Genomic DNA, 144179 nt, shown 5'->3' with positions numbered 1-144179 from the left:
ATAACAAATGTAACTCCCTACAATCTCAATAATGACATTCACTTACTAGCCTCAGTTAAAGACAACAAGAAATGGCCTTAGCAAAATAATTTCCACTAATTATTACTGATATAATGGTACACAGAAACTCTCATTAATACATAACCATTAATAGGTAGCTGATCAGTGCAACCTAAGTAAGAAGATCTGGCGCTAGGAATTGATCTTCAGTAACCCATGCTGATCATGTGGTCACGCCTCACTGACTCTGGTTGGACACATGTCATTGTATCCCACCATGAGATCGATGCTGTTGATCACTGGATTGTCTGGGCCCAGGCTTGATTATTTACAGACCACCATATATAGCTGGAATATTGCCGAGTGGCATAAAACTAAACTCACTCACCCACTGATCAGTGCAGGAGTCAGAGACACACAGTAGTAAATCCGACCTGTATGTAGGATATTCTTCAACATGTCTCACATACCAAATCATGGCTTTCTTCTTGGCCCTCCTAGACATCTCCCGGTTCTTTAGTTCCTTGGGGCTCTAAGAGAGCATCAGTCCCACTGTCACCAAGCATGACTTGGGGGTTGAGATACCAAGGCCCCGTGATTTGAACTCTTCACCCAGCTGGGCTGGTATGTCTCGTGCATTAACTGTCAAGAAAACACTTAACATCAAAACTGGATAAGTGTTTTTCAAAGTAATTCCCAGTCAAGGGGAATGAACAACTCAGCAGTGGATCTACTTCTTTGAGGAGAAAGAATTCATAATACATACCAACATAATCTCATCAATATCAGATCTTTACTCTACTATCATACTCTGCATGGAATTTGACTTAGAAGAGGCCCCATCAAGGGCACTTTCAAATCAACCAATCAGCTTAGGTTCCCACCTTCGCATGGACCTCCACTGCAAAAATATAAAGATATGATGGTATATTGTTGTTGATATTCTATGTTGTTTTATGTGCATTTCCATCCCATGGGTTTATGATCAAGGGTGTATTTGTGCCCAAGGATGGATTCAAAATATTACCACTGAGGAAGCAAAGAAGCTTGCAAACTGACACATTTGAGTAAATCTGAGCATTTGACTGGAATCTTCTCCCAAATCACTGAGTTTTCACAGTTTACACAGATTTCGCCTTCTGTGGAGGTGTCCTCATGCAACAAGGTATTGCATCAGTGACAAAAATGAAATTTTTAGAGTAAAATTATTATTTTTATACTCTATCCTGACTCATGCTTATTTGCTTGTCTTTCCTTCCTTCTGGCTTAACCTAAGTGGAACCTCTTTGTATCCTCCCAGTTGAAGTTCCCTTCCACAAAGAATCACTCATTAGTACTCACGAAGTTACCCTCCTCCCTCCGTGAAGCACGTGTGAACGAGGGCGCCACCCAAGCCCATGTGCCTCACTCTCCTTTTTGCTTTGAGCCCAACACTTTCTTTTCCCCGAGAAATCCAAAGTGTTATGGGGAGGATGGGAGGGAGTTTGACTCATGAGTCAGGATAAGTATAAAAATATTAATTTTACTCTAAAAGTTCATATTTTTCTTATCCTGACTCATGCCATTATTTGTTTGTGGAATCCTAATGGATTAGAGGTGGGATTATATATACTTTGGATTTTACTAATTAGTGATTTGAAGTGATATGATTGTAATAACCCTATGGGAACTTCATGAAGGCACTGAACTGAATTCCTGCTCATAATATAACAGCTGCCTTTAAGAAGGTTATTAATAATTTACCGCATATAATAAAGTATACAGAACATTAATTGCTTCAAAGCCATTAATGTGATAGCATAAACTGTTGATAGTTTATAATGAATACTTTTATAAGAACTTAAAGTAGTAAGCTTTCAATATGTATATATATAAGCTATAACAGAATTGTGCTTAAGGCATAAAAATAACTTAAGCTGTATAATAGTAACCAACCACTGATAGTTTAGTTTAACTTATACATGTTATGAAATGAACATATGACTGAGCTTCTAGGAAGAACTTCAGCTGAACATATATATAATAGTAGAAACTCGTAAGAGTTGTAGGTATATATATATTATGATATAAATCATAGTACTGGGCTTAAGATAATATTTTTAACTTAAGCAAATATATATAGATAGCATGTAGCTATTAGTACTGTTATCAGATAAGCATAAATCAACAAGATAGACTTATCCTTCCGTGGAACTGTCAACTGCTGGAGCGAGACCATGGGACCAAAATGGTGGATACCTGGAGATATCCTTGGTGGTGATATCTCAGATAGTGGTTGGCAAACACCATATCGGATCTCCAAACATCCCTCCATGATGGTATTCAATGAACAATTTCCATGTAAAGCCAAAGTTGAAGCTAGTGCTCCTAATTTCGTGGAGGATTAGTAGCACTTGGAGGGTCCAGTCCAGCTGCCTTGTAGGCTCTTAGTATGACAGTTCTGATCCAAATAGAAATGGTAGTGCCGTAACACTTCTGTCTGTGAGGCGGTAGATATAGGGATAAACAATCTTGAATTTCCTTACTTTGCTTGGATCTTTGGAGATATATTTTCAGCGCACGACAGGGCAAAGTGATAAGTCCATCGATCCTGGCGGTCCAAGTATGGATGAGAGAGCTGGGACATGGAACAACCTGTCTGGTTGACCTGGTAGTTGATTCTTCACTATAAAATCCCAGCCGGTCCCAGATGAGCCATGTTATGAATATCATCAAATCGTGTTCTCTCGCAGAATCCAAAGTGCTGAATTTCAGACATCCTGGCGGGCAGTGGCTAACGCTTAGCAGGAATAAGGTTTTGTGGGTCAATGATCCATATGACGCAGATAACAATGGCTCGTAAGCCCTCACTTGTGAGGTGTTGAAGTACCACATTTAGATCCCAGGCTGGCGCTGAAACTCCGCTTTTCTGGTCTTCCAATCGAATGGCACGTAACAAGGCAAAGTAACTCCGTGTTTTGGTCAATTTGACTCCGCTCTCATTGTTATGACTGAACTTATGGCTGCAAGATAAGTGGACAGTGTAGATCCATTTAGATTCTTAGTTTGACGTAGGAAACATAAGAAATCTGCCACTTGAGGATGTGTAGCAAATCTGCTGAAAATCCTTTCTTAGCAGCATAATTGACAAAACTTCGCGCCTATTTGTCATCGTATAAGTTGGGCTTGTGCAGAGTTACGAGGTAAGCTGACGCCTTCCGCCTCTGGTGGAATAACCTCTTATTCAAACATGCCTTGATACAATCCACCGCGTGAAGTCGGAATGCTTCTGGTGTTTTGTGCACTTGTTTGGTGTGCGGATGTATCAGTAGATTGGAGCGTGAGTGGGGAGCTGAAGTACTGGTTTTCCGGGATTCCTAGTATGAGGTCTGGAAACCACGCTCGCTGGCCAGTACTGGTGACCAAAATTATGAGATCGAGGCTCTTCGCTTGACTGATTTTGCTTGCAAGACTTGTGGGATTAACGCAGGAGGCGGAAAGCGACGCTGCTTAGTCCCTCCCATGATATGCTTGAGTGCCCCGCCGCCCAAGCTAACGGATCTGGCACTGGCGATAATGGAGGTTGTCAGTTGATTGTTGAATCGGGTGGCAAATAGGTCTATCAGATGAGATCCTATTTCCATGATTATCTGATTGAATATCTCTGTGTGGAGCATCCATTCTGTCGGCGACGATTTGAATGGCAGGCCGAGAGCCGCCTGCTAACATTCTTTGCTCCTGGAATGTGGCAGGCTTTGATACGTATAAGTTTAGACTGTCGCATCAATTCAAATGTTTGAAACACCGAGTGCGAAGATTCAGTGATCTTGTTGACCCTTTGTTTGTTCACATAAAACGCCACTGTTGAGTTGTCTGTGTGTGAATCATTAATCTGAGCTGCTCTGTAATAGGCTGCTCCAGTGACCTATGGCGCTTATGACTGCTTGCATTTCTAGCAGATTTATGTGACATAAGCTCTCTTGAATGCTCCATAGGCCTGACGCTGTCCCCGCCGGTAAATGTGGGCTCTCTAACCTTTTAGTGACGCTGTCGTCGACGAGAGATGTGTTTCCGACCTCGGCCTCTACTAAGGAGACGCCATGAAACATTCAATCTCTTGGTCCACCAGAGTAGATGTAGGGTTTGATGTAATCTGGTAGACTGAACGTAGAGGGTCCTCGAGATGGGCATTGATGAGGACTTGTAATGGACGTGAATTGAAACCTGCCTCTGAGTGTCAAGTCTTGAGCTGATGTGAGTAGTCCCAGTAGCCTCTGCCACTGACGAGTGGTAACGAGAGTAGGGCTTGGGGATCAGTTGTTGTATCTTGATCCATCTGTCCCTCCGACTACCATGACGATTCTTGCGAATACCAGGAATCGTATACCTAGAAACTGCAGATCCCGCGTGGGCTCTAGGTCCGACTTGAGTAGATTTTACTAACCAGCCTAACTGCTGCTAGTAGCTTGATTGTAAAGTTCAGCTTGTAGTCTGAGACGCCAGGATCTGGATCCACCTGCATACCGTCGTCTAGGTAAAATGCATTCCGCAGGCCCTGGACGATGTAGGTATGAGACAATAGGGCTTGGTTACTCTTGTGAATATCCATAAATAAGTGATTCCGGAGGAAGTACTTTCCATTGGTAGTGTATTCTCGCTTAGCATAAATCTCAGATATTTCCCTTGAACTGTGATGAATCGGAATGTGTAGGTATGGCCCCAGATCTATACTTACCATGTAATCTAGTGGGACGAATTAGATGACGGAGTTGAGGTAAATGTATCATGCAAACGCTGGTGGTTTGCATAGAAATTCCTCTGTTGAATGTGCCTCAATGTTGTAAATGAGACGAGTACTTCTCTTTGGAATTCTTTTTCGCACTAGGAAACTGGGAGTAAAAAACCTGGTATGAAGCGTTTGCTTGATCGAACTTCTAAGGCCTGTTTGTTTAGTAGAGACTGAACTGTTTCTCTTAACATCGGTAGTTGTGCCAGATGAACGCTGAACCCTGGTGGGTTGACCGTTAACGGTGGCTTGGCCTTGAGTTGTAGACGATATCCGCATCTGAAGGATGTTGGATACATACACGGATCTTGAAGTATTCCCAGTTTTCCCAGTGTGAAGTTGTAGACGTCCACCCACTTGAGAAGGTTGAACTGGGACGACTGGGGTGGAAGACTCCAGTCGTTCAACCTGACTTTCATCAAGCTTAAATCTATCGGCACCTCTGGATGATCTGCTCTCTCAGCTGATCCTCCTGAACTTGTTGTACGGGCTGCATCAAAGGAATCCTTGGGATTATTAACGGCCGCTAATTTCTTTATCCGCTCTCTGTAGCCCTGAAAACTTGGACTTGCCCGAAAGTACCTCTGTGCTGATTGTTTAAAGACGTCGGCGCCATCCGTATCCATAGATTTGATCATGAGTACTTCTCTAGAATCTTTTGATACTTCCTTGGAGACCTTGCTAATGTTGCCACCAAATTTTCAAAGTAAGGGTGAAGACCATGGAGCTGTGTATAGGGCTCTGTGAATTGTTTATTCCAAGAGCAGGAGGCTAGTAATCCTTGCCGACGTGTCATGGTAGTAGTTTCAGTAAGTGCTGAAAGATGGTCTGTAAGAATTGTTGATCTTTCTCTGCATAAGTAGAGCTGAATAGATCATCCTGTCTTCCTCATCCGTGGAGTTCTTGAACTTGGTGATGAGAGCTTCGCAACAGTCCTAGATCTGTTGAGTCCAAAGAACATCCTCCTGAAATGGTATCTAACTGGGCCATCTCTGGGCGATCGTCTCACCCTATAACTTCTGGACTTGGAATCACTGATAAGTTTAAAGTTTTCATCAATCTCCTGAGTCTTGGAAAAAGGGCTCCATATTATGTCCATAAAACTCTTGGCATTGAAGAATGGTAAATGGGTAAGTTGAGTTTGAAGCAGATTTGGGAGTAGGCTGTATCCAGTTTAGCAGGAACGGCTGCATAGGGATCCATAGGAGGCACGGTGATATGATCTACATCATCATCTAGCATCAGGTAAGTTTGGGCTGTATCCTCGCTCTTAGAGGGAGAGAGGCCAGTTGTAATTCGCTTACCATCCACCTTATCTCAGCCTCTGAGAAAATGATACCATCGCCCTCCTCTGACGATTATGGTTGTGGATGTCGGAGTCCTCAATCTGTAAGAAGATCTATGGAGGACTGAGGAGAACGGACTGACGAGTGGCTAGTGTATGTAGACCTTGGAGAAGACATCCTTCGCGGAGATTGTGGGCTTCGTGAACGGTGATGGCTTCAAGGACGCCTGGACTTCTCGAACGCTGAGGGCTACGCTGATCGCCTTCTAGGCGTGTAGAACCACTTAGCCTTCGCGCCCCACGCTAATGTCTGGAGTCAGTGTCCGATCCGACGCTATGAGCGCTTTGCTGGACGCCTCTTCGTGTGCATGACAAGGTATGTGCTGGCTAAGCCCTTCTCCTCAGCTGGGCTCCTGCAAAAGGTGAGGCTCTGGCTCCTTCCACAGAGGCGGCCTGGGATACCTTATGCAAAGAGCTCACCCGGCAGGGTTGTCCAGCGAGGCGGCGCTCTATGGGCTCAGAGGCCCCACGCAGCTGGGCGTGCTCTGAAGGCCCTGTATGACTTAATATGGGGTGGGGCTCTGAGGCCCGTGGCTCTGAGGCCTGTAAGCCGTGAGCAGTCTTCCATCACCCCTCACTATGTGGTTGATCAAGTCGCCTGAAGTGGTTCGGCGCTGATGAGGATGTCTCTGCAGAGGTGACGGACCCTCAGATAAAATTTCTGGAGATAGAGTCGAAGACTCGGCTGTGTGTGTTCATCTGCGCTGAGGTGACAGTCGCAGAAACAGGCCGCTTCTTGTGACGAACTTCTGAATGATAATAGGCAAATCATCATCATATAATGCTAATTCTGTAACTGGTAAGATATCAGAGGCAAAATTATTAGATTTTGTTGACTTCCCTTTAGATGAAGGTGTGTAGATCTTGGTGTACGAGTGTAATGAGAGATGATATGGATGGTTTCCTCGACTTGACTGAGAAGACGGCAGCTCTTGAGATGCAGGTCGCCTTGGACATAGCGGATCATACCCCACGCTTTCCGCCGAGGGAAACTTCAGGCATGCCACCAGCTGGTGGCGGTCCTCAGTCAACAGCTGACATGAAAGCCATTAATTTGCGATCTATTATCCATGTTTGAATTCTGTTTACGGGATTTTATCTGCTGTCCGCCTATAAACGAAACATAAATATTTGTCAAAGGCAGAGATAGGTAAATTGATACAAAATTCTACGAGAATCAAAGGAACATGGAGTAATGCAACTAGGGCATTTTAAATGTGGATCGGTATCAGAATAACGTAGTTTACATTCTGTGCAATTTTCATTAATGTAGCCTACTGAACAAACATCACGACTCTACCGTGAATAAAACAGCAGAAACACAATTAATAATCAATGCAAATTGAATAATTATACTAGTACTACCTCTATACTAACGTATAAGAGGAACTAACTAAATATAATTAAAGGATATAGTGTGTTGGGAGACACAGGCGCTCTCACGTCCAGCTCACTGGGCGAAGAAGGAGAGAGTGAGGCACATGGGCTTGGGTGGCGCCCTCGTTCCCGCGCTTACGGAAGGGAGGTAACTCGTGGTGAGTACTAATGAGTGATTCTTTATTGAAGGGAACTTCAATTGGGAGATACAAGTGTTCCACTAGGTTCGCCAGAAGAAGAAGACAAGCAAATAAGCATGAGTTAGGATAAGAAAAAATATGGAGTCATAGAGAATAATTTGAATTTACTACCCACGTGGTCAAGGTATGGGTGGTCGTATCACATTGACCTGTGTCGTAACGATTTGATTGATTGATTGGATAACCGATGACTTCTCAATTTGGTCACATTGTGACAGAACTACTTTTCTCCTTCATAACAAACACGTGAATTCATTCATTCTACAACTTATTTGGATTGTTGGAATGTAAACATTGCGAACGTTGCCCTATCACTGTTTAATTGTGAGTCAAACTGAGACATTATATCCGTCGAAAAACATAAACGCAAAGTTTCCACCTGATGTTACCAACCTGTGACCTTCCTATGGTTTTTGACATTGCTTTCGCTCGGTCAGATACCATAAGGAGAGACACTCGTTTCGTATAATTTGTATGTAATGAGACCTTGTGTAGTATTCTCTATGTATGTCTCACATCCAGTAAACTTTATCCACGCCACTTATGATTTTGGAGTAACACTGAACAAAGCATGGGTATTATGTTTACCCTCGCCTTTTCTCCAAATTTGAATTTTGGGGAAGAGTTAAAGACATATTTCATGGATTAAAACAACATTATATAACAGGAGTATCAGTGGAACCAACCCATCTCTTCTCCTTCTCCTCAGACTGGGGCAGGTTCTTGCTGGTCTGCTGCTGTTGAGGTGCTGCAGCTGACATTCTCAGCTCCTGTGGCATCGCTATCAGCTCGACAACGTGAATCGGAACAGACAGAGCTGGCTTGGTTTCTCAGAGCTGGCAAACAGGACTGGTGATGGTCGATTCTTCAATGTTGTTGGATCACTTCCAGACTTGCCACCCAGTTGCAGAAGTCATTAGTGACATTGGTGATGTGCTCCCTTCCTGTGGAGAGAAGGGGAGATAATCAAATAAAATTGTTCATCCTCCAGCTCCAGCAATTTGTGCATCCCAGGCCTGTCCTTCAATCCACTTCCAGGACAGGAAAATATTTTGCAAACCAATTTATGGCTATTGGCCTGAAAATTATGGTAATGGCAGATTCTGCTGTTAGTAAGGCATTTAATCGTTTATGTGTTTGGTGCTAAACAAATTTACAAGAGATGATTAGGATCATTACACAGCAACTTTCTTAAATTTGTTGTCAGAGATCATGCAGGAATGAACAACTCAACATAGATGAATAGATACAGAGCAATAATCTGCTGAAATATTGCAGTTTCTCTGTAAAACAAACCCTATGATAATATCTTTACACTGGGCTTCTCTGGTCAGTGCAAGCGTATTGGAGGAGGATGATGATTCTTACGCTCAATTCAGTAAATGAACTACACAGGCTTACTAGAAACAGTGAACACTGGTTATAAAATACACCCGGGACTCATCATGGATACCCAACATTTTACAAATGCACATAAAGCAATAATATAAACTAAGGATTGAAGCATCTTCTTCTTCATTGGTATTTCTATCAGTGAAAAACAAGTCAGCTCTAGAAAGCCACACCATTAGTTATAACTGTACTTTATCATTAGTTATAACAGCTGTTGTACCATTAGTTATAACTGCACTTTACCATTAGTTATAACAGCTGTAATGTACCATTAGTTATAGCTGGAATTTACCATTAGTTATAACTGTAGTTTACCACTAGTTATAGCTGTAATTTACCGTTAGTTATAACTGTGAGGTGAAATTGGGTTTGTCGTAGTTATAACTGTACTTTACCATTAGTTATAACAGCTGTAATGTACCATTAGTTATAGCTGGAATTTACTAGTTATAACTGTAATTTACCATTAGTTATAACAGCTGTATTACCACTAGTTATAACTGTAATTTACCATTAGTTATAACAGCTGTAATGTACCATTAGTTATAGCTGGAATTTACCATTAGTTATAACTGTACTTTACCACTAGTTATAGCTGTAATTTACCGTTAGTTATAACTGTAATTTAACACTAGTTACAGCTGTAATTTACTGTTAGTTATAACTGTAATTTAACACTAGTTATAACTGTACTTCAACGCTAGTGATAACTGTACGCTACCATTAGTTATATTTGGACTATACCATTTCTAATAGCTGTACTATATTATTAGTTACATCTGAAATATACCATTAGTTACATATGGACTATACCACCAGTTATAAATGTACTATATCACTTGTTATATCTGCACTACACCATTACTTACAGCTGGACTATACTATATTAGCAAAAATGTACTTAAATGTAATTTTTTATTGCCAGTTTGAGAAGTCTATTGTCAATTGCTGCAGACTTATATCTGCTGAATATCAACGTTTGAGCAGGTCTAGATACATCCCTGGTTAACATGTAACAAGAAAGTTGATGTTACATAAGCATAAAGGACAGTCACAAGTTGTACTGATCAGATATAAATTTGGTGACAACCCTTTGCAGTCCAAACATTGAGAGTTTTCTCACATGCCAGGGAGGCAGACAACCTACTTGAGAGGGGGAACTGGACCTCTTCTCATTTGTTTTCCTCTTGTCCTTCTTCTCTTCCTTACGAGGCAGCCATCGGTATGGGTTCCTTACAGCCCCCTCCTCCAGCCTGTACAAACAACACACTCGTCTCAGTGGCAGGTGATGCCAGGAATAGATATCCTCAGGAATATAAAAAGGGGCATGTTTTACAGCTGGTGATTATTGACATAACGAAAGCCATCATTCCTGAATCTATGAGCGCAGGAAGTGTGCTTACTGACTGACTGACTGACTGACTGACTGACTGAGTTTGGTTTTACGCCGCTTTTAGCAATATTCCAGCAACATCTCGCCAGGGGACACCAGAAATGGGCTTCACACAATGTGCCCATGTGGGGAGTCGAACCCGGGTCTTTGTCGTGACGAGCCAATGCTTTAACCATTAAGCTACCCAACCGCCCATAGTGTGCTGACAGTAAATCTGTACTTCTACAAGTCTGTAATTTAACCCATGATCATATTCAGCCATTCAGCAACATTGTCCAAGGATTTCATGTAATTATATGCACTATGTTGTATTGAGCTGACTCACTCTGTGTCCACACGCTCAGTTGTAGCTGGCTCAGTTGACTTGGGCTGTTCTATCTCTTGAGCACTCTGGGTTGATATTGACCCCTCCGTGACCAGTGACCCTTCCTCCGACCCCATGTTCATTTCGGGGTCAAGGATGTCAACGATATCCTCAAACAACTGTTAAATATTCAAAAAGAGGAAATCAAAAAGTAAATGAAAAGTGAATAAATTTCCATTTAAACAGGTTGCTTATTGCTAATGGCAAAAGCGAATGACACGAGTGATCACACTAAAGAAACACTGTTAGGGAACCTAATAATAATATGATATAATATTTTATAAAAACAACTACAGTTATTTTTTAATTATAAAAGAGAGTCATTTTCATGTGCAGCTATGGTAACAGAAGAGTTAATTAAATTGTTAATGATATACAGCTAAAAAGTCATTTCCATGTGTAACTATAGTAACAGAAGAGTTAATTCAATTGTTAAGGGGGTCACAAAAACATTAAGTGTCATGTGTGCTGACCTCTGGAGGTACACTCTCCTCCAGATGAGGATAGAGAGCCAGTGGATGCTGCAGCAAGCCATACTCTATCTCCTCAATGTGTTCTCTCCTCTGCTGCTGTTGTGGAGTAATCTGAGAGTAACACACTTGGTACTTGTCCAAGCCGGGTTCAAGCATGGCTGGCTGCTTGACTGGGAGACATTCTCACTGCTGCCTGTCACATTGGGACCAGGTCCTTTCTCACCCTGTTTAGAACAGAGTTCAGGAGTAAGGAGTCAGTTTGGAATTTATCTCTGATTACTTGACAAAACTGGCTTCTTGTTGATAAGCTGTTAGTTGATATTTTTTTTCCATGTCAATAAAATGTATAAAAAGCTATTTTAACCATTTCTGGTTCCTAAGAAAAAGAATTAATATAACATTGAGAATGAATGTGTTTGTAAGTAACTATTCATCAGGACTTGCACTGGGGCATTCTGAAACTGCAAAATGCAACCTCATTTATGTACCTACTTGCACTCAAAGCATGTTATTAAGTTTCATATTCTGAAAAACTACCTTGTGGTCATGGCAATACCTTTATGAAAAACATAGCCGACTGCAGGAGGTAGACCATCTCTGAAATCATCAAGGCCATCCTTGAGAAACACCCAGTTCCTTCCACAAGGCTCTTGGATGTGTCATTTGGACTTAGTGACTTGATAAACTTGGTTCTTAGTCGCCCTTGTACCTATTTTATTCATAAAACAAATTTTATAAAACCAATACATGAAAATGTGTAAGTTAGGTTCATCTTTGTGAGGATTCAAAGCCCATTGAAGTAAAGAAAATGACACAGGTCTTACCCGTTTACCTCTTTAGTGAGGAAGGTAGGGTGCTGACTGCTGAGAATGTTTAGGAAATATGTTCATCATCAATGGAAACACATTGAGCCCAACTAAGACATACATGTATTTAGTTGTATCATCAATGAAAATAGGAACAATTACATACAAAAACAATGCTTTTAATCCACCCCAGGATCAGCCATGAACACAATGTATTACACCCAAAATGTGTCATTTCATTTATATAATCGATACATTAATCAGTGGAATATTCTGTGTGTCTGTGTGTGAATTGCAACATCCCCAGTAACTGCATGACATTATAGGCATCCTAACTACTGCTACATCGATAACAACAAGCGCCTAAAGTTCAGTTTATGCACATTTACAGGGTTATAGCTAAAACGAAGCACCACAGCAGAAGCGGCACCAAAATCGTTTGGCCGGCGGCACCGTATTGGCCAGCGGCTACTGATTTCTGAGCTAAAAGCGGCACCATATACAAAACACAGTATGATGTTGACTTTTATATTTTAGTTTGTTTAATTAAAACATTAGCAATCAACATATATAAAACACAGTATGACGTTGACTTGTGGTTTTATTTCATTTCATAACATTAGCAAGATTATATCATTGATATAGCTGGAATATTGCTAAAGCGGCGTAAAATCATAACTCACTCACTGACCCATTGCATTAAAATAACAAGATTATAAAGACGATAACAAAAGCACCGTCAACATAACACATAACACATGTTCACACGTCAAAGTCCATATTTGGCCGGATGCTTATACAGTGTATATCCCATGAATGTCTTCAGTTTGGGCGATTTGAGTTGAGTAAATGTACTTAAATCATCAAATGTTGTGATGTTTTCACGCTAAATTGGCATGCTTTTCCAATCACTGTCGGCACAGTAGATGTTTTGACTATCGAAACATTCTACAAGCCGATTATCGGCTATGGGATTCACTTTACAATCACTGTCGGCAGGATAGACTCATTCATTATCTAACCATACTGGAATCCGATTATCAGTTAACACAAACTTTCCAATCACTGTCGGCAGAGTAGATGCATTCCAAAATTCTGTATTCAGATTATCTAATGACAAATAAGATTTTCCCAATGATTAAGATTATTATTTGGTGCCGTTTTCGCCATAAGATTTGTAGCCGTTTTCGCCAAGTCGAGGTTCCGTTATGTCCAAATAGTGCCGTTTTGCTGTGGTGACGTTTTAGCCTGATCCCCATTTACAGTGATTCAGCTTGCCTGTGATTTACCTGTATAAAGCAAACAGGAGAACGCCGAATTCATGTTATATATGTACATTTTTCTGATGCACATTTCGGAAAGATAACCCCCGGGATTTTTTATCATTCTATGCCTAAAATCTATAGTAAGAATATATGGGTTTTTTTATAGAAAGCCTGCACTAACCCTAACATAACGATAAATCTAAATGTGAGGGTGAGGTGAGGTGAAATTGGGTTCAACGTCGTGCTTGAGAATATTTCGCTCATATGACGATGTGCATGCATGTGTATGTGCGGCTTCTTGTACTAGCCCAGACTTAAGCTGGTTTTATGCTAGCCCACTGAGATACCACGCGCGGTGAAGCATGAATACCCCACACAGAAATATTATAGTCATACACATTATGCTGACTCGAGCCGACCAGTCCTTGTTGTACCCATTAATGCCGGCGCCAGGCGGGGACCAACAACTACAATATTTTAACGTCTTTATGGTAAAGATGCGGTCGGGGATCGAACCCGCGACCTTCCGGGCGAACGCTCTAACCACTACACCACGGTGGCGGTCCTATATCTAAAGCTTAAACCTAACCCTTGAAATAATCATAATAAATAAAATATACATTTCAAGCGGGGGCTACGGGCGAACACTTACCAGGAACCCTTTATAATTCATTAATGGAAACAAGAAACGATGAACATCCGAACATTCACCTATCCTGGAGTCTGACTCCAGAGATGACAAAACACTAGCTCTTTCGTTTAATGTAGCAAAATCCAAAAACATAATAAAAATTGACCCAAACATGTCAGCGGCTTACAAAGAAAATATTTTACCAGGTCTGATGTTGTATCTTTTTATCTTTTTGGGTGTCGACAAGGGCTAAGTCATATTTAAGTTCAGCCATCTTCAGTTGTGTACTCCATCAGCCATTTGTTTACAGCCTGCTCACTGAAACCGGAAATTGGTAAAGTTGAAATGTAGTCCTTACGCATTAGATGCACTTCAAGGTACTTTAACCATACACTATACTATTCAATGTGTACGTACTATTAAACAGTTGAACTTTATCTCGTCATACGTATTTGTATCGTATTAGATCGTTTATCACTGAAAAATACACCGTGAGTAATTGTGTTTCCATAACAACAATTCATCCGCCAGTACTTCCGGTTAACTTTTCAACCAGAGTTTTGTTAATGCGCACAACATGTATACGCTTAACATTTTTCATTGTAGACGGAACCAGGTCTAATATTATCATGACCGTGCACTTCCGTATTTTGAGGTCTCTCGTTCAACATGGTGTAATCAGCAAGTAATGTAAGTCACACGTACCTTCAAGGTGTTTGTCATCAGTAGTCTTTAATGTTTTCAGTCTGTTTTAGTTGGAAAAGTCTACTCTTATCGTTTTTGATGTTCCAAAGATTAACTAATGGACGCAGATTCAGTCGTAAATCACTTCTTTTGTCCTTTTTTCCAAGTGAACATCTAGACAATGCTAAGGGTAGTTCAACGGCAAGTTCCTTTGGTTGACAGTCAAATCGGCCCAGCTACAAAATGCCCCAACAAATTTGGTCAAATTGCCCCAATTTATTTAAAATGATTAAATATATGCCATAAATGCATAGTTTTTGTGGTTTTTGTCAACTTCGATATTATATTCTGCATATAATAGTATCCAGGGTATATAGTAATACCTTAGTATATACCATACTTGTTGACAAAAACTATGCATTTACGGCCAATAAACATATTTATACAAACATTTCGTTTTATTCTTGTAATTCTTTACACGTAAAGAAAATAGTTAAAGAATACCTTTTGTAAAAAGCATTAATAACATGCAAATAATTGGTATTACAGTGTTGTCTATACAGGAATATTACTTTTGGTCTTATCAATTTACCAATGGAACATTTATCAGAAATATTACTACGTAATATTACATGAAGAATATAAGTCGAAGCTGACAAAAACTATGCATATATGACATATATATAATCATTTTAAATAAATTGGAGCATTTTGACTACCCCCTGTGACAATTTTACCAAAACTCGGGGGCATTTTGTAGCTGGGGCGATTGGACTGGCACCTGTTCCATTTCACCAGCTTTTTCCTGCTTATTTAGTACACATTGTGAATGAGGGATGACAAACTTCTTCAGGTCAGCTGCAGAATATGGGATTTATATAATGAATGTGTCAACCATCTATAAGATCCAGGCTTTTACTTTCATGACCCATAATATTTGATATTCTATTAAAAGTTTCTGAACATTGGAACTTGGAATGGATTCTACCACAGCTACCGTTGAAAAACAAACCAATGGATATATTTGGGATTCAAAACGAAGTTCACTGAGCACTCTAATAATATTTTAATTTACAATTGGGATATGTTAGGAGAATACAAATTACAATGTATATCAAAATGTGTTTATGTCAAACAAAAATAACAATCATCCAATATAATAATGTTGCATAACATTGTGGTTTATAGACACATATTTATTTATTTATCCTCAAGTTGAAATGATTACCTCCCTGTGAATGTAGAATGAGGGCAGTTTTATGGATATACAACTTCTATATTCTGTATAGGCGACATTTTGACACAGATTCTAATGTCGTTGTCAATCATGGATTCTAATGTCGCTGCCACAAACGTGTGTCTCATGTCAGATTCCAGTGTAGGAATGCTATTTGAACTGCTTCTTGTACAGTGTAGAAAATGTAATATTTTCACTTATAATTGGTTCGGATTATTCCAATTGTACTTTATCTTCTCAACTCTACCTTATGTCTATCAAACACCAACTTGACATCATTGTATTGTAGAACCTACGACAAAATAAATGTCTATGTGCCTTGTTATTTCCTTGCATTTTTGACCGCCTCCGTGGTATAGTGGTTAGAGCGTCCGCCCCGAGAGCCGAAAGTCGCAGGTTCGATCCCATCTTCGCCATACCAAAAGACGTTAAAATATGGTACTTGTTGGTCCCTGCCTGGCTCTCGGCATTAATGGGTACAACAAGGACTGGTCAGCTCGGAGTCAGTATAATATTTCTGTGTGGGGTATTCATGCTTCACTGCGGCATGGTATCTCAGTTGGCTAGCACTATAAAAGCGGCTTCAGTCTGGGCTAGTAGTACATGCAGCTGCACATACACGTACACATGCACCTACACGTACACCTCCTTGTGTCTATATTCAATTTCTATCGTTTTGTTCCTTTTCTTATTTACAGAAAAATGAAGTTTTTGTGCTGATAATATTTACAACATACAATCTGAACATGGCACATCCGTCCAGTGAGTTTAATGATCCCGAAGTACTTCGGACATGTCTACAAATGCTGGGTGATGAAGGTTCCAAACAGGAAGTGAGGGTTGCAGTGGAGACGCTTCTGAAGCTGAGCAGGTGATTCTCTCATTCCATGTTGAGTAACCCTGTCTGTCAAGGGCCAAAGGAGCATGTGGCATGAATCTGAGAGGTGGAATCTGATTGGTCCAACGGATGGACAAGCTCAGGATGATGAATGTTGTCTGAACAATCTTGGTTTATTCTATTTCTCCATCCCTTCCAAATCATTATACAATTCTCTTGCATGTTTTGGTTTGAAACAACAATATTTTGCATAATTATTTTTGTCTAATTACCTATCCAGGAATCTGAGCAGCCACCCGGGTGATGAAAAGTACCGAAAGATCCGTAAGGAGAACAAGGCTATACATGAAAAGCTACTTAAGTTTGACGGGGCCAAGGAATTCCTGCTGGCCATGGGATGGACAGAGGTGAGAACTTTCTGGACCATTCCCAACAAATGCTAATACATGTACTTTATTTTAGTGTTTACTATGCACACTAGAGTGTAATGGGCATCCATCATTCTTGGGTGTAAGTTTTAGCAAAAATTGCTATTTTACACACTGTCATATCCAACTGCAGGGCACAAAACACTTGATCAACGAAACTTTGAATCTACGAAAAGTCTGCTAAAAATATATGTTCTTTGGCATGTTATGCACAATAAACATGGTAATAATGATGTACAGTTTGCAATACAGAGTAAAATCAATGTCAGATTATTTCTATGAGCAGATAAGATCACGAGGCAGTGTGCGACCCAGTGGTAGACCAAATCCTGTCTAGCAGAGTTGTGGCCCTTGGTTTATCTGTTAGACATGGATTACATGTATGTCAGCAAACCATGCTTGTGTACTATTGGAAACATTACACTCTCTGTACTCATGAGTAGCCTTTCCCTCTTACTTGATTGGTAATATAACTATAAATAGACCCATATGAATTTATAATTAAGAAACGATACTCTCTCAAATGTTATTGGTCTATTAATTTTGACTATTTACAAACATTTTTCGTCTTTTATGTAAGCTGACTGACAGAATCTTCTCACTATGAAGGGTATCAGGGGTACCATGGTAACCAAACAATAAACCAAGTAATAAAAACCGCTCAGCTAACCCAAAGCTGGCATTCCATGTGGTGTATGAAACAATGTCTCACTGCGAGATATTAGGAATATCCACCTATATCCTGGCTGAAGATGTTTTGGAAGTCTGTGTGTCCATGAGTGTAGTTAGGAGTTAATGGTGGTGTTGGACTGCATATCGACTTGTATTATGTTACAGATTGACGATATGCTGATGTATCTGGAGGATCATGATCTCTCCGTTACAACAAACATCCTGGAGGAACACCTACAGTGAGTCTGGGGACATACACGCACACACCCCACACACACATCCCACACACACACCACCACCCCACCACCCACCCCACACACACACCCTGGTAGTGTTTCCTGTGTTCATGTAGATTTAATGAGGGATTTGTTTCCTGTATGAATTCAAAGAATAATTTTCAAGAGCCTGAGTTAGATTTCTGTCCTGTTCCCTGGTGTGTCCTGAATGTGGGAATTTCTTTAGAACTCAAATGGATAATTCAACTGTTTTTGCCACAAAACATTCTTTTTATCAAATGTTTTTGAGAATATGCTGCTTTTTATCTATGAAGTGAAAACAGATTGGAACCAAATATATAAACTAATGAGTGAAATAACCGGGCAGTTATTACACAGCTGTTAAGGGCTAGAAGAGTTATGTCCCTTTGAATATTGGTTGCTAAACTTCATCTGCGACAACAATTATGGAGAAATGCTTTATGTCCAATACTGCAGCAGAAATAGAAGAAAAATGCATCAAAATGGTTCTGGAAAACACACAAGTAGCACCTAAAATATGATGGGTAAATCTGTTTGAATCTGCATTTACTGAGGCTGAAGGAAATTTGGATTAAAACAGGCTATCTCGTACTACCTGTCAAAAGGCGATGTAACTAATGATATATGTACCATGTATACTGCATTGCTTCAGCACACTGCCACCGCCTCAGAGCGCAGCGACCTCCCCGCCAGCAGCGTCACCTGCAGCTCCCACTGAGACTGCAGCATGGACCGAGGCAGAGGTAGAGTACAAGTGTATTACCAGGAATTATACATACATCTATATATCTCCTTGAGAACTTTTCCACCACCTTGATCCAGATCTTCACAACTTGATCCAGACATATGTTTGAAGTTCAACATTGTTTTGTCAGAATTTTGTTGTGTAGAACATTCAGAGAGAAACTTTCTCGTAAATAATATCCTGCCTTGGTGATGTTTCAGCTAAAACAACGAGATGAAAAACTAGAAAAAGAGAAGAAAAGAAGAATGGAAGAATATCAAAGAATGAAAAAAGAAAGGGAAGCAATTAAGAAACAGGTATTACATGTTTTAGCCTAAGCGAATTATGCAACTCCGAATAAAACAAAAATGAACTTCCAGAGGATGGTACTCATATGAGATAGAGAATTCACTTCCAAAACAAAGCTATGGTCCAGGGGATCCTGGGGATCCACCACCGAGGTCTGGAGGATGTTCTGTGGACAGTCCGTGATTAAGCCTGGCTGGTCCTGAAGGGTTTTCATGGCAACACAGCCATCTCAACCTGAAGTTTTCATCCTAGAGGTGTGATCATTTCTTTGTGAACCGAATCACATTTTTTGAATTAGTGTTTTATATCATAATACATTCAGTCCTCAAATTTGGCATATGCACAAAGGCTATGGATCCTTTTTCAGATTAAAGAGGACAGAAAGGACACCCAGACAAGGGAAGTCAAGGACTCGGTATGTACAATTTTTGTGCCGTCCATATTGTTCATACCTGATTCATTGTTGTATAAGGTTTGGTTAACAGTTATGAAAATACTATGTTCTTTTGCGCCGTCTTCTTATTCTTTGGCAAATACAAAACTTTCATTAATCAATCAAAGGATTTAGTTGCAGAATGTATACAGGCTTTTGAAAGTATTTTTTTCTTGAAGTATCTTAAATGTCTTAAGATATTATGTTTTTTGCAGCATGCAAGACAGCTTAATTTTGGTGCCAATGTAAAGAAATTTGAAAACAGGGTAAGGTTTTAAAATCTCAACACAATGATGTTTAGGGACCGTTCATAATTTATGGCTTTTGTGTGTGTGTGTGTGTGTGTGTGTGTGTGTGTGTGTGTGTGTGTGTGTGTGTGTGTGTGTGTGTGTGTGTGTGTGTGTGTGTGTGTGTGTGTGTGTGTGTGTGTGTGTGTGTGTGTGTGTGTGTGTGTGTGTGTGTGTGTGTGAGATTTTAGGGGGAGTCCACCCATTTTGTGTGATTTAGGGGGAGTCCACCCATTTTGTTTTGTTTTCGTTTTTGGGGTTTTTTTGGGGCAATTTTGTACATAAACATATTTAAAGGTCACATGCAACCCAAACAAGCAAACATAATTAAATAACAATTATCACTTAATCATGACATATAATATACATTGCTGATTATGAAATAACATATAAACAATATTATAAGTGTTTAAAGTAAATCAAAAGTGCAATATTTTGTACTTGGATTTACTTCCCAAGAAACGAAGCAGCCGGGATACCGAATCCAGTCAGAGCGGGTGGGTGTGCACTCAAGTGTAACGGCTGGTTTGTTTGCAGATGCCCTCACGGCTCATTGTGTGTGTATATAGAGATGTTGGGTAACTTGGGTTTTGTAAATACATGCTCATTTTTTGTGTATAACATTTTGCAATCAACAGACATCAAACCATATCATGTGTACAAGTATCCAATCTGCCTGTCTTTGTAATTACATAAAGTGATTGAGACCGAACTCGGGCCATAAATCAATGTGTTTTGTTTATGGTGTATAGCCTGATAGGTGTTAAGTTCAAATTGCATGTGGTCAGTGATCGAAGTTGTGTATTGAATATTGTCATTAGCAGACAGGCAGGCAGACACATAGGTGTCAATAAAACAGACATTGAGTTTTGTCTGTGACAACAACATATCTATATCACAGTTAGAAATTCTGTCAATGCTAAATAATGACATTGCTTTTAAGTATCGAACTGAGAAAGTGACTCAGTAAGAAGAACGTGTGGTGAAAAAGACAAATGAAATTATATGAACAGTTAAATTGGTAATCTACTGTCATAACATATAAAAAGCTCGCGCCTGTGAAATATTAACAAAACATTAGAAAAATAGCTCACACCAAAGCCTTTTCTGAGTATTCACCGGACAACCCGCTTCCTAGCTGCACGAACCTATTTCACTGCACATGTGCTATGAGCGCAGCCCAGCGCAAGGCAGCCCAGCTGTTGAAACCACCTTTTCCCCCAAGTGCTGTGGAAAATAAGTGAATCGTTTGAACTCTGATTTCGCTTGTTTTTTTTCCTCGCGATATTTTTCAAGTTTATAAGTTGAATTTGCATTTTTGATGATTTGTTTGGTAAGTCCATACCGAAAGGCATCAGAATCTGCAAAGTTGTGTTTTACGTTGCATGTGACCTTTAAAAATTATGCTTAAAAAATATTGGAAGGGGGAGGGAGGTCATTGCTTTTGTACATGACATGGGTTGGGGGTCCCTTACTGGGGGGTTGTTGTCCCTTACTTTGTACATAAATTTTAGGGGCATGCTTCTCCATAAAAGTCATCATCACCCCACCCCAAGCCGTAAATTATGAACGGCCCCTCATTTGCTATATTGTTGGCAAATACTGATGCATTTGATAACAAGTGACCAGGAAGTGGTGGGTTCATCTAATATACATGTCATTAGTTCAATATGAGTGTTGTAGAAGACTGTCATTAGTCACCTGATCCATATGTACATACTGAAATCTTCCGACAAGTATGCTGAGAGGGTAGTTTTGCAGTGACAGGTTGTTTAAATTCTAGATTCACCCTAGAGCTTTGAGCTGCGATCTCACATTAAGCTCATGGAACTGAAATAGTGAACATGATCAGGTGGTCGGTATCGTTGATTTCACTGATGCATGTTTTCGTATCCCAATTGATGCACAATTGTCTGGTCCAGACTTGGGCATATTGTGACCACTGTTAACTAGATAAACTATAAACTGTTACAATGTTTATGTTGACAGGGTGGCGGATGAGGGTAATCTGACTTCCACAGCTGAGCGCCAACTTTAGTTCCCAGTGTCATCTTGTCAAGTTCAAACCTTCATTTCATAAGGGATACCACTGTCTCTAATCTCTGTCTTCTTATTGAACATCTCTCACAGTTTATTTGGTCAGATAATTTTAGCATCATGTGACTGGTAAAGTGCATAATTTATCTTCATTGGTTGGAGATAATATCTTGGGGAAGGGAGATAACCCACTGTGTTAAGATTAGAACTGGTATGTTAGCTTTTATAACTTCTGTCACAGAATCCGTTGTCATTTATTTGCATTTTTAGTTCAGTTATTGATGGGTGGCCCCCGGTTCTATGTTAATGACGACACTTGTCACAAGCCACACTGATTGGCTGGCAGGTGTCTGATCCTCGGAACTGGGGCTCTGGGAATTATTTGTGCGGTCTGTCTTGGGAGTCTGAAGTGTTCATATACTGTTGAATATGTGCAGTGAAGGGAGTTTATATGGTATAACGTGGTTGATGTGTACCAGATGTGGAGATTGTTTTCTTTGGGCTGAATGGATGTGAATATGTAAATAGACAGGTTTATCTGGCCATTAGTCAAATACAACACAATTCCCCTGTACAGTGTTGTGCCACACACACAATCTAATTCTCTGTGTCAATCTAGGTTACTCACACAACATAGTTTTCCTCTTACGGATCTGTTACACACACAACACAAGTGCCCATGTGGATCTGTGTTACACACACACAAGTTTCCATATGGATCTGTGTTACACACACAACACAAGTTTCCACATGGATCTGTGTTACACACACAACACAAGTTTCCACATGGATCTGTGTTACACACACAACACAAGTTTCCACATGGATCTGTGTTACACACACAACACAAGTTTCCACATGGATCTGTGTTACACACACAACACAAGTTTCCACATGGATCTGTTACACACACAACACAAGTTTCCATATGGATCTGTGTTACACACACAACACAAGTTTCCACATGGATCTGTGTTACACACACAACACAAGTTTCCACATGGATCTGTGTTACACACACAACACAAGTTTCCATATGGATCTGTGTTACACACACAACACAAGTTTCCATATGGATCTGTTACACACACAACACAAGTTTCCACATGGATCTGTGTTACACACACAACACAAGTTTCCACATGGATCTGTGTTACACACACAACACAAGTTTCCACATGGATCTGTGTTACACACACAACACAAGTTTCCACATGGATCTGTGTTACACACACAACACAAGTTTCCACATGGATCTGTGTTACACACACAACACAAGTTTCCATATGGATCTGTGTTACACACACAACACAAGTTTCCACATGGATCTGTGTTACACACACAACACAAGTTTCCATATGGATCTGTGTTACACACACAACACAAGTTTCCACATGGATCTGTGTTACACACACAACACAAGTTTCCACATGGATCTGTGTTACACACACAACAAGTTTCCATATGGATCTGTGTTACACACACAACACAAGTTTCCACATGGATCTGTGTTACACACACAACACAAGTTTCCACATGGATCTGTGTTACACACACAACACAAGTTTCCACATGGATCTGTGTTACACACACAACACAAGTTTCCACATGGATCTGTGTTACACACACAACACAAGTTTCCACATGGATCTGTTACACACACAACACAAGTTTCCACATGGATCTGTGTTACACACACAACACAAGTTTCCACATAGATCTGTGTTACACACACAACACAAGTTTCCACATGGATCTGTGTTACACACACAACACAAGTTTCCACATGGATCTGTGTTACACACACAACACAAGTTTCCACATGGATCTGTGTTACACACACAACACAAGTTTCCACATGGATCTGTGTTACAAACACAACACAAGTGCCCATGTGGATCTGTGTTACACACACAACACAAGTTTCCACATGGATCTGTGTTACACACACAACACAAGTTTCCACATGGATCTGTGTTACACACAACACAAGTTTCCACATGCATCTGTGTTACACACACAACACAAATTTCCACATGGATGTGTTACACACACAACACAAGTTTCCACATGGATCTGTGTTACACACACAACACAAGTTTCCACATGGATCTGTGTTACACACACAACACAAGTTTCCACATGGATCTGTGTTACACACACAACACAAGTTTCCACATAGATCTGTGTTACACACACAACACAAGTTTCCACATGGATCTGTGTTACACACACAACACAAGTTTCCGTATGGATCTGTGTTACACACACAACACAAGTTTCCATGGATCTGTGTTACACACACAACACAAGTTTCCACATGGATCTGTGTTACACACACAACACAAGTGCCCATGTGGATCTGTGTTACACACACAACACAAGTTTCCACATGGATCTGTGTTACACACACAACACAAGTTTCCACATGGATCTGTGTTACACACACAACACAAGTTTCCACATGGATCTGTGTTACACACACAACACAAGCCCATGTGGGATCTGTGTTACACACACAACACAGTTTTCCACATGGATCTGTGTTACACACACAACACAAGTTTCCACATCGGATCTGTGTTACACACACAAGACAAGTTTCCACATAGATCTGTTTACACACACAAATACACAAGTGTCCACATGGATCTGTTACACACACAACACAAGTGCCCATGTGGATCTGTGTTACACACACAACACAAGTTTCCACATGGATCTGTGTTACACACACAACACAAATTTCCACATGGATCTGTGTTACACACACAACACAAGTTTCCACATGGATCTGTGTTACACACACACAAGTTTCCATATGGATCTGTGTTACACACACAACACAAGTTTCCACATGGATCTGTGTTACACACACAACACAAGTTTCCTCATGGATCTGTGTTACACACACAACACAAGTTTCCATGTGGATCTGTGTTACACACACAACACAAGTTTCCACATGGATCTGTGTTACACACACAACACAATTGTCCACATGGATCTGTGTTGCACACACAACACAAGTTTCCACATGGATCTGTGTTACACACACAACACAAGTTTCCAAATAGATCTGTGTTACACACACAAATCCATGTTACACACACAGCACAAGTTTCCATATGGATCTGTGTTACACACACAACACAAGTGTCCACATGGAGTTACTGTATGGTGTGTTTAGGAAACAGTGTAATGCATGTCAACAAATACACCTACTCCTACAAAAATGATTGCCAGAGATGTTGTAACTTGGACTGACTGTTGTCATAACATGTGCAGTGTTGTTTCTGATGAATTAGTGAATAAACATGGCATTGTATGAACATCAAAGTTCCAACATTTGCACAAATGGAATGATATGTTTTGTCATTAAATAAATATACAACATTTTAATGATATCCCTCTTAGTGTTGTTACTGGCTGGGATTATTGACTGCCATACATAAGATAACATGCATGCATGAAAGCATGAGCCTGTGATATAGCCCGTGTAACGTAAGTGCAATAATGTTATACAATTTTAGACTGGTGATGAGGTCAGTACCTGTTTTTATGGACCCGCGAAAAGCAATATTGACCTCTGACTTCCAAGGTCAATATTGCTTTTCGCGGGTCCATAAAAATAGGTATTGACCGAATTCGCCAGTCTATAATTGTTTCATTATGTAATTACCGAAAAAAAGCTTCTAAAATCCAAAACATGTCCATTTAGTCAAGAAAAGTAATTTTATTTTCTCTATTATAAGGGTAATGTTATTTTTTGAGGGCATTATCATTTGCAGAAGCCCGAGGTCTTCCATTAACTGCCCGACGAAGGAGGGCAGTTGAAAAGACCGACGGCTTCTGCAAATGATAATGCCCTCAAAATAGCATTACCGTTATTAATGCTAAAACACATGGAATTTGTGTTGAAAAGAAAAAGGAAACAATGAAGGAATTTGACTGTAAGTTTACCCAAATCTTCTGACGGGTTTGACTGCCCGAATGCAATTACGTCATCGAACAATTCAAAGTGACGTCACAACAGAAAGTGACGATATACGACCTTTGCCTTTGACAAGACCGTAGCCTGCAACATGTCAAACTATGTCAGTGTTCGGTTTTGGTCCTTCAACAGTCTAATAGAGCAATTGTTTAAGGTTAGTACCAACAAGAAAAGCCAATATTACCGCTATTTAAAGCGGGAATTCGGGTTGCTTTGACTTGTTTGACCAGAGACATGGTCTCTGGTTTGATAACCAGAATATCTGCCAGTCGAAAGCCAATTAATGTCGAACTATGACGTCATTTGACAACAAGAACTGATAGTGGCCCGTCGTTAGGGTTGAGCGGTCCAATATCATTTGCAGCGGACCGCAAATTTCTGATAATGGGAGGGCCGTTTCGCGATAATTCCATGTATTTTAGCTATAAAACCAATAACGTTATGTCAACAATACTGTGACATGTAAGCAATAGAATGACGTCATATAGCTTGACGTCATAGTAACTCAGGTCAATATGACTTTTGGTCGGACCTGGGTTGAAGTCAATATTATAAAAAAGCTTATAGCTAAAATACATGAAATTATCATGAAACGGCCCTCCCATTATCAGAAATTTACGGTCCGCTGCAAATGATATTTGACCGCTCAACCTTAACGACGGGCCACTATCAGTTCTGTTGTCAAGTGACGTCATAGTTTGACATTAATTGGCTTTCGAATGGCAGATATTCTGGGTCAAACAAGTCAAAGCAACCCAAATTCCCGCTTTAAATAGCGGTAATATTGGCTTTCTTGTTGGTGCTAACCTTAACAATTGCACTATTAAGACTGTTGATGGACCAAAACCGAACACTGGCATACTTTGACATGTTGCAGGCTATGGTCTTGTCAAAGGCCAAGGTAGAAATAGCGTCACTTTCTGTTGTGACGTCACTTGAATTGTTCGATGACGTACTTGCATTCGGGCAGTCAACCCCGTCAGAAGTTGATTTGGATAAACTTGCAGTCAAATTCCTTCATTGTTTCCTTTTTTTTCAAAACAAATTCCATGTGTTTTAGCAATAATAACGGTAATGCTATTTTTGAGGGCATTATCATTTGCAGAAGCCGTCGGTCTTTTTCAACTGCCCTCCTTCGTCGGGCAGTTAATGGAAGACCTCGGGCTTCTGCAAATGATAATTCCCTCAAAAATAGCATTACCCTTATACTGTCGACGGTTACGTGACCGCCTCTAGACCAATCAGGTTGCCGGAAAAATATGCTTGCATAATAAAAAAATGGATTGACAGAAAACAGAAACCTTCACACCTGGCATGGTGTTCAGGGGCTCGTAACTCGAAGCAGTCGTTAATTTGTCAAGGATGATGGTTAAGCATGCATTATTTTACCGTTATGTAAACTCGTAACTCGAAGCAATCCTTAAAGTTAGGACAATCTTTAAAAGGCAAGTTGGCCACTGTGTTTAAGGTGTACTCTGACCAACCATTTGCAGTCTAGTCGTAATCCACATCAACGTATTAAAATGGCAATTGATCTCTACGTGAGAAATGGGAACAAACGAAGAATCCATAATGTCAACCGTGTGTTCCGCTACAGAAATACCCCGTTAGATACTTTGAATGTGGGCCGGTGGGGTAGTCTAGTGGTTAAAGCGTTCACTTGTCACGCTGAAGACCCGGGTTCGATTCCCCACATGGGAACGATGTGTGAAGCCCATTTCTGGTGTTCCCCGCCGTGATAGTGCTGCAATATTGCTCAGAGCGGCGTTAAACGAAAGTCACTCACTGATGGTGAAATGCAAGCAGGATTCAGACTCAACAGACCACAGATTTTTTAATTGTGTGATTTAATAAGAGATGATATTGCACGTCCTACATGTCGGTCAAAGTATATCACTACGAGTGCCATATAGCTGGAATATTGCTCAGTGCGGCGTAAAGCTAAACTCTTTCACTAAGAGTGGTGACAGCGCTTCGTTATGCAACTGGGAGTTTCTTGTCCGTCTGTGCAGATGTACAAGGTTTGTCAAAACTGGCAGCATCAAGATGTGTCCACGTGGTCTCAACATCATTTTGGCAAACATGCCAATGAGTATTTTAATTTTCCCAAAACACAAGTTTAAAAACAGAAAGTGAAAGCTGCTTTTAACCAGATAGCTAACTTTACCAATGTGCTTGGATCTATAGACGGTTCCATAATCCCAATCAAAGCGCCAACAAAAGATGAACATTTGTTTGTGTCTAGGAAAGGATACCATGGCATATATATTCACATTGTGAATGGGGCTCAACTGCATATCACAAACATAGTTGCACAATGGCCTGGCTACACTCACGATTCTCATATTTGGATGCTTGTCGTAAGAGGGGACTAACGGGATCGGGTGATCAGGCTCGCTGACTTGGTTGACACATGTCATCGGTTCCCAATTACGCAGATCGATGCTCATGCTGTTGACCACTGTATTGTCTGGTCCAGAGTCGATTATTTACAGACCGCCGCCATATAGCTGGCATATTGCTGAGTGCAGCGTAAAACTAAACTCACTCAATCACTCATATTTGGAATGTGTGCAACCTGAAGCATTCATTTGAACAAGGCTTGGTGGGAGATGGTTGGTTGCTAGGAGCTAGGGGAATCCCATTGCCTTTAACCTTGCCACTGTCCATATTTCGAGTTACGCTCAGTTACGGAAAACCTAAAGAACGCCTTTTAGGGATTGTTTAGCGAATGCTTTGTGACACAAAACTTCAATTTTTAACGACCCTACTGAACGTCCAGGTATCATCAATAAATAAAGGCGGGATTTAAAAGCAAAACCTTCTAATAAAGGCTGTGCGCTTTGAAATGATGTTAATATCGCTGAATTAAAAACTTCCTGAAGCAATAACAGATTAGGGAGGATCATTTTGAATGTTTTTCACAATTATTAATTCTCGTGTCTTTTTTTTTAAATTATCTAGTTTCAACGCACAGTGGCAAAGAAATTTTAAATATACAAATCTGATAAGTTGGGTACTTTTCAATGTGACCATTGTAAGTTAGTATTATAAGGATAATGCTATATTTTAGGGCATTATCATTTGCAGAAGTCCGAGGTGTTCCATTAACTGCCCGACGAAGGAGGGCAGTTGAAAAAGACTGAGGGCTTCTGCAAATGATAATGCCCTAAAAAATAGCATTACCGTTATTATTGCTAAAATATGGAATTTGTGTTGAAAGGAAAAAGGAAACAGTGAACAAACTTCTGACGGGGTTGACTGCCCGAATGCAATTACGTCATCGAACAATTCAAGTGACGTCACAACAGAAAGTGACGCTATTTCGACCTTGGCCTTTGACAAGACCATAGCCTGCAACATGTCAAAGTATGCCAGTGTTCGGTTTTGGTCCAACAACAACGTTAATAGTGCAACTGTTAAAGTTAGCACCAGCAAGAAAGCCAATATTACCGCTATTTAAAGCGGGAATTCGGGTTGCTTTGACTTGTTTGACCCAGAATATCTGCCAGTCCAAAGCCAATGTCGAATGAACCGTAAGCCCAGGCACCCACTATGACGTCACTTGACAACAGAACTGATAGTGGCCCGTCGTTAAGGTTGAGCGGTCCAATAGCATTTGCATGCACAGCTTGCAGGAATGGTACTGCTATAGGAGCCAGAATCTCGTCCCGATAATGCTGTTCGGTACGATTACCGTCGACAACATGCTGTGGAGTACGTCCAGTAGGTGTTATCCCTGCCCAAACCATGACCGATTCCCCGCCAAATCGGTTATGCGTGGCCACAACTGCATCTGTGATTCGCTGTCTATTTCGACGATAAATCCCCTGCCGACCATCATGGAAGGACAAATTGAATCTGCTTCTATTTGTGAAGAGCACACGAGACCACTGACGTTGATTCCAGCGGCCATGATGTCTATTCAAACGCGCTTGCCTGTGACGCGGTGTTAGTGGTGGACGATCGCCAACTGCAGGTCGCCAACAGCGGAGTCCGACTGCCCTTTAAAGTCGCCGAACGGTGCTCATGGATATCCTTACATTGTTAACATTAAAGTGTGTTGTCTAAAGATCTGCTGCGTTACGGAATCTGTTAAGTAATGCAGTTAATCATGTGCCTATCATCACGGACTGTTGTGACTCTGGGCGACCTGTTCGACGTGCATATTCGTTCGACCCATGGCTTGACCCTTTCAGCAAGTGCCCCAAAACGTCCCATTCTAAGCTGGTAACAGGTAACAGGTAACTGAACAGTGAACGATGGTGAAAAAGCAGCAATGCATGTGTATTGTCCTCCACTTTCCATGGATAGAGCGACTTGCACGTGCAAATCGTTGATATTAAGTGGCAGGTGGATTTCCATATTGACAATTTGAATTTAAAAAATGTGCAATTTGTAACAGAATGTATCGGACCTTAAAGAACGTAATAATGACATTTCAACGACCTGATGTGTTTTTCCATACTGTTAAGAAAGTTTGTAAAACATTCAGTTGTATATATTTCAAACAAAAACGAAGATTTTACAACTTTTAAGAAACACTGTTAGCAATAGCTTCACCCTTCATTAATGACGCCGAGTATAGTTACGCAGTATACCGAGGTTAGAAAAGAGAAAGTACGACTAAGTTATGTAACACGCAGGTCGCACCTTTAACACTCGTGACTCTGATGTAAAATGTTTTCGAACAGTTGGATACTTGTTGCAGTAATGAAACAACAAAATGTAATGTTTTGTTGAATACAGGTAGTTTGTTTTTTAAATTTCTACAGCAATATTTTGTCATAACTACCAACTGTTTCCATTTGTGTCAGTTCATATGTGGTAAGCGGCCAGTTGGTTGATTTGGTTGAAAGTTGGTACTAAAACTATCTCTTTGTTCTCGATAAGTACATGATGTATAATGAGTACAGTGAGTCCAAGTGATCAACATAATGGATTGTCTGATAAATACTCACCAACAAGACTGGAGTTCCCATCAACTTACTTCATCAACATGTATGCGTGCGTAGTTTTAATAGGATGCATTTATGAATTACGGCCTGTGCGAAAATAGTGATATATTTATGTTTCATAATTTACCATGAATTATTATATATTTAGTCTTACACATAAAGGTATCTCGTTGCAAAGTCAAGGCCATGTTTGTTGTGATTAAACGCTGTGTGAACTGAGAGGCACGACTAAGATATATAACATAAGCAGGCTTCCAGATCAATCAAAATCCATCACAAAATCCTCAGATTTGCCTGAGAAGTATTTTTTCTTCAGTGTAAAGAAGGCTAACAATGATGCTTCCAGCTTGACCTTAGAAATTGTCGTAGTTGTCTGTACGATATACTCTGGAAACCATTGCAACATATTTAGAGTTCTTTTATATAGATCCTATCCGAATACCCATATACGTCTGTCAACATCGTTTCCTGCAGTTGATCAGAGTTTCGAAAAACACGCCAAGTAGTTGGACGGATTTGGATCTGTAATTGTACATACATTATTTAACGCTGCTCTTCTCTGAATGGCAAACACTTCAGAAGGAGATCGTACGACATTCCCACCGTTTAACTCACTTGCCCTTCACATACTTTCCTGTTATCTGTCATGAAACGTGTCCAGCAGTCACTTATGAAACAGAGGTAATCCATTTCTCCTATGCCCCTCGATACCCATCACCATCCTAATACAAGAGAATATCCAATATGAACTTGATGTTAACTTAGGACATAGGCATTCGGGGTTTGCAAGGTGAGCTTCACAGTTGGAGTTACATCATTACTGTCAGTGACGCAACGGAGGCACAGAAGCAATCGCCCTCCAGGAACATGGACGCCACGTCAACTGCTGTGATTGTGGGCTGGCTCTTGGTCACCATTTTTCAAAGATGTATTTGCGGAAGAACGTATTATTACAGGATGGAAAGTCTGGACAACAGTGAAGTCACAAAAGTACCATCCAAAACCTACACAACAATATCTGACGTTGGCCAGTGTGCACGTCTTTGTCGCCAACAAGACTGCGTGTATCTCAGACATGATGGCGACGTCTGCAGTTTGTATGACGTTCTCATCCACGTCTGTTTATCACCATCCCCTGGCGCAATCTACTATCGCAGTAAGTTCACGTGCTTTGTTTAACGATGACATAAAATATTCGCGGAAGAACGTACTTAAAAAACAGGAATCATAAATATTGTTGAGGATATTCTATACAAATTCGTGGCCACCCTATCTCACTATCACAGTATTAAGTTTATTAAAGGCGTTCAGAAGTTGGACGAACATGAATACATGACACACTTTTATGGATAACAACTTTTTTTATTCTTTATACGACGTTTCACAGCTAACTATTCCTCATTCATCAGGTGAATGCTGAGTCAGTGATCATGATGGTGATGGTGATGATTTCATTTAATTAGCCAGTGAGATTGGCGGTTTAACAATCTACGACAAATACATCACGCCACATATCCACCAATGAGATTGGCGGTATAACAATCTACGACAAATACATAGAACAAAATTTGGACTGATTGTTGTTTGTAAAGGCGATAAATTTACACGCTATAAGGTAACTTAATATTACTTTTTGGATGCTTTTAAAATTAGGTTTTCTCCCTTTTCTGCTCATATTGTAAATATTTTATATATGTGACAAATGACATTAAGTGGATTATTATTTCTCCCCTTAAAACCAAAAATAATACTTTCTGGTGTTTAGTCAATGTATCCTTCAGCCAACCTTTCTAACCATTTAGCCATCTCTTTCCACACTTTGCTTGAATGCGTACAGTCGCATAATAAATGTATAACACTCTCAGGCACAAACGAACACATAGGTGAATCAATGTAACCAATCTTATGCAAGTGATTATTAGTTGTCAAAATATTCTGAGTTATCTTATATTGAAACCATTTTAGATCGACGCTTTGAGTACATCGATTAGCCATCAAATTAATACTTTCCATTCCTTCTGTTGGCAGTCTTTATTCAATATTTGTTTCCCATTTTAATTGGCCATTTGTTTTATTAAAATAAATTGACATAGTGTTTTATAGAACTGTTTGCTACTAACTATTTTGGAGATATTATAAGGTAAAATAGGGTAGGCAAGTATGTTCTCCACATATTTAACGGTGAAATTCCTCTTTTTAATATATCCAATGATTGCTCTTTTAAGTCCTTGGTATGTAAGAAAATCAACATCTATATCATATTTATAATTCAGGTCTTCCAAAGACAGTTTGTTACCGTCCACATTGACTATATTTCTCAAGTATGTTATTCCCTTTTCCTCCAAGTTCCTGTGATAGACTGTTTTGCCACCGATCAAAATATTGTTATTGTGCCAAAGTGATTGATTTAGGACCTCTGTATTATTAATTTCATTCTGATAACAAATTGTTAAATAGTCAGACCATGCCTCCACAACCTCCCTCCAGAATCTATTTGAAACATTGGGTACCATAGATTTGTTAATATAAACACCATCAGCGAAGCATAGTTTCTGAATATTTGGAATACATAGTGTGGCATTTTCTATGCATGTAGAATTGTCACATAACAGTCTTTTAAAAATGGAGTCTTGAGGTGAATACAGAAAAGAGAAATATAATAGTTTTTAGAAACGATGGTATACTGCGAAGAAATGAGAAATGGTACTTTGGTGATAAACAGCTAAAAAGTGTTACTTACTATAAGTACTTAGGGTTAATATTCTCCTCAAGGCTCTTATGGTCAAACGCTTGTAACACTCTTGCTGCACAGGCAACTAAAGCAATGTTCTCTGTATTCCATTTATTTAGGAAGAATAGCTTTATCTCATTTACTACAGCCTGCCAAATATTTGATACGAAAATTGCTCCTGTTTTATCATACGCAAGTGAAATTTGGGGCAATAATTATCATCATGAAATAGAGCAAGTGCAAACTACATATTTTTAACGATATTTAAGGGTGGGAAAGTTTGCATCCAATAAGGCCATACTTGGTGAAACTGGTAGGTATGATATGTTTATATTAACTCAAATACGATGTATTAAGTATTGGATTAAGTTGTTGCAAATGAATGTAAATCGTTACCCATATCAATGTTATGTTTTACTTAAACATTTAGATGAAAATGGAAAATGTAATTGGGTGTCCAACATTAGAACAACCCTGTTTAGAACAAGTTTCTCATTTGTGTGGATATTACAAAATGTTGGTGATGTAAATGTGTTTATAGTGAAGTTTAGAGAAAGATTGATTGACATATACAAACAAACTTGGCATGATTCTATTTGTAACTCGCATTATTTAACGGACTACTGTAAGCTGAAAGCAGTTCTGGAGCCTGAATGTTATATTTTACAACTGAATGATAAGTCTCTTCTAAGAGCAGTTTGTAAATTTAGAATATCCCTACATAAGTTTAGAATTGTTACTTACAGGAGAAATAAAGACAGTGGGAAAATTAGTTGTATCTGTAAAAATTGTAATCTTGGAGCGATTGAAGATGAATACCATGTTTTTATGCAATGTACAAAATATAATGAAATTCGGAAAAAGTACTTGCCACAGCTGAATGCCATGCCCCAATGTGAACAAAGCATGATAAATGTATTACACTCCAAAGATTTCAATGTTATTAAATCAGTTGCTCTGTTTTTTAAACATCTGTTTAAACATTATATATGAAACTATCACGTGGCATTGTAAAATATTGTTTCAATTGTATTAAAGGCCGTTAGGCCCACATTACTGGATAAATATGTCTGTCTGTCTGTCTGTTTAATCCATGCAAGTTTTTGGGATTTTATAATATTTTTACTATTGGAATATTGAAACCTCCATATTCAACAATGGTAGTAGTAACCTTTGTTTTAATTTTATCCTTATTGCCCTTCAAAATGAAATTAAAGCATTTCTTCTGAAAAAATTGAATCGTATCATCTGTAGTGCTTGGGATAGCTGAGAAGAGATGATTTAATTTTGACAGTAGTAGTGATTTCAGCACAACGTTTCTTTCCATAGGTGTTAACAATCTTAATTCCCAAGTTTTCATCTCTCTCTCAATTTTCCCAAGCTTGTCATGAGTATGAATGATCGACATAGTATTGTAGACATTAACAATTCATTGACATTTTATAGATGTTTGAAAAGAATGATGCTAATGTGAACAAAATTAGTATATATTTCTCTACTAGGAAATGCAAGAGAGCACCCTATTGTCGTTTTTGTTTGTGTGAATTACTCATGAGTATGAATGATCGACATAATAGTATCGGCACTAACATTTCATTGACATTTTCTGACTGTCTCAAAAGATCAGAGTTTATGTAAACTAAATAAGTAAGTTAAGTATTTAATGTCATCGTTAGTTTTCACGAATTATTTAATCTTCTCATAACATCTCTCTAGTAAAGTCTGCAATCTTTAAGATGGGACCTTTGGGTGAAAATAACAACTATGATCTAAGTTTAATGTCTACTTTGTGCTTACAAAAGTACATTAATGATGCTCCTCAAAATACCAAGGAATACAAAGGATATACTGTGCTGCGTTTCTGTATTATGGCTTATAACTTAAGAACGATGACGCGTTTGAAAGCGGTCATTATGCTCTTTACTTAATGCCATCTCTAGTCTTCACAAAGCATATTACTAATGCTCCAAATAATACTGAGGACCTTAGTAAACAATAAAAAATATTTTTTGAGGTGTCAATTCCAACCTGGATCTTCACCTGTCCAACAACCGTGGGATATACGCGATGAAGCTGAAGCTAAATACTTGATAACAAACCGAATAAAGCAGCAGTGTTTAAGTGTCATACGACAAGGCTCGGGACTCTGACCACCTGATCCCCAACACAGAGTGAGTGAGTGAGTGAGTGAGTTGGGTTTTAGCAATATTCCAGCAATATCACGGCGGAGGAACACCAGAAATGGGCTTCACACATTGTACCCATGTGGGGAATTGAACCATGCCTCCATGCCTCCAGCGTGACGAGCGAACACTTTAACCACTAGGCTACCCCACCGCCCCTCCCCAGCACAGACTGTTGATGGCAACTTGCAAGTCAATAATACCCCCTTCACACTTGAGGCGGAATGAGCTTCGAACAGCATCGAACAGCATTTGAAGTGCATTCTAACTGAATTTTTAAGTATTCTTACTGCTTTCTTACTGCATTCTAACTGCATTCTAACTGCATTCTAAGTATTCTGAACGTATTCGAGGGAGAATCCAAAAGGCAAGCCACTTCAAATCCTGCAAGAATGTCCCGAATGCGCCTCGAATGTACTTCGATTGCTGGTGGAATTTAGGTGGAATATTCCTCAAACGTATCGGAATATTTCGACTGTACTTGGAGTACAGCTCGAATGTACATCGAATACACCTCGAATACAGTCAGAACGCCTCGAATGCTCTTCAAATGAGCCCTGGCGTCATCAAAACACCACCGAACCCCTTAAAAACGTCACTGAAACTTCAGATATCATTCACATCTTCAAGCTGCGCAAGTTTTCTCCAGCCTCCTGGCACCACGTTCTGCTGCCCATCTTCCTCATCCACCATACCATTGTGGAGATTAGGATAACGAGTCCTCATCAAGTTGTGCAGGCAGACACAGCATTCAATGATGTCCTTCACAACGGAAGGCCTTGGCAGTATGGTGGTGAGGAGGATTTGCCAACTGTGGGCCATGATTCCAAATGCATTTTCTACTACCTGTTGGCCCCTGCTGATCCTGTAGTAGATGCTCTCGTCTCTCTGGAGAGTCCTATGACCATACGGTTTCACCAAGAAGGCCCTTATTCCAAAGGCATCATCTCCCAAAATAAAGCATGGCATACGCTAGTCATCTTGGGGTAAGGAGAACGGATCAAGAAATCCTATGCTCGCACTCGTTGAAGATCTGAGTATCAGACATACTTCCGTAAGCACCAGCGTCCACCCACAGGGACTTGTAATTTCCATCCACAATGGCCATTTGGACCACAGAGAGGAAGCCCTTGTAATTGCAGTACAATGAGCCGCTCTTGGCAGGTTTTCTAAGCTCCTACTGAATGAGGAATATTCCACCTGTTTCCGAGTACCTCTTCAATGGGTGTCCATTCTTCGGGAGTGGTAGGGCAGATGATAACCTCATGCTTGTATTCCTCCAAAATGGCCTTACATACTTCTGGGATGATCAGGCTGATTGTGTTCCTTGCCACGCGGAAGCTGTACATGATGCTGGGGTACTTATCACCTGAAGCAAGGAACCTCAATGTGATGGCTAGCTTCAAGCCTGGAGGTAGCGCCTTTCTCATATATGTATCCTGCTTATGTATTCTTGGTCCCACTTTCTGCACCAACTCATCAAACATGGCAGGCTCCATCCTAAGGTAGTTGAAGAATGACTGCGTGTCCTCAACTCTGAGCTCCTCCATCAGTCTTGTGTAATGTCATACAGCCGCCTCCTTTCCTCTGTCAGACATCAATCAGGTCTTGCTGGAGGACAGCAATCTGGAGCAACGCAACATGGTCCTGGTGGTCAATACTCTATGGGAGTTGGGCAGTGACGGATGAATAGTCCAGATTCAACAGGTTTTATACCCCATCGTGGAACATTCCGGCAGCATCCTTGATGCATTCCGGGCATTCATGTTACGTTACAAGTGCATTTGAAGGACATTTGAAAGATTCGAGCTGCATTCTGTTTTAATTCTTTAACATTCGATCCATATTCGGGGGTCATTCCAAGAAGGTTCTGAATGCATTCTATGTAAATTCGTACAGCATTCGAGGTACGTTCCAACTGAATTTCGAGTGTTTCACGCAGCAATCGAACCGGACTCGTACGGCAGTCGAAATTCATTTTAAGTATTCTTAGCGTATTCAAACGGCGTTATAATTATTCAAACTGTATTCCGATTCATTCGAGCTGTATTCGTGATCTAGTACATTTGGAATGAGTAAGAATCATTTGAGGCGGGTTCGAAGTGCGTTCTAAGTATTCCAACAGCATTCTTACAAAGCTTGAAAAAAATGTTTATTAGACATTCTCTCCCGAACGCGGTTCGAATTTTGAAAATATTTATTTTCTGGCTGATTCTCCTTGATTCCTGTCAAGGAATAAGATAAGTGTGAAGGACCCTTAAGTATTAAGCAATTATTATTTGCAGCTTGTCCGACTAGATTGGGTTTCGTCTTTTCTGAGTCGACGAATATTTGCTTCAAACTCAGGAATGAAACTAAAACTTGGGACGATAGCAAGAATACATGTTACGGTGATGGTGGTCGTCTCGTGGTCCTGGACACCGACGACAAGCATAACTACGTCAAGAACTACATCATGGAAGGTAAAAGCAAATAAGTCACTTTCAGCATCTTCAACGACATGTCATCCGGGGCACGCCACCCATTGTAAATGCGATTACTGCGTTCATCAACATTGTCCAAAAGTTATATTATAACACACATTATGTTGAAACAACCAAACCGTTCCTGTTCCTTTTCCCCTTCAAAGTGTCTGTATGTAACGTCTGCAGTAAGTCTTGAAATCAGACAGAGGCACAGTCTGGCATTGTGTAATAATAACTTTCTGCTTGGGAGCCGTGCCAATTTACATTTATCAGAGGGGTACACAAAGTCCGCAGGTCTAGAAAAGCGGTTGTCCGACTTCTATTTTGTGGAAGTCGCGGTGGTTGAGCGGGTTAAGCGGCTGACTTTGTCTGTTGGCGATTAGGTGTCTGATTCTGAAGGGCGTTGGTTCGAATTCCGCATGGGGCTCAACCCAACAAAAATACCAGAATCTGTACTTTACTAAGAAAGTGTAATCCAAAATATATATATAATTTGTATATTTAATCTGTCTTTTGCAGTGTTTCAGCTATTGGGACTTCGAAGGTGTGGGTCGGCATGAACAATTCAACTACTAGTGGCCCTTTCAGATGGTTAACGGGATCAACAAACACCACTCAGTGGGACGTTGGTGAACTTGATTACGTATCCCATCAGAACTGCGTGTACCTGTATCACAAAGATCTTGTTGATACGGAATGCCACCACCTGAGGCGCTCTATCTCAATGAAGTACAATCCGAAAAAATGATAAGAGATTGGGAATGTCATGCACAGACTATATATTAATGTAACGGTCTTGATCAACAAATAGAAATAGTACCTAGAACATACAAAAAATTAACGTCTGGCGTAATAAACATCCTCAAGGGAAAATGAAAGAACCATTTTTAAATTAACTGAACTGGACATTTCTTTAAATTTGACGCATTAGGCACCAACTTGACGTCAGATACAGTCCCTTTTATCAATGGTACCATACGTTCGCGTGTTTGCTCAGGTGCACTCTTGACTTCTCTGTGCTGTGACTTGAACCTTTCTTGTCTTCGATTTTAATATTGTCACTTTCACTTGAGATGGTTGCCACCGGTGAGGTAAGAAAAGCTCACTTTTATGAACGAATGGCATCATCATTGATAGTGAATCATAAACACATGCATATGTTTATTATAGGGTTGAGATTAACAACACAATCTTATCCTTGACTTTCTATGATTCTGGAAAGTGTTTTGTAGCTTTATATATCTCTGAAATCCAAACCATTTTTCTCGAATCCTTAGCTTTTTTCCAATACCTAGAGGGGTTTACTGATGAATACCAAGCCACGTAGAAGGTATTACATGAAGTCATAGAGGTCTATTCACAAATGTCTGAGTTTCGCAAATTGTTTCGCTGTCGATTGCACATGACATTGCATGCAGCGATGTATACTATTCCAGATAGATATTGTTATGTGCCAGTTGAAAAGCATTGTACACTAGGGGGGAGAGGGGCAGTGTTGTGTTATATTTAGCTTTGTGCTATATTTAGAGTTCTGAAAGTACAACCCATGGACGTTTCCACTAAAATCTTAACCACAGAGATAGAGCATTATCTGGAGTCTTTTCCTTTAGTATATAAAGGGCGAAATAACTTTTGACTCACATTGCAAGTTGCAAGAAGACCGGCAATTGTGTGGAGATCATTCATACTCAGGATACTGACTCACTCACTATTTTGGACACTTCACCATTGTTGCAATGAGGTGAATATTACAATCTCTGTCTTTATAGTTATAAACTCTGTTTGTATTACACAAACATTGAATTTGTACTAACATTCTGTTTTGTAGTGCCATTGTGATACCTTTGCAGTGATTTGTAATATTTGCAAACTCTATTTTAGAATAAAACTGCCACACTGCTTTGTTGTCTGTTGGCTATACATTGAGTTCTTTAATGGACTGATTATCAGTTAACGTTTAGTTTCAACTTGGGAATCAACACTTAACAGTATGCATAGACGCTATATTCTTTGACTTTATAATCAAGGTGCTTTTAGATTCTGTTGCTTACTGTTAATCCAAGCAGTCATCAATACTGCAGCCATTGACAGACTTGGTCAGACAATCCAGTGACTCACATCATCAACACCTGAAGAAGATCCAACACAGACAAATACAGGTGGAATTGAGCACTTAATAAAGAAAGTTCTGCATTTCAAAACAATTAGTTTCAGTGAAAGCAATGACCTTTTGATCAGACACTTGTGCTCTGGCTGGACTTTGACCTGGTCAAGGGTCATTTTATGTGGACAAATGACCTTGCCAAGAAAAATTATTTGTAGAAAACACAAAGCAATATCTTTCCCAAATAAGCACAACCTGTGTGGTTCAGTTCTGTATAATATTTTATTTCAATTCTGAAAATATATCACAGGAATGTTGCACAATTTGCAATGTTCACAATACAACAAAACAATTATTGTCATAAACATGAACAATATCTTGATAGATGTCGTCACAAGGTTGATAGTAAATGATTTCAGACAACTTGTTTACTGTTTTTCATGACAAAACGTCTCAAGACATATGTTGGGACTAAATGGTCTAGAATTCATTCCTGCTGATTTGCATCTGCTGAATTTCCACCCATGATTTCTACTCAGCTTCTAGAACTTGAACTTACAGAATTGTCATGTCTTTCTTTGAAATAAAAGACTGACACAAGCATCTGGATATGAAAACACTCACAGCTGACACAAGGTTGAAGCCTGGTAATTGCAGACAATCAAACCTACATAATAAATGTCACCTTTGCTTAACCGATGTGGCCTGTTTGAACTGGACAATACGGACGGAATATACGGCTATAAAATAATTTCAGAAGCAAGTAAGTCACTATTTGTTGTTGGCAATGCTAACTATAAATATAAACAGTGTACAAATATGAACATAAATATAGTTGAGGGCTCCTTGGCTTTAGTTCTATCTATACTGCGGCGGTGATGTACTTTTTAAGAAGTTCCGGAGAAGAAATAGTTCCCTCTTTAAAAGAATGTATCTCAGTTGTTCTTGGGTCTACGGTCAAAACAATTAGTGTTCTGGAATCATCAAGCATTCATCTACCATACTGGCACTGGGAGCAAACTACTCAGAAAACTGCTGAAAAACATGGCCAAACATTGAAAATAAAAATAACCGCCAAACGGTACGTTTTAGCGACTCGACCCGTCCAGGCAAAATTGTTGGGAATTTGATTGTGCATCTGTACAAGAGATTTGGAAGTGTTGGATCAATTAGTTCTTGAGATATTTGCTGTCAAACTTTGAAATTTTGGAATTTATTTTGAATTATCTCCCCTTTGCTATTGGGCCTAGAGCCTAGAGATTTTTAAGGGGAATATCTACACCTCGGAGCGCATCTGTGTGATTTCTTTGTAAGCGATTCGGAGCATTGGTTTAGGAGTTATGTTTGGTACAAAATTCGACGGAATAATAAAATAATAATAATAAACTTCCGCCCTATCACATGTTTGAATACACAATACAAAATCTTCACAGGGTTTGACAAACCTCGTGTCATCTTACTACTCTTCAACAAATATTTTTTACAGATAGCAGAAGGGAGGAAGAAAGGGGTCTTGAGGGTGCAAGGATCAACTTCTTGTACAGAAAATGATTTTGGAAGAGGCTAAAACATATCACCGCAACCTCTCCATGTGCTGGATTGACTACAAGAATGGATTCTGAAGTCTCTTCGTTGTACTGACCTCCCGGAGCGACTACTTTTTTTGATTAGTTGCTGGTCGACTCAACTTGAGATGTACTCGCAAGGGGAGGTGCAGACTTCGGAATCTATTCCAATCAGAAGGGGAATTTTCCAGGGGGACTCCTTCAGTCCTTTGCTTTTTTGTTTGTCTCTAAATCCTTTGAGCTTTCTGCTCAATAGAGAGGCGGGTTAACATCCCGGACCTCCTCAGCACAGATCCCCAACACCGCTTACTCATCTCCTTTACATGGATAACATCGAGCTCCTTGCCAAAGGAGATTCCAATTTGAAAGAGCAGGTTCTCCTTGTCGAGTCCTTTTCTAATGATATTGGCATGACTTTTGGACTCGACAAATGTAATACTCTTCATTTGAAAGGTGGCAAGGTAGTTAATGGTGGTTCGGTCAAGTTACAAGGGGGAGGAGTTATTGAGCATCTTGTGGAAGATCAGGCCTACACCTATCTTGGAATGCAAGTTCGAGACAAGCTCCAAAATGCCCAGATTCAAGAAACACTTCGGGCCGAGTATAAATCTCGCTTAAAACATATCTGGAGCTCAGAGCTAAATGCTCGAAACAAGGTCAAAGCCACAAATACCTTTGCTGTGCCAGTCCTCTCCTATTCCTTTGGAGTAGTTGATTGGACAAAACAAGACATCCAGAGTCTTGACCACCTGACCAGAAGGATCATGTCTGATAACAGAGCCCACCACCCTCGTTCCTCTCTCAATCGTTTATACATGCCAATCCATTCTGGAGGTCGGGGTTTGATTAATGTGGAGGCTCTTCATGATAGAATTTTATTGTGTACTTTTGCACATATTTATTTATCGGATGATCCTCTGGTGATGCATGTCAAGACTCATGATGAAAGCAAGGAATTCCACAGCTATTTTAAGAGTGCCAAGATTGTTGGACAGAATCTGAAATTTGAGGTTGATTTTGCTGATGGCGATGTAGTGCTGAACGGTACAGCGAAGGGAGTAAACCAGGTGAAGTCCTTCACCAAGTCTGCCCAGAGTCGGTCATTTGTGAAGAAGCTTTCTGAGAAGCCATTGCATCGTGTGTACATGCAGTGTGTGGAACAGAAAAGCAATCCAACCGACTCCTTCGCCTGGATGAAGTCGGCTGGTCTTAAATGTGAACCTGAGGGCTTTAGGAAATTATTAACATGAAATGTCGACTTTGCAATGAATTTACAGAGACTGTCCAACACCTTTTCAGTGGATGCCCATCCTTGGCACAAACAGCATATCTTAAACGACATGATGGCACGGCTCGTTGCTTTACTACCGTCTCCGACATGCCTATGGCTTGACTCCGAGGTCCATCCATGGTACGACCCTGAACATGTCCAGGGCGTCATGGAAAATTATGCTTTCAAACTTCTGTGGAATAGGCCCATATACAGCCTCAGAAGAATTCCAGCCAACAAACCTGATCTTCTCCTATTTGATAAAGCCAATGATTTGATTTTATCATTGAATTTTCTGTCCCTTTTGACACCAATGTGATTGGCAAGATTCAGGAAAAGCATACTAAGTATGCAGACCTCTCCTTTGAAATGTCTCGCTTGCATCCCAAGTACACTGTCGTCAGACTCCCCATTGTTCTCGGTGCCCTTGGTTTGGTACCTCCTGATCTCTTGGCGCAGATCAGGAGAGTGCCCGGGTTCTCCACCGGGAGTACGGTCCTTCTGACATTCTGGGTAATGCAGAAGGCTGCAGTGTTGGGGTGTCTTCATATACCCCGGAAAGTTCTTGGTGGGTTCGACTAGGCATCGTTTCCTGGGAGAAGTCCCATTCGCTGTCTGGGCAGCGAGTAGAGGGGGCAAGGGCCCTGAGCTGATGATGAGCCTTACCAGCCTGACTGTGCCAGGATCACCCGAACCCTCTCTGCTGCATACTGTCTTTAATCTGTAAAACATAATAATCCGAACGATTACAATAGGTCTCCTGCCTAGAGGCATGGAGCCCTAATTAAAAATCAGGTTGCCTTCTATGTACTTTCATATCATTAGAAGTTACTATCAATGAACAATTGTTTTCGATATTTCAGCTCCCAAATTTTGGTCCAATCATGTTATCACCATAGAGGAGGTACATGTAAAGCATGTGCTCCACACAATATCTCAAAAGCTATATATGAATCATGTACTGCAACGGCATTTGCACTACGGAGTTGAACTGATTTAAAATACGACAGTTTTCAACAAATGTCATCAGAAGATGACAAATCCCCCCGGCCCCTACAATTTTGAAAGAACAAATCATCTGACAGGTACTTGAAGTCCAACTTGATGAGAGAATTTCTGTCTTATCTGTCTGTCCGTATACACGAGTAGTTATTGAGCTATCAAAACAATAACATGGTAACACTTTTTGATGTTGTTTCTGTTATCAAGAATTTGTACTCACATATCATCCAGATAAGTCATGAATAGCGTAAACATATTTCCAGTCACATATGTCATATTGTTTTGTTTTCAGACAATTGCAAGTTGTAAACCGATATAATGATATGAATGGATTACTTAAAATGAGTCATGATGCCTGTTGTTCGAGAAAAATCAGTATCGATTATTCGAGACAGTCTTCGAGGTGTCAGTCACGTGATTTGACAAAAAACGTTGGAGTCAGTTTTCTAATCTGAGGTCAGCATGCAAAAATCTATTCTTTTACCACGTGGTGTGGGTATCAGCAATAGTTTTATCTAAATGGCGGTGATCTGTTACTAATCGAGTGTGGACCGGACAATCCAGAGACACCGATCTCTGCAATTGGGTTACAATGACATGCGTCAACCAAGTCAGCGGGCCTGACCACCCAACCCCGTTAGTCACATCTTACGACAAGCATTGCTTGCTGAAGATCAGTTCTAATCTGGATCTTCACAGGTATGTATGGGTTTATGTCAACGAATATCCAACGAGTCTCCCCTAGCTGTGAGTTCCACTATATGTAAAGGTGGATAAGGCTGTGAAAATGTGAATGGGCTCCTGAAAATCAGCGATGAAACCAAATGTTCACAAAACGGGTCAGCATGCCCTGTCCTACTGATGGCACCCGCCATTAGCACACTTTGCCTATCTCCGCAAACCAGTATTCTTGCCAGGTATCGGCGAGAAAAGAGACTATCATGTGACTTGTAATACTGCTGAAACAAATGTATACTCATATACACTCATGATACAGTCCCGATTGCATCTGCTTTTAGCAGAGATTTCTTATGGATGTGGAAACGGTTTTGTCGCTTCTGATGGCACGATATTACCGATTGAAATTAGAAGATTTTTCATCCTGGTGTATGAAAACTAAACTATTGTTGTTAAGAAACAAACCAGTTGACTTCATGGATTATAGTACTTATTTTTTTTTTAGTTGGATTGATCGCCAGTACATGCTGAAAAGAAGTCACACTTGAATCAGCGCAACATCATTACTTGATCCCCAATGTGTTAAAGAAACATCTCTTTCTCAAACGTTTTTCTTTACTTATAAGTATCAGAATCTCTGTACTTCTTCACAGCAGTCGTAATTCCAAATTATCCAGCTGGACTTTCCGGTTCATCTACCAAATGATTGTCTTGTGTTTACAGACAACCGTTGCATGGCACAAGTAATGCTGTGCAGCACAGCCAAAACTACTTCCATTATTAGGGGAATGTTTTGAAAGCCGGGTGCTACCGGTTGGGCTGGCCATGCTTACCCCTTTCGCGAACACCTGGTGTCATCACTGATTTTAAGTGATCCATTTATGTAACTGTCACTGCTATGTTTCCCTTTACACCAGACGGAATTTGTTGTTGAGGATTGTCAGTACTGGGTGTTCTTTTACACTGACGTTCTATATTTAGTATGAAGAGACCCTTAATAGCTATGTTTGATGGACCACTAAACGTAACGAGAAGTATATACGCTATAATGCTTTCAATCTGTCCTGTCAATTGATTAGGTTTTTTTCAGTCTCAAAGTCTTTATTCAGTATTGGAGGCCTCGTGGCCCAGATTGAAATACAATTTCTGTGTAAAATGTTCACTGAGATGTATATACTGGTTTTTTTCTGACAAGTACAATGATATCATATGAAGACTAGTTATTTTGTACAAGAAATGTTATTGCAAAATATCAGAATAATTTTACATGAAGATTGATGAAAATTTTTGGAATGAATTTATTTCTGCTAATATTATAGCTTGGACAACTCAAAATGAAGTGAACTTCATCTTCGACAGCCATATTGTCACTCTTATCACATATTAAGGCAGATCGGTCAAAGTTTTCTGTACTTTGCTGATAACGTTAATAATCTTCAAATTATGAGAAAGTGTACGAAACTTCGTGAGAACAACTTTCAAATCTATAGAGTTTGATAATAAATAAACTTCTGTTTTTAAAAGTGATTTATAAGAACTATAGTGACAAAGATATGCTGTACTATTGTTTTTTTTAACCAATTCGATCTGAATTTCTAAATCTATACATAGCTGTTTTATGCAATATTAGAAAAAATATTTCACACCTCCACAATCTCAGACTCAGACTCTTTATTTTCGTAGATGATGGCCATTGAGGCCTATAGTATAATGACGTGATTTATATGGGAAACTCATAATGGCATGAGCGCCCGCTCATAGTTTCGCAGTGTAAACATTTTGGTCAGATAGATAGCAGTATTAAACAATACAGATTTATCTTGGCTGGACATCAGTTGTGTAAATTTAAGTTTAGAGTGGTATGTATAATAATAAGGTGGTATATACTTCTCTCTAATGTTTTGGTACAGAGGACAAACTAATAGGATATGATATTAGTCTTCAAAACCATCATTGCAGAAGGGACAGATTACATAGCGGAACCGGCAGAAACGGCGCGTCTATACGCTTGGATATTAAAATCGGTTGATGCGCATCGTAATTTAGTTACAGCACGGCGCAATGTAGCGGATTTTTAACGAAGCTGCAGCTGCATTTGAAGTTCTCTAACTAACTTTAAGAATATATTCGCAAAACTTGGTATGGACTCGTTCAAATGGTTTAGCTGACAAACACTCCCAAAATTTCCGTACCCTAAAGTAGACTGACTGACTGCCTGAGTTTGTTTTTACGCAGCTTTTAGCAATATTCCAGCAACATCACGGCGGGGGACACCAGAACCGTAAGGTAGAATAGGTAAGATTTTACTGTCAAGCATCTTGAAAAAAGGGTCTATTGATAAATCAGGAATACGATGAAACATTTTACGAATAGGGCCTAGGGCTTTATCTGCCTGTTTTGCTAAAGTATATCATGCTTTAGAAAAATTGTTCCTACAAGAAAATACTATACCAAGATATTTATTATGGGAGACGACTTCAATGTCTTCCCCATTTAATGACCATGTCTCATATTTTGAGAGTCTACCACCATTTCTAAATACCATGATTTTACTTTCTTTAGTATTTACAGTCAGTCCCCATTTCACACCATAACTTGATAAGACATCAAATTTACGTTCGAGATTAATAACGGAGTCAGCAATCATTGCAACATCGTCAGTAAACAGTAGTAGGAAAATCTCTTCTATATCACTATCAATATACATGTGTGCCTTCGGGTATAATAGTGTGGACTGGCTCGTCAATATACATGAGAAACAATACTGGGGACAACATGCAGCCCTGACGGACACCAGCTGACGACGTGAAGACATCAGTATAGGTACAAGTGTCAGTTCTTAACACGCTTTCACGTTTTCATATATATTGTTGATACAATACATTCGTCCGTGAATTTGTTTACGAAGAAGAATGTACATTAATTTCACTCTATCAATCAAGTCGAAAGCTTTTTTTAAAGTCGACAAACATACAGTTGAATTTTCCCCTTGAATTCTCCCATAACTATTTATTGACTAAACTTTAGAGAATGAACATATTATCTGTTGTGGAATAATGTTCACGAAATCCAGCTTGTTATTCAGATAAAACATGCTGCAGCGAGAGCCATAATTTGAATCGATAGTAGTTGTAAATAGTTTTCCCATGATTTTCAAGAGACTAATACCACGATAATTGTCGGGGTCAGCATGGCTTCCTTTCTTATATACTGGAAAACAAAATCAGAATTATTGGATACAAGAAAATACTGAGATACTGAGAAAATTCTTAAAATACTGGAACTACGTGTCAGGCAAGATACTCTTTACCATTTGTGATCCACCGTTGCCAAATTAATTTCCAAAAAGATCTGCAATCTTTATCACGAGCTGCCTTAGTTATGTTTTCGGTTATCGTGTGTTCTTTTTATTACAAAGTTTCTTAAAAGATTCCTTCTCTTTGATATAGTTATGATGGTAAACTTGTTCTCCTGAAAACATTTAGTTTTCTGGATTTTATCTGTTTAGCCAGTTTACAGTCTTTATCAAACCAGGGGGGTTGAATAATTATGCTACTCTTCACATTGACATGTGTGTTTGAGGAAGACGATGCAACAGATTTACCAAAAACCATCCTGGAGAAATGGTACACTATCGTTTAAGCTAGTGTTGGCAAGTTGCCTGAAGTCAACAAAACTGTCTATAAGAGAAAACTTCTTAAGTTAGAAACAAGGGACGGTTGACTATCAACATCGAGTCTGTACCTGTGTAAATTATGAATACATGTTCCCGGTGCACGTGTAACGTCATGTGATTGGCCGGAGTTGTGAATTTCGGATTGACGCGAGAAGTTGGTCATGATGGGCATGTGGACTGACAGCGGTTCAAGAGATACAATGACTTTATGTACAACTTGGAATATGTCAGAAGAAACAATACAATAGTCGCCAACACTATTGCCTTGTGTGCCAATAAACGTAAACTCACCCAGATAATCTCCTGGATAATGACAATTACCAACTGAATATTATGGTTACAATATACACTTAGTAATTGTTGACCAAAATTATTTAGGTCAGTATCTTTCGATAACGTTGTCAGTGTCGTTGGTATCTTTGTCAACAGGTACATAGTCATGACTGTCTTCAAATATGTAATCTTGCATAGAACCAGTCCAGGCTTTGAAATCGCCTTGTAATATAAACTTACATTGTGGAAAACGAAATGACAATACACACAAACGATCTTCTAACATTTCAGAATTGGAAGTAACATTAGGTTAGTCATATACACAAAACCTAGTATATTGTTAGTACCTACACATGGAATATCAGTCACTATAAACAACACACTGTCCTCCCATTCGGGGTATATTCTCTGGAAGTAAGCAGTAAGATCAGGGCCCCGCTCCTTGAAGCGATCGTAGCGCTACGACAGCCGTAAGTCTATTTTAAAGTATGGGAGTTACGATCATCTTTGCGCTACGATCGCTTTGAGGAACGGGGCCCTGATCTTATATAAACTACATTGTAAGATGCCACCACTATATCGACCTCGGGGCTTTGTTTTGTTTCTTACAAACTGGTATGATGTATAGTTATCGAATATGTGTTCAAAGTCTGTTTCTGGGCACAATGTGTGAAGCCCATTTCTGGTGTCCCCCGCCGTGATGTTGCTGGAATATTGCTAAAAGCGGCGTAAAACCAAACTCAGTCAGTCAGTCAAAGTCTGTTTCGTTTTTGGTCCGGGGCGGTAGGGTTATCTAGTGGTTAAAGCGTTGGCTCGTCACGCCAAAGACCCGGGTTCGAATCCCCACATGGGTACAATGTGTGAAGCCCATTTCTGGTGTCCCCCGCCGTGATGTTGCTGGAATATTGCTAAAAGCGGCGTTAAACCAAACTCAGTCAGTCAGTCAAAGTCTGTTTCGTTTTTGGTCCATGTTTCAATAAATGCACTTACGTGTGATTTGGCAACAAAAGATGATATTTCCTGGAATGAAGCAGTTAGTTTGTTGTAAGGTCCGTTTATGTTCCAGGATGATGTGATGAAATCTGTGGCTGTGGTCTGTTGTTGTCGTTGTTGTTCTGTTCTTGATGTGTCGAGGTCTCGGCCGGGATGTTAAGTGTTGTTGTGAATGTTCTCGTTGTTGACGTCTTGTGTGTGTGTGTGTGTGTGTTCTGGCTGGTGTTGTTGTTGTTCTGTTCTTGATGTGTCGAGGTCTCGGCCGGGATGTTAGGTGTTGTTGTGAATGTTCTCGTTGTGTGTTGTGTGTGTGTGTGTGTGTGTGTGTGTGTGTGTGTGTGTCTGCTAGGCTGGCTGGTGTTGTTGTTGTTCTGTTCTTGATGTGTCGAGGTCTCGGCCGGGATGTTAAGTGTTGCTGTGAATGTTCTCGTTGTTGACGTCTGTGTGTGTCTGCTAGGCTGGCTGGTGTTGTTGTTGTCCTCTCCGTGTCAATGTCTGTCTGTAGCAAGGATTTTGTTAAAATACATGGCATCATTATCATACAACTCCTCGTACAGTGCCACATTTATTTCCTGCAACTACCCGTACAGGACCCGTGCAACAATCATCAGAGCGTACATGCGCTATTTTGCCATGTTTCTTGCTAAATGTAAAGAAATTAAGCATTTAAACTTCACTCAGGACTTTGAATAAGACTTATTTTGTTGTGAAAGTGAACAAAAGCACCGCAGTCATCACTTGTGTAATATCAGGAGTAAAACAATCTTTTTCGCGATCGCTACATCAGCTTGAGTTGGAGAGTCGCTTGAAATAGACATGTATGACAACAATAGAATCATTATCATTATAATCTGGTTCCAGATATGTGGAGAAAGACATCATATTATAACATTTAGAATGTTGTATTACTTAAAGGTGGGGAATACCTTAAACTAACCGAGAACGCGAAGCCTGGGTGGTCCCTGGAAAACTGTACAGTGGAAACGGGGTTGTTGCAGAGGAGCAACATCCGCTTTGCATGTACAGTCGAATACCCCCTGTGATACTGCCAGAGCTACACGGGACTTCCTACAGCAGAACGGTGTCAACATTATGCAGTGGCCTGCCCCTAGTCCTGATTAAAACCCAATTGAACATCTTTGGGATGAAATTCAGAGGAGACTGAATAATGTCATACCAAGGCCGAACACAGACGATTTATTGCGCCAGGCCTTTCTCAGAGTGTGGTTCCAGGTGCCAATGGCCTTCATCAATCGATTGGTGTACTCCATACATAGACACTGTGCTGCAGTTATTGCCGCTGGTGGTGGTCACACTAGATACTGAAGTCAAGAGTCTGCATGGACTGCAAACGTTCACGTAATGTTTTGAAATTGTGCTGAGTTATTCATTGATGTGTCAAGATATTGTACACAAAAATTGTTTTTGATCCGCTAAGTATGTCCATTTCTGTAATGATTTGATTACAGTGCTTATCTAATTTTGAATTCGTACTCACGTTTTTTTGCTGCTGAGTATATATGAATGATCAATAGTTTGCACACATTTAGCCGTGGCAGTCTAATTTTTTTATATTTATCGTCTTGAGAGGCTCTTTGTTTACTGAACGAATCTGCACAATATACCGAGCCATGATTCATAAGCACTACATCATCTTGATCTTCATTCATAAAATCATCTAGCTGAGCTACGCGAGCATTGAAATGGACAAACAGAATTAGATCTTGATCAGTTCCCGATTTTGCACCAGCTATTATAATCTCAAGATCACCAAGACCATTATCAAGAGGTGTGTCATACAGCGGTGACGTTTCTGGTAGAATGTATACACCCCCGATAATGATTGGTTTTAGAACATCACTCATCTTTACAAATATACCATTTTCCCCACTCTGAATGGATTCTGGTAAAGTAATGCACTATTTGTTTCTTGATATATAGTGCTACTACCCCTGAAATCGTCCAAATTGATTATTTCGATTATCAGGTGAAGTGAGACACTGATAACCGGGAAACATATACATGTTTTCATAGTATCATAGGCCATTGTTTCTCCGATAAAGAACAGATCATAGTTACGGACAAATTGGATAAACTCAAAATCATTCAACTTGGATAAATGTCCGTCAATATTACAATGTGTTTGAAGTGATTCGGATCTATATTTGCACATAAATTATGGATTTGTTTACTGCCTAATTGCTGAAGATGTATAGGTACGCTGAATGCATTTGAACTAGATCAACTGTTGTTGATATGGTATTCAGACCGTTTTAACTCATCTGCATAAATCGTCTTTTTATTTCCCTCTTATCTATTGTAACACAGTCCAGCAGTCGCTCGTTTAATTAAGGTAAGTCTATTGTAGATCAATCGATGTTGAATCAATATCCATCACCGTCCTAATATCAGAGAGAATAGCAGACATAAAAGTGTTGTTAAAATTTTAATGTAAGCAATTGTGATAATGACAACTGGAGTTACATCATTACTGTCAGTGACGCAAACGGAGGCACAGAAGCAACTCGCCTTCCAGGAACATGCACGTCAAGTCAACTGCTGTGATTGTGGGCTGGTTCCTGGTGACTATTGTTCAAAGATGTATTAACGGAAGAACGTATTATTACAGGATGGAAAGTCTGGACAACAGAGAAGTCACAGAAGTACCATCCAAAACCTACACAAGCATATCTGATGTTGGCCAGTGTGCACGTCTTTGTCGCCAACAAGACTGCGTGTATCTCAGACATGATGGCGACGTCTGCAGTTTGTATGACGTTCTCATCCACGTCGGTTTATCACCAGCCCCTGGCGCAATCTACTATCGCAGTAAGTTCACGTGCTTTGTTTAACGATGACATAAATAATCGCGGTAGAACATACTGAAAAAAAGTTAGGAAACATACATATTGTTGAGGACATTTTTAAACAAATTTGTGCTCAGTCTATCTAACAATCACAGTATAGGATTGATGGTATTGCTTATTGAAATAACCGATCATATATGTCAGTTCTTGATCTATGATCAAGTCCAGCCCCACATGCACATTCATTTCGGTTTGATTAATCCGTTATAGAACAAATGAAGAACAAACTACAAACACATTATAGTTACTTTTTGGTTAATTTAAATCACGTACATAAGTATCATCACCATGGTCAACTTATAGCAATCTGGGAATACACGCGCTGACCTCATTGTTTCACATTGTCTTTTAAGACTGAGGAAATTATTATCCAGGGATGGACGGCCGGGCATATACCGTATGAGATAATGAGTACAAACATTTTTAAATTGATCCTGTCTGACAAACTGTACTTACTTGGGGCGTAACAGTCTCGTCCATAAAACCAACAACCGTGGGATATACACGAGGAAGCTGGAACTAAACAGTGATAACAAACAGAAATATGCAATGTTTAAGTGTCATAACACAAGACTCGGGATAGGAATGAAATATCCCAAAGAGCGTGTTGATCCTGGTACGTGAACAGAGGAAGATAGATACAAACGCGCACTCTATGTATGTTCATAGATAAACGAGGGTAACCTTAATGCCCAACCGAACAGGTATGACTTATGTTGGAGTGGATTATATCAGGTTTCTTGGACAACTGGAATGTATACTTTACTTAGAAAATGTAATCCCAAATATAACGTGTTATATTTAACCACTTTCTGAATTCAAATCGTGGTGTCAGGTTTTCTGAAGATGTAATTCTCACTGTCCAATTAACGTTAACTGACAGAACAAAAACTCAAACAAGAGTAAGTAAAAGTCAAAAAGGAACTGCATCGGGCATCATGTGTTTGGCTCACAGCTTAATCAAGTTTGGAAATATTCTCCACTTGTCTACATAAAAGTCTTCAGAGGTGTAAACGTTGTAATGCTGACCAAATAATGTTCGGGGAGGAATCGTGTGTTGTGTTGTGAAGTCTCTGAACAAAATCCTGCTTGATCAGTGAAAGGGATTTGGCCTTTTGACCATTACTGAATGATATCCGTAAAAAAGACATGTTTTGATAAACCCTCGCTATAAGTTTAGCTCAGTAATACCAGAGTAGGCTTTAGAATTCGCATATACTTTTCATAGACAAATAAGCGAGAGTTGAGAAACGCGCGTTCACAAGACAGGACCAGGAGTACTCTTACGACCCTAAATTATAGAGTCTCAAAATCCATACAACATACATTGAACAAGTCAGCGACACTGACCACCCAATCCCCAGCACAGACTGTTGATGGCAAGTCAATATGTGTTGAACATATAATATTATTACTTGCAGCTTGCCCAACTAGATTGGCTTGAAAAAATTGTTTATTTAGACATTCTCTCCCGAATGCGGTTCGAATTTTGGAAATGTTTATTTTGTGGCTGATTCTCCTTGATTCCTGTGAAGGACCCTTAAGTATTAAGCAATTATTATTTGCAGCTTGTCCAACTAGATTGGGTTTCGTCTTTGCTGAGTCGACGAATCTTTGCTTCAAACTCAGGAATGAAACTAAAACTTGGGGCGATAGCCAGAATACATGTTACGGTGATGGTGGTCGTCTCGTGGTCCTGGACACCGACGACAAGCACAACTACGCCAAGAACTACATCATGGAAGGTAAGAACAAACAGGTCACTTTCAGCATCTTCAAGGACATGTCATCCCAGGCACGCCACCCATTGTAACTGCGATTACTGCGTTCATCCAAAAGTTATATTATAACCCACATTATGTTGAAACCGCCAAACTGTTCCTGTTCCTATTCCCTTTCAACGTGTCAGTATGTAACGTCTGCAGTCCGTCTTGCAACAACGGACGGGGAGAGGCACAGTCATTGTTACCTACTGTGACCCAAAATGACACACATACATATCTGCAAAACGCCTTTACTGATAATTGTAAGTACAATGAAGCTTAAACATATTTCACCGACATTTATCAAATCCAATCTAAACATCAGCCTCCGCTAAGGCACCAGCTGCTGTTCAGCGTCATTTGCTTGATAACGGTGTTAGTATAAAAAACCGAAACGTCGCACTCATTGCAATAAAAAAAAGTTGACTATCCATAGAACTTGGCTTTCCTTCAACATTACAGTAGTCAGTTCCTCACATTACCAATGCTAGAGTCAGTTTCAATGCAACATCTTTTGTGGCTGGTGTTCCGAATGTGTAGAAAGCAGATCTTTGAGAGATGAATCAAATGATTTTCTATTATTTTATTATACAATTTAGAAAGTGGTCAAATGTAGCATTTTATATATATTTGGAATTACACTTTCTTAGAAAAGTACAGATTCTAGTACTTTTATTGGGTTGAGTCCCATGCGGGATTCAAACCCACACTCTCAGAGTCAGACACCTAATCGCCAGCACACAAAGTCAGTCGTATAACCCGCTCAGCCACCGCGACTTCTAAACGGCATTGTGTAATCATAACCTTCGGCCGTGGGAGCTGTTAACATTTACACTTATCCTTCATGGGACTCAACCCAACAAAATTACTAGAATCTGTACTTTACTACGAAAGTTTAATCCAAAATAAAACATATGTTACAATTTAAACATGATTTGCATATTTCATCTGTCTTTTGCAATGTTTCAGGTATTGGGACTTCGAAGGTGTGGGTCGGCATGAACAAGTCAACCACCAGTGGCCCCTTCAGATGGTTAACGGGATCAACACACACCACTCAGTGGGACGTTGGTGAACCTGATTACGTATCCTATCAGAACTGCGTGTATCTGTATCACAAAGATCTTGTTGATACGGAATGCCACCACCCGAGACGCTCTGTCTGCGAGATCGTTCTTCAATGAAGTACAATCCGAAAAAATTATAAGAGATTGGGAATGTCATGCACAGACTATATTAATGTAACGGTCATGATCAACAAACAGAAATAGTACCTAGAACATACATAAAATTAACGTCCGGCATAAAAAGCATCCTGAAGTGAAAATGAAAGAAGTATTTAAATTAACTGGACTGGACTGGACATTTCTTTAAATTTGACGCATTAGTGACCAACTTCACGTCAGATACATTCTCTTGGTTTGAATGGTATCATATACTAAACTCCAAAAGTAACGCGACACTCGGTTGTCATTTCCTTCGTGGTGATTATATATGACATGTGCATTTTTTTAGATAATAAGTACTGATTATGGTTGTATGGATGTCTTACGCAGGCATTCCATAGACAAAAATTCCTCCTTTGCTGCCACTTCTGTCACCGCGCCGTGTTTGTTCATATCAAAAACGGATCATATGGTAAAACGGATAATCACTATACCCAAACGCAACCGGTGTCGCACCGCTATCACATTCCCCGTGTCATTACCTGCACCTGCATGTGAAACTTATGTCACATTCACATTTAGCACTTGCGAATCAGCAGAACCTGAATGTAACGTTCGTAGACAATCTGATAAGAAATGCCACGACTGAATAATGATGCGAGATTACGGGCGCTAGGGATGCTTGATGCTGGCATGGGAGTTGCTAATGTTGCACAACAACTTGGTGTCCACCGTGCAACCATTTACAGACTTCTAGAACGCAATAACAAAACCAATACCGTAAGAGATCGTCAGCGAAATGGTCGCCCGAGGGTGACGACCCACAGACAGGATCGTTACATTGTGAACTCCCATTCACGTAACAGATTCCTTCAAGCCACGACGACAGCCAATCAAACCATTGGTATCCACAATCGGCCTGTTTCTGCGGCTACAATACGTCGACGTCTAAGGGTAAACGCACTACACTGTCGTAGGCCTTATGTTGGTTCTATCCTCACTGCTCGACATCGACAAAAGAGGCTTCTGTGAGCACGACAACACCTGAATTGGAGACACATGCAGTGGCGTAACATTGTCTTCACTGATGACAGCCGATCTTGTACCCATGTCGCCGACGGCCGTGTCAGGATCTGGCGTCGAAGAAATGAACGATTCCGTGACCGCTGTTTTTTGGAAACTGACCGTTGGGGAGGGCCTTCCATTATGATCTGGGGAGGAATCAGTTGGGTCAGGCGAGTACAACCTGTCATCTCCCAAAACAACGGGTTAGGTCGTGGAAGAGGCGTGACTGCACAACGTTATGTGGATGAGGTGTTGCGGCCTGTTGTCATCCCGCTTTTCGCTGCCAGACCCCAGTTGGTTCACCAGCAGGACAACGCGAGTGTACACACCGCCAGACTCACCCAACAATTCCTGACTGTCAATAACATCAAGACGATGAACTAGCCAGCTCTTAGCCCAGACCTCAACCCCGTGGAACACATGTGGGACGAGATTGACAGACGTCCCCGTCAGAGACCAGCTCTCCCGCGGAATCGGCGTCAGCTTGGACAACCAGTTTTAGATGTGTACAACAACACCCCCCGTGCCTTCATAAGGCATCTGTTCATGTCCATGAGGAGGCGTTGTTTGGCTGTCGTCAACAATAATGGCGGCCATACCCGATACTGACGGTTCTTCATGCCATGATAACATGACAATGTGGTAACAGGCATTCAGTCTTCCATCCCGGTTACCATTGTTTAATGTCAGTAAAAAAACTTACAAAAAGCCATATCAGCTGTTGTTTATTGCATTTGTTTTAGAACTCGAGCGCTGTGTTAGCTATCAAGACCACAAGTAATTGGTTTCCTTGTTTTATATGAGACTGGTTGTCGCGTTTCTTTGGGAGTTGAGTATATATTCGCTTGTTCGTTCAGGTGCTTTTGCGACTTCTCTGTGCTGTTAGTTGGACATTTATTGACTTTGGATCTGTTTAGGTCTGGTACTGATATATTGCTGAGCTTTTTCGAGTCCTTAGCTTTTTTACCAATATACTGATAAATACCAAGCCACATAGAAAGTATTACATGATGTCATAGAGGTATATTCACAAATGCTTGAGTCAGTTTTGCAAATTGTTTCGCTGTCACGTGCACATGTATACAGTGCTCTTTACTATTCCTTATATATGTTGTTATGTGCCATTGATATAACATTGTACAGTAGGGGAGTGAGGCAGAAGTTTGTTATAGCTAGACTTGTGCTATAGTTAGAGTTCTGGAGACTACAACCCTATGGACCTTTCCAAAATACACTTTTTGTATAACACAACCTTTGAATTTGTACTAACACTCTGTTTTGTACTGCCATTTTAATACCTTTGCAGTGATTTGTATTATTTGCAAACATAAAATTTGAATACAACTGTTAATTATATCACACTGCTTTGTTGTCTGTTGGTTTCACACTGAGTTCTTTTATAAGGACTGATTCTCAGTTAACTTTCAGTTTCCACTTGGGAATCAACACATAACAATTTGTATAGAGGACACAATATGTTTTATGTTTACAAAGGACTTGATTTCATTCCTTTGGATACATAGGAATCAATTTATCTTACCTTCATGTAAAATACTTTAATGCCATTGGTCAATGACGCTTTAACAAGTTTTCTCGTCACCCCTCAAAGGAAGGTGACAACTGGAAAAAAATATTACCCGCTGCCACGGTAAGCTGTATCGCTAACAATCGTATGAATATGTTTTACTGATTTTTTTTGTTTCCATGTCATAAAGTTGGTAGCGAGCGTATCGTTCTTCAAAATCAAAATCAAATAAAATGAAGTTATGTGTGTTTAACATGGCGGTAAGATAAATACGTAGTAAACTTCCCCTCGGATACTAAGGTCTGATGGACGTCTTTTTGTAGCAGTGTATCCCCTAAGTATCATAAATGTCTGCAAATATTTGTCCGATAAACTTATGCAGTTTATAATCTGAGACACAATCTGTTAGAAAACCACTATATTCTTTGACTTCACACTCAAAGTGATTTTGGATTGTGTTGTTTACTGTTAATTCAAGCACTCATCAACACTGCAGCCATTGACAGCAATCTGTAAGTATTAGAGTCTTGGTCAGACAATCCAGTGACTGGCATCATGATCACCTGAAGAAGATTCAACACAGACAAAATCATATGGAATTAAACACTTAATAAAGAAAGTTCAGCCTTTCAAAACAAAATGGTTGCTCCCAATGAAAGCAATTACTCTTGGATCAGACACCTGTGCTCTGGCTGGACTTTGACCTGGTCAAGGTTCCTTATAGTTGACAAATGACCTTGCCAAGAAGAGTTATTTGTATAAAACACAAAGCAATATCTTTTCCAAATAAGCAAAACCTGGATGGTTCAATTCTGTGCAATATTTTATTTCACATCTGAAAATACATCACAGGAATGTCGCACAACTTGCAATGTTCACGATGCAACAAAACAATCATTGTCAAAAACATGAACCATATCTTGATAGATGCAGCTAATGTCGTCATGAGGGTGTCCAGTAAATGATTTCAGACTAGTTTACTGTTACTCATGACAAAACTTCACAAGCCCATATATGTTGGGACTAAATGGTCTAGAATTCATTCCTGCTGGAGTTCGATCCATGATTTCTACTCAGCTTCAAGAACTTGAACTTACATAATTACCATGTCTTTCTTTGAAATAAGAGACTGACGCTCACAGCAGACAATCAAACATACATAAATGTCACCTTTGCTTAACCGATGTGTACAAATATGAAAATAATTTAAAATTAGGTTGCCTTCTATGTACTTTCATATCATTAGGACTTATTATACTACTGGAATAATGTAACTGTGCATTGTTTTATGTTATGCCATATTTTAATGCAAAATGATAATAACATCATTTGTGATGTGTTCCTTAATCTCTGTTTAACTGTTGACAGGATAAGATCGAAATCTATATGATTTGACACTAGGAAACGTGGCACACACTTGAAGAGATGTGGTGTCTAACGTCAGTTCACAAATTCAGTATCGTGTGTGTCCACCATTGGTGTTGATGCAGGTTTGACAACGACGACGCATAGAAGACACTAAGCGAATGAAGAAAGCTTGGGGAATGATGTTCCATGTCTGAACCAATGCTTGTTCGATTCCAGTTCAATCCCCACATGGGTACAATGTGTGAAGCCCATTTCTGGTGTCCCCCGCCGTGATATTGCTGGAATATTGCTAAAAGCGGCGTAAAACCAAACTCACTCACTCACTCACTCGATTCCAGTTCAGCTAAGTGGAACGCTGATTCTGGGTTTGACATAAACTTCGCTCCATTTCATCCCAGACATGATCAATAGGGGACAGGTCCGGAGAAACATCTGGCCAGGGGAGTACAGGAATGTTATTCTGTCTCAGGAAATCTGTCACAAGACAAGCTACATGTGGATTGGCATTATCTTGCTGAGGCGTGAAGTTACGTCTCTGTCCTTGAATGAAAGGCTGCACACGAGGCCCAATGATCTCATCTCTGTATCGCAGACCTGTCAGATTGCCATTGACAATGACAAGTTGTGTCGGACCATGAGATGTGATGAAGCTCCATACCATAACGCTTTCTCTACCAAACTGTCGACGTTGAACAACGCACGCGTCAGCGTACCGTTCACCTCGTCGTCTGTACACATTTGCCCTGCCATCTGAGCTGTCCAGAAGAAATCTCGACTCGTCAGTGAACAAAACACCATCTCAATCTTGTCTCATGTACCGTAGATGCTGTCTGCAGCAGGCAAGACGTGCCTGTCGGTGACGTTGAAACAAAATATGACGTATTGCAGGCCGTCGGGAAGGATGTTGTGCTCCCTCAATCGCTTCTGTAGTCCTGGAACTGATTGCACGTAACCCAGGAATGGTCCGAGCAGTCAAACTGGCAGTCTGGAATCGATTCCTTAGTTGGGTCAGCCGAATGTGGTTGTCTTGCTGACATGACGTCACGCGTGGATGGCCGGTCCGAGACAAATCTCTCGTGTTGCCATATTGTTGAAAACGTCTCCATAGAGATGAGATGGTGTTTTAATGGACACCAAAATGCCTGGCCACTTCATTTTGAGCCATTCCTGTCTCCTGCATACCCACGGCGTGGAGACACTGATCTTCTGTAAGCCGTGGCATGACGTACGTACACGCAGGTTAGGTTGAAATTAACGTGTTTTCCACAAAATTAAAAGGTTAGAGAATAATCATCAATCGTTCTTCAATTTTCAATGTCAGGTGTGTGAACTTCAGGTGTCAAAAAGCATGTACAAATTGAGTAAGTTCATTGTGCACAAAGTGCGCGTGCCACGGGCGATACTTGACATCAAATTTCGTGCAAAGTGCTTGCTACATGTTTATTTAGGGTATTATTTATAACTTTTCAAATAACCTTTATTTCATGCAATTTAATGTCATGCACAGTTACTTTTTTCCGTTAGTATATTACGGAACGGTTGTTTTCGGCATTTCAGACCCCAAATTTTGGTCCAATCATGCTATCACCATAGAGGTCCATGTAAAGCACGTGCTCTACACAATATCTCAATATCTCTTTGGGTCGTATGTTCAAATATATAAAATAAACTCAGTTCCTTAAAATTCAAAAATAGCAAAAGGCACCACTTCAGCCCTTGGTTAATACATGAAGCCGCCTGGGATGTAAAGTCTTTGAAGTTTTCATGCGGTGCTTCGGTAACGAAATCCACCCTCCTCCCGTTTTCCATGGAAATCGAGAATATAAAAAATCTGCAAATTGCAAAAGGCACCACTTCGGCATCTGTTTGATATATCTACCTGCTTTGTTGATCCTTGTGTTGGTATAATGAGTGCGGGAGTGAGTGAGTTAACAATTTGATTCAGTTGGACAATATTTCTGCGGTGTTGTGACAGTATTGTGATTTTTAAAACTTTTAAAGCAGAAGGACAGTATAATAATAAATAATGTATACTTCTATAGCGCTTAATTCAATACGCCAAGTGCATGCTCGAAGCACATATAGATCATTATTACCCCAGAACCCAAGCTTCCTGCTAGGCGATAGTAGGTTATAGTCACATGACATGGTACCCATTTTTAGCTGGGTGAACAGAGGCAGGTTTGAACAAAATCACTTGCCTAAGGAAACACCATATGGATCACATGTGCTTCGTTGTGGGATAGGACTGAAGTCCTAGAAACTCGCAGGAGTCAAGCTGCCAAACACAGTCACCCATCCAATTATTTAAAGGTAACTCTTTTCGGAAAGTGGTATTTTATGTAACTTCTTTTGGCAGTTATCGAAATTATGTTGATGCTACTGATCTGATGATACACCTTCATTTGTCAAGTTTTCACCAATATGTCCTGTTTCTCATTTAGAATAAGCGCCAACAGCTCTGTAAAAAGAGACTGGATGAAAATAAAGAAAAAGTGTACAGGCATGAAGTAAGTGAAAACATGATGTTTATTGAATTGACAATGGAAATAAAAACATGATTAAACAATGTGTAGGCCTACTGTTCATAAATATAATAAGTGCATGTATAGATGTCAGATTATTCACTGATTGCCAAAACTTCAATTATTTTGATTTGTTCACATACTACAATGTGGAGAAAAAACAATAATGAATAGCATATTGAAATTACAATTATGAATATGACACTTCAGAATAATTGAATAATTTAAATTTTGCTCTAACAAAGGAGACAGACAAGGAAGCGGGCTCACTGTAGATTAGAGATACTAATTTAAAAATAGCACGACAAGGCATTCTATATCGAGAGAGCAGTTCATCGTCGTCGAAAGTGTCTCACTTACGCGAACAGTCACGGAAAATCCGGGGGGTTTCTGTTAACTTCATTAATGTTATCTTCACAATCGAATTTGAGACCAGTGTAGGCGGCCATCTTGAATAAGGTGTAAGTGCGCGCAATATAAGTTACGACAGGTTTATACCTATCTTAGATTATGATCTTAGCTAAGATATCTTAAGTTTTACGATCGTTTCGAAAATAGCCTAAGACAAAGACAGATGCGACTACCTATGAGGTTACGACTATCTTAAGCTAAGAGAGCTTCGAAATCTACGTAGCAGAATAGACATATGTCAGACCACGACACAAAAATACACGGGGCCATAGAGCATCAGTAAGAAAGTTAAGACAGGGACAGCAGGAGCTTGCAGTACCTCTGCTTCCTTCATGGCTCCCGAGCAGGTCCCATTTACATTCGTTAAAGTGAGTGTTACTTGTTAGGCCAGGATTAAAAGTAAAAAAATATTCTTAGTTTAAAATACTGGTAGACAGAAATATATCTAAACCCCAGTCAAGGACACAGCCACAAACATCTCCAGTTGTTTGCATAGTGACCTCATCACGACTAGTCGATTGTTTTTGCTGTTTTTCGCAAAATACATTCTCCTAGTGTTTAATTTCTTAATTTAATTTAGTGTTTGATGTCAACGAATATCCTTGAGTCCCCCTAGCTGTGAGTTCCACTATATGTCAAGGTGGATAAGGCTGTGAAAATGTGAATGGGCTCCTGAAAATCAGCAATGAAAGCAAATGTTCGCCAAACGGGTCAGCATGCCCTATCCTACTTACAGCACCCGACATTAGCACACTCTGCCGAAAAGATGTAAGTATTTATTGCCTATCGCCGCACAAGCGTTCTTGACAGGCATCGGCGAGACAAAAGACAATCATGTGACTTATAATTCTGCTGAAACTAATATATACTCATATAATACTCATGATATAGTCCCAATTGCATCTGCTTTTAGCAGCGATGTCTTATGGATGCGGAAAGGGTTTCGTCGCTTCTATTGTCACAATATTAACCAATGAAATTAAAGGTTTGTAACCTAAGTGTACGGAAACTGAAGTATTGTTGTTAAGAAACAAACCAGCTGACTTCATGGATTAGTTGGATTGATCGCCAATATCGTGCTGAAAAAAGGTCACGCTTGTATGAGCGCAACATCATTACTTGATCGCCAGCTAATTACGACATGAGATTTAGAGCTACACAGATGCTCACTTGAGAGGATGTTGTCAGCAATATTCTACTGACTTTGAAACTGTCCCCCCAATGTGTTTCCCAAACGTTTATTCTATTGTCATAAATATCAGAATTTCTGTACTTCTTCACAGCAGTCGTAGTTCCAAATTATCCAGCTAGACTTTCCGGTCCATCTACCAACTGATTGCCGTAGATGTTTACAGACAACCGTTGCATGGCACAAGTACTGCTGTGCAGCTCAACCAAAAGAACTTCCATTATTCGGGGAATATTTTTGAATGGCTGGAGCTACCGGTTGGGCTGGCCATGCTTACCCTTTTCGTGAACACCTGGTGTCATCACTGATATTCAGTGATCCATTCATGTAACTGTCACTGCTATTTTCCCCTTTACACCAAACGGAATATGTTGTTGAGGATTGTCAGGACTGGGTATTCTTTTACACTGACGTTCCGTATTTAGTATGAAGAGACTGTTATTAGCTGTGTTTGATGAACTACTAAACGTAACGAGAAGTAAATACGCTCTTATGCTTTCAATTTCTCTTGTCAATTGATTAGGGTTTCAAACAATATTATAATGTGTTTGAAATGATTCGGATCTATATTTGCACATACATTATAGATGTGTTTACTGCCTAATTGCTGGAGATGTATAGGTAAGCTGAGTGCTTTAGGACTAGATCAATTATGGTTGATATGATTATTCAGACAGTTTTAACTCGGCCTTTACAGTGGATTTCCCCTCTTATCTGCTCGTGATATTAAAGTTATTATCTTCTAGATCAGGGGTTTGCAAGGTGAGCTTCACAATTGGAGCTACATCATTACTGTCAGTGACGCAAACGGACGCACAGAAGCAACTCGCCTTCCAGGAACATGGACGCCACGTCAACTGCTGTGATTGTGGGCTGGTTCTTGGTCACCATTTTTCAAAGATGTATTTGCGGAAGAACGTATTATTACAGGATGGAAAGTCTGGACAACAGAGAAGTCACAGAAATACCATCCAAAACCTACACAAGCATATCTGACGTTGGCCTGTGTGCTCGTCTTTGTCGCCAACAAGACTGCGTGTATCTCAGACATGATGGCGACGTCTGCAGTTTGTATGACGTTCTCATCCACGTCGGTTTATCACCAGCCCCTTTGGTTAACGATGTCATAAATAATCGCGGTAGATTCTACTGAAAAAAAGTTAGGAAACATACATATTGTTGAGGATATGTTTATAGAAATGTGTGCCCAGTCTATCTAACTATCACAGTGCAGTACAGATAGTATTGCTTATGGCAATTAACGTATCACATATGTCAGTTCTTGATCTATGATCAAGCCCAGCACTACATGCAGGTTCATATTCGTTCTATTATTCTGATATTGAACAAATTAAGAACAAATCACAAACACATCACACTGATTTTTTTATTAATGTAAATAACGAACATAAGTAGTATCACCATGGTCAACTTCCAGCAACCCTGTGATGCGGGGATGGACGGATGGGCACATACCGCATGAGTACCCTACTGTAATAAGTACAGACTTTATTAAACTCATCCTGTCTGATAAAAAGTCACCGATTTTTTCGACTGTCCCATGGGAGTTCGGCAAGGGTGTATTTTAAGCCGTATATTGTTTTCCTTCTTTTAAGAGAACTGTATTTCTCATTCAGGTAAACATGGTGTGCAAATGTTTCCAGATATGATTGACATTTTTGGCTCCTTTTTGCCGATGATGTTATTTTAGTGTCAGATACTATCGTCGGTCTACAAAACCAACTGAATATTTTTGGAACGTTATACAAATGAATGGAAGTTATCTGTTAGTTTTAGAACAAAACAAAACATAGTTATCTTTAGAAAAGGTGGACCTGTCGCCTCTAAATGTTTTTTGAATGGCAAACAATTATCGATTGTTGATCACTATACCTATCTCCGACTAGTGTTTTCCCATACCATAAACTTTAAAAAGACTGTTATAGATCTGAAATCACGTGCTAAGAAGGCTCTTGTTAAAGTTATGTCAGTTTCCAAGAATTTTGGAATTTTAACCCGGAAAATACATTTCAAATTGTTTGATTCATAAGTCCAACCGAATATGCTTTAAAGGTCAGAAATGTGGGGATTTCAACGTCAAGAATGTCTAGAGAAACTACACTTTTTAGCATGTTGAAGATTTTCAAATGTAGCTCAAAGAACACCAACTTGTATGATTTATGGAGATATCCGATATATATAAACTCACAAATAAGATGTTTAAAATATTGGTTAAAGATCCTTGGAATGCACGAACAAAGAATCCCAAAAACTATCTTATGACATGCTTGTACATTTAGATAATAGGTGTAAGACAACATGAGCGTCTCATATTAGAAATCTTTTATTTTCTCATGGCTTTGGATTTGTGTGGCTAAATTTAAACAGTTGGAAATATTAACCAATTTCTTAAGCAATTTCGAGAACGATCTGTTAGCATGTATTATCAAGAATGGCATTCCTGTCTAGACAATAGTTCAAGATATCAGTTGTATAGATCACATGAGAGCGTAATTCAAACAGAACTATATCTATCTGTATTGACATCTAGAAATATCAGACGCACATCTGTCAATTTTCGATTGGGCTTGTTAGACTTATCAGTAAATGATGGCTGACGATTTTCAATAGAGAGAAGTTTAAGAATATGTCTATTATGTAACTCGGTTGAAGAAAATGAAATTCACATCACTTTTTTATGCCCACATCATGCTGACTTGAGAAAACAATATATCCCAAATAATTATCTGTTACAATATCCTTCAACAGCCTTTGTTTCAGTTCTATCCTCCAAACTTGAAAATGCAATACCGAATCTGGCGCTTTATGTAAAACATGCTGTTATATCCATAGAAGCAATATCATATCTGAACTGTAATTTATTTTGTGAAATGCCTGTAACATGTGCTGTATACTTGAATATAATTGTATTACTTGTATGTGGGCCATAGGCCTTAAGTACAATAAATATCTTTGACTTTGACTTGACAAACTGCACTTAACCCACGATTGAATGACTGCCTCGTCCATTAAGACAACAACCTTGGAATGTGCGCTAAGACTGACTGACTGACTGAGTTTAGTTTTACGCCGCTTTTAGCAATATTCCAGCAATATCACGGCGGGGGGACACCAGAAATTGGCTTAACACATTGTGCCCATGTGGGGAATCGAACCCGGGCCTTCGGCGTGACGAGCCAACGCTTTAACCACTAGGCTACCCCACCGCCCGTGTGCGCTAAGAAGCTGGAGCTAAACAGTGATGACAAACTGAATAAAGCAGCAATGTCTAAGTGTGATCAGACAGGACTCGAGATAGGAATTAAATGCTCCCAAAGAGCGATTTGATCCTGGTACGTGGACAGAGGAAGACAGGGCTTCCACTGGTTCGGGAAAAGTTTCGGATTTTCTCTGAAAGTCAGGGAAGTTGTATATGTTTTCAAAAGTCAAGCAATAGTCAGGGGAATTTGGGTTTAAGTCAGGGAAATTTAGTGTCATGGCCAGAGAAGGCTTCAGACTCAGAATGTCGCTAAACAGGTGTGGTATAATGATGGCTTTGTTGGTTTTCTGGCAAATTGTAAATGGCCATTTTGGTCAAACTTACCCATGAAAGTTTCATTGTTAAAGTACAGTAAGTTTATATAATATGACCAATGTTCTGACAGTTGTTGTTTATCTAAAACGAATTTCATGTTTCTAAAAGTCACAAAACAAGACAACTAAAGGGGATTTGCACCTCTTGCCTCAAGATCAAATATTTAGATTACTCTTTCTCGCTCTTACAGGTGTGGTTTTTTTTGTGGTGGATATATATCTGCTAAATGTGTTTTTTTGCCTTCTGTATTTCCTTTTGCAGTGTCTTCCTGTCACCAAATGCTAATATTTAGATTGCACGCTTTTCTTTCTTTCTTAAATCTCACAAAAGTAATTTAGGCCTCGGGGTGGGTGCATGGTATTCTTTTTAGATCAGTAGATCGTAGGTTGCATGGACTGGTAATAGACTCTTTTAATACAACAGATAAAGAGCAGATAAACAATCATGAGCAGCAAGAAAACAGAATTCAATTCAGACTGCCTCACATGTACATATCCAAACTTCAAAGACGGGATTGGAAAATACAGTAGTAATCATTACATGGCTCGGTGTATGATGTGTGATGTGAGTTGTGAACAAGGGAACATGGTGGAAAGAGCTCTTACTAGTCATGCTTCAAGAAAGAAACACACAGAAAATCCGTCCTTTAAGTATGCACCAGGGACCATGTGTGATGCAGGATGACACAGGAAGTGCAGCATTACAGCAGCAGCCATAGACACAAACAATGCTTAAACTGGAACACTTGATGTATGTTGTAACCAGGGATAAATAGCATGAAATCAGCCATTTTGTTTTTATGACGTCATCACACAAGTGTGTGACCTTTTGGTGACCTAATCGATTTGGACAGTGAGTTTTGAACCCTTAAGCCCCAACCCCACTTTTGGATGAGTTCCCTTCCGACCCAGGTGTGTGTGTGACCTTTAAGTTGACCTTAGTGGTCTGTGAATATTATTCAGTTATTTTTATGAGTGGAATGAGTTTGATTTGCCGACTCGAGTGTTCACACAGCAAAATCTTTTCCAACTTTGATCGGTAGTGTGCCTAGGTGTATTCAGTCCTGTATTGCAGGGCAAGGAGGTATCACAAAGTACTGAAAAGACTCTTAGACAGTAAGAGAATCATATCTCAACATGTTTATTTAAGTAAAACTTCTATAGTTTATATACATATATTAGATATTTGCGGAAACAACTTTCTCAAAATATCTGGGAATACTATACCGTCATTTCTGTCAGTTGGTAGCTGTGGACTGCGTGTAGTTCATGGAGCATTCAAATACAGTGCACAACAGATATGTTTGAGCCTTGACTGTCTTTTAAGATCCATGTGTTATTGTTTCAATGTGAGCCCTGCAAGGCGTGAGGATGACCAGTCACTGACTGGATCTGCCCAATCTCCGAAGAACTGTTGCAGCACACGGTGGTTTGGGGACATAGATGTAACTGAGAGAGCTCTTGATATCAGTCCACACCTGAGGAAATACATTCAAAAAAGTGAAAATGTTACCAAGAGCCAGATCCCAAAGTGTCAGTCCTCCACAACATGATGAAATATCTACAAGATCTTCTCATTGATGTAAAACTTCATTTGAAGCTTTTTTCTACAAGATTTCGAAACTGACAAACCAATGATGCCATTAAACTCTCAAGAACTAAAGGACATTTTTCTATCTATTCATAACGAAATCTGCTCTTGGAGAGGAAACTGTCTATAAGCTGACTCAAATTGATGTTAGGAAGAACGACAACTTTGATTCGCTGCAAAGCAAGCACATACAGAACTTGCAACTTTAAAGAAAGCAAGTGAACTTCAAATATTTACTTTCTTCAATTAATGTGTCTCATTCCTGAAGGGCTTGTCAGTAAAACTCATTGAGAGAAGTCCCTTAAAATATTCTCTTGTCCGTGCACTTTCATCTCTCGACCCACGGCTGATGATGAATAATCCTGAGAGTGCATGCAAGAAATTTGAAGCAGTGCTACACAAGTTGCTTCAACTGAAATGGCTGAAAAGTGTGATGATGTTCTGAGAAAGTACAGAAGATGGCTTAGTGAGTTTGCAGATCATGACAAAGAAAGTTTTCTACCTTTCAAGCCCAAGCCTGATAGACTTCATACATTCTTCCCCAAACGTATTGGAGAAGATAAAGACTTTGTGTAGTTGTGGAATCTAGTTGTCATGCTTCTTACTTTATCACATGGACAGGCATGTATTGAAAGAAGATTCTCAGTCAACCAGGATATTATAGAGACAAATATGAGTGAAATGTCAGTCATAGCTATGCGCAGATGTTTTGATGGTTTAAGCGAATTCAAGGTCAACTTACATGAAATGCCTATATCAATAAAATGGTGCAGTATTGCAGGCAAGCCAAGCATCGCTACCAAATACTTGGATGCTCAGAAAACAAACAGAGTTGAAAAGGAAAAACGAATGAAGAGAAATGCTCTTCAGGAAAAAGGTTGTGGCTAAAAAAGAAAAGGTAAAATAACTACCGCAAAGAAGATGATCTTTTGTTGAAAGATGCTGATGAACTGGCATTGAATGCTGAAAAGAAAAAAGAAACTTGAACTTATAACCAAATCAAACGCTTACAGAACAAAGACTTGGGAAATCAAAACAAAAATTTTTCACCTTGGTGAGGATACTGAGAGCCTGGAAAAGAAGTTGAAAGAAGAACGTGATACTTCACAATTGTCGGCTACAGCATATATTTCTAATGATATGAATTCACACAACTGATAGTGCCAGCCTACCTGGTAGTGTCATAAGGCTATAATTGCTGCAGTTATTGTTTATGAAGGGGTACTGGATGCCTTTTGCTTTAGATCACATTTGCTGCATCGGTGTGCAATGTATTATATACGCTTCAAAAACAGAAACTATACATAGGACAAATTTGAGTTTTAGGAAAATATTTGACACAAACCAATCCAGGCTGAATCCCAACATGTGGGGGAATGGTTGCCGACGACAAAACGTTTGAAAAAAGAAACGTTGAACAAATATGTAACGTTACACTCACGTCTGTAGTGAATGGCTAACACGGACCCTACATGAAATGCATGTGCATCATAAAATTGTGTATCACCCTGAGCTGAAGCCTATGACTGTAGGCTTTAAATCGTCACATCAATGATACTCCACATGCATTGTTTTAAGCCACTATAGACGACAAGAGAATAAAAACAGTGACAGAAGCTCGAGGACACAACGCCATCGACCGTTTACAAGGACGGGCATCGCAGAATGAGGTGGCAAGGCACTTCAGCGTGTCCAGACAGACCATCTAAAACCTATGGAGCCGATACAATAATACTGGGAGTGTTAATGACAGATCCAGGTCAGGTCGACCTAGAGTTACCACCGCCGCCTAGGATCGCTACATCTGGCTGAGACATCTTCGTTCAAACGTCCACCGTCACATCTTCCACAACAATCCAAATCCCTGGACTGCGCCGAATCTCCGACCAGACAGTGCGCAATTGGTTATGGGAAGCTAGACTTTATGCCAGAAGACCAATTCAACGTCAGGTCGTTCCCTTCATCAACCTCAAAAGTTGATCTTTGGAGCATGACAATGGTCGACCTCATGTTGCACGTGTTTGACAGGACTTCCTCCAGCGAAACAATGTTCAGGTGTTACCTTGGCCTTCTCGATCACCGGATTTGTCCCCTATTGAATATCTGTGGGATACTCTTGATCGACGTTTGTGCCAGCGTAATCCGCCACCTCAGACACTACAAGAACTGCACACAGCACTTCAGCAAAGAGTATCAAAACATTCCTCAAGACAGCATTCGGCATCTTCTTTCTTCTATGGGTCACCGCTGCCAAGCTGTTATCGATGCTCATGGTGGTCACACCAGATACTGACATTTTACTCTGACCAAGTGGCTTTAATAGACCTCTGTGGTTTTACCAAACACTTTCTGGATAATCATGTTTTGGAAATTTGTAAAGTGATGATTTTACTGTAATTGAGCAATGATGTCATGTTTGAATCAATTATATGCACTCAGTAAATAAACTCCAAAACAGCATGTATAGTTTCTTTATTTTTTGGGGAAGAGTATATGTTCATGTTACAGTTGTTGAAAATGTTAAGAAAAAAAAGATTACTAGTTAATATTCCAGCAACATCAATGAAATGGGCTTTGTTAATGTAATAAATTAACATATCTTGTATGTTTATTATTTCCAAGTATTTTGAAGAAAATGATTACTTATCAATTTTGTCAAAACACCGCTTTTAGCAATATTCCAGCAACATCACGGCGGGGTGACAAGAAAACTTCTTCGCTACAAATGGGCTTTGGTTAATGTAAACAGACTAATAAATATTCCAGCAACATCACGCAAAACAATGTATGTAATGGGCTTCGTGAAGGTAATAAATTAACAAAACAATGTATGTATTATATGTGTGAAGGTAATATCTTAAAAGGGTGGTTAGGACTGGCTGAAGGGGAGGCAGGAGGCCAGAGTTTTTACTTGCATGGTCAGGGGAAAATCTATACTTAGCAGGGAAAAGTCAGTGAACCCTGAAAGACACACGTTCATACATGGATGAGGGTAACCGTAAGGCCAAACCGAACAGGTATGACTCATGTTCGAGTGGATTATATCTGGTTTGTCGGACAACTGGAATCTGTACTTTACTGAGAAAATGTAATCCCAAATATAACGTGTTACATTCAACCCATTTCTAAATGTATTCAAATCGTGCTGTGAGGTTTTCTGAAGATGTATTTCTCACCATCCCGTTAACGTTAAAAACAGTACAAAAACTCAAACAAAACAAAAAAAGTCAACATAGGCAACTGCATCACTTGGCTCACAGATGAATCAAATTTGGAAATATTCTCCACTTGTCTACACGAAAATTTTCTGAGGTGTAAATGTTGATCAAATAATGTTCGAGGAGGAATCGTGTGTTGTGTGAAGAAGTCTTTGTACAAAATCCTGCTTGATCATAGCCTATATATACGGATCAATATTAAATAATACAAACACATACCAAATATGAAATGACTACGCAGTTTAACATGCACCATTTATTATTAGCTCAGGAGGGCAGATCAGTGAAAGGGATTTGGCCTTTTGACCATTACCGAATGATATGTTTAACCTCATCTAGATAGTGAGGGCAAGGTTGATTATCTGCGGGTTTATGAAAAGACGTGTTTTGATGAACCCTCCCTTACTGTTCAGCTCAGTAATATCAGAGTAAGCTTTAGAATCCGTCATGACTTTTGATAGGCAAATAGGCGAGAGGAGAGAAACGCGCGTTCACGAGACAGTGTCAGGAGTACTTTTACTAACCTAAATTGTAGAGTCTCAAAATTCATACAACATGCACTGACCAAGTCACTAGAGATCAAGCGTGCAAGGAGTGCTTTTCCGACCCTAAAGTCTGAAAATCCATTATTGACCAAGACAGCGGCACTGACCACCCGATCCCAAGCACAGACTGCTGGTGGCACTTTGTAAGTCAATATGTAATTGAGTATTAATTACTTGCAGCTTGTCCAACTAGATTGGGCTTCGTCTTTGCTGAGTCGACGAATCTTTCCTTCAAAGTCAGGACTGAAACTAAAACTTGGGAGGACAGCCACAATACATGTTACGGTGATGGTGGTCGTCTCGTGGTCCTGGACACCGACGACAAGCACAACTACGTCAAAAACTACATCATGGAAGGTAAAAGCAAACAAGCATTGTCACTAAGGTGACATAATCCCCCGCCGCAAATTATCAAATCAAACTTAAAAAGGAATGAAAGTGAAGGTCGTAATTTATGATGAAATTAAATGTCAACAAAAACATGACCAGTCAACCTCTCTTGATATCTTGCTCTGTAGTTGTTCAAACGCACAAATATTTTCATGACTCACTTTGACCTTGACATGAATGTCTTAGTGTATGAAATATGCAAAAAATAGTAACACAGAAATTGCTTATTGAAAAACATTCAAAGGAAGTCTTGACAGTCTATGAAGAAAATCCAGTGAACTGTTCTTTAGATATCTCGCCGACAAACTTAACATGCAGTTTAACATGCTGAAATCGTCAAAGTCTCGCCGTGACCTTGAAAATTATGTGAAGGTCACCAAAAACAACTGGAACTTGCACCTTCCCTAGATGAAGCTTGGTGTCTAATATGAAGAAAGTCCAGAAAATGGTTCTTGAGATATCTCGCTGACAATCTTTACATGCAGGTTAACATGCTGAAGTCTTGAAAGTGTCACCGTGACCTTGAAAATTATGTGACGGTCACCAGAATCGACTGGGCCTTGCACCTTCCCCAGATGAAGCTTGTGTCAAATATGAAGCAAGTCCAGTGAATGGTTCTTGAGATATCTCGCTGACAATCTTTACATGCAGGTTAACATGTTGAAGTCTTGAAAGTGTCACCGTGACCTTGAAAATTAAGTGAAGGTCACCAAAATCGACTGGGTCCTGCACCTTCCCTCGATGACGCTTTATGTCGAATATGACGAAAATCCAGTGAACGTTTCTTGAGATATCTGGCTGACAAGGGTAAAACGTTAAAGTCCCATTGTGACCTTGAAATGAAGGTCAAGATCACCAAACCTGACTGGGACCTTTCTTTTACTGTGATGAACCTAGGTACCAAATATGAAAAGAATCCAGTCAACGGTTCTTAAGATATTCCAATTCGTACGTACGTACAGACGGAGGGAGGGAGCCTAATACTATATCCCCCGCTTCGCGCTAAACGCACGGCGGGGGATAATAAGTCACTTTCAGCATCTTCAGAGACATATCATCCCAGGCTCGCCACCCATTGTAACTGCGGTGGCTGCGTGTATCAACATTGTCCAAAAGTTATATAATAACACACATTTTGTTAAAACCACCAAACTGTTCTTGTTCCAATTCCCCTTCAACGTGTCAGTATGTAACATTTGAAGTCCGTCTTGAAACTAAACACGGGGAGAGGGCACAGTCATTGTCACCCAATTAGACCAAAAAGACACACATATATATCTGCAAAACGCTTTTACTGACACATTTAAGTACAATAAAGCTTAATCATATTTCACCAACATTTATAAAATCCAATCTATGCATGATTTGTGTATTTTATCTGTCTTTTCGCAATGTTTCAGATACTGGGACTTCGACGGTGTGGGTCGGCATGAACAAGTCAACCACCAGTGGCCCCTTCAGATGGTTAACGGGATCAACACACACCACTAAGTGGGACGTTGGTGAACCTGATTACGTATCCCATCAGAACTGCGTGTATCTGTATCGCAAAGATCTTGTTGATACGGAATGCTACCACCCGAGACGCTCTATCTGCGAGATCGTTCTTCAATGAAGTACAATCCGAAAAATGAAAAGAGATTGGAAATGTCATGCACAGACTATATTAACGTAACGGTCATGATCAACAAACAGAAATTGTTCCTAAAACATACATAAACTTAACGTCCGGCGTAAAAGCATCCTCATGGGAAAATGAAAGAAGTACTTAATTTAACTTGACTAGACATTTATTTAAATTTGACGCATCGGGTTTGAATGGTATCGGGCGTTCGCGTGTTTGTTCAGGGAGCACTCTTGACTTCTCTGTGCTGTGACATGGACCTTTCTTGACTTTGGACCCGTGAAGATCCAGGTTATATCTGATCTCCAGTAACCCATGCTTGTCGTATGAGGCGACTAACGGATTGGTGGGATCCTGACTTGATTGACACATGTCATCGACCCACCAGGCGATGCACGCTATTGATCACTGGATTGTCTGACCCAGACTCGATTACTCACTTTCGCGCAGCGTAAAACTAAACTCACTTACTCACTTTCGTGACTTCATCTTCGCTTTTAGTATTGTGGCTTTTACTTGAGATTGTTGCCACCGGTGGGGTAAGAAAATATCACTTTTATGAACGAATTGTATCATCATTGATAGTGATTCATAAACATATGTTTATTACATGGACTGAGTTTTACAATAGACTGTTATCCTTGACTTTCTATGAGTCTGGAAAGTGTTTTTTAGCCTTTATATATCTCTGAAATCGAAACCATTTTTCTTGGGTCCTTAGCGTTTTTCCAAGATATAGAAGCATCAACTGATAAATACTGAGCCACGTAAAAAGTATTACATGATGTCATAGATGTATATTCACAAATGCTAGAGTCAGTTTCACTGTCACTTGCACATGTTTACAGCATTCTATGCTTTTCCTGATAGATATTTTTATTAACTTGCAAACTTAATATTAGAATACAATTGTTGACTATATCACATTGTTTGTTGTTTGTTGGCTTTACATTGAGTTCTTTTACCTGATTCAAAGTTAACTGATTCAACACTTAACTATGATTTCATTTACAAAGGACTTTTCCATACATGCCAAATCAATATGTATCCCCCTAATTATCATAAATGTCGGCAAGTATTTGTCCGATAAATTTATGTAATTTATAATCTGGGATACAACCTGTTAGAAAGACACTATATTCTTTTACTTTACAATCAAAGGACTTTTGGAGTTTGTTGTTTACTGTTAATTCAAGCACTAATCAACACTGCAGCCATTGACAGCAATCTGTAAGTATTAGAGTCTTGGTCAGACAATTCAGTGACCCACATCATCATCACCTGAAGACGATCCAACACAGCCAAAAGCAGGTGGAATTATGCACTTAATAAAAAGGTTCAAGATCTCAAAAGAATTAGTTGCTCTCAATGAAAACAATGACCCTTGGATCAGACACTTGTGCTCTGGCTGGACTTTGACCTGGATAAGGGTTCTTTTATTTGGACAAATAACTGAGCCAAGAAGAATTATTTGTTAAAACACAAAGCAATATCTTTCCCAAATAAGCACAACCTTGGTGGTTTAATTCTGTACAATATTTTATTCCACATCTGAAAATATATCACAGGAATGTTGCACAATTTGCAATGTTCACAATACAACAAAACAATTATTGTCATAAACATGAACAATATCTTGATAGATGTCGTCATAAGGTTGATAGTAAATGATTTCAGACAACTTGTTTACTGTTTTTCATGACAAAACGTCATAAGACATATGTTGGGACTAAATGGTCTAGAATTCATTCCTGCTGACTTGTGCCTGCTGAAGTTCTATCCATGATTTCTACTCAGCTTCAAGAACATGAACTTACAGAATTGTCATGTCTTTCTTTGAAATAAAAGACTGACACAAACATCTGGATATGAAAACACTCACAGCTGACACAGAGTCAAAGCCTAGTAATTGCAGACAATCAAACCTACATAAATGTCATCCTTGCTGAACTGATGTGGCCTGTTTGAACTGGACGTTACGGACGGAATATACAGTAAAAAAATAATATTGTTTGGTCAAAGAGTTGTCTCTTAATGTCAGGAAGTAGTAACTGGGAAGGTTAACACCACAAGACCCCAAAATCAGATGTTTCAGATGTTATGATGCACCCCTGAATGAAGATCCCTGAATGAAGATCAATGGAGGAACTTTCAGTCAATCATCATCAAGGCTTCAAAATGTTCATGGAGGGAAGGTCATGTGTTGGTTTTCACTAAACCATTAAAATGTTGCGCAAAGCATAGCCAAATATTATATTTCGCATAAACCCAAGTCCAGGAGTCATATAAAGCGTTTGTTATTTGATATGTATTGGGCGAAACACAAATAAATGTTGGGGCCGACTCTGTGAGTACATCTGTCATATATCAAATTTACACATGACCAAATGACAGCCTCAGAAAGGTACATTTCAACTAACAAGTCTAAAGATGATTTGTAGAGCAGTCAGTTTAAGCTGTGACACTAAGATAAATAAGTGTTTAAGATAGGTGTCGTCACTCTGTCACCCCCTCCTCTGGAAACATATACTTCTTGGTGTCGGTGATCTTCGTTAAGTTTTCTCGAATCACTTTCTCAGCACACATTGGACATGACTCCTCACTCTCCAGAAGCCTGAAGTCACAAGGGTCATGTTAGCTACTCACACGGAAAGCCAGGACACTAACAAAAATACCAGGGTTCTTTCCAGACAGTTTCATAATAATACTCATCCCATTGAGTTATAATACCATCCTGTAACTTTAAAAGATTTGTTTGTTTACATGACAAATACTGAGTGAAAAACAACATTTAAAAATATATATATTTAGCTATGCAATTACTTGGCATGGAAAATTCCCTGCATGCCAAAGTTGTATGGAAGCAAACCTCTCATAAACCTGGTAATACTGGGTGATAAAGAGAGGTGGGCATTATAATCTGATGAAATAATGACTTCTAAATTCTAAAACATGTAAGCAGTTTTATAAAGAAAATATGAAGACATGGCATGAAGGGATGTTGTTAATATTTTCTCCCACATTAAGCATTGTTTGATCGGCCTTCTAGAAGTTGGTGAGTCAATAATGAAGCATATACCTTTATGGATAACACCATCTTGTTTATTGCACATAGAAATGTTTCGATGTAAATTCTTACACAATTATCAAGCTAACTGTAAATACAGTCATCCGTCGCAATAACGCTCTTTTGCGATACCGCGGATTCGGTTAAACCGCAGGGTAATCCCTGGCTCCCATATAAAAAAGTTGCCCAGTCATCACACATATTCACGTCATCGAAAATAGCACATCAACAAATCCGCTGTTGAGCTCTTGTTAATCACGTTGTAAACTAGTGAAATTCAGTGCAGATTAACAGTGTTTATCGTACATATCCATGGTTTTTCAGATGCTTAAAACATGCAGGTTTTTTTTCAATAATAATAATAGATGAACAGCAAAACATCAGAATAACTTTATCATAAAGACATGCCATCAGCCGAGCACTTACAACATTTGCTGTGATGCAACACACCGCGTAATTGCGCGGGTAAACACCGCCATCCGAGAATGTATGATGTCAGAAAACACATTTTATTTGATTAAATTTAATCCCATTTTCATTCATTAAAACTGTTTACAATAACAACGGAGAAACCATGAGTAAAATGGCATTACCTCATTCCATACAACGACCGTTTACCACATCCGTGAGGGTCCGTTTTTCGTGCCTACCGCGATAGCACCAATTTCACATTTTTCTCAGCAATCACAAACAGATTACAGCCTTGTCATCCACTGACCCCAAGACCAGCGTTATTGACTCATTGAAGTCATATTTGACAATTAATTGCCAACATTTTGTTTTTACAATCAAAGTGGCACGTACCGCGGGAAGTCAGCGGTAACTTGTCAAACTGTCTCCAACGTAAAATGTATCCAGCCAGGTAACCCAAAGTGCTTAGCAATGCTAATTATTATGTTAAATATGTTCGTAGAAAACATGCATTATACTTATACAATAGCAATATATAAGATCTCTGTTAGAATAACTGCTTGACATATAAATTATTCTCATAATGGAATAGAAATTCTTTGATGCTATATTTTCCGATCGTTTTTAACTGAATCACCAGTACACTGGACCAAAACATCGATCTGTGCACAGCTGATTGCTATTTTTGGCTTAGTTGAATAACAGGTAGCATAACAGGAACAACAATTGAATTATCATGTGATGTTTGATTGCAAGTTTCATGTACATACATCTATTTTCATTTATAAAGTTGGGTTTTTTTTTCACCTCCAACAATACGATATAGTTTTGACTGGGCACAATACACGAAATAGCAGTTTTGTTATGTCCATGGAAAATACGATTTTACTTGGCCTTTGTTCCGCGTTATGTAATCGTTACTATAACACAGGTGTCTAATAACGCGGGGGTCATCCATGGACCCCAAGACCCATGTTACTGCAAAGGATCACTGTATATAATTCTCAAACTGTAGTTGTAGTCACATTTAGCTTGATAACAGTGTAAAAACCTACACGAAAACATTGTTCTACGCAATAAACAAGAAATTGTCATCAGTAAAGTTGTATGTTTAATTATTCACACCAAGCACAGGTTGCTGAGAACAAATTCTACCCTTGAACCACAATTAGGTTTCTCCACGTAAAATGTGCAAAATACAAAAGATGAAATTTGATAAAAAATCTGCCACATATGTGAGTAGTACCATGAGTATACGTTTAGTCCACTTACTTGATGAACTCCGGGAAGATGGCTGGGAAGTCGCATGTTGGACATGCAGTCAGATCCTCTGACACAACATGACGACCCTGGAGTCAAACAGGTGAAAATACACAGGTCATGTACAGATACACAGCATGTCATGTAGTCAGCAGTCTTCTGTAGAGTGGACTGTGATTCTATCATAAACCAAGTTGATCTAACAAAATACAAGTATTCAATAGAGTGGACTGTGATTCTATCATAAACAAGTGACTGATATTATGAACAACAGCCACACCATCAGTGTTATCAACTGAGTCACCACTAACTGTCAGATCCATGATGTGACCTCTTGCAACAAGCAGAGACTGATGGGAACTGTATCAAGTCATTCCCATTATGACTACTCCCAGTTTGACTACCCTTCCAATACACAACCTGTTCCAGTCGAGTAATTTTTAATTACTAGCTCTCTCCCCTCCATCAGGTAGACACTTCTACCAGCACTTATAAAGAATTATAGCTGTACCAGGTTCGTACAATATTAATTCAGCTAATTACATCGGTCATTGTTGTGGAAAAGCTCAAGTATACACAAAAGGTAAAGAAGTAAGAGCTGTCTTCTGTGATATAAGCAAGGCCTTTGAAAAAGTGTGACATAAGGGACTTCTATATAAATTGTACAGTTAGCCAGGCATCAATGCTTGAGAAATTACAGCTTGATGCGCTTAGAACAATATGTGGGACTACAAGGGGAACAAGTCATAATAAATAATATTCAGAAGCTGATCTCTTACCTCTAGTAGAAAGAAGGTGCATAAAATGAATGACTCCATATGCTAAATCATTTTTACCCAGTACTATTGAACTTTGAAATTCCTTACCTGAAGAACTCAGACTTATACAATCACCAAGTGAATTCAAGGATAAGATTACACTAGATTGTAGTACTTCGTTCGGGTTTGATATCAACACTGGAAACAGGTTCTGTCAAATAATCCACTGCAGACTCCTATTAGAATGCAGTGATTTAAATGCCCATAAAATAAGTAGATTTATAAACCCATTAACCCATCATGTACTTGTAATGGTGCCTTCGAGGACACTTGGGGCCCTATGAGTCTCCCATATAGGTTAATTTCAAAGAGTAGACAAACTGGGAGTAATCAGCTACAGCACATTGTTAAACGTAGGGGTGCTCCATTTTTGCTTATGTTCATGAGTAGTCAAACTGGGAGTAGTCATAATGTGAAGATACCTGCCCAGGGGTACAAAGTATAATACTGAGATGGCTGTCTCTACTTACAGTTATGATGCAGTATGGCAGGTTGTTCTTGCACTCTGGACACATGAGCTCTGTCTCTGGGAGCTGGAAGCCACACACTGGACATGGGCTGAGGGGTTCGTCTTCCTCCGTCTTGTCTGGTTTCCGGACAATCATCTCGATCTTCTTCTTGTATTTCAGATCAATCTGGTTACGGTACTCCGGCCTCATCAACATGGCAGCATAGCTGAAGGCTGAGTTTTTCAAACCTGACCTCTGGCATTCAATGACAGTAGATGTCAACAGGGGAACGATGTCTAGAAAGAAAACATGCATCTTTACTACACTCATGAACCATCATGCCTCTTCATCGTGTATTTCTACCTTATCCAAGCCTGCAATAACAATGTCATTTCTACAATGTTCTTGCTAAATTTAACACAAGATTCTAGATATATTTAACCCAGTTTTCTGGTTATATAACAGTAAGTAAATATTGTACAGAAAAACAAAAAAAGATAAAATATTCTTTAATTAAAATAAAAAAATTGACTTTGATACCTCAGTGTCTATGGACATAATCCTTTCAGGTGAAGGAACCAGTCAGTACCTGGGCTGATAAGTAATTCTCAGTACAAATGTTTCTTAGCTCCGTGACATGTACACCATAAGTTGTACTACTGACAGTATATCTGTGTTGCAGTTATATATTGCTAAGATTGAAATTTATGAAAAGGTGGTAAATATTAGAAGCTGAATAGTATCAACAAGTTGACATCTGGCTGCCTCAAGACTGGGTGGGAAAAGTTCACTTAGGTTTCTCTCTACAGGTCCTGGGAGCTGCCCTCAGATCTTCCCAGAGAGAAGTATCATATTGGGGTAAATAATATATGTTAACATGTTTCTGTGAAAACATAAAAAGTTATTTTTTCACAAAAATATTGTATTTCATTGACACCACGCTCGGCTGGAACTTCTAAATTATTTCTACGAGGACTTCAGAGTTTACAGGTATGTGGTCAACAGAACCCATGGCTCACAGTGACATCAAGCCATGCAATATCTTGTTCAATACAATACTTACGAGAGGGAAACTTGCTGATGTTGTTGGCAACTCGGATCAACATGCGTGCACCTTTCAAGTGATCACCTCTCTTGATGTGGATCTAGAAAACACAGATACATACATTATATGTGGTGCCATCTGATCTCACCCTCAGTGAGTTAATATATACACTATTCTTTGACATGCCACAGGTAGTCACACTCCATTGTCCACCTACACACCTTGAAAAAGGTGAAACACTTCGACCAGTGCTCAAAACAGTTGCCTGCCTGTAAGAGTGTGTCAGACAAAACTTGTGTCAGGCCTGTAGTTTCAAATTTGTACAGATCCTTGAGGCCTGCAATTAACCATGAGTGTCGATCTGTAACCAGCAGTTCATTAATGAAGGCCTTAAGGATTTAAAAAGGCCTTGCATGTTTTTAAGTCTGTGGATCCCAATAGCAACAGAGCACATTTGTTATTGTTTAACACTATTAGTGACATACTTACATTAAAATACAGAACCTAAATAAATTACCTAGATGTTTTTGCATGGTTCCAATCAGTCCTTCTCAGTCTAAGTAAACTTAGGCTCAGTATTATTCGTTTCACGGCTATACTGAGTCTAACAAAACCTTGTGGAAGGTTGCGTCAGGTAACCTTTGAGCGACCTATGACCGTCCAATCAAACGCGAGACGGCCAAACGGATTTAACCAGTCAGACAACAGCTACTATTTAGGGTTCGACGGGACTTACAAAATGTATTTTCTCTTCCCAGGTCGCCAACACTGATCTCACAGCAAATGAAAACCCGCATAAAACATAGATATATGCCCTGCAGAATATACGCTTTTGAGTTTCTGTTGACATGGCTATCATTAGCTAATATTTTCAGCAAGCTGACATCCTTGAATACTGACAAAACGATATTTTCAGCAACTGTTTACTCACTGTTGTGGCGTGCTCCATGTGCATCACTCGGAAGCGATCGTACGGAAGATAGCATTCGGAATTGTTCGGGTACAAAAAAATTCGAGGTAAAAGTTCAAAAGGTATGTGCGAATGTCTACTTTCGCAATTTGGTAAGCTGTGTTCTGATTGGTCAATTGAAAAGGTTACCTGTCGCGACCTTCCACAAGGTTTTGTTAGACTCAGTATAGCAGTGTAACGAATAATACTGAGCCTAAGTTTACTTAGACTGGTTCCTTCTCTTTCAACTGATTCCTCTGCTGTTTTGTGATCTGTTGTCATGGTTGCTCTATGAATACATGTCTTTAAACAACTGAGTCTGGATCAAACAGCCAAGTGACTGATATACTTAAACATCGATTTCTGCAACTGAGATAAATTGGCAACCATCAGCCTAGTCAGAGACCCAGACCATCCGAACCGGCCTTTTACAACAAGCATGGGTTGGTGAATATCCATTCTTACACAGATCTTGACTTGTCTGCTGTTTTGCATAACATGATATGGCCCAGTTCATGTACCAAACACAATGTCCTAGTTCATCAGTAACCAGTGTATTCTTAGATATCTGTCACATACGTGTCAAAAGAATATGTTTATGACAAGGATCTGGTGTGCATGCTGGTCATTTCGACACAATCATTAGGCACTATCTCAGTATCTCGAACATGGCCATTGTCTCATGGGTCAATTCATTAATGGTCTGAGGTACATTGTTACCTTAGCGAGGATGTAGCTGTGTAGGATCATGAGGTTGGTGGCCATCTCGGCTGGGATCTTGATCCTGTTGTCCTTCAGCTCCTGGTACATACTGAACAACACATCATGGGCATTGCGGTAGTTACCTGCAACAGTTCAAGGATTTACAAATCACATGTAGCATTGACATTGACAAATATCTTCCAATGTCTTCAATCTACTTGCTCCTCTGATTTGATTCATTTAGCAAGTCAAAACTTGTTTTATTGCAATAAAGATCTTGATTATTCTTTGGATCATCTTGACTATACATTGCCATTTTTGCAAACAAGCACAAGTGATATGACAGATGGGATATGATTTGGAAGGAAATAGTAGGAACATAGCTCATAATAGCAACAAAATTCCAGCCTAGTTTGGCAAGTGTGAAAAGTGCACTTACATCGTCAGTTAACAAAACAGTTTAAACCAAGGATTGACAACTATGACAAATGAATCCTGGCAGGGAACTATCACAGCAAGAGGCAGTGCCCTGAACCACTGGTCTGAGCATATTCAGCACATCAATATACTACTGTGTGTGGATCATAGTCAGGATAAATCAGGGATGCACACCCATGACCAGGAGGTCGTAATACACAGTGAGAGAATAGGGTTAATACAACCTTGAAGACATTTCAATTACATTACAGCATGCTAACATAATGTGGGAGGAAAGCCCAAATGTCTGTTTGAATCTGGGATTTGAACCTATTGGTGTAAAGTTCGCTACATGTCTTCGGGTGCAACTCTCCACACTGCATTCTGGTGCTTAAGACACCACTCATGGACCCTAGTAGCTGGTATTGATGCAGAGTGACCTCCACTGACTTAGACATATTGATGAGCCCTGACCTGCATGAGGAGTATAATGTTAGCGCTCAAATAGGGTTAAATGTCACTTGTATGGTGACTTGAATGCACATGTGTGGTTGATTGTCTACCTTGTCTATCCCCTGCCACAGTATAACATGGATACCCATCTCAGGCACAGTATACAGATTTCAAGCCCAAACAAGTACCATTTTAACTGATTGTAAATCAAGCTTTCCACTCTCTGCACACATGCTTTACCCACAACTTTGACACCTACAGTTCCAGGCAGCTTTACCCACAACTCTCCACAGCATATTACAATACCATTTACCATTGAACTAGAATGCCCAACCTACATATGAAGAATAAACAAGTAAATATATCACTCGACATGGCACTGCAAGTGACTAGTGATTAACTGTGTGTTAATAATCTGTATGTGTGATCAGTCTCTCTGTGTGTTATCAATCTCTCTCTATATGTGTATGATGGATCTGTGTAATGGGTGATGTACCTGGTGTGTGACTGATCTGTGTGTGTGATCAGTCTCTCTGTGTGTTATCAATCTCTCTCTATATGTGTATTATGGATCTGTGTAATGGGTGATGTACCTGGTGTGTGAACTGATCTGTGTGTGTGATCAGTCTCTGTGTGTTATCAATCTCTCTCTATATGTGTATTATGGATCTGTGTAATGGGTGATGTACCTGGTGTGTGACTGATCTGTGTGTGTGATCAGTCTCTCTGTGTGTTATCAATCTCTCTCTATATGTGTATTATGGATCTATGTAATGGGTGATGTACCTGGTGTGTGACTGATCTGTATGTGTGATCAGTCCTTCTGTGTGTTATCAATCTCTCTCTATATGTGTATTATGGATCTGTGTAATGGGTTATTTACCTGGTGTGTGACTGATCTGTATGTGTGATCAGTCTCTCTGTGTGTTATCAATCTCTCTCTATATGTGTATTATGGATCTATGTAATGGGTTATTTACCTGGTGTGTGACTGATCTGTATGTGTGATCTGTCTCTCTGTGTGTTATCAATCTCTCTCTATATGTGTATTATGGATCTGTGTAATGGGTTATTTACCTGGTGTGTAACTGATCTGTGTGTGTGATCAGTCTCTCTGTGTGTTATCAATCTCTCTCTATATGTGTATTATGGATCTATGTAATGGGTGATGTACCTGGTGTGTGACTGATCTGTATGTGTGATCAGTCTCTCTGTGTGTTATCAATCTCTCTTTATATGTGTATTATGGATCTATGTAATGGGTGATGTACCTGGTGTGTGACTGATCTGTGTGTGATCTGTCTCTCTATGTGTTATCAATCTCTCTCTATATGTGTATTATGGATCTGTGTTAAGGATGATGTACCTGGTGTGTGACTGATCTGTATGTGTGATCAGTCTCTCTGTGTGTTATCAATCTCTCTCTATATGTGTATTATGGATCTATGTAATGGGTGATGTACCTGGTGTGTGACTGATCTGTGTGTGTGATCTGTCTCTCTGTGTGTTATCAATCTCTCTCTATATGTGTATTATGGATCTATGTAATGGATGATGTACCTGGTGTGTGACTGATCTGTATGTGTGATCAGTCGTTCTGTGTGTTATCAATCTCTCTATATGTGTATTATGGATCTATGTAATGGGTGATGTACCTGGTGTGTGACTGATCTGTGTGTGTGATCAGTTTCTCTGTGTGTTATCAATCTCTCTCTATATGTGTATTATGGATCTGTGTTATGGATGATGTACCTGCTGTGTGACTGATCTGTGTGTGTGATCAGTTTCTCTGTGTGTTATCAATCTCTCTCTATATGTGTATTATGGATCTGTGTTATGGATGATGTACCTGGTGTGTGACTGATCTGTGTGTGTGATCAGTTTCTCTGTGTGTTATCAATCTCTCTCTATATGTGTATGATGGATCTATGTAATGGGTGATGTACCTGGTGTGTGACTGATCTGTGTGTGATCAGTCTCTCTGTGTGTTATCAATCTCTCTCTATATGTGTATGATGGATCTATGTAATGGGTGATGTACCTGGTGTGTGACTGATCTGTGTGTGTGATCTGTCTCTCTGTGTGTTATCAATCTCTCTCTATATGTGTATTATGGATCTATGTAATGGGTGATGTACCTGGTGTGTGACTGATCTGTGTGTGATCAGTCTCTGTGTGTTATCAATCTCTATATGTGCATTATGGATCTATGTAATGGGTGATGTACCTGGTGTGTGACTGATCTGTGTGTGATCAGTCTCTGTGTGTTATCAATCTCTCTCTATGTGCATTATGGATCTATGTAATGGGTGATGTACCTGGTGTGTGACTGATCTGTGTGTGATCAGTCTCTCTGTGTGTTATCAATCTCTCTCTATATGTGTATTATGGATCTATGTAATGGGTGATGTACCTGGTGTGTGACTGATCTGTGTGTGATCAGTCTCTCTGTGTGTTATCAATCTCTCTCTATATGTGTATTATGGATCTATGTAATGGGTGATGTACCTGGTGTGTGACTGATCTGTGTGTGTGATCAGTCTCTCTGTGTGTTATCAATCTCTCTCTATATGTGTATTATGGATCTGTGTAATGGGTGATGTACCTGGTGTGTGACTGATCTGTGTGTGATCAGTCTCTCTGTGTGTTATCAATCTCTCTCTATATGTGCATTATGGATCTATGTAATGGGTGATGTACCTGGTGTGTGACTGATCTGTGTGATCAGTCTCTGTGTTATCAATCTCTCTCTATATGTGTATGATGGATCTATGTAATGGGTGATGTACCTGGTGTGTGACTGATCTGTGTGTGATCATGGATCAATCTCTCTATGGGCATTATGGATCTATGTAATGGGTGATGTACCTGGTGTGTGACTGATCTGTGTGTGATCAGTCTCTCTGTGTTATTATCAATCTCTCTATATGTGTATGATGGATCTATGTAATGGGTGATGTACCTGGTGTGTGACTGATCTGTGTGTGATCAGTCTCTCTGTGTGTTATCAATCTCTCTCTATATGTGCATTATGGATCTATGTAATGGGTGATGTACCTGGTGTGTGACTGATCTGTGTGTGATCAGTCTCTCTGTGTGTTATCAATCTCTCTCTATATGTGTATTATGGATCTATGTAATGGGTGATGTACCTGGTGTGTGACTGATCTGTGTGTGATCAGTCTCTCTGTGTGTTATCAATCTCTCTCTATATGTGCATTATGGATCTATGTAATGGGTGATGTACCTGGTGTGTGACTGATCTGTGTGTGTCTGTGTTATCAATCTCTCTCTATATGTGTATTATGGATCTGTGTAATGAGTGATGTACCTGGTGTGTGACTGATCTGTGTGATCAGTCTCTCTGTGTGTTATCAATCTCTCTATATGTGTATTATGGATCTATGTAATGGGTGATGTACCTGGTGTGTGACTGATCTGTGTGTGATCAGTCTCTGTGTGTTATCAATCTCTCTCTATATGTGTATGATGGATCTATGTAATGGGTGATGTACCTGGTGTGTGACTGATCTGTGTGTGATCAGTCTCTCTGTGTGTTATCAATCTCTCTCTATATGTGTATTATGGATCTATGTAATGGGTGATGTACCTGGTGTGTGACTGATCTGTGTGTGATCAGTCTCTCTGTGTGTTATCAATCTCTCTCTATATGTGTATTATGGATCTATGTAATGGGTGATGTACCTGGTGTGTGACTGATCTGTGTGTGTTATCAAATCTCTATATGTGTATTATGGATCTATGTAATGGGTGATGTACCTGGTGTGTGACTGATCTGTGTGTGATCAGTCTCTCTGTGTGTTATCAATCTCTCTCTATATGTGTATTATGGATCTATGTAATGGGTGATCTACCTGCACTCTGCTCCTCACGAGCTATAATGATGGCTGTTCGGGCTGCCTCCCTGTACTGCTTCAAGGCCATGTACAACCGGAACAGGTACTTAGCATCCTGGGAGAGAAAAGCAAGCAAAATAAAATCAAAATAACTGCTTACACAAGCATGTTTAGTTGTAAGTTTTTCAAACCCTGATAATCAAGATAACACAGATTTCAAATGAATTCCAAGCTAAACAAAACAGCAAGTCATATGTTGTCACAACCCATAATAACATATATATGTTCCCAACATTGTATAGTTTTAAGTTTCCTGTAGACAAGCAGGGTGACTTTGCCGCAATGGCTACAATACAATCACTCTGAGCCATGTTCCACAAAGAGATCATAGCCCTAAGGTTATTGTAAATCCCATGTATTAACACAGACTTATGATCATAACGACGCTAAGATCATTTTGTGGAATGGAGGTGAATATTCCTACATACCTTAGTAGCAATAAGTCTGTCTACAACCTAGTTCCTCAGTTACCTGTACAACACTTCAAGCCCACATACAGACACATTTGACCCAGTTCCTTGACTTTCTTCTTGAAATGTGCATCTACATTATGTGCATCTTGCACAACTACACGGACAGATCGCTCTGGCATTAAGTGCAACCTGACCTTTGTGCAAACACTGCCTACAACATATTCCTATTAACTCACCTTGGGCATGCCGTCAGTTTCTCCCATGAGGAAGTCGATGAGCTGGTGGGTGAGCTGGTCGTCGTTGGCTCTTCCCACTGTCTCTATTGCCAGCTCTATTGCCTGACTGTCCTCACCATTACATCTCAAGAAGTGCTTCATGGCCTGATAACAAAGTGTGTCTTTAGAATTGGTTCATTTGTAGCCTAAAGCACACTCATCAACACTGAAGCTATAAGACACTGGTCTGTAAATAATCAAGTCTGGACTAGACAGTCCACTGGTTCATATTATGAATCATACAATATGTATGGCGACATGCTATCAGCCCAGTGACCAAGCCTTACCACTAGTGTGGGAAGATGTTAGGTTATGATGGACAAATGGATCACCAAACAATCAATTATCAAACTTAATCAAAAAGCATTTATTTTGAAATACTACTAAAGATCAATACTGGTACTTATTCAGCACTATATTATCCAAATCCAACACTATCCTCAGTCTTTCTGTAAGTACTAAGCACCAAGTAGTGAAAAACATTTAAAGAGACCAAAACTATCTTAGGGTTATGAATGTGGAAAGAGGAGACAAACTTGTTTGCATTCAGGTATGGAAAATTGTGTTCAATAACTTGGTTGTCAAGACCTTCAGATCAGTCTGTGATTATTTCAATTACACAGAACACCCAATCCGTTTGGTCACCTCTTACGGCCATCACAGGATGACAGGGACCTGTTCTGGCCCTGAATCTACAGAAAGGTATCCATGATTTAAAAAAAAAAAGAAGGGATGTAGAACTCACAAAGTAAAAAGACCCACATAGGATGGCAGTCTGTAAAACACCCCTTTCATTTCACTTTGACAGGCTCAGATCAAAAAGATACATCAGTTGCCCCTCCTACCATCTAAATCTCTGATACCCAAGAATTGGACAAAGCATGGATTAAACATTTGGTCTGCTAGACTCACCCTAGAGTACTGCCCACTGAGGAGGAAGAACTTGCCAGACAGGTAGTGGTTCTTCTCATTTTCAAAGTGAACTGCTATACTCTGGTAGTCCTCCGGAGTGGCATCAGATCCTTCAACATACAACAGGGTTCAAACTTACAATTTCAGTAACATCTGACAAGGTGTGGTAATTAGTATCATAGCCAGTGCATTAAGACCCATAACAATCTACTGCAGACCCATTGATGCAAAGATATCTATTTCATGATTTAAGAAAGATTTGAATGGAGATTTTTCCATACCATACCATCAGTGAATATCTTTGTAAACAAACTAATCTTGACTATGTTGAATAACAGGAAGCCAATATTATTTGACTTTTGTAAACATGAAACAATCACATATACATACATTTGCAAGAATAATCTGCTTTTACAAATCATGGTATATGTGTATAATTATGAACTAAACCCTCAACGAAAACCATCTAAAGATTCTGTACAACTATAACTCAGTGTTCACGAATGGTGCTTCAAAGTAACAGCACATTGGGTCCTGCAAGTTTCAGAGGTCTGTCTGACCCATTGAAAATTCACAGGCCCCATAGAATAAAATTAAACACACATTTCAGATTTAACATTTCTTATAATTGACATTGAAATTATTAACAAACAAAGTGAAAAAAGTGAAACATGTCACATACAACAACGTCAGTCGAAGTTATTGTGAAATATACGGTCAGACACTGGGGCCTGAGGGTTGTAGATTTCTATCGGACCGTTGGCGAGTATGCCCACTTTGTCAGAGGGTCAGACGTTATTCGTGAACACTGAGAACTAATTCATAAAGAATGAGTTTGAGAGTGCACCTATTATGTCAGCATACACTTCCATCTGGTTGTGACTCTGGGCCAGCTGGAAGGCCTCATCATTACACTTGGACATCACAAGGAACTGGATAGCGGAGGCATAGTCATTCAGTCGCTGGAAAAACCTGCATCAGACATGGTAGCACTACAGAATGTGTACAGCTTTTCTGTTTGAAGCACTTTTTTGCCCAAAACCGAGATGCTTAAAATAACAACATATTTAAATTCCTCAATTACTTTTTCTTTCTTATTGTAAGAAATAGGGTTGGTAGGATGAGAAAAATATAGTCAAAGACTCTATGTTCATTTTGACATTTCTGGATGTTGAAAAGTATGTGGTGTTTTCACTTTGACAAGACCAAGATGTAACTGCTGTATCTACAACAAGCACACAAGTCAGTAAGTATGTAACACATGTCCCACACAGAGAAACAAGACGCATGTTGCACCTAGTCAGATTGAAACTGGGCCATGAACAAATCAATGTGACACATCTCTGACATTATTCCTGGCTTCTCCCTGGCATGATGGAACAGGGTACAAGAGGTACTCACTTGGCAACCATCTTGGCCCCCTCTACAGACTGGGTTTCCTGCACAATCTTAACAGCTTCTTCTGGGTTTTGTAGAAATTCAAGGTTAATCCTGAAAATGTGGAATAGCATAACTAAAATTGACACATATAACTATTCTTAAACAATATTTCTCATCTAAATGTCAGGTGGCCCCACATGTCCCAAAGGGGAGATAATTACACATACACATTTAAGACATTGCCAATCACTGTTGAAGGATGTTCAACATAAACCATACATCATTTACTTTCCTGGATAGAAACAAACATGGGGTTTTTAGATTAAAAACATTGATTTAACAAGCTTACATTCAGATGTACTTATGCTTATACGTACCTGTTAAGCTACCTACCATAAGTCGACTGGAAACGAGGTATAAACACAAAACAACCCCACCTGTGCAATTACCTCCCCTTCCCTGTCACCAATCTTTCTGGAGCCTAAGGCAGAAAGCCAGAGAAGAGCAACAAACAGGCCAAAGTCCAGAGGGGTGGATGGGTGGGACTAAACCGTACGTCTGAATGTAAGCTTCTTAAAACAATGTTTTTAATCTGAAAAACCCATGTTTTAGCATACATTCAGCTGTAATTATGCTTTATCCGCCGGCAGTCGGTGGGGACAAGGCCCAACCACATAATTGCCTATGTGAAGCCGACCCACCGCTTGGTGACATGTAGTATTGACAGACTTCACAAGGATGGTTGTTTGTACCCAAGACATAAAGTAAAAACAACAACTACACAATCACAATAAGGTCAGACTTCACTAAGAACGACGAAGATATAGCATGAGTCTCAGCTGAGGTAACAAAGTCCAACGTGAGCAATAACCAAGGGAACTAAACCACAACAAGCGGTAAAGGAAACCATGGGATCGTAAGGATGTCTGGCAATAAAGAACAAGAGTGAATCACGTTCACCAACAGTTTATTGCAGTAAGTACACAAAGTCGAGATACTGAAGGCAAGAGTCACTGACGATGGGAGGAGGGAAGTTGTTGCGCGACAACTAAGGGCCCGAATTGCTGGATGCCTGCAACATCTGCCGTCGAGATATCCCGCAAATAGTGAGAGGCGAAAACCGAAGTGGATTTCCCAAAACAGCCTTCCATAATAGCCTGGAGGGAACAGTTATCATGGACAGCCAATGTTGACGCAAGCGCCCGAACATCAGGTGAATCGAACATGTAGAAAGGCGTCCTGCAGGTCTATCGATATGAGAAAATCGTTTGGCAGAACCATCCGATGAAGAGAACTGAGAGAGAACATTGTGAACTTGTCCGGCAGATGGAGATACGTGGCACTGAAATGCTTCAGATTGAAGATGAGGCGCGTTTTGGACAAGTTCTACTTCAGAACGAGGAAGATAGGGGAGTAAAAGCCGGATGATGTCACCGAGGGTCCCAGGCATAACACGGACGCCTTCGCTACCAACGTGTTGATGGCCTCCGTCAGCCAGGCCGTTGGTGGAGTCCCCAACAAGGGGGACGACGTTAACGGTGGAATCTTGTCTAGTCTGGGGGCGTAACCCCGGGTCGTCTAAAATGGCCCAACTCTGAGAAAAGAACCGAAGCCTCCCCCCAACCGGTAGCATTTCTAATAGTTGAGCAACTGGAGAAGAAATCGGATCTCTCTCTGGGGAGAGAGGAAAGTCATTTCTTCCCCCAAGTGCCCTTGCCTCCGTATAGAGGCATGGAAAAGGACACCCGTCTTCTATCTCCAACAGATCGTCGAATGGTTGGCTCGAAAAACCTTCTGAACATGACGATGTCAGTATCGTTGTTCAGGAACATTGTGGACCGGCTGGCGACGTACAGGTCGCTGGGTAGACGATATAATCAATTGTTTCTCGCTCTCCAGTGAGTACTTGTCCAAAACTGAAGGAATGGCTCCATTGAAAAATTGAGAGGAAGTCCATTTTTCCCGTAAAAAGCGGCCAAGTGTGTTGTTCCGGGAGCTTAGACATTGTAAGAAAACCTGAGAGAGTCTGGGGTGTTTCCAAGTTGAAAACACCCAGCCGTGGGGTTTGATGCATCATAAGCGTCCATAAAGTTGGACATCCAACGAGGAGTTGACGCCGAACTAGACGGCGAGACATCAGGGTACACACTGGACGAAGTGGTAGTCAATGTAGGAGGTCGACGTCAGGGAGAACGACTACGCGCGTAAGGATAAGGAGAACGACGACGTGAAGACGAGTAATCCTCCTCATAAGAACGCCCCCGGCCATAACGGGAAGGAGTAGCAGACCTTGACCTGTCATAATCATAACAAGGAGGGCGATCATACAGAGACGGACGAAAATCGTCAAACTGCCGAGATGACTCAGTATCCGTTCTATCATAGTGGTCATAATGCAAATCCATATAGTGTTCAGGGACTCGATCCACGGAATGCTCAAAACTGTCCCATTTATCCGTGGGGTTGTAACGATCCGGTCGACCACGTCAATCCTTCCATACAAATCAACCAGAACACTCCAGTCGGTAGTCGATGACCCACTTTTTGACCCCGATTCTGGTTGGTTGACAGACAATGCACCCGGATTGACACAAGATGGCGAAGTGACAGCGGGAGACGGCTCAGTAGAACCTTTAACTCTGGACGATAAATCGTCGACGACGACAGTCTCCTCCATCCGATCCCGGAAAAAAGTCAACAAAGCAACCAAGATGTTTACCCCAAGAAAAAAGGTAAGTAAAACTTTACTGGACAACTCTAACAACACTTCCAACAAAGGAAATATAGAGAGCTTTATTCTCCACGTCCTACAGGTACGGAGCTCAGGAAAGATTGGTGACAGGGAAGGGGAGGTAACTGCTCAGGTGGGGTTGTTTTGTGTTTACACCTCGTTTCCACTAGACTTACGGTAGGTAGCTTAACAGGTACGTATAAGCATAAGTACGTCTGAATGTAAGCAAAGACATTCAGCTTTCTTTGCTAGATTTCTTATCAACAATTATGAAAGTGCCAGATAAGTAAACTAAATAATTGTCTTCATATTGATTATTTAACTTTGTGTGAAAGTGCATATGTATTTCAAGATGAGTCAATTATACCTCAGCAAGAACTTATCAAGCTTTCAATAAAAGAGTCTGGGTCAGACAATTGAATGGCTGACCAGTATTGATCCACACCAGCTACCACAATCCCCATGGATTCACTGTGGCAGGAGAGCTGTGCTGTGTTTACCCAATAATGTATAATGGTGTGTCCATGATATGAATAGGCTGGACATACCTGATGACATGGTCCCACTCTTTAGCCATCTTGTAAGCCTCTGCAGCCTCCTTGTATCTGCCATCAGCCTCCTTGGCCTTGGCGTACTGAGCATGGATCTTCGGGGAGGTGATGTGCTGTAGTAGTTCCCCGACCTTATTCCTGAAGAAGATAACATGGGAATGCTTTGTAAATATTGAACATGAATTTAGAAAATGCAGCAGCAAAATTGAATGAACTAAATATTCTTTGAAATCAACAAATTAACCACCAAACTTGAAAAATGAATAGTGGATATGATTGAGCTAATTTAGAAGAACATGAGCTGAGTCGAAAATCTGGAACCATATAGATAACCAGGATGGCTTGGATTATAAGCACAGAAAACAAATCCCAACTAGCATGAGTGACTAATCAGCCAGCATGGCCACATGGTTCTGTTGTGCCTTTGGCGAGGCTGCATTCAGGTGAAATGCCCTTACGTTTTCGGGAAGTTTCCACCACATTTTGGGAGAATGAAGAGATAAGCAACTAGTTTCTCAGGATAAAGAAAAAGAAAAGTCTTTAGTGGTTACCAAACAAAGACTCATACCAGTTTTTGCCTCTGATGTAGACTGAAGCTGCTTTGTCGTAGTAGTGGCCTTGCTCATACAGAGTTGCTGCTTCTGTCCATTGCTGGAACACAAAGAAATTTGTAGAAGAAATTCATGCTCATTCTATGGCTACACTACATGTCATATAGACTTCACTAACACTATTTAGATGTGATGTTGGTATTTATGTGTACTTTAAAGTAATTCTTAACAAAACATGTTCCGGTTTAATATGTAATACATAACTGTGCATTGGATTTACCAGTAGTTTCTTTGAAAACATTTCACATCAATGAATTCTGCATTTATGGATGTATAAAAATATGAAATGCATGCATACGTGTAAATACTTGTGGCAAAGTGCGCTATATAACGTAAACACATTTTTCACGTTTAGGACTCCATAATGACAATCACATTGAAGTCAATTCTCATAAACAATGTGCCACAAATAAGAACTTCGCAATCATGAGAACCTGTTTAACCAATCACACAAACACAAGGGCAGATAAAACACAAAATCAGTGACAAACCCGCCCATTCTGTTACAGCCATTCAGGAAATAGTAGGCAGTGGGCAGGGTCCTTTTCTAAGAATACTACATGGTTAATTATCCAATCAAATGCCACAAATCACTTTCGGTCTATATTTACATACATTAGCCCAGCATGTCAGGACTGCTGTTGTCACAGGGACAACAAACATACCTCAGGAACATAACTGTATATATTACTATGTACCCAACAAAATGTTTTACACATTTGGAAAAGTGATGCAATTGTTTGCATAAAATCTTCTGTTGGGTACATATTTAAATACAAAGGTGGACCTGAGATATATTAGCAGCTGTGATGACCAAAATTGTCCCACCTTCATACTCTCCAGGATACCTGCACATTCCTTCTTCAGGCTCTTGCTGGACATTTTCATTGCCATGGCAACACCCCTGAAACAAAAGCCGCAAGCTACTAGGACACAGGACACATTACTATTACATAAAACAACAACTGAACATTTAAGGGTAGATAGCCAACATGATGACTGTCAGTGAGAATTACTGAGACTGAAACTTCATTTGAATATCTGAATGTCTATGGGTAAAACAAGCCCGCACCTGCGAATGTCTCCAGTCCTAATGGACATGCGAGCAATGCCAGCAGCACAGATTTCATCGTGTTCCCTTGCTTTCTCCTCCCTGGTGATCCCCTTCTCATAGTGAGACAGAGAGTTCATGTAGTCTCCAGTGAACTCCAGCTGCTGGGCGTACTCCCCGTGAGATGTACGAGATCTGCTCTGGAGCCAGAGCCTTGGCTAGCTGCAGCGCACTATCCCAGTGAAGCAGATCTCGACGCATCTGCAACAGTTGCATACAGAGAATAACTTACAGGTGTTTCAACATTATTAAATCAATGTAACATTTGTGTCAAAAGAAGTAGCTTGTAATGGCAATGAGAAAATAGAACACATACCTCTAGGGCAGCCAGGGGATAGCTTGACGCCAGGAAGAGATCCTGGGAAGAGTTGAATTCTCCAAGGAACATAGCAATGTAGCCAGACAGCAGGTTCTTGTCCTCTATTGTCTGGAAACAGAGCAGCAACATGAGTATGATAATGAGTGTATCTAGTCTCGTAGCTATCAAGTAACTATCCATGTCTATCTTTGATTACATAAATTAACCATTGTCCTTGTTTCCTGCAGAGGCTCCAAAATGCTGATAAGTATAGGAGACTTTCCATCAGTTCCATTTACAGTGACTGCCATTTTAAGTAAAAAAACTCTGAAATGTTCCCCATGACAAACTGTTCTACAGTGACAATTTCACAGTGATGACCTTTGTACTCACCTTGACCTTCTGCAAGGAGGTTACCATGCCAACATCACCAATGTTCCTGTACACTCTGATAGCTGGAAGAAATTAAGAACAATAAGTCACTGGATGACTCCATCACATCGAATGATGTCTACATAACCAGGTGATGTTCTTTAGACAGATAGGATGAGTGACTCACCGAAGTCCAGGTCCAGGCTGTGCAGTGCTGCCCTTCCCAGTTCCACCCAAACCTCGCTCCTGTTCACATGATGGCAGAAGATCCATGCATCTCGGAATCTGCAGCAAACATACACATAGTTATTATCATTCCTTACCAGTCAATACATTATATGCATAGCTATGTCACACTCTCTCAGGGCTCCAGATAAATTTTCAACATCAGGAGTACGTACTCCTTATTTGTTCAATATAAGAGTACTGGAAAACCTTAAGTGTACATTTAGAGTACTGAATGGAAATTAATGGAGTATCAGTAATCTTGTTTCGTTTCATATATGCACCACAACATTGCTACTCTTGTGTACACAGGTCAATGAATAAAAATAAAACAATACTTTTTTCAGATGAATACGTCTGTAAATGATTCTAAGACCGTACACCATTGCTGTGGTGCGTATCTGCTGCGTTTTCTAAATTATTTCCAACCGTATCCTACATATTTTGTATCTGCACATACGCCGATACGGCCCTTATCTGGAGCCGTGATCTCTGAGGATATTAAGGAAGTTCAAAACATAATATATAATGGCCATAATATAATGTCAATGTCAGACAATCCAGAGATTCAACATCATGAGCAGTGATGGATGCGATTGAGATACGATTACATGTATCCAGCCATTCCTGTTGCGTATTATGACAACATGGATTACTGACAAATAATTCTAACACTGATATTTACAGTCACCAGCTGCTTTGGCCTACCTTCTTAGCTTGATACATTGCTGGGCAGCAGTTAAAAGCTGTAAAGTACAAAGTCATATTTTACTCTCATTTTAACACAGTAAATCTGGAGACATATATAGCTGAAAATACCCCACAAAGATATTCAACAATATTGTGTTTATATTAAATAAAATGTTCTACTACCAAATATTACACACAGGGTCTAACATGTCAATAGTTCTGGAAAATATGCAGACACGACGTGAAGGTATAGTGAAAACGATAATCTACAAACATTTAAGGTTGGATAAAACTGACCTCAGCAGGTTTCAGATCCTGGGGATTCTCATGGAAGACATGAGAGTGGGTGTCCAGCTGCAGGTTGCCAAGCTTTCCACTCTGAGTCTGCAGAGTTATCTCCCCATTGTGTAGCATGATCGGTATCTGGCCATATGGCAGGCGGGTTTCCCCCACATACAGGACTTGTGAACCTGGACGTAAACACAGTCATATAAGATAATCTTCTTCCCTTACTTGGATTCCATTATTGAAATGTCATGAGTCAAAGTACTAAAGCTATATTCATAAAATTCGAAATTTAAAAGAACATTATTTATTCAATATACTGTCGTATAGATAGATATAACTTATTAAACACATTTAGATAACATGTAAGTCAATCTTATTAATAATACTTTAAGTGATTGATACAATGGAACAGGCAGCCCAGTATTTAACACAGTAGTCAATATGGAAACTAACATATGTAATTTGGGTGTTTATACAGTTTCCAGTCATGTCCTCAGCCCTGCACAGTGGCAGGCATGTATGAGGAGTAGAGAAGTGCTCCACTAGGTAGAGTACATTGACACACTAGCAGTTGATTCACTGATAACAAACAACCAGTCCTTCTTTCACTGACGTCTTTTAAGATTGGGTGAGTGATTAAGTTTAGTTTTATGCCACTTTTAGCAATATTCCAGCAATATCATGGCGGGGGAGGCCAGAAACGGGCCCTTCACAACATACCCATGTGGGGAATCGATCCCTGGTCTTTGGCATGACGAGCGAATGCTTTAACCGCTAGGCTACCCTACTGCCCCTCTTTTAAGAGAAAAACATACTTGGGACACTAAAATCTGCACAAGACAAGTATAGTGAATAAATAAGTGAATTTAGTTTAATGCCATTCTGAACAGTATTTAACGTATATCTTGGAGACAGATCCAGAAATGTTGAGCATGAAATCCATGAGCATGGCTACAGTGATGACAAACCAGGAAAAACAGCCAGGGCCAATCAGGGACTCTGTCTACTGATGAAAGGTTACTGCCAAAGGATCATAATTCTCCACAGAAAATTATGGAGACTCAAACTATGTCCCCAATGCTCAGATTGAGACATAGAGAAAAATAGAGGATGGTATTATACTGGGGTGCCTGCCTCACATTGGTAGTTAGTTCATCAAGTGACAACTCTGTGATTCATGCAGTTAGTTAAACACCTTCTGTGTAGTTAATCAGTGCTACCAAGGCACACAGTTTATCCTATTCCCAATAGTAAAACAAGTTGGAAAAGACAATACCTGTGTAAGTACATACTGGTGCCAAATCTTACTTCAACAATGTGAAATGCTTACATGCTGATTCACATCCTAAATACAGACTACATACTGGATCAGTTGTATTTACTGATATACTGGTTAACTTTTAACAAATCTTCAACAACACATACATAATCTGAGTGGGTTGCATATTGAGATGCTAAGTGTATTTCTTTGGATTCACATAAAAAATATATAAGATTTAACAATATGTACAGCCATTTGTAAGTTTGTTCCCTTCCTTGATAAATATTACAAATGACAACCAAGATCATTCCCAATAATGCTTTTGGTCTTAAGAAAATGGCAGCCACTTACTTACTGAAGCATTCTCATAACACACCTTGGTCGCCCAACATAACGTTTGCACTGATATTGCTTTCAGAAGCCACAGTCCAAATTGCTGTTATTGTTTGCAGTCAATCATATATCAAATGACTACAGACAATGCATACTTCCAGACAAGATACAGTCTATCTAACCATTTCATTATTGTTATAAAAATGATGTGTGCTGAAACCCGTGACAAATATCTGTTTAGAATATTCATCCGCTAACATATTAAGCATTTGAAACTACATCTATCTGCCCCATAAAAAAGATATCTTCTGGGCGATGAACAGTTGACAAAAAAACAGTGAAGTCACCATCTCCTGCAGTCCCACCTTGTGCCAGTATAACGAGTTAGTTGAATCAGAATTCTCTGAACTGTGCTCCACTGTGTATTGAACTCTGTGGTGCCCTGCCCTGAACCCCCTACTTACAGACTGACACCCCCATCCCAGGGGCCTCCATGAAGCCCCCGGAATACATCGGGGTCATGATCTCAGGTGTACCTGTCACGGACTCCCGGCAGTACACATACGTGTACAACTTCTCGCTGTCATATGCCACAAACACGCTCTGTAAAAGAACCACGGAGGGGTGTTACTACTGACCACACAACAAAGGAAATGTTAAATCTATAAATGTATCTGAAGTTTCAGACAACTAAGGTCCAAAAATCATTCATGACATGTCATTCAAAGTAGCTGTAACATATAGGAAATCACTATTGTCACCTGTCACAGCACAATGTGTGCTACTCTCCTGTATTGTTGATCATGGGGTACTGTATTGTACACAGGCTGATGGCCTCAAAATCAAAATTAACATGATTTGATTTTATTTGATTTGTTCATTTCAAAGCATGAGTAGTTCCAAACTGACTGTGATTGTTGTATATGATCGAGAGTTGATATACTCTGTGATTCTCTTCAGGCAAGATATTGCCTAAATTTATACAAACAATGAATAAATGGTATCTTAAATAAATTTCATATGACAGATTAATACATTCAGTCACAACTGTTTTACATCCAGAGTATGTAAAAACAACACTATCTTGCATACTAAGGTACAGATTAATTGGCACACTATTTCTGGTCTTGAGAATCATGGTGATGGCTTGTTGTCGGGAAACGATTGATTGATATCTATGTTTTAAATTCACATTACAGTACAGCATGAGCTGGCACTATGCCTACCTTGTCCAGCTGCCAGTTCTCCCACAGAACTCCCTTGATGGAGGCTGAGAAGTTGGGGATATCGATCACTGTGTCATTCACCTGAACAAGATAGGTCACATAAGGTTGGAATCAAAATAGCACATGTCCACTGTATTCAAGCACAAGGAATACCAGTGTCTGTGTGAGGTATGTATGTGGGTAAGGACAAGAGTGTGTGAGGGCATGGCTGTTACCATGTGTGTGTGTGTAAACTGATGGATGTGTGTGAGGGTGAGGGCTATTTCAGATATGACATCCTAACACTTTCATGTGAAAGCAAGACCTTAACACTACAATCAACAACAAACTAGGCATACAAAATAGAGCACAGTGGTCCATGCCATCATGGTACAAGGCCATATTACTCCTATGCCATGCAGCCTGCACAACAAGCAAAGGGTACTGGGGACTCCTCCCTGGAATCCCAACAGGACTAACAAATCTGGGACATAATCCACAAGTCTTGATCCAGAGTGTAGTAATATATTTTCAGCCTGTTACTCTCAGCTGATCTTAGTCAATATTATGACTAAATATTTGAGATGATGCTAAGAACAAAGTACTCCCACAAGTTGTGGCACAGACTGACATAGCAGAAGCCTGACATTAATGATCTTACTGCATTATAGACATAGCCATCTGTCTTCTCATCCACAAACACCAGCCGGGTGCCGCTTGGGTCAGGGAAGAGCTTCCTGATGCCAGCCAGGTGACGGTACTCCACAACAAACTGCCAGTCCTCGATGAAGAAGTAGCGGACATCTCCTCTCTATAAAAAATGATGACATAAAAGTAAGACATCTGTATCACTGAGGGTCCGTTAGTGCACACTCCTTGTCAAACACGCCATTACATTCCCTTTCAATTTCAATATTGAAATATGAAAATATTTTTTGGGATTCATTTTTACAAGGAACTTTGGATGAAGTCTATTTATTTAGTTTTTTGCTTCCTGCATTAAACATATTTATGCAAAAATCTCTATAAGGCCTCACACACAAATCAGTGTCCAGATAAATAGATAGTGTTCCCAAATCTATTACACTGCAAATCTCAATGTAATGAAATTACATGTATTCCACATTTGATTTACCAAATTACAATGCTTGAAGGTATTTTCATCAGAAAAACATAATAATGATATGTGAAATGACAGTTGTCTAATGCAAACATGATGAGATGGTTTAGCTGTTCTGCTGCACGTTACATACATCTGTGCCATAGATGAGGAACTCTGGTGTCATGTCATGGCAGGTGATGCGAACATCTCGGTCATCCTTCCCAGGAAACAATCGGGTCTCTCGCTCATCTGTGGCAGCAGTTGTCTCCCCTTCAATCTGATCGCACATCAGGAATAAAACAATCACCTTCATACAGTTGTCTCCCCTTCAATCTGATCACACATCAGGAATACAACAATCACCTTCATACAGTTGTCTCCCCTTCAATCTGATCACACATCAGGAATAAGTCAATCACCTTCATACAGTTGTCTCCCCTTCAATCTGATCACACATCAGGAATAAAACAATCACCTTCATACAGTTGTCTCCCCTTCAATCTGATCACACATCAGGAATACAACAATCACCTTCATACAGTTGTCTCCCCTTCAATCTGATCACACATCAGGAATAAAACAATCACCTTCATACAGTTGTCTCCCCTTCAATCTGATCACACATCAGGAATAAAACAATCACCTTCATACAGTTGTCTCCCCTTCAATCTGATCACACATCAGGAATAAAACAATCACCTTCATACAGTTGTCTCCCCTTCAATCTGATCACACATCAGGAATAAGTCAATCACCTTCATACAGTTGTCTCCCCTTCAATCTGATCACGCATCAGGAATACAACAATCACCTTCATACACTTGTCTCCCCTTCAATCTGATCACGCATCAGGAATATAACAATCACCTTCATACAGTTGTCTCCCCTTCAATCTGATCACGCATCAGGAATACAACAATCACCTTCATACAGTTGTCTCCCCTTCAATCTGATCACACATCAGGAATAAATCAATCACCTTCATACAGTTGTCTCCCCTTCAATCTAATCACACATCAGGAATAAGTCAATCACCTTCATACAGTTGTCTCCCCTTCAATCTGATCACACATCAGGAATAAAACAATCACCTTCATACAGTTGTCTCCCCTTCAATCTGATCGCACATCAGGAATAAAACAATCACCTTCATACACTTGTCTCCCCTTCAATCTGATCACACATCAGGAATAAAACAATCACCTTTATACAGTTGTCTCCCCTTCAATCTGATCACACATCAGGAATACAACAATCACCTTCATACAGCTGTCTCCCCTTCAATCTGATCACACATCAGGAATACAACAATCACCTTCATACAGTTGTCTCCCCTTCAATCTGATCACACATCAGGAATATAACAATCACCTTCATACAGTTGTCTCCCCTTCAATCTGATCACACATCAGGAATACAACAATCACCTTCATACACTTGTCTCCCCTTCAATCTGATCACACATCAGGAATACAACAATCACCTTCATACAGTTGTCTCCCCTTCAATCTGATCACACATCAGGAATACAACAATCACCTTCATACAGTTGTCTCCTCTTCAATCTGATAACACATCAGGAATACAACAATCACCTTCATACACTTGTCTCCCCTTCAATCTGATCACACATCAGGAATAAAACAATCACCTTCATGCAGTTGTCTCCCCTTCAATCTGATCACGCATCAGGAATACAACAATCACCTTCATACACTTGTCTCCCCTTCAATCTGATCACACATCAGGAATAAAACAATCACCTTCATACAGTTGTCTCCCCTTCAATCTGATCACACATCAGGAATAAAACAATCACCTTCATACAGTTGTCTCCCCTTCAATCTGATAACACATCAGGAATACAACAATCACCTTCATACAGTTGTCTCCCCTTCAATCTGATCACACATCAGGAATACAACAATCACCTTCATACAGTTGTCTCCCCTTCAATCTGATCACACATCAGGAATACAACAATCACCTTCATACACTTGTCTCCCCTTCAATCTGATAACACATCAGGAATACAACAATCACCTTCATACACTTGTCTCCCCTTCAATCTGATCACACATCAGGAATACAACAATCACCTTCATACAGTTGTCTCCCCTTCAATCTGATCACACATCAGGAATAAAACAATCACCTTCATGCAGTTGTCTCCCCTTCAATCTGATCACGCATCAGGAATAAAACAATCACCTTCATACACTTGTCTCCCCTTCAATCTGATCACACATCAGGAATACAACAATCACCTTCATACACTTGTCTCCCCTTCAATCTGATAACACATCAGGAATACAACAATCACCTTCATACACTTGTCTCCCCTTCAATCTGATCACATCAGGAATATAACTCATACAGTTGTCTCCCCTTCAATCTGATCACACATCAGGAATAAAACAAGCACCTTCATACAGTTGTCTCCCCTTCAATCTGATCACACATCAGGAATAAAACAATCACCTTCATACAGTTGTCTCCCCTTCAATCTGATCACACATCAGGAATAAAACAATCACCTTCATACAGTTGTCTCCCCTTCAATCTGATCACACATCAGGAATGAAACAATCACCTTCATAAATAGAATTGAAGCTTAAAATTGCCTTTCTGAATTTTTTGGTTTGAGTTACAATAATTGCAAAACATAATTAGTAGTTGCTGATAAAACTATCCAACCTTACCCACATGAACCCATCCCACCAGTGTCATAACCTACCCCAAACATTCATCAACCTTCCCAACCCAACTGACAACCACCCTACCCTGCCCATCCACCAAGCATGCATCCCTAGAATCCCTCCTACTCTAAGAACCACCAGTACCATTCTACCCTTCCCTACAGTAAGTACCTGTGTCTGAGCTATCTTTCATATGCCTGAACCAATCCTTACCTTACCTGTCTCTACTCTATTCTACACACCCACCAGGCTACCCTACAAAATCCATCATTTCAATACACTTCCTATCTCGCCTACTCTACCCTACACACCATCCTCTACTCGTCACAATAACCAATCCTTCCAAGCAACTGGCCTACATTACCTACCCACAATGTATCTTAACCAACTATACCCTACTCACCCGTTACCCATCACCTACCCCAACATCCCATGCTTCCCATCAAAACCGCTCTACAACCCACCATATGGAGCTGCACTTTGCCTTCAAAGCTCACTGCAGCGTAGTCGCCATTCAGACTGATGGACTGCACTGTTCCCAGGTACTCCCGGTCCTTCAGTCTCTGGGGACCTGACACAGAGAACCACAGTAGTCTGAACCATCAGTGAGTCTAGGGCATCCTCATGTTATCCAAATAACTTTCAGTTGTCCTAAAGATATGACTAGGTCACAAAATGTTATAAAACTGGTGCATGCACATTAGTTTCTATAAGGTTTAACATGAAGAGATAAACAAGTTCTGAACTCAGTAAACAATAACATCAAATTTATCACTATCCTAATCTAGAGGCATTGTGCATGGGGTTTATACAAAAGTTCATCCAATGTTAGAGGAATAGGGACAGCTGGAAATAAGCAATCAACCCTTGATGTACAATTTTTAGTGAAATCCATGTTGAGAGAATTAAGTGAACTCCATCTAACCATCATCACCAAGGAGATAAAACCAGGCTCTATTGTTCATCCCCACAGCAACATGGTACTGGCCAATTCCAAGAAACGATGGTTCCACTTCAATAGCTATTGTAATGGACGGCTCCTGAAAGAATGTACATGGTTAAAGATATAGTTGAAAATCCACATATAATTCTCCCTATATAGATTTAAGAAGTATTGGTGACCAATACTGATGCCCCTGAGGGGGTTGCATACATACCTTAGTGACTAGGTCATCGATAGTGACCTCCAGCAGTGATGTGAGATGGGCTATACGTGTTTGAGTGACCGCGGCCAGCATAGGCAGCCGAGCCAGGTACACATGCAGGTTTCCCTTCTGAGTGGACACAGCTAACAGCTGACCATCGTCTGTCCAGGCAATCTTGTCCAGGCCTCTCTCATCTTCCAGTGTGATGATAGCATACATCTCCTTCAAGTCAGACAGATCATGGATCTTGATGCTGGAATCATGACAATCACAGATAGTGAACATGATCAGTAGACTGATGATGTTTGTGTGATACAGGATCCTTTGAATGCACATGTGACTTGATCGGACAACTTGAAAACACAGGGTCAATAGAGTAAGCATTATGACATTAAGAACCAACTTCAGTACGTCAATCTATTCAGTATCACTTTGCCATGTGAGACAATTATTTATGGAACCACAGAACAGGCAGACTCAATGGGTAACCTATTTGGACACAAACAATATCAGAAAGTTTATTCAGAAAATCTATGCAGAATATGTGGAAGGTGATTATGAAACTGATAAAAAGAGGTTTCATTTAACACTGTTAAAGCTGAATAATCTTCCCAGCAATGACACTATCAATAAACATCAGCTCTGTATTCAAAATTGTACTGCCAAACCGAGACTGGTTGATAACCTAAATGTCCTTGTGGTAAACTGCACATTGAGTTCTGTTCAGATTACAACCAGGGTGTAATGGAGTACTGGCCTGCTGGCTCAAGTCATTATGTCAAATGACTAAGGCATCCTGAGGCCAATAGAATTAATCCAACAAACTACCTCTGCTTCCTTGGACTTGCAAATGTATAGACCCATGTCCATCCCTGCCTAAGTCATAGACTGATATCATTGGATGTCGGCTTCATGAGGGAGGGATGCCATTGTATTCATTTACAATTTTGATCAAACCCACAAACAAGTGTGGAAAAGACAAAGTCTAATGTCTGGGGCAAACCTGTGAAACCTTTGATCAGCAGAACCTGACTGACACAAAATACATCATAGTAACTGTGAAAAGAACTGTCTTAGTATCTCACTGGGCTAGCACAATGAAGCTTGCCAATATCTGGGCTATCACGAGCAGCCATACATTTATGTAGCTGTGTAAGACATTCTTTAACATGACCATAACCCGATTTCACTTCATCACACATTGTTTCACATTGAAATGTGATATTAAATAACCAACCTACCAGTTGTCTCCACAAGAAGCAGCCTTGTTGAGGGATGTGGAGATGGCGATACTAGCCAGGCTATCTTTGTGGTTCCGAGCCTGGAACAGCTCCTACAAAACATCATAAGGAAATTAATATTAAAAGGTCCAATTAAAATGCTTATTTTCTGTTGTCTGGTTGTTTCCATCACTGGAGGATGAACGTTTTGAGACATTTCTTAAATGTTATACACAGTTTGCATTTAATATACAATTGTACTACTGCATTTTTTTATACATACAATTTATTTTACATCATTATGACCTTAATTATAGCCATAATGACTTACCCCGGGTATATACAAACCTATACACCATATTTGTGGTGATAAGCACCCTGTGTACAAGAACCAGAGCCTCACCCTTATCTAAACCATACACAATGAGTTAAATTTGTGTCAGAAATTCAAGATGTAGTGAACAAACTTAGATCCAGCATGGATGGATAGTTTCAGTAATAGTTACAAGGCAGTTATATACATTGTTTGCACTGCTGTTTTTTTGACAACAATGTATACTATAAACACAAACTATGGCATGTTATTTCAATTTAGTATTACTTACAGACTGGTCCAGTAGAGGGTGGGCATTTTGGAATAGGAACCCAAAATGACAAATGAACTGAATTACCCAATTTCTTTTTCTTATTTTGAAACATCAAGAAACAATTTATATACCAAGTTTAAACTGTGAACACGTTTTCATGTTTTGATTATGACATGTTTGTGATGAACATATACTGTATACATCCTGTACAAACAGAGAGTAGTCTAAACATAGAAGAACCTTAAGCACTTAGTGCAGACACTGAAGTTTGACGTACAGCAGACTTTTCAAACAATGCATCTCCCATCGCTCAAGTGACCTAATGTGGACAAGAACTAGGTATAATGTGATGAACAGAAAGTATCTGTTTACATCATAAAACTAAATGTGACTTGGTGATCCTGTACCCATCTATAGTGAGTGCCTTGTATTCATATGTTATATTGGCCATTGCTGTTCATATGTTCAAGCAGTCGTATATTAGCTCCTCATATGTTATATAATGGCCATGTCAGTTCCTCATATGTTATATAATGGCCATGTCAGTTCCTCATATCTTATATCGGACATTTAAACTATTCATAATCAGACATATTATAGCAATTTGTGGGTTATATGGGCCATAATTTCGTAATTCATATGCAATAAATTCTCAAATAAAAACATTCATACAAAGAAATGTTAAATTCAGAAAAAAATCAAACAAATTTTAAAACCAATTGATTTTTGTAAGTCTTACCCTCAAAATATGAAAGAACACAAAAGGAGAATCACTTGAAATCTTATTTTGATTATCAATTATTCACTTGATAAATACTGCCCTGCTCAAATAGATGCCATTTCTATTTGTTATCATGGTAATACAAAGCAAGCCATCAAACCATTTCTGTATGGCAACAGAATACGTAAGTAATTTGCCTGTTGCACTATTAATCTATTTTGTCCAAACATGCTCTTATACAAAGTGCAAAGCAATCGGTGTCTGACATATTTCTCTTTTGTCAGTGAATAAATATGTAACATGCACCAAATCCGAACCTTGAAATGCACAACACTGATATAAGCATACATACCTCAGAGACAACATGTAATTTGCCCCTTTTGTCAACAACCTGTGATTTAATGAAACTTACATCACTTCGCTATAATATAACTTTGTTAACATAAATGCCCTTGTTGTCAAGGAGGCCCTCAACCCAGAAAAACATGTAGCATACAATCAATCATTAAAGACATGGAAATTGATAATTACGATTCAATTGAAATTGACACAAATGAGAGTTATCTCCCTTAGACATGTGGCTGCAGTTACTAGTGATGATTCATGGTTTCAAATGAGCACTTTACAAAATACCCAGATTCCAACAAAATGCATGCACTAAATATTGTTGTACTATTTTTCTAAACATATAAGTCAACTACCGTTTCCTTTGTATTTGACAAACATGTTTGATAAGGAATATTTTCATATGTACACAAAATGTCCATCATGGATGTATATATTACTGATTATCACACTGCCTCACAGCATGCAAGATAGAATGCAAAAGGTGTTCCCCACAAATGTTTTTATAGGTCATTGAAGGTATTCCAACACAAAGTCCGGAAAAGAAACTGAAACTGTTGTGATGCTGACTTACTTCTGAACAAATTCAACTGCAGAGTACCTTTCTGCTAACAAACTGCTGAGGTTTGAGTAATGACGTCACATATTGATGGAGTCACCTACTGAAATACTTTTCATCCCTCCCTTAAAACTGTGTGAGCAATGAAAGCTCCCCACAGCATTTGCCTGTACACTGATATCTCTATACCATGGCTGCCACCAGTCACAGCTCCCCACAATGCTAGGCAGCCTACATCATGCATTAAGTAAAATTGCCAAATAAAATGACCATTATGTTTACAAACAAGTGGTTAGTGTCGTCACTCAGCTAAACATTTTCTTTGTTTTGTGTTTCATTTCAACAAGCCTTGACACATTAAGAATGGACTGGGGATGTTGGGTGCTTCTCTGTAAGTCTCCCTACTCCAAATAATCTGATTAAAGAAAAAAGAAACAAAATCCATCTAGGAAATATTAGATCCCTCATTTCCTTTTCACCAATTCACTAATGGCATTCCAAACAGAATTATATGTACACGACTACATTTTGCACAAGAGGGGAAAATTCACGCCTGTTGTACTGGTCGCTAACACCCTGGTGACAGTGGTCATACAATGAAAGTGTTGTGTGCTGGGAAATAGTTTGATATTATTTATTTAGAGAGATACGTTTAGTTACGTTTCATAGTATTTCAACAACTTATATGCCATAAGCACTGTTTAAAAACATTTCAGATAGTTTTACATTTCCTTTCCCTTGCACCCTTCTTCCTGGCCACTGATCCAGACTATAGTTATGCACATGACCATGCTGCTTAAGAAAGCTTTGATATATATTTAGAGGTCAATACTTGGCACCAAGGCAGCAGGTGTAAAGTTATTCCTCTTTAATGCTGATATATCATAATGTTATGGCTTTGATGAGGAGGCTAGTAGTTCAATGAAAAGAAATCACCTAAAGAAGGAAGAGGCTAAAGATTTATAATGTCATGTCAAAACCACACCTGATGCAAACTGTAATAGCATCAAGGTACTTTCAAGTCATGCTCTCTTGGGGAACACTTCAGGACAACTCATGCATAGTAACACTTGACATGGCTATATATTCACACACACTGACAAAATGGACCTGATAGTAACGCTTCCCTTCTTATGCACATCACACTAGTGTTACCATTTACTGAAGGAATGATGATGGAATACATGTCAGCTATGACAGTTAAGTCAACTGTTTATTGGGGTTTTGTTTAGTCTGTAATCATAGAAACCTGTAAATAACCAGTTCTGTACCTAGCAAACCAGTGGTTGATATTATGAGCAAAATGACAACCATTAGGGTATGATCCAGTGAGCGAAATAGCCACTGGCCCGCTTGCCCGTGGCTAGGAAAAATCCTGTCGGGCCAGTAAATCTTGACAGTCACTGGCCCAACTGGCTAGTGACATTTCATGGTTTCAATTGTTTTTGGTGGTATTTTACCTTTTTGAAATCTTTTGCTTAGTTTCTACATTCAAATTTCGGGCTAGTGAATTATCTTGTGGGCAGTAACTTTCAGGCCTAGCTTGCCCAACTGGCTAGCAAAATTTGGAATCTATTTCGCACACTGGTATGATCACACACACATCAACCAGGATCAATGTCAAAAAAGGCTGCTTGGACGTATTCTTAACCAGAATCACTCCCCACAGAAAGTTACTATATGATATATGGATGACCCCTCACACACAAACCCTGTTAAAGATGGTTCATCTGCTAACCATGTGAACTAAGGCACATATTTGTTTTAAACATATACATGTCAACTTCGGCAACCAGCTCATCGCAATAGGGTATAAACAGTACAGGGATTCCCAATTGCATTGATTGATGCTCATGGTACCTGGATGTGACTCACAGATCGCTGCCATATAGCTGGAATATTGCTCAATGTGGCATTAAACAACAAACACATCCTGGAGAAGGAGGGTCATTGATGCAACCAATGTGATATTATTCTCAAATGAGTGGTTTAAAAATTGATAACCAGCCATCTAACAGAAAAAGGGCACAAATTCAATTTTGCTGTCATATAATGTGTTAAGAACACAGGGCCTCTTAAATGATAACCATTCAGATAATGCCCTACTAAATCCATATTACTTTTTGATAATAGAAAGAATTAGCACAAGAAAGGAAACAAGGGTAGGCGTGATTCAAATCAACATATCAGCAATACATTGATACAAGCATGACACCCTATCTTTACATTTCTCAAACAAAAATACAACTAAAATCTGAAGTTATTTTCACCAGATAGGAAAACAGAGTTGCTACTGAGTTGATGTCCACCATGGAAACAGGCTACAAAAAATCCTGCTCGACATCCTCAGATTATCAGATTTTACTTATGGTAATACAGACTGTCATTCCCTCATTCCCATTCATAAGCACATGCGTAGACATGACGACACGCCACTCACCTGACCAATCTCCTTCAAGTGGGTGGAAATCACAACAAAGTATCCGTGAGAAAATCCAATCAAGATGTACCCATCTCCATACCTGAAATCAGATGAATATTGAATATTTGTGTTGCTTGGATGAAAATTAGTCATCTATAACTTACAAATTTGATATTAATTAAAAAAAGAATCACAAACAGTTCTGGTCATTCTAATCTGCCCTTTGGAATGGTGGGGAGAAAAACACAAAGCCCCAGTGAAAGCTATGTCCTGTGACTGACCACTTGTATGAAATGATGCTCCCGTATCTCTGTTGGAAGGCCAGCTCGATAGGGTTCTCAGGGTCATTGATGTTGTACAGGAACAGGGTCTTCTTGCCCACAACAACACTGACCTGGAACAACAGACACAGCCTTGGATACAGGTACAACATTTGATTTGTAATAATATACAGCTGATTAATCACCTGTCTAAAATCCATGAAATTCAAAACTATACACACACATGACATCAAGCTCCATTAAAAGGTGAGACTTAACAAGCCACTGACACACATGCAAACAAAGAAATCACAAGAAAATATATAATTTTCTGACTTAAATTGATATTTTATACATATCCTGACTCACGCTAATTATACTTGTGTCCTTCCTCTTGCGAATGATAGTGGAACACTTGATATCCATTGAAGTTCCCTTCCAAAAAGGGGACGTAAAATCACTCACCCACGAATAGCGTCCCTTTCCTCCCTTTTGGTGCCCAACTCACTGAACTGGTCACATGATCGGCCATATTTGTCACTCTCTCCGTATGTAAGCCAGACACCCGGATTTACAGGGAAATCCAGAGTGCCATAAGAGGGGAGGTTGGGAGGGCTAACCTCATGAGTCAGGATAAGTATAAAATATCAATTTTAGTCACAAAATTACATATTTTTCCTTATCCTGACTCATGCTAATTATGCTTGCAGAATCCGTCGGAAACGTCGGTGGGTCAAGCCACTTTCTGGATTCACTGGTTGTAGATTTACGTCCTGTATTACCCCCCTTGGGAACTTATGACGGCACTGTTGAAGATTCTGTTCTTTCAACCTCTCTCTGATGAGTCTGGGGGGGACTGCAACTTGTCAGATTTCTTGCGAAACTTCTGACATTTTCGTGTGGATTTTATATGTACTAATATTCCATTAGTTATCTATTGCAACTCCATCTTTTGATGCGCGCATCAAGTGGAGATGCGACCCTTCTTCATGTACAAGTAAGTCCTATACAAGTACAGGGTCTATCACTCATGCTAGTCTGTCCTAGACGTGTGCATGGACTTATAGCCATAGCTCTCCAGAGCGTTGGTTTTCACAAGTCACGTGATAAAGGGGGTGAGATTTACTCAGTGCCTTTGTGGAACCGTTAGTTGTTGTGCTACAACAAGTGGCCCAAACTGGTGAATGCCTGAGATGTCTTCGGTGGCAATGTCGCCGAGGTAGTGGTTGGCAAACACCATGTTCGATCTCCAAAAGCAGCCCTCCATTATAGTTGTAATCAAGCTGTTTCCATGCAGAGCAAGTGTTGACGCCAGGGCTCTGACTTCATGTGGATTGGAGGCTCGTGGAGGCTCAAGTCCTGCTGCTTTATAGGCCCTTAGTATAACGGCTCTCATCCAGATCGATATCGCTGTCTGAGAGACTTCCGTGGGCATCTCAGTCGATAAGGGGATGAATAGGCGCTTGAATTTTCGTCTCCTTGTTTTAGTTCTCTGTAAGATGACTGGGCATAAGGATAGATCCTGCGTATCCTGTGGCCCAAGGACTGTAGATAGTGCTGGGATGTGGAACTGTCTGTCAGGTTGACCAGGCAGTTGGTTCTTGGCGATAAATCCCATCTCAGTCCAATATGTTCGATGTCACGATGTCTTGATTCAAATTGCGTTCGTTCAAAGTCCAGAGCATGTATTTCTGACATCCTTGCAGCTGTTGCTAGGGCGATCAGGAACAGCGTTTTCTGAGTTAGTAGTTTAAAGGATGTCCATTCTAGAGGCTCGTAGGCATCACTGGTGAGATGTTGTAGAACTATGTTGAGATCCCAGGCAGGAGACTTAAATTTCTTTTGTTGGTCTTCCAACTTGAACGAGTAGTAGTAGTGCCAGAATCTCTGGTACTTTGGTCAGCTTGATACCCGTTTTCATGGTGATAACTGTACTGAGGGCAGCTAAGTAAGTTGAGAGTGTTGAACCTTTTAAGTGTCTCATCTGTCGTAGTATTCCGCCACTTGAGGATGTGTTGCTTTCACCCCTGTAAAGCCTTTCCTCTTTGCATATTGTTCAAATCTCTGCCACTTGTCGTCGTACAAGTTGCGAGTTGATCTGTGTAGAGCTAGTGTAACTGCTTTCGCTGCTCTGGCGGAGTACCCTCTAGTCTTCAGGCAAGCTTTAATACGCTCCACGCGTGTAGCTGGAACAGTGTCGTGTTCCCGTAAGCTTGCTTGGTGTGTGGATGGACGTGTAGGTTCGACCACTCTGGTAGTTACAGCGTTGGACTTCCGAGTTCTTGTATGAGGATGGGAAACCATACCCTCCCTGGCCAGTAGGGCGCGACCAAAATCAGTTGCAACGTAGTCATCTGCTTGATTTTCAGTAGTACTTGTGGTAGCAGTGCAGGAGGCGGAAACACGTAAGCATTTAGTCCTTCCCATGAGATGCTTAGAGCGTCTGTTGCCCATGCCTTAGGATCTGGAATCGGTGAGACGAACGTTGGTAGCTGTTTGTTGAACTTTGTTGCAAACAGGTCTATTGGTAGGGATCCTATAGTCTGTCTGATGAACTGGAATGCTTCTGGCTGCAACATCCATTCCGTCGGGGTGGTTGTAGTGGACGGGATAGGGCGTCTGCTATGACATTCTTTGCTCCCGGAATGTGGCATGCCTTCATGTAGATGTTCAGGTCATCGACTATGCTGAACAGGAGAAATCTGATTTGATGCTGACTTGTTGATCTTGTTGACCCTTGTTTGTTGATGTAAAACGCACACCCCATCCTTGTAGGGAGGCATCCACGTAGAGATGAGTGTTGCTCTGACAAAAAGGTTCCTCCGCAAACGTTCGACTTCCAAGTCCACCATAGGAGATATGGTTTCAGGCTGTCCGGTAGTATTAACGGATCTAGACTGTCTAGGTGGGCGTTCACAAATACTTGTAGAGGGCGCAACTGTAATCTCCCTCTGCGAGTCATGTCTTGAGCTGAGATGAGTAGACCGAGCATGCATTGCTTGAGATATCATCTGTTGTATCTTGACCCAACGATCCTCTGGAACGACTATGCGATTCACTGGTGTGATGAGTCGAATTCCTAGAAATTGCAGATCTTGTTTCGGATCCAGTTCAAACTTGAGGAGATTCACTAGCCATCCCAGTTGAGTGAGCAGCCTGATGGTGAAGTCTAGTTGCAGTCTGAGTTGACTGGGATCGTGATGAGCTTGAATCCCGTCGTCCAGGTAGAAAGCACTGCATAGACCTCGACGATGTAGATATGTGACGATGGGCTTGGTCAATCGAGTAAACAACCAGGGGGCCAACGATATTCCAAACGGTAGAACCTTCAGCTGGAAGTAATGTCCGTTGAAAAGGAATCGTAGGTATTTCCTTAAGTCTGGATGTATCGGGATGTGGAGGTACGCATCTTGCAGATCTATGCTGGCGTGGTAGTCGGCTGGACGAACGAGATGTCGGAGCTGAGGAAGATGTATCATCTTGAATTTTGCTGGTCTGCGGAGATACTCCCGGTTGAACTTCCTCATGTTGTAGATGAGCCGAAATTTCTCCTTGGAATTCTTCTTCGGTACCAGGAAATTGGGGAGTAAAACCCGGGCGTGATGAGATCTTGGTCTATCTCTTCTACTGCCTCTTTGTCGAGTAGGGTCTTGATAGCATCGTCCAGTTTCTCTATCTGGTCGGCTGCATAGTTGAAGGCCATCGGGTTGTTTGTGAGCGGCGGAGTGGCTTCCAACTGTATCTTGTACCCTCTATGCAGTATCTTGGATACGTAGTCGTCCTGTAGTATTCCCCAATTCTCCCAGTACCGTTGAAGACGTCCATCCATTGTCGAAGGTTGTACAGGAACGGCTGGGGGTGGAAGACTCCAGTTGTTCCGAACCTCCAGTTGTTCCGAACCTGGCCTTCAGCACTTGATTCCTTTTGCACCCCTAGGTGCTCGGCCACTTACGGGGTTACCTCTAGGAGCTCCGGTTGGGTGACGAAAGGAGCCTCTTCCTCCTTTCATGCTTGAATACTTCTTTTCTCTCTGGCTCTCTGGACTACTGCAAACTTAGATGTATTGGAGTAACGTTGGGACGTCTGACGAATCACGTTAGCCAAGGTGTCGATGGATATAATCATCATAACCTCCCTTGAGTCGTGAGAGACTTCTCTGGCGACTTCTTCAATTCCTCCTCCGAAGATATAAGATGCTGACCATGGGGCTCTGTATAAGGACTTGGTGAAGCGTTCAAGTGCATGCTGACAATAACCCTTGTCTTCTCAGGAGAGTCAAGCCCGCTGATGTGGATGCTAGGTGCTCCGACATAAACTGATGGTCCCTCCTCTGCATTAGTAGAGCGGAGTATATCATCCGGTCTTCTTAGGCGGAGGAATTCTTGAACTTCGAGATGAGTGTTTCGTTGATAGCCCTCGATCTGGCTAATCAGAAGAAAATACATCTGGTGATTGTATCCAGCTGCACTAACTTCTTATCCTCAATCTTGTAAGTTCTCCGACGGGAGTCGATGATAATCTTGTAGTCATCATCAACCTCTGGAGCCTTCAGGAAGGGTTCCATCCTATGTAGAGGGACCCAGGTGCTCTCACAACCGTCCTCAGGGGCGAAGAAGGAGAGAGTGACAAATATGGCCGATCATGTGACCATTTGGGCACCAAAAGGGAGGAAAGGGATGCTACTCGTGGCTGAGTGATTTTACGTCCACTTTTTTAGAAGGGAACTTCAAGAGATTTCAAGTGTTCCACTATCATTTGCAAGAGGAAGGAGACAAGCATAATTAGCATGTGTCAGGATAAGGAAAAATTAATGATTACATTTCATTAAACACTTTGGGTAAAGATTTACTTATTTAAAACATACAGTGTTTTGGCCAATGGCACTCCTCTCATCCCCCTTCATCTCGGAGAAGTCTATCTCAGCGGGGTCAGCCCTGATGGTTGCCTGTCTGAGTGTGTCCCCGTCAGCATTGCTGATAGAGATAGTCTTGTCTTCGCTTCCCAGTGCCAACAGGTTCTCAGCGCTCCACGCACCACATGTGATCTTCTTTATGTGTTTCCCAATAATTGGGATTTTACTGAAAATATAAACACAGATTTACATACAGTTTAACAAGATCCACAATCGTAGGTCAGGTAAGGTGTCAGCCAATCAGTGTCAAGGCATCCAAATTTATACAAACCTGTAAAGGTTATGAATTCTTTGAAGAATGTCCTCCTTGGGGTACATATAAGCATTTAAATGTCAATTTTAAATCCTACGACAGTTGTAACTATATTTTTTAATAAAATATTTACAAAGCAAAAAACTCGTTTTGTATTTTGAGACCACCCCTACAGGGCCCCACCGGACCCCCTACAGCCAAGAGCAGGTAACTCTTGCCATCTACCTCGTACCTCACTTTTTATGCTGAACGTGTCAGACAGAATGAGGGGAGCGGTGGCCATACCCCAAGGAGGACTTTACGCAAAGAATTCATAACCTCTACAGGTTTGTATAATTCTTTTTCAGAAGAAGTCCTCCTTGGGGTACATATAAGCATATGACAGACTCCCAAAGATATTTGAGACGGGAGTGGCATTCTGTCTGGCAACAACTAAACCCGTGGTCGAGTGAAATCTACAACCGATATGGAAATAGAAAAAGCACACTTACCGAGCCACCTGACTGCTGATGTCAATCAGGCAGGGGCGTGGCTAGGGCGGGAACTAGAACTAGAACTAGAACTAGCTCATATCAATCAATTGGCTCAAATCAATTGAATGATATAAAACCCCACCCTAACCATTACAATTGAATGTATGGGGACATGCGAAACAACTCCCAACCCTAATATAGCCCCAGCCAGAGAAGCGCGGGCGAGAGGTATAGCCTTGCTAGGGTAGGGAAAGCGCATTAAAATTTAAAACACTCTCGGCTTAAAAGCCAATAACCCAGATTAACACAGACTCCCAAATACTGAAGTCTCGGGAAGAGGGAAAAACTGTTAGCGTACAAAAATCCCCTGAATAGCGAAAAGCGTAGCCGAACATGTGTTGGCTCACTATTACACTAACCTGGTCACATGACATGCGGCTCGAAGAGAGGCATATGAAACAGTGACCCGTGGGGGGTTCGCAAGACAGGTTAATAGCATATAACTGGTTAAATCGTTCAAAACCGGCCCCGCCCTCTTGCCTTTAAGTGAAGAGGACGTAAGGGACGTATGTACACCCAAACCCGACCCAACCCGAAAGGGTGGTAAGGCTTATACGATGTAGTGATATGAACCATATCGACATTGAACACAGAACTGATACCAATGACCAGTTACTAACTTGGTCAGGGTAGCAGGATACTCTCCACTGGAGAGAACCGAAAGACCGAAATGAGCACGTTCCTTAGAATGCGTGTCAAGTCGGTAATGGCGAAGGAAGGCGTTCTGCCGGCTCCAAAGAGCGACAGAACCAATCTCTTCATTGAGCAGTGCCGCTGTGTATTGCCAACAAAGCGGCATCTGCCCTACCCAGTCTGCCTTCAACCCCTCGGGGGAAAGTAAACCTTAGCATTTTAACCGAACAATTACGGAAACGAGCCAACGAGATAAAGTCCGCTTGCTAGCAGATTCCCCAGTCTTCCCACCACCAAAGAAGAACACATAAGTACCTGTACGGATCCCTTTCGTTTGTTTGTTACAGTCACAGGTGAGCAATCGAAAAATTGGTCCCCGGTGTGGAAGGCTGGGTAAGGGGTGGAAGTTCGATATGAGCAGTCACGTGGAAAGCAATATCGAACTGAGAGTGGTAGGTATCCGGGAGGCGAATACGGACATGATCAGTATAAAATACTGTCAGTGTCGGGTCAGTGGGTATCGCATGGATGTACCCGACCCTTCTACCAGAGCTCACCGCCACAAGTAAAGCCGTCTTCCACGTCAACAAGTGAAGTGAGAGAGACGATATACTTGAAAAGTCAGGGCCAGACAGCCAATTGAGAATAACTGGCAATTTTAAGGTGAGCTGGGTCGCCGCCGAGGCAGTCAAACCCTGTTCATGCCAGCTACGAAGCGCTGTACGAGAGGGTGCTGCCTAGGCAGAGCACCATCGAACGAGGTGTAAAACGTGGAAATAGCCATGGAGCACCCGGGAATGGTGGAGGTCATAAGGCTCTCAACCAAAACGAGGTTATAGTAACTCCGTAATATCCGAACAAAATAGGGATTATGAAATCCCCTTATCTGCACACCAGCGCGCCCCACCTATGAACACACTGAACGGGACTCAAATCCCGCCTCGAAGCCAGAATTGTGTCTGCAACGGTTGCAGGAATTCCTTGTGTCTGGGGGTTAGACCCGACAGAGGCCAAGCCACCCAGTGAATCCGAGGATTCGGGTGTGGCGCCCCGTTCAGAGTGAGAATGTCTGGCCGAAAAGGTAATTCAAATCCTGGCATGCGGAATCGAACACCAACCTGACTGCTGTCAATTCCAGCACATTGATGTGCAGGTTGTGACTTCGTCGTCAAGAGACCGCAGGTCGCCCAGAACATCGCCCCAACCCAGTAGGGATGTATCTGGCTGGACTAAGAGCAACGGTGTCTCCAGGGGGAGCCCCTCGGAGAGACGCCTGACGTCTGTCCATCTGACTGCGTGAGGTTGACAATTTGGCCCAGTTTCGTAAGAGTGACCAACACTGATCGTGAGGTTCCCAGACTCAACAGTTATTCTTAAACCACGATGAGCCAGTCACCTAGGTACGGGTGACAACAACGGCACTGCGATCTGTCTATCTGGCCTGTAATAAACCTCAATTTGGTGAACACCCTTGGAGCCGTAATGTAGCCTAAGGGGAGCACACGAAACTGGTAGCACGTCCCGTCAAACAAGAACCGAAGGTAAATCTTGAAATCAGGGTGCAATGGAACAAGGAGGTACGCGACCTCGAGGTCGATTGACGTGCTCCAATCCCCTGTCTCGACAGATGAGATCACCAACGCGGTGTCTCCATCTTGAAGGACAGTACCTCTATTAACTTGTTCAGGTCTCAGATGAGAATGGGTCTGAACATTCCGTTCTTAATGGCAACGAGGAAATAAATGGAGTCAAACCCCACATTTTCCTCCCGGGAAACCGACACTGGTGTGCATCGCTCCGACCGGGGTTTGTGGCAGAATACAGTAAACCCCTGCAGTCGACAACATAACGTTTGCCGGTGCCTGGGCACCTGAGGAATTAATGAGAAGCTCGACAGACTTCCGTATTCCTCGAAACAGTCCCGGGCGCCAGAGGCCCATAACCGCACTCATCATTTGGCTGGCACAGCTACAATGCAGTCCCTAGCCAGATGAGAGTTGACCTCCGTCAGATGCCACCCAGAGACCCGGCGATCTCCGCTGCTGTTATAAGTAAGAAATCAATCGTTAGTGTAGCAACATTGTTTGTGGGGGAGGCGTATAAACGATAAAGGGATTTCCTTAGAAACCTTTCATCAAATACTATCCCCCGCCTGAAGCAGATTAGTGAAAAGCATAAAATCTGCGTGCCTGAAAGAATGCTTGTGAGGCACGGAAACCCAGGCAAAAAACACAACCTTGGCCACTTTGAGCCACGTTGTGTGTAAACGTATGAAATGTGTATATGTGTAACATAACACAACATAATGTAACAGGAATATTGATGCAAGGGTGCTTATTATGAACATTCTTGATCGTCATGAGCGTCCTCGGCTAAACACCGGAGGCACACCTTGTGACCATCCTGTGGCGGTAGTGTGCACGGCACAACGCACAGGGCTTAAACTGCAACAAACAGAACCATGCCAGTGTTACTAGCAGGAACTGTGAAGCAGCAAACATATAAACACAAGAAAATAGCAACAAATAAAACGCACGACCGATATTTAAATGCTACAAGCTACAGCCATTTAAATACTAAACATACAATGCAAAGCAGAAAAAAGGCTAGCCGCATCTGCGTGTACATACTAGTGAGTAAAGTTGAGTAATACGAAACAAACACTATCAAAATTACTCAACAACGACTTACCACAAATTCGCTGAAAAGAGAGAGAATTTAGGCAAGCCTACCATAGAATATGCAAACATAATATATGAACTCCCTACTACAAGCTACCAAGAACATGTAGCAAGGAAAACCAAGATCACACGGTCCGTCAATTTGCCTGCCATAAGGCTGGAAAACAGAGAACCCACGGCAAAGTTACAACAAAAGATGAATGAGAATATCAACATATGAAGTCCATCTAACGCCCGTGCGTAAAGAAAGGAACCATACATACAGATTGAGACTCTTTTACACTCATTGTATCGGTAGGAGAGCAAACTAGAAATGAACACCACACACGTCTATTCAACAGAACGACAGCATGAAAAGTGAGGTACGAGGTAGACGGCGAGAGTTACCTGCTCTTGGCTGTAGGGGGTCTGGTGGGGCCCTGTAGGGGTGGTCTCACAAGACAGAATGAGTTTTTTGCTTTGTAAATATTTTATTAAAAAATATAGTTACAACTGTCGTAGGATTTAAAATTGACATTTAAATGCTTATATGTACCCCAAGGAGGACTTCTTCTGAAAAAGAATCTCGAGTTTCCACAAGCCTGCATATAAACTTAGGTACAGACTTGACAATCAAAGACCATTTGATCCCTAAGCAACCTCTTACAACAATCACAAGTTCATGAGGACCAATTCTAACCAAGAATACAGACAGACCAACACCAAACACTGGGAAACCATCAAGAATTTCACTTGTCCAAGGTCAATGGCCTTGTCTATGAGTGATAAGATACAACTGTACAAGGGCTGTACCGTGATGTCTGATGATTGTAGATCATGAGGTTCCCCTTCAGTGTACCGACAGCAAGTTGGGGACCAGTGTTGGACCACTTCAGGAAGGTCATGGTGTCTCTGAAATTTGACGATGAAGATGAAATATCACATATTGAAACATGTTCATCAAATATTCCACTTAGAGAAAAGAACTCAAATTACTTTCTGAAATGTAAAGCACAGGAATAACCACTGAACTACAAAATACTATAGTAGAGAATTATCCTGACAATCTAAATATCATGACACATATTTGCTGTATCAAGTGCTCTGAACCAATAAGCGCTATCTTGACCAACTTTTAAACTATCTGTAAGCAATCTTTCTAAGCACCCCAAATGTACTGCAACATTTCCCCCAATGTAATCTATAATATTCCAAAAACATGATAACATTGTTGACATAATCACAACTAAGTCGAGGAGATTTGTCATGAACTTGTATTTACTGATAACAGGATCAATGGACAGGACGAGTCTCTTACAAAACAATAAGGCAGAATGCTTAAATACCTCAGAAATATTAAACACTTAATTTTGCGTACATTTTTCAAAATTTGCAGACGAAATTACTTTGTCAAGAATCCAAGACAACTTCCTGCATATGATGGCAAATATATATCCAGACATGTTTTGGAAGATATGAAAATAAAAGGCTTTTCACAGTATAACCACTACGTTTTGACAATACTGGCACATCTGATGTTACCATGTTTATGATGATTACAAAGCTAACAGACTCACTTGAGTCCACTGTCAATCTGCGTGGTGCGGTGAGAGTTAGCATCCCACAGTATGATGGCTGTGGACTTCTCACACACAATCCCAAGGATATCGCCATCACTGTCCCAACCCAGGCCAGTGCACATCCTGAAACAATCCGGCATTATTTGTGTCAATACAAAAACGGAAGTTAGCTGGAAATTGCATACAATAGTATCCAGCATAGGTTGAATGAGACTAGTCATTCAGATGAAATTCTAGGTCGGTGTAGTTGTAATTTGGTAGTAAATGGAGGCTTAGAGGAACAAAACGTCTGACATGCGAGTTGAACAGTCAGGAAGGACAGTATTTGATGGTGAAATGATTGTTTACATCTGTGTTATTATTCTTGAGCTGATCAGTGTACTCACCCTGGCAGGTTGATCTCCTCCTTGAGTTCTCCATGTCGATCATATATCCTTACTGCATGGTCGAATCTGAGACAGAAAGTCATACTATAACAAACCCATCACTTACTCACACAGAAAAGGTACAGAGAGACATGCACTAGTTGCTGACTTCAGCAACTTGTGATGTGTCCATGGATTTTATCAGTTATTGTTATAAACAGAATATCACAAGACAAAACATGTGTCCATGAAGTGCTGTCAGTACCTCGATCCTACTCAGGACACAGCCGACCTGAGTACTGAGTTTTCCATCTCATCCCACAAGGAAATCCCCATCCATACAAAAACAAAAATAAACACACTTAGATGCTTTATTTGTATTAAATTTGCTTTTGATGTAGTGGTCATCATGAGACCCTTATTGCAATACCATGGACAGCCCAGATGTAGTCCCAAGGGACAAAATGGACAAGTGTCTCTGTCAAACCTAAGATAATGAGGTTTCATTATATGTGACAGATTTTTATTAAATTTGCTTTTGATGCAGTGGTCATCATGAGACCTCTATCACAGGTCCTCATGTCTTTGCGAGGATTAAAGATGTTAAGAAAAGTATAAAAAATTGGAGATGACCCCCGACTCGAAATGCTTCACAGTACAATACATTATGACAAGGCCGGACAGTTCGGTGTACCCTACCCGCCTGCTTTGCAGATCGCTACGCTACCATCACATGCAATCGATTAAAACTTAATGTAAACATAATCATGGATGATTGGCCTATCTATCACCACTAATGACACCTACCAATTCTTTATTGTTATTTCTGCAAGTTGATTAAAACCCGATTTTAACTCTCAACTAAACGATCTTGACACAAATGGATGACGATGATTCCGCACAAAACTGGGGTGTGGTCGAAGCAAGCCCTCTGGTTGGTTCATGCTTGTTAAGGTGACTTTTACAACTGATGCTTCCTTATGAGGAGTCATTGCTCGAAAAACTATTCTTTCATTAAGCCTGTCGATGGAAATAAAAATTTCTGCGAATTTATAAAGAATGTACAGATTTGAAAGCGTTGACCAATCAGAGGGTTTGGTACAGACATATCGTCATCCGTTTGTGTCAAGATCGTTTAGCTGAGAGTTAAAATCGGGCTTCAATCGACTTGCAGAATTAACAATAAAGAATTGGTAGGTGCCATGAGTGGTGATCGATAGGCCAATCATCCATGATTATGTTTACAAAAGTTTTAATCGATTGTATGTGATGGTAGCGTAGCGATCTGCAAAACAGGTGGGTAGGGGTACACCGAAGTGTCCGGCCTTGTCATAATATATTGTACTGTGTAGCCTTTCGAGTGGGGCGTCATCTCAAAACTTTTTTTTCTTAAATCTTTAATCTTCGCAAAGACACGAGGGCCTGTGACCTCTATTGCAATACCATGGACGGCCCAGATGTAGTCCCAAGGGACAAAATGAACAAGTGTCCTTGTCAAACCTAAGATAATGAGGTTTCATTGTATGTGACAGATTGATCTGAACTGTACCCTGTTGTTGCCAGATAGTTGCCATGTGCTCTCTGCCAACTGTAGAAGATGCCCCCTTGTCCATGGGACTTATCGGCTAGACTGAAAACTCTCTGAAACAGACAACAAAAATTTTGGTATATCTTATTTACTGATTTTCTAAATGTTCAGTTAATGCATTGTTTATTTACTAATTTCCTTCATGTTCACAATATTATAAAACCTATTAGTAATTTTTTATGCTCTTTTGGGTAAGACTTCCGCCAGTATTCCCCCTAAATTTTAACGATGAGGAAAAAATTCTTTGAGTGGCATTTATTTTTAGAAGTTGGATATGTCTTTCATTATGTTAAGATTCTATTAAAAAAACATGTTAAACCCACTGTTATCAGGTGAGGAATATATATTCAGGTGATATGCTTCGACAAGAATTAAATTTAAAGGGGCATACAGGCGGAAGTCTTTCCCAATATTACATGACACGCAATAATTACTGGGGACCTAGTGAAGATAACCAATATTTAACACCAAGGAAATTGTAGGTTGGGTATGTAGTCGGGAGCCATCAAGTCCAAGGAGTCAAACGTCAAAACATGACCATACATTAGCTGCAGATAATATTACACTAGTAGCAACTCTAATTTATATAGTTTGTCGTTGATACAACTGAAAACAATATTTGTAGTTTCTGCAGCTTTCATAAAATATCGCATGATTCAAGACCAAGCACTAGCAGACGCTAAATATATTGTCATATCTTGCATCGCTGTGAAACATTAAAAGTCTGCTTATTACTTTCAACAAAATAAAAACTAAAGTCTGAACATACAATTTGCTAGCATGCAGTTAATCAATTTTCAAAGACAGTCTAAAACACAAGAAATACCTTCATCGTTTCATAGAAACATCAAAACAAACCCGGTGCGCGATGGAATTTTGCGCATGCGCATTGTCCGCTACGCTGAAGATTTCTTAAAGGGACATAACTTTGGTACAATCAAACCACTAGTAAAGGGATGAACATTTCACCGCGAACCTGGATGCAAGCAGGGGCAGAGAGAGATAGAGTTGTTTGTTTGTCTCACTTTTTGTCCAGACATATCAGGCAGATTAGATATTTGTTGGTTCGAAACAGATGCAAAAGAAAATAACTAAGACGTAAGATGTATGGTTTTGTGCGTGATTACTAAAATCTATGATCACAATCGGTAATAATTTATAAAATGCACACGATACAATACAACATTTATAGGACCTTGTTGAGACCACTGGATCCAATTATTCCTTCTTGTTCTCGATATTCCTTTCGTCGTCTATTTACTATTTCGGCCTTCATGGCGGCTTTGTATTGGATTGCACTCATGGTGTCTAAAATAACAAATAAGAAACAAGTAAATAATTACAACTGAATGGGATGTGTTTATGGTTGCCGTTTACAAGTAAAATATAATTTTAATCAACTGATTTATATATTAGTTCTAAAGGCTTGGGCATGCCCAAGTACAACATATTCAGATCTTTCATTAAACTTTCACTGGCTGCATAAGACGAGTATATGGATGACAACTATATAGAATTAATATAGAATGATATTTTATTGAAACTAATTATATATTATTTCAGCATACGTGTTAGTCTATGCGTTAACGGTAGCTTTGTTATACTTTCCATGCTCGCGCTCTGACTTTGACTCTGTCAGTTTACTATTAGTGGTGTGACCTACACTATCAGTCGGCAGTGGTGTGACACTGTCCAGGAGTAGGACACTATCAGTCGGCAGTGGTGTGACACTGTCCAAGAGTAGGACACTATCAGTCGGCAGTGGTGTGACACTGTCCAGGAGTAGGACACTATCAGTCGGCAGTGGTGTGACACTGTCCAGGAGTAGGACACTATCAGTCGGCAGTGGTGTGACGCTGTCCAGGAGTAGGACACTATCAGTCGGCAGTGTGTGACGCTGTCCAAGAGTAGGACACTATCAGTCGGCAGTCAGGAATAGGACACTATCAGTCGGCAGTGGTGTGACGCTGTCCAGGAGTAGGACACTATCAGTCGGCAGTGGTGTGACACTGTCCAAGAGTAGGACACTATTAGTCGGCAGTGGTGTGACACTGTCCAGGAGTAGGACACTATCAGTCGGCAGTGGTGTGACACTGTCGGCAGTGGTGTGACACTGTCAGGAGTAGGACACTATCAGTCGGCAGTGGTGTGACACTGTCCAGAGTAGGACACTATTAGTCGGCAGTGGTGTGACACTGTCCAGGAGTAGGACACTATCAGTCGGCAGTGGTGTGACACTGTCCAGGAGTAGGACACTATTAGTCGGCAGTGTGTGACACTGTCCATGAGTAGGACACTATTAGTCGGCAGTGGTGTGACACTGCCACTAGAGGGACACTATCAGTCAGTCGCAGTGGTGTGACACTGTCAGGAGTAGGACACTATCAGTCGGCAGTGTGTGACACTGTCCAGTGGTGTGAGTATTAGTCGGCAGTGGTGTGACACTGTCCAGGAGGCAGTGGTGTGACACTGTCCAGGAGTAGGACACTATCAGTCGGCAGTGGTGTGACACTGTCCAAGCCTTGGTCATGGAGAGTAGGTGGATGGACGAACATGTTCGAGGTATCGAACCATCCTACACCGAAAATCACGTAACACAGTGGTGTCACCGTAGGCTAGTGACTTTGTTCCAAATGTGCCCCTGTTTAACTAGCAGTGAATGGGTACCCGACAGGATACCATTTTAAGGTATATTTTCTAAGATAGATCATCATCATTTGTTAAAGCAAATATGATGCATCTGATCATCCGAATCGTTCACCAGGACACCAGGAATATCGACTGTATTTATACAGGTGTGTTTGGCCTGGTGCAGTGCTGAAAGAAATCTCTCTAAAGAGTGGTCCTCTGTGGTATCGATCGACCACTGCGTTGACAGCGTCAGCTCAGAGTAGGCCGATAATAGCTGGTATAAATAATTGAGTGTTATGCAGCCTTTGCATCGTTTTAACATGCATTATATATGACTGACAAATACGAAATGATTCTGTGCACCATCTTAAGCGCATGCAAGTGTGTCTAACATACATGTATGTCAAATATGCGAGTAAACACATATTTTAGCCGTGGAATTATGTGCTCGAGGACAACGACTTAAATTTCTGTAATCAAGTCTTGAGATGTTAGACATAATGTAGGGATATGTGTGGGGCAGTCCACAACACTCCACAAATATATAATCCGAAGACTTGTTGTGGCAGTGTTGTTCATTTAGAAGGAGTTCTGGAAGCTATCACAGGCAGGGTATTACAATCCTACAGGCCTTGCCGGTGTGTTCTGACGAAGAGGGGGCGGTGGGTTAGCCTAGTGGTTTAAAGCGTTCACTCGTCACGCCGAAGGCCCGGGTTCGATTCCCCACATGGGTACAATGTATGAAGCCCGGGCCTATTTCTGGTGTCCCCGCCGTGATATTGCTGGAATATTGCTAAAAGCGGCATAAAACCATACTCACACACTCACACACTCACACACTCACTCACTCTGACGAAGAGAAACTTATAAACAGATATCTTAGTTTTTTTCTTAAGTATATAAGGGGAGTTAACTCTTGCCTCTCATTTCACATCACATCTCAAGACCAGCAGGTGTGTCGAGATCATGCTTACTGTTTTGGACCATTGTTGCCAAGAGGTGAATATTACAATGATCACTGTCTTTATTGCCATAATCGCTGCTTTGCTATTATGCTGCCTATGGATTTGTATTGTCGCACCATTTTGTACTGTAACTGGAAGTGGCTTGTGTTAATTTATAAACTTTCTCAATTTTAGAATCTTGATTATATCACATTTCTTTGTATTTTGTTGGTTTCACATCGATCTGTTTTTACGGACTGATTCCCATTCAACTTTAAGTGGGGCGGTGGGGTAGCCTAATGGTTAAAGCGTTGGCTCGTCACGCCGAAGACCCGGGTTCGAATCCCCACATGGGTACAATGTGTGAAGCCCATTTCTGGTGTCCCCCGCCGTGATGTTGCTGGAATATTGCTAAAAGCGGCGTAAAACCAAACTCAGTCAGTCAGTCAACTTTAAGTTTCAATTTGGGAATCCACACGTAATGATCTGTTTGACGCTTGCTTGACAACGGTATAAGAATCCATACAGAAACGTCGCATGATATATAATAAAAGTAGTTGTTACTTAAAGAATCTTACTTTCTCACACGTAATGAGTGTGTGAGTTGAAGTTAATGTCACATTGAGCAAATTCCAGTTGTGACAAGCCATGTCAGCTAATCTGGGAGTAACACAGTTCACAGTTTACCTCTTTGGTGAAGCACACGTGCATGGCCTTGGTGTCAACAAGCCAGGCTCCATATAAGCAGTGATGAATAGCGTCATGCTATTGGTGGCCGCATTTGGCATCATATAATTACTGTTTTGAAAAAGGTGAAAATTGTAGGTTTGGTGAAGGATTAAAACGGATCAAACAGTAATAAACACGTCACTATGTGTTCACTGCATGTTCCAACATGTCGTCAAAGTGCCTATTAAGCACACAAAAAGTTGCATTTACCTTAAAATATAAATGACCTCACCACGTTTCAGTCTATATATGACTATTAAATTTTAGGGTGTTCCCATATTTTTTGTTTGTAGTATATATGGTTACATCGAAGATCAATTTCTCCACTAACATGGGGAACCAACTGCAAACTTTATGCAGATGAACTGCACGAGGATCATGCATCAAATTGTTTAAAAGCACGTGCAAATGTCGTGCATGTGATCAGTTGCGTTTTGGTTATGTGAAGAATTCGCCAAGTTTCGTTGATTTTCATCATTTATTGAACCCATGACAATAATCTTTCTAGCGTTACGAATGTTTTGCAAAACATCAGTTCATGTGTAAACAGTACCTTTAAACAGTGTGGAATATTTTGCAAAATCTAGTTTGACAGTTGACAGAGGCTCTACATTTACACTAGTGAGTCTGAACATTTGGTGGGCAGTATATATCCACCTCAGGAATTTACATTTACCCAACATGGCTTTAATAGGCACTGAAGAGTACGTAGCGTGTTTCACAACACAACATATTTCATATAAACCAAAATATAAAGACACACTTTGAACAGACCGACAATGTATGCATTTCCTTGTCAATTACCCTTACGTTCCATAGTCCTGAATTATCATTTCAGTAGGAAATAACATAAGGGATTCGAACCCATGATACGCGGATCCTGGATCTATAGATATACATAACTCACACATGAGAAGAGACACGTGAATAAACAATATAATATTAATAGATACATTATAGACTATCAGAAATATATTCCATATACATACCTTATAATATTGATCCCATGTGATATATACCTATCAATATTTCACATCAAAGAAACATGTATACAACGCCGACCATCTACATGCACCATGCACTTGCTATTCCTGCAAACTGCACGTATTAATCCTAAGGTCAATCAATATTAATCTCAGATAGCGAGGCCCGCTCCCATGGAATTTTCAATTGTTTCAGCATTCATCAGCGCTGATGAGGTGGGAAGCATCTCTCATCGTTCACTCAGTGCTATAGGTGATAAATGTTCCCATATAGGCTGGCGGTGCTGTATATCGACCGGCTGTGGTCACTGATTTCAGCTTTTATAGGCTGTGATATTGACATTGTGTTTGGTCCTGATTGGCAACCGTTACCGAGACATCATAATTTCTGTTTATCGATGTAACGATGGTTACATCTGCGGTATCATCTGCTATTTAGTGTCATATTGGGTACAGGTTGATGGCATTTCCTATACCACCAAAAGGAACCAGCTAAGAGAAACAGAAAAATGAACGGACGTATAATAAATGGATGGAGACAAACGAACGAAAGAACGAATGGTATAAGGGTAGACGGACTGATGAAAGAATTGATGAATATATCTATGGAAGGATGCACGGGGCGAACGAACGAAAGAACCAACGAACGTATGAAGGAGGGAAGTGGTAATATTAGTGAATAGTCACAAATGGATGTCGTGATCTTTTTAAAATATTCACACTATGTAATTCGCCAGCTAGTACAGACAGATGCCACGCATATTGTCACCAGACAACACCGAACATCCACAGGAATGTTCTAGGTCTCCCGACCGGAGGGAATGTTAATCAGAGCCTCCGTCGTAGATCCCGGAGAGCGGAAGGTCGCAGGTTCGATCCCCGACAGCGTCATACCAAAAGACGTTAAAATATGGTACTTGTTGGTCCCTGTCTGGCGCTCGGCATTAATGGGTACATCAAGGACTGGTCGGATCGGAGTCAGTATAATTTGTCTGAGTGGGGTATTCATGCTTCACTGCAGCATGGTATCTATACACTATAAAACCAGCTTCAGTCTGGGCTAGTACAAGCAGCCGCACATACACATACACACGCATGCACGTCGTCATATGAGCGAAATATTCTCAAGCACGACATTAAACCCAATTTCACCTCACCTCACCTCACCTCACCTGTCGTAGATCAAGGGATGATCCAAATCCAGAAATATCACGGACATTGACCTCACAGCAGCTTTCAGTGAGTGAGTGAGTGAGTGAATGAGGTTAGTTTTACGCTGCTTTTAGCACTATTCCAGCAATATCAAGGCGGGGGACACCAGAAATGGGTTTCACACATTGTACCCATGTGGGGAATCGAACCCGGGTCTTCGGCGTGACGAGCGAACGCTTTAGCTGCTTTCAGTCTCCATGGTCCAGTGGATATAGCATCTGTCCGGACAGAGGATGGCAGGGGCGTAGCTATCATTATGAAAATAAGCCCGGATTTACACATGATTTTTGCTGTTATAGTTGGGCAAGCCTTCAATACTTTGTAAATATAAACCTTTGAAATTAATCGGGCTTACACGAAAAATATGGTTTGATTCCATGGTCGCGTCATACCAAAGTACCTTAACAAGTGTTACTTGTTGTTTCCCTGCATAGCGCCGTTATGCTGTAGGTATAAACAAGGGATCCTCGGAGTCGTGCATGTCGCTAAATAACTGCAGTGATATTGAACGCGAAGGTCAACACAATTTCAGATCTTATTTTTACATTTTTCGAATTTGAAAACTTATGTACCATGCTGGTATATGGAGATTACAAGAGCCTCAATTACATCAGACAGGGCATTCAGGATACGTTATAGTCAGCCATGGCATGCACATACATGTGGGTTCGCCTTTATGTCTCTGTTAATATATTCCAGTCCTATCTGGATTGGGACCACAGTGTATACTGTTGTAGGAAACCGAACCCGCGACTCCTCCCCCATATCCATTATGTTTGGGGTATTCAAAACGTCACACACGTTTACAATATATACATATAATATATTTTAAGTTAAATTTTGGTTAATATCAATAGAAGTTTGAAATCTATAGGAAGTAATTCTTTAGGCGTGACATTGTTCTAGATACGTAATTAAATCAACTTCAAGCTACCCTGATCTGCCTTGCAAAGTGCGTATTTCGAAGACACAGCTGAGCACATAGGGGACTGGTAAACCCGAAAGTCATAATTATTTTCACTTTGCAGTTAGATTATTTTATCATGATCAAAGAGTACAATAAGCAATGTAGACATTTCTTACACGGAGTTATTTCTGTCCAGGTAACACGACACTTGTCAACTGCACCATGAACCAATCAGCGAGATCCGATAATGTGTGTATTCCCGTGATCTATATATACATACAAGCGGTTGGGTCACAGCTATGGAAACATAGACGAGGTATTCAGAATGACTACCTATATACTGACCTGGCTCGAGTGTGTACATATTCTCGTATAAACTTTCGGTTGAATAAAATCCGCCGATAAACCTAGAACGTGCCTAGTAGAGCTAATCGATGCAATTCCATGAATTTATTGGTATGCACTCAAACCATAACATGAGGCTAATGATTTGCTTCATGATTGAATAAAATACATCGTGTAGGTCGATCATTGATGTACATGTGATTTGAATACGCAGTTCATAGTTTTCATTGTATTCATTGTATGATACGGAAGCGTAGTAGGGCCACGGTGAAAACTTTTGTTGGTAACACTATCACTTACGTAGGATTTAAAATCTCCTCCGTAGGACGTGATATCTCCTGCGTAGGACTTAATATATTCTACGTAGGACTTAGTATCTCCAACGTAGTACTTAATATCTCCTACGTAGGACTTAGTATCTCCTACGTAGGACTTGATATCTCCTGCGTAGGACTTAGTATCTCCTGGACGTAGGACATAATATCTCCAATGTAGTACTTAATATCTCCTACGTAGGACTTAGTATCTCCTGCGTAAGATTTGATATCTCCTACGTAGGACTTGATATCTCCAATGTAGTACTTAATATCTCATACGTAGGACTTAGTATCTCCTGCGTAGGACATAATATCTCCAATGTAGTACTTAATATCTCCTACGTAGGACTTAGTATCTCCTGCGTAGGATTTGATATCTCCTACGTAGGACTTAGTATCTCCTGCGTAGGACTTAGTATCTCCTACGTAGGACATACTATCTCCAATGTAGTACTTAATATCTCCTACGTAGGACTTAGTATCTCCTGCGTAGGATTTGATATCTCCTGCGTGGGACTTAGTAGTATCTCCAACGTAGGATATAATATCTCCAACGTAGATACTTAATATCTCCGACGTAGGACTTAGTATCTCCTACGTGGGACTTAGTATCTCCTACGTAGGACTTAGTATCTCCTACGTAGGACTTGATATCTCCTGCGTAGGACTTAGCATCTCCTACGTAGGACATAATATCTCCAACGTAGTACTTAATATCTCCTACGTAGGAGATGATAAATATATATTATTATTTGTGTAACTTTTGTTGGTCTCACTATCTCTTACGTAGGATTTAAAATCTCCTCCGTAGGACGTGATATCTCCTGTGTAGGACTTGATATCTCCTGCGTAGGACATAATATCTCCAACGTAGTACTTAATATCTCCTACGTAGGACTTAGTATCTCCTACGTAGGACTTGATATCTCCTACGTAGGACTTGATATCTCCTGCGTAGGACTTAGCATCTCCTGCGTAGGACTTAGCATCTCCTACGTAGGACATAATATCTCCAACGTAGTACTTAATATCTCCTACGTAGGAGATGATAAATATATATTATTATTTGTGTAACTTTTGCTGGTCTCACTATCTCTTACGTAGGATTTTTAAATCTCCTCCGTAGGACGTGATATCTCCTGCGTAGGACTTGATATCTCCTGCGTAGGACATAATATCTCCAACGTAGGACTTAGTATCTCCTACGTAGGACTTAGTATCTCCTACGTAGGACTTGATATCTCCTGCGTAGGACTTAGCATCTCCTACTTAGGACATAATATCTCCAACGTAGTACTTAATATCTCCTACGTGGGAGATGATAAATATATATTATTATGTGTGTATGTGCACAACTAATGTTCCGTGAAGTGAAAGGGAAATTGATAAGAATCCTGCAGTCATGTGGATGGGTCACACGTAATTATTATGTCGAGCAACCTCGTCCGGAGTTGATAATAATTTCTTCCATTTTTTTAATATTACATTTTATGTCTACTTAGAGGCTAGTAATGGTTAGAAAGCATTTACATTTCGAATCGGGGTAATGAGTGACGCTTAATGTTGTAATTACGATCGTTGACATGCGTATGCCAATCGTTGCAATTGAATTATTGCAGAAAAAGTTCCTTTCTAAGGTTCGGATTATGGAGTGTGGGTATTAATTTGAGAAATGTTTGGTTATGCAGGACGTTAGATAGTAGAAATGTAAGTCAGTGAATATTCATGACACTAACGCAGTGTTGCTATACAGTGTTATTGTGTATGTGTATTACGTTAGGGTGACGTGGACCTTCTATTGTTAAGTGCAGTTATGGCAATTTGGGTATGGTGATGTTTGATCTATTCATACACAGAGGGAGAGAGAGGGGTCGAGAGTGAGGTTATTATATGAAACCCTGGTAATAACACGTCCTCCGCAAGTTGCTGCTTGCCTTCAGATGGGGTTAGGTTGGATCGGATACAACGCTCGTTGTTTGCGATTTGTTTGTTCGTGATTGTTTACAGGTTGACTTGACTGGGATGAAAACTGTTGAGTGCGGCGTAAAACAATACGAAATTCAAAATGGCTAAGAATTGTCAGGTTATTAGTAAATCGCTGTAACACAAAAGCCATATATTGGCCAATGATCAATGTCACTCGCCATTAACTCGACAAGCTGTAATATTTATTCACAAGAAGATGGTAACGTTGTCTTTTATCTTGGAGGAAGGTCAGGGAAAACATTGTTGACAAACATTTTCTGTGTCGACTTAACTACTACCCTCGACCGGCTTCTGAATCGTTGGAATAAGCATGCATAGATTGCCATCGATAGTCAACACAGGTCTGTGCACGCAGATTATGACCCATGTGCAACGACCTCTGAAATACCCAACCCATTACAGTAAAGTGTAACAGAAAGTGTAACACATAACAGTGAGTGAGTGAGTATGGTTTTACGCCGCTTTTAGCAATATTCCAGCAATATCACGGCGGGGGGACACCAGAAATGGGCTTCACACATTGTACCCATGTGGGGAATTCGGCGTGACGAGCGAATGCTTTAACCACTAGGCTACCCCACCGCCCCTCATAACAGTGAACTAACTGCAACGCGTAATAGTAGAGCAATCTGAGCGCAAGGCAGTAAAAGTATAACAGTCGGTCCAACACATGACAGTAATGTGCAGCAATTAGTTCAACACATGACTCTAATAGTGAATGAAACAGTGAAACGGGGGATTGTTTGCGTGTCTGGGAATTTAAGTCGACCATTTCAAATTGATGTATAGTAATACATATCGCTCATCTCCTACGTAGGAGATATTAAGTACTACGTAGGAGATAGTATGTCCTACGCTTCCGTTGTATGATGATCTGTATTTACAGATATACATTACAATTTCACGGGCTTTATGTTAGCCTGGTTTCCAAGGTGTACCTCTCTTCACAGCTCCACGTGTGTGTGTGTGTGTTAGTGCGTGCGTGCGTGCGTGCGTGCGTGCGTGTGCGTGAGTGCGTGTGTGCGTGCGTGTGTGCGTGTGGACAAGGTGCGACATATTCATACGGAGTAATGTCACATGTTGGCACATTATTGATATCTAAACATGTGTCCGAAAGTGCGGGTTGTGTGGTAGTGACGTGCAGACTAATAACTTGTTTATATGTCGTTACCGTTAAGCATTCTACTTCAGATTTAGACAAATACACTAGCAATACAAGCGTAACATTAAATCACCTTATCATTAACAAGACTCTTAACAGGGATGCAGTGTACGTACATTTACAACTACAACAAATACAGGAGCTAAAGTACATGTCAACTTATTGTATATATAGATACATGTCGTTCTTCATCGCGATATATATGCAGCCCAGTCATAATCTGGCCTAGCATCACGTCTATTTCAGTGTCTATTGTGTGGATGAATGTGTAGGATGTCTGTACATACACAACATGACACGTAATAGTCTCCATTACAAGCACAACTTGATCAATGCTATTGATGGAACTATACCATACATGCGAATATATAGAGAATGAATAATGCGATTTTGTACCGTGTCAACAACTAGCTGATTGTTAGATAAGTGTATAAAGATCCCGTCTCGTGTCCAGATCGACGCATTGGTCGTCAAGGCTTTCGGTGACGCAACCGCTATTATCAGAGCCTGGTCTTACGTGAGTGTTATTTTTAACCTGGGAATTACTTCACTTTCAGTGTGAACTGAGGAAAAACCCATCCAGCAATTTAACACTAATTGAATACAATGTAATACTATTTAATGTCTATATTCCGCCTTTGCTGCTACATTCCTTCCACGACTTGGCCAGAGTAAGGGTGGCAGGTAGGTTCTCCTTCCATGCCGATATTGTATTGATCGGTTCAGTCCTCCATAATTTGTGAAATGTTTGCTTTAATTGTTAATTAACGTCAGCTCTGTACTGAGGTGTTAGTAGACACACGCCTTGTCTACAGCTGCATAGCAAGGACGTGTTTGACGTACGTATCATACAGTACCGTTAGTTACCCATTATCGTCTGGTTGTATGTTTGCATCGTTAGTTACCCATTATCGTCTGGTTGCATGTTTGCGGATTATTTGCCCAGTTGTCAGAGGCCGACATAACTCATTGAGCTGCGTACCCTCGAAGTACCGTGAATCACTGATCGTTGGTTACAATCATGAATTAGCCTTAATGGTATATGTGCAGGTTTTTGTCACAATTGTTAACACAAGTTATGGATTTCGTCAAAGTGGTATATGGCTAAGCTCACGATCTTTCTGTCCACATCAAGTTGATGTGATCTAACAGATACTGAAATACTCTTCAAAGTGCAGTAATATACTCACTCTCCTACCCAGAAGTATTTGTTTTAGATATATAACATAAACTGGTATTTAAGTTTTCGTTATTGAACTTTGGAAATAAGTATTAATATTGTGTATTTAAAGTGTACATCATGCGTTTTCGTGCTTTCAGGACTTTTTAAAGATGAGCGATAACATTTCTCAACTCGAGGCCTACGTTAGTGCCTGGGCATGGAAATATCACATTGCACCCTGTTATCAAACAAAATACAGCTTTGGCGATTTCGAATTCCAAGTAGATTTCGAAAATGTCGACTTTGTTTTCGAGAAACCAACATTTAAGTACAAGAAGTCCCCAATGTTAGACCCAAAGGTAGTGTTTATGACAAACTACAAAAACGACACCGACGTTGCTCAAGAAATGACCGTCCGCGTCCAGCGTACGACATCCGCTACGGCAAGAATCAGGATGAAGCATGGCTTCGCTGCGGACAACGGAGTTGGTATAAAGCTCCGCGCACCACCGGAAGTAGACAGTGCGTTCGGAGCATACCTGCCTGTCCAGACGGAGGAACGGAGTGACCTAAGTCACAGCATGACCTGGAAATACAACTCCAAGATCACAGCCGCTCCGCGGAGGACAACAGTGGCCAAGTTCGAGGTCAACGAGCAGAGACTGGCCTGTGACTTTTCCACGTACGTACGTCTGAGAGGGGTGGTCAAAGTGACAGTTGTTCACAAGAAATCAGGAACTACTATTGAAACCATCAACGAAAGCATCAGAACGATCCTCGATGAATTACTACCCAGAGCAACTGAATATGATCCACGAGAGAACATAATTTGGCTTAAAGACCAGGAAGCAAGATGGCCGTTTCGAGGTGACATAACCTTCAACTATGGAATATCCCAAAACGAGGTTGTTGAGTGAACCTCTTGGTGAACAGACAAGCACAGCTGCACTGCAAAATGTATGATGTGACAAATTTATAATGGCCGAAGACTCCGATTAAATACTCGTATCAACTGATTGAAAGACACTGGACTAATGACACTTTGTTCTGGTAATTGGCACGAATCCAAGATAGCAACACTTGAACTTATGTCACAGCAAAGATTCCGCGGAACTGTTGACTCCGATCAATACTGCCCAGTGATGTTTATTGTGACTGTTAACTTATTGTACATTATACGGTATTCTCGTACTATTACTCCTTATTCGTGTTGTGGCTTATCATCTTTACAAATGAGGTATATAAAAAGCGATGTTGTGTGAGATGTTTTCGAAGTTAAAGTTGTACATATCCATGTGACTATTTTAATGTTGATACGGTAGCAGTAGCCTTTTGACTTATTTCCACAGTTTTGTTTAATCGAGGGAAACGTGTAGATAATAAAGGATAGAACTATTTCTGTGTGTTAACTTTCCTTTTCTTAAAAAACCTGATTATATCATACCTTATTATGGCAGCTATGGTGTTTGATTTGGTTTGTTTGTTTTTAACAGTGTTTCCACCTATATGGCGGTCGCGTGTAGACAAACAATTCTGGGCAAGTTGGTTTTGTGAAGATCGAGCCATGCCAACTAAAAACGAAGACACGTAATCAACTATATCCCCGAGCCTGACCCCGACCCATTTAATCGACTCTTGCGACCGGTTGCTGACTGTCTCATCTAACCCACCCGTGTAGATCCGGGTTAGAATTATTGATCTTCAGTAACCCATCCTTGTCGTCAGAGGCGACTAACGGGATCGGGAGGTCTGGCTCACGGCTTGGTTGACACATGTCATCGTATCCCAACTGTTATGATCGATGCCCATGCTGTTGATCAGTGGATTGTCTGGTCCAGACTCGAGTATATGGCTGAAATATTGCTGACTGCTGTTATACAAAAAAGAAACAAACTATTCAAATCCGTAATCATAACACGTGTTCCTATTGGTTTTTATCTCAATATGAAAAATGATCAAAGGTCATTGCTGAAATATTCAACTAAGTTGCTATATTTTCTCTCCGTATACGTGATTCAGTGGGCAGAGGGTATCCAGCAAGCCTATGCTACTAACCGGATCGGCTTGTCAGGCTCGCTGACTTGGTTGACACACGTCATCGTATCCCAGTTACGTAGATCGGTGCTAAAGATGATGATCACTAGATTGTCTTGTCCAGATTCGATTATTTACAAACCGTCGACATATAGCTGGACTATTGCGGCGTTAAGCAGCAAACCATCAATTACCACCAACACAACCAAAACGTCGACATATAGCTGGACTATTGCGGCGTTAAGCAGCAAACCATCAATTACCACCATCACAACCAACCGTCGACATATAGCTGGACTATTGCGGCGTTAAGCAGCAAACCATCAATTACCACCAACACAACCAACCGTCGACATATAGCTGGACTATTGCGGCGTTAAGCAGCAAACCATCAATTACCACCATCACAACCAAACGTCGACATATAGCTGGACTATTGCGGCGTTAAGCAGCAAACCATCAATTACCACCATCACAACCAACCGTCGACATATAGCTGGACTATTGCGGCGTTAAGCAGCAAACCATCAATTACCACCAACACAACCAACCGTCGACATATAGCTGGACTATTGCGGCGTTAAGCAGCAAACCAACAATTACCACCAACACAACCAACGAGTTGCATCAGCAATAACACTCCACAGTTAACATCCCAACTCAGTGGCCATGCAATAAAACATGCATTGTGTACAAGCGGCAAACATTGTCCCTTAGAAAGGAACATTTAGTGAATGAAGGTCTTTGTCATTTATGACAAGGAAATTAAATCATGTCATTCCGATCGTTCTTCTGCTAACGAAAATGACTTGATCACATGAATGTATTACATGAAGTTGACAACTAAATAATATCCTAATTACGCAGTTACAATTCAGTTATACCGTACATTAACCTATTTCGACAGATTTGAAATATTGAGTATTCCACACATGCGTTCTTCAGCATAACCACGTGATATCGTGATGACTGGTGAGGTATTGATATAAGCAGAGTTCTGCTTGTTTACCAAACCAGATTCTCTAGGAATAAAAATATGTTTAAACCATATCGTGATGACGAGTTCCACCAGTTTGGGTTCAGTTCCTTTGCACGAGTTTTCATGCGCGTTTGTTCCACATCCTTTATCTATAGACGCAGAGGCGGATATGTAAACCCTGCTTATGTGAATGTCAAACTATTTCAGTGAAACAGGCTAGGATTCAAATGTACTGTCGAGATGGACATGAGATTAGATACGTATTATTGATAATATTGTTATGCTTTAAAGCTAGTGCATTATGAGGAATATCCACAAAGTGGAGCATTTTATCATGATTCATGCTGTGCTGGAATTTGGGCTCCACTGAGCCATGTCGATAAGGTAAGTGAACAAGACATAGTACACGTTGTTAATGACGTATTGAAAAGTTCCCGGATTAGGATTACAGTTTAGAGTTAAAACGAAAGAATGAATTTGATCGACGGGGTTTTAAACAGTATGTTACACGGTCTAGTACTGGTGTATTGCCATACTGTCCTAGTATTGAATAATGCGTTTATAGTGTAGATAAGGATATCTAGAGCAATACAGCGTTCAGTTTATACACTGGTGTTAGTGCCTTTGTTGAGCTGACATCTCTTTAATAGAATGTGGTCTCGATATATCGTACGTTGTGCTAATGCACGAATGCATATACATGGGATTGTCATTAAATTCTTTGTATAAGATCATGATCCCATTTGCAAAACAACCTTATCGTTGATTAGCAATTTCATTACAATCTTCGAAATTGATAAAGGTACTGTAGGCAATTGTTGATTTCAGCAAATAGAAAAGACAAGAACCCCTGAACACAAGAACTGACATATATGTGCACTGTGGATACACATCGTACGGATCGTGGGATATACACGCTAGCGAGGCATTAGGTAGGACAGGACCATCTTGATGGTATACGTCATTAAAGACGGCACTGACAGCATTGATATCCCAGCAGAATCGGTTCGGTTAGCTTAATTCGTTGCAAATCGTCACAACCTCACGTTGTTGAGCACAGAAATGTTACCAAGACGACCAACGTGCCCGGATATGTGTAAGACACTACGACTGTCTGTGGTCATGTGGACTCCATTCGGAGAGGGCACTGCAGGACATTCACTGTGAAAAATTGATCGGTTATAATACGGATCCGACGTATTTTGCCAGGTGCTGGCCATACCCAGGTTACGCGCTGAAAGGCAGTTTCAGTATCAGCCGAGTATGTCTGGAAGAAATGTAATCATGAAAGCACGTGTTCACATCTGTATATTTGCGAAGTATCTCTGAAAGGATTCAGAAAGTATGTTTAGACACTGATCGTGCAAGGGACAGTATTTACTTGGATATTCTGAAGATTTTAGCACATTATAATAAGGTGTTCATCAATATCATTATCAACGTCGAACACTGTTCGGGACACTTTAGGGCGGTTGGGTAGCCTAATGGTTAAAGCGTTCGCTTGTCTCGCTGAAGAGCCTGGTTCGATTCCCCACAATGTGTGAAGCCCATTTGTGGTGTCCCCCGCCGTGATATTGCTGGAATATTGCTAAAAGCGGCGTAAAACTAAACTCACTCACTCACACGAGACACTTTCATAGAGACAGAATTCAGATGTAATGAATTGTCTGAATGCTTCTTACAATAGTGTCGAGATTTTAAAAGACTTGTTGGTTACAGAAGTTTAAAAAGACTTGAGAAAACTCAAATTCAGAAACAAAGGCTGACACGTATCAATTTTAATGACAGCAGATGGGCTTTAGTGTACAACCATCAGTATTACGTGTATATATATAATTCGGTACCTATATACTGCCATGTCACGTTTAACGAGTACGATTTATTTAAAGCTTGGTATTTATAGGAGTTGTGTAACGACGAAACCCTTGAAGCAGCCCAGTATTAGGTCATGGTTATTTATAATGACAAAACGAAAGTAGAGGCAAAGGCGCTTTGCATGATCGATGGTTATGGCATATGAGCTCTCAAGGTTTTAACTGAATGTCAGTAATACTTTGGAACACAACATTTATTGTACTTTTTGATAGTGTATTTCACAAAATTATTGTTATAGCAGGTATCCGTGTGCATCTACAGATCATGCATCTAAGCGCTCCTATAGTCCGTTTGGCTCAAAAGCGGACCGATGAATTGCAATCTAACTCGAAAACTAATAAACATATAATACTCAATGAAACACTGATCATAATCAAAACATCAGACCAACTCTGTGATTTGTTTGCAGAATTTCTTTCCTAAGATTCAAAAAGTTGTTTAACAAACTATCATTAAATTTTTGACACAGTTCACTATTTTTTTACGAGGGAGGAGTGCAGGGAAAGGGACAGCCAGGTGTTAGAGAAGCACGTGCACAAGTGCCGACAAAGTTATTGATTCATTAACCTGTGCTGTGCCGTCCCCATCCTTTCTCGAACACCCGGCTGTCCCTTTCTCTGCACTCCTCTCTCGTAACAAATAGTGAACAGTGTCAATATTTTAATGATAGTTTGTTAAACAACTTTTTTATTTTTAGGACATAAATTCTGCAAAAACCTCACAGAGTTGGTCTGACGTTTTGATTATGATGAGTGTTTCATTGAGTTTTTTATGTTTATTAGTTTTCGAGTTAGATTGCAATTCATCGGTCCGCTTTTGAGCCAAACGGACTATAGATGGCTCGCGTCTAGCATGCCTTACAGAGTTGCGTCCCTTAGCTGCAAACAGCCCGTCCCGACGTCTCCGTCATCTAATACACAGTACCCTGAACCGCATTTTTTCCCTTGACATAACAAGTCCCAAATCTCACTGTTTTTTGTTGTTGTTGTTGTTGTTGTTGTTGTTGTAGTTGACTTAAGAAAAATATATATATTCAGAGAATAAGCGTTGGTAATAGTCTAGTCTTCCGACATGCCGGGTGGAAGGGGGGGGACACAGGGAGTTCATTTTGTGAGCACTATCTATCCGCGAGAGAATGTATATATTACAATATTGAAAACATTAATTCCCGATTGACTACTAAGAACCTTCGCTGAAGAATTGGGAGCGCTAGTAAATCACCTAGCTGTAACAGACCGGTGGTCAAGTTTTCAAAAACGCTGCCAGAATGTTCCTTCACCCATCCGTTAGTCTTCACGACTGAGCCTACAAAGCTTTCAGAAATTTCTTTACTGAGTTTGGTTAATGAACGCTGGTCTAGAAGCATCCAGATTAATCTTGACTCCCAGTGTGAACATAGTAACGAGCACTACTACCCCTTTCTCAATCTTAACTACAGATTACGTCTGCAGTGACCTACACTGCCATATAGATCGAAATGCAATAGAAAACAGACATGTACATGTACATTGGCAGATCCAGAGGGAGGTCAGGGGGTTCGACCCCCCTTTTTAAATATGACTTCAGACCACATTGAAGAGCTTTTCCGTTGGCGGAGCCAATGGTGGGTTCATGGTCTCTGAACACACACACACACACACACACACACACACACACACACACACACACACACACACACACACACACACACACACACACACACACACACACACACACACACACCACACACACCACACCACACACACCTTCAAAATTCCTGGATCCGCTCATGAGGTCGTTGTAATGTAAAGTCGTCAAGTTTATTTAAGTAGTGAACGTTGCATCACGTGTCTGTTTAAACAAAAGGATATTTGATTGTTCAGGGTAACATTTGTAAATGTATTAATTTTCCTTTTGTATTGTTCTTGTTTCCATAATCAGGTGTTTGTCGTGTCACAATTTAAAAACTCCACAGTTACCATTTTATTTATTTATGTAGTAACGCCTGTATATTTTCGAATCCACTAAAGACATGGGGTTGGATAAATATCATTTAGATTATTGTTTTCTGTAGACTTACCATGGAGAGAAAGTGTCATCTGAGAATATCCTCGGGTTTAGTGGTGAAGTTCACTTTGGAGATTGATAGAGTGGTCTCCCTTTGGGTACCCACAGCTTTTTATCAACCCACGACATGGGGAAAGGCGAGACACACTGTGATGGAGTGTCATCAAGAAAAAGGAGTCACAATAGGAAGGAACCAGATCAGCCCACGAAACCAGACCAAGCTTGAGTAATCTCATGTAGTCTCAAATAACAGGTCGATTTTGCGAGAAAACAAGCAATACAAGGTCACATTTAAAAAGAGAAATAGTAGAGAAACGGATATATATTGATTCATGTACATTATTGTACACGAGCAAACAATACACATATATTTACAATAGTAAACATATAGGATACATGGGATATTTTAATGTAATAATATAATTCTTATACAGATCAATTATTATAAATATGGATACACATTCATTTGTATACGTATCTCATAAGCAC

At 40.3% G+C, this 144179-nt stretch overlaps 5 protein-coding genes and 1 long non-coding RNA gene across 7 annotated transcripts; 4 read left to right on the top strand and 2 right to left on the bottom strand.

Moving 5' to 3' along the window:
* Positions 1–8568: 8568 nt before the first annotated feature.
* LOC124267785 (putative protein FAM47D) lies at positions 8569–14856 on the bottom strand. The gene is given in 9 exon segments (XM_046702765.1): positions 8569–8631; positions 10227–10332; positions 10798–10955; positions 11310–11485; positions 11488–11527; positions 11861–11952; positions 11955–12014; positions 14210–14329; positions 14717–14856. Coding segments are annotated over 8 exon segments (771 nt in total). The 5' UTR covers positions 14286–14329; positions 14717–14856.
* LOC124267784 (UBX domain-containing protein 6-like) lies at positions 14618–22585 on the top strand. Its single transcript, XM_046702764.1, has 9 exons — positions 14618–14701; positions 16631–16803; positions 17051–17177; positions 18036–18109; positions 18780–18870; positions 19073–19168; positions 19528–19575; positions 19809–19859; positions 21870–22585. The coding sequence occupies exons 2-9, from the start codon at positions 16679–16681 to the stop codon at positions 21879–21881; spliced, it is 624 nt and encodes a 207-aa protein (XP_046558720.1). The 5' UTR covers positions 14618–14701; positions 16631–16678; the 3' UTR covers positions 21882–22585.
* A 4978-nt stretch (positions 22586–27563) lies between these two features.
* LOC124267783 lies at positions 27564–44979 on the top strand. Its single transcript, XR_006896124.1, has 3 exons — positions 27564–27702; positions 30111–30113; positions 44968–44979. It is a non-coding gene; the product is annotated as an uncharacterized LOC124267783 (long non-coding RNA).
* Positions 44980–52222: 7243 nt separating this feature from the next.
* LOC124267781 (C-type lectin lectoxin-Lio2-like) lies at positions 52223–74645 on the top strand. 2 transcript variants are annotated; one of them, XM_046702762.1, is made up of 3 exons: positions 52223–52638; positions 72817–72993; positions 74427–74645. In XM_046702762.1, exons 1-3 carry the CDS (start codon positions 52350–52352, stop codon positions 74639–74641), a joined length of 681 nt encoding a protein of 226 aa, XP_046558718.1. In that variant the 5' UTR covers positions 52223–52349; the 3' UTR covers positions 74642–74645. The 2 variants fall into 2 exon arrangements, 1 of the variants encoding a protein (XP_046558718.1); XR_006896123.1 differs by lacking the exons at positions 72817–72993; positions 74427–74645 and adding an exon at positions 54245–54384.
* A 1529-nt stretch (positions 74646–76174) lies between these two features.
* Positions 76175–125678, bottom strand: LOC124267780 (WD repeat-containing protein 19-like). Its single transcript, XM_046702761.1, is given in 36 exon segments — positions 76175–77264; positions 79401–79477; positions 80677–80951; positions 81719–81800; positions 83370–83494; positions 88097–88193; positions 88788–88931; positions 89739–89848; positions 90586–90710; positions 91140–91229; positions 94398–94538; positions 94969–95051; positions 95840–95915; positions 96084–96238; positions 96240–96323; positions 96439–96549; positions 96814–96875; positions 96980–97077; positions 97726–97763; positions 98005–98177; positions 100054–100192; positions 100816–100896; positions 101456–101605; positions 102048–102173; positions 105060–105166; positions 105521–105635; positions 105753–105993; positions 106982–107073; positions 111613–111694; positions 111876–111988; positions 116719–116932; positions 121659–121757; positions 122423–122548; positions 122812–122877; positions 124340–124431; positions 125574–125678. Coding segments are annotated over 36 exon segments (4188 nt in total). The 5' UTR covers positions 125655–125678; the 3' UTR covers positions 76175–77146.
* Positions 125679–136017: 10339 nt separating this feature from the next.
* On the top strand, positions 136018–138153 carry LOC124267782. The gene is made up of 2 exons (XM_046702763.1): positions 136018–136111; positions 136915–138153. Exon 2 carries the CDS (start codon positions 136927–136929, stop codon positions 137671–137673), a length of 747 nt encoding a protein of 248 aa, XP_046558719.1. The 5' UTR covers positions 136018–136111; positions 136915–136926; the 3' UTR covers positions 137674–138153.
* Positions 138154–144179: the final 6026 nt, after the last annotated feature.

The sequence above is a fragment of the Haliotis rubra genome, unplaced genomic scaffold (assembly GCF_003918875.1).
Source record: "Haliotis rubra isolate DU_JTF1 unplaced genomic scaffold, ASM391887v1 Scf1338, whole genome shotgun sequence".
NCBI lineage: Eukaryota > Metazoa > Mollusca > Gastropoda > Lepetellida > Haliotidae > Haliotis > Haliotis rubra.
This window is presented reverse-complemented; position numbering and strand designations above follow the sequence as displayed.

Coding starts and splice junctions, on each gene's coding strand:
- LOC124267782 (XM_046702763.1), top strand. CDS start 136,927: ATGAGCGATAACATTTCTCAACTCGAGGCCTACGTTAGTGCCTGGGCA.
- LOC124267784 (XM_046702764.1), top strand. CDS start 16,679: ATGGCACATCCGTCCAGTGAGTTTAATGATCCCGAAGTACTTCGGACA. Junction 18,110..18,779: donor ATCCTGGAGGAACACCTACA/GTGAGTCTGGGG, acceptor GCATTGCTTCAG/CACACTGCCACCGCCTCAGA. Junction 19,169..19,527: donor GGGAAGCAATTAAGAAACAG/GTATTACATGTT, acceptor ATCCTTTTTCAG/ATTAAAGAGGACAGAAAGGA.
- LOC124267781 (XM_046702762.1), top strand. CDS start 52,350: ATGCACGTCAAGTCAACTGCTGTGATTGTGGGCTGGTTCCTGGTGACT. Junction 52,639..72,816: donor TGGCGCAATCTACTATCGCA/GTAAGTTCACGT, acceptor AATTACTTGCAG/CTTGTCCAACTAGATTGGGC. Junction 72,994..74,426: donor CAAAAACTACATCATGGAAG/GTAAAAGCAAAC, acceptor GCAATGTTTCAG/ATACTGGGACTTCGACGGTG.